Source organism: Carassius auratus, chromosome 5 (assembly GCF_003368295.1).
Source record: "Carassius auratus strain Wakin chromosome 5, ASM336829v1, whole genome shotgun sequence".
NCBI lineage: Eukaryota > Metazoa > Chordata > Actinopteri > Cypriniformes > Cyprinidae > Carassius > Carassius auratus.
The window spans coordinates 1,186,210-1,330,388 of NC_039247.1; the positions used below are offsets into that span (position 1 = coordinate 1,186,210).

General features: G+C 37.2%; 9 protein-coding genes, 1 non-coding gene and 1 pseudogene across 12 annotated transcripts in view; 6 read left to right on the forward strand and 5 right to left on the reverse strand.

Annotated features, from left to right (window-relative positions):
- Nucleotides 1–1,324, forward strand: part of LOC113086959 (cytosolic phospholipase A2 gamma-like) — a 15,184-nt gene extending 13,860 nt beyond the window's left edge. The window contains exons 11-14 of the mRNA XM_026255536.1: nt 190–267; nt 355–509; nt 919–1,099; nt 1,176–1,324. Of these exons, the coding sequence (XP_026111321.1) occupies nt 190–267; nt 355–509; nt 919–1,099; nt 1,176–1,324 (563 nt within the window). The remainder of the gene's footprint in view (nt 1–189; nt 268–354; nt 510–918; nt 1,100–1,175) is intronic.
- Nucleotides 1,325–21,444: 20,120 nt separating this feature from the next.
- Nucleotides 21,445–22,677, reverse strand: LOC113068900 (cystatin-B-like). The gene is made up of 3 exons (XM_026241824.1): nt 22,495–22,677; nt 22,000–22,107; nt 21,445–21,680 (listed from the first exon to the last, which is right to left on the reverse strand). Exons 1-3 carry the CDS (start codon nt 22,642–22,644, stop codon nt 21,546–21,548), a joined length of 393 nt encoding a protein of 130 aa, XP_026097609.1. The 5' UTR covers nt 22,645–22,677; the 3' UTR covers nt 21,445–21,545.
- A 5,777-nt stretch (nt 22,678–28,454) lies between these two features.
- Nucleotides 28,455–39,216, forward strand: LOC113070174 (cytosolic phospholipase A2 gamma-like). 2 transcript variants are annotated; one of them, XM_026243390.1, is made up of 15 exons: nt 28,455–28,584; nt 28,864–28,889; nt 30,320–30,431; nt 30,526–30,668; nt 30,751–30,949; nt 35,125–35,233; nt 35,317–35,466; nt 35,999–36,064; nt 36,156–36,215; nt 36,496–36,621; nt 36,939–37,079; nt 37,608–37,685; nt 37,767–37,921; nt 38,790–38,955; nt 39,033–39,216. In XM_026243390.1, the coding sequence occupies exons 2-15, from the start codon at nt 28,864–28,866 to the stop codon at nt 39,197–39,199; spliced, it is 1,698 nt and encodes a 565-aa protein (XP_026099175.1). In that variant the 5' UTR covers nt 28,455–28,584; the 3' UTR covers nt 39,200–39,216. The 2 variants fall into 2 exon arrangements, with proteins under 2 accessions (XP_026099175.1, XP_026099178.1); XM_026243393.1 differs by lacking the exon at nt 28,455–28,584 and having other exon boundaries at nt 30,323–30,431.
- Nucleotides 39,217–43,421: 4,205 nt separating this feature from the next.
- On the forward strand, nt 43,422–51,776 carry LOC113070198 (cytosolic phospholipase A2 gamma-like). 2 transcript variants are annotated; one of them, XM_026243421.1, is made up of 15 exons: nt 43,422–43,490; nt 43,634–43,659; nt 44,808–44,919; nt 45,025–45,167; nt 45,250–45,451; nt 46,740–46,842; nt 46,914–47,054; nt 47,371–47,436; nt 47,521–47,559; nt 48,506–48,631; nt 48,837–48,980; nt 49,433–49,510; nt 49,589–49,743; nt 50,757–50,922; nt 50,992–51,776. In XM_026243421.1, exons 2-15 carry the CDS (start codon nt 43,634–43,636, stop codon nt 51,138–51,140), a joined length of 1,650 nt encoding a protein of 549 aa, XP_026099206.1. In that variant the 5' UTR covers nt 43,422–43,490; the 3' UTR covers nt 51,141–51,776. The 2 variants fall into 2 exon arrangements, with proteins under 2 accessions (XP_026099206.1, XP_026099197.1); XM_026243412.1 differs by lacking the exons at nt 43,422–43,490; nt 43,634–43,659 and having other exon boundaries at nt 44,736–44,919.
- Nucleotides 51,777–58,430: 6,654 nt separating this feature from the next.
- Nucleotides 58,431–72,079, reverse strand: LOC113070191 (cytosolic phospholipase A2 gamma-like). The gene is made up of 15 exons (XM_026243401.1): nt 71,957–72,079; nt 71,376–71,401; nt 70,004–70,115; nt 64,491–64,633; nt 64,207–64,408; nt 63,877–63,982; nt 63,651–63,800; nt 63,356–63,421; nt 63,212–63,265; nt 61,867–61,992; nt 61,270–61,413; nt 59,884–59,961; nt 59,656–59,810; nt 59,065–59,230; nt 58,431–58,987 (listed from the first exon to the last, which is right to left on the reverse strand). The coding sequence occupies exons 2-15, from the start codon at nt 71,399–71,401 to the stop codon at nt 58,824–58,826; spliced, it is 1,692 nt and encodes a 563-aa protein (XP_026099186.1). The 5' UTR covers nt 71,957–72,079; the 3' UTR covers nt 58,431–58,823.
- Nucleotides 72,080–76,972: 4,893 nt separating this feature from the next.
- On the reverse strand, nt 76,973–97,166 carry LOC113070204 (cytosolic phospholipase A2 gamma-like; annotated as a pseudogene).
- An 11,256-nt stretch (nt 97,167–108,422) lies between these two features.
- On the forward strand, nt 108,423–118,115 carry LOC113070215 (cytosolic phospholipase A2 gamma-like). The gene is made up of 15 exons (XM_026243442.1): nt 108,423–108,464; nt 108,777–108,802; nt 110,185–110,302; nt 110,404–110,546; nt 110,629–110,830; nt 111,758–111,860; nt 111,940–112,080; nt 112,306–112,371; nt 112,471–112,527; nt 114,488–114,613; nt 116,326–116,469; nt 116,594–116,671; nt 116,747–116,901; nt 117,698–117,863; nt 117,943–118,115. Exons 2-15 carry the CDS (start codon nt 108,777–108,779, stop codon nt 118,098–118,100), a joined length of 1,683 nt encoding a protein of 560 aa, XP_026099227.1. The 5' UTR covers nt 108,423–108,464; the 3' UTR covers nt 118,101–118,115.
- A 3,400-nt stretch (nt 118,116–121,515) lies between these two features.
- LOC113086975 (cytosolic phospholipase A2 zeta-like) lies at nt 121,516–124,688 on the forward strand. The gene is made up of 6 exons (XM_026255537.1): nt 121,516–121,536; nt 122,399–122,424; nt 122,627–122,738; nt 122,842–122,984; nt 123,067–123,238; nt 124,608–124,688. The coding sequence occupies exons 2-6, from the start codon at nt 122,399–122,401 to the stop codon at nt 124,686–124,688; spliced, it is 534 nt and encodes a 177-aa protein (XP_026111322.1). The 5' UTR covers nt 121,516–121,536.
- A 53-nt stretch (nt 124,689–124,741) lies between these two features.
- LOC113086991 (cytosolic phospholipase A2 gamma-like) lies at nt 124,742–131,964 on the forward strand. The gene is made up of 11 exons (XM_026255538.1): nt 124,742–124,786; nt 126,116–126,218; nt 126,298–126,432; nt 126,706–126,759; nt 128,502–128,549; nt 128,762–128,887; nt 129,271–129,429; nt 129,704–129,781; nt 129,857–130,011; nt 130,490–130,655; nt 131,783–131,964. Exons 1-11 carry the CDS (start codon nt 124,742–124,744, stop codon nt 131,962–131,964), a joined length of 1,251 nt encoding a protein of 416 aa, XP_026111323.1.
- Nucleotides 131,965–134,225: 2,261 nt separating this feature from the next.
- LOC113070225 (60S acidic ribosomal protein P0) lies at nt 134,226–138,957 on the reverse strand. The gene is made up of 8 exons (XM_026243453.1): nt 138,929–138,957; nt 138,170–138,280; nt 137,530–137,705; nt 136,842–136,929; nt 136,609–136,755; nt 135,365–135,550; nt 134,535–134,675; nt 134,226–134,438 (listed from the first exon to the last, which is right to left on the reverse strand). Exons 2-8 carry the CDS (start codon nt 138,221–138,223, stop codon nt 134,280–134,282), a joined length of 951 nt encoding a protein of 316 aa, XP_026099238.1. The 5' UTR covers nt 138,224–138,280; nt 138,929–138,957; the 3' UTR covers nt 134,226–134,279.
- LOC113087969 (small nucleolar RNA SNORA63) lies at nt 137,006–137,133 on the reverse strand. Its single transcript, XR_003285728.1, has one exon. It is a non-coding gene; the product is annotated as a small nucleolar RNA SNORA63 (small nucleolar RNA).
- Nucleotides 138,958–144,179: the final 5,222 nt, after the last annotated feature.

A 144,179-nucleotide genomic window follows, 5' to 3' on the forward strand; every position in this document is an offset into this window, starting at 1 on the left:
ATGCAGGAATAAAAAATAGTAGGCTAAATCTGATTTTCTATTTTGTTCAAATTAGTAAATTGTGTGCAAGATTTATTTATATATTCTTACATATCATGTGCGGTGCAACATAGAGAGAAAAACTGAGAAAGGAAAATACCACGACTGAACACTGAAGAAGCTTTATTCTGAAGAGTGTTTGTATTACAGATGCTTGCTTCAGCATTTGTAGATGCATGGTTCAGTGGATTTGGGGCAGGGAATATAACTTTTTCCATAATGTGGCAGGTAAGAGCAGACATGTTTGTCAACTTTTAACTGAGTTTAAATAATAAACATACATATAATGCTGTGGTCTCAATCCAATACTGTCAGATGAAGCAGTGCCTCCTGTTCTTCTGGAAGGTGAGACGAGAGACTATATGGACGCCGGAGTGTTGCTGAACTCACCCTACTTCTCAGTGCTGAGAGAAGAAAGAAACATTGATCTCATCATTTCCCTGGATTTCAGTGATGGCAATCCTTTCATGGTATTATTATATGATTGTATAATTTTCACAATATAATAAGGCACATAATCTGATAAAAGTTAATTTAAAGGAATAGATCAACAAGAAATGTAAATTCATTCATCAGGAGATTTTTTGAAGAATTAAATTCTGCCTCTTTATTCATACTATCCTCCAGAGTTCAATTACAAATGACAAATGCTGTGTATCATTTTAACAGAAAAAAGAAAGCCATTTTAATTTTAAACATCTGTATCACAGATGTCTTTACAAGGTCAAAAATTCTTAAAGATAGTTACCATTTCTCAGTGGGGGTTTCTCGACTACTGCACAAACACAATCTGAAGTTTTCAGTACACACAAAGGTTCTACTGAAATATCTGTCGCACTATTGATACAACTATATCGCTGTGTTGATTTTCCACCGCAGACATTGAAACAAACTGCTGATATGTGCAAGAAACAAAAGATCCCTTTCCCGGATGTTCCAATGTTTTCTGAAAAAGAAAAAAAATACCCAAATGACTTCTATGTGTTCAAAGGCACAAACACTCCAACCGTGATTCACATCCCTCTGTTTAATGTGTTCAGCTGTGAAGGCAAGTTGTCTAGTTGAATAAAACTGAAATATATGTATACTACTCTAAATGTTTAAGTGTTTTACTGTCTCTTCAGGTGAAATTGCAGCCTGGAGGCAGAAATATCGTACCTTTCAATGTCCTTACAGCGCTGAGATGATCACTGGTCTTATGGAGGTCGCTGGAAAAAACATCTCAAACAACAGAAAGAAACTGCTGAACTTGTTTCGTAAAAATCCAGTCACTTACACAACTTAATATACCTAAATTCAATACACATTTGAATAAAAACTAAACTTATCTGCAAATCAATCATTTTACAATAAATAGTGTTTAATTTATTTAATCTTAATCATCACGTAACATAAATCATCATAACTTTTTCTGCAAAATGTGATTTAATTGCTCTTTAATATGTAAAAAATGTTTCTACATGTTTCAGTCTAATTCTTAATTGCTTACTTAAAGGGTTAGTTCATCGAAAAACCAAATGATGTCATTAATAACTCACCCTCATGTCGTTCCAAACCCGTGAGACCTCCGTTTAGTAATTAATTTACTCAAACAGTACACTGACTGAACTGCTGTGAAGAGAGAACTGAAGATGAACACCGAACCAAGCCAGATAAGAAGAATCGAGGAGCTGATGATACTGTGCATGTGTGATTCAGCGTGAAGCAGACTGACACACAGAGCGTCTGAACTGAATTGATTCTTTTGGTGATTGATTCTGAACTGATTCTGTGCTAGTGTTATGAGCGTGGGTAAACTGAAGGCTTGAATCAAGGGCAATCATCGCCAATGACGCCATTACGTCGAGCGCAAAAGAACTGGTGAACCGTTTCGGTGAACTGTCCGAAAGAACTACTGGTGATCCGAAAACCGATGCAACTGGTTCTTGACTCGAGAACGAGTCAATCTTTTGTTCATTATCTGACTGGGCTCGGTGTTCCTCTTCAGTTCTCTCGTCACAGCAGTTCAGTCAGTGTACTGTTTGAGTACATGAATTACTCTGGGATATTGGCTTGTTTGAACTCAGAGGGAGTGTCAGCCACATTAAAAAAGTTAACAGCTTAAGTCATTTGTGGATTAATGCGTATTAGAGATGCGAACCGTTTCAAACGATTCAGTTCGATTTGGTGAACTGGTTTAAAAAGATCCGGTTACATTGAATGATTCGTTCGCGAACCAAATATCACAAACTGCTGTGTTTTGAACTCTCTCACAACAGACACAGAAGAGAAGACAATGCTGAATAAAGTTGTAGTTTTTGCTTTTTTTTGGACCAAAATTTATTTTTCATGCTTCAAAAAATTCTAACTGACCCTCTGATGTCACATGGACTACTTTGATGATGTTTTTCTTACCTTTCTGGACATGGACAGTAGACTGTACACACAGCTTCAATGGAGGGATTGATAGCTCTCGGACTAAATCTAAACTATCTTAAACTGTGTTCCGAAGATAAACGGAGGACTCACGGGTTTGTAATGACATGAGAGTGAGTCATTAATGACATAATTTGGATTTTTCGATGAACTAACCCTTCAAGCAATAAATATCATTACTAATAGTTTATCATTAATGATCAACCCAACAATAGCAGAATAGATTATTACCATGATTGCTGATTAAAATGACACTGTATTACTTTGCTCCTGTTCCAATGAACCAGTAAACTGTTCTCTGAAAGTAAGGTTTTGTCCTATTCATTTAACAGCACACATTCTAAGTATAATAAAAATGACTTGTCCTGGATGTTTATTAGTTAATTCAGTGTTCCAGTTATGCTAAAGCACATCAGCTAGTGTGTATGACCAAATAACCTTTTGCCTAAAGACTAACTAAACTGGTTTTGCTATGTGGGATCACACCACAAAGAAAGGGCAGAGAATTTGTGAGCACAAAATGGACAAAACAGAACAGATCCTCCTCATACAGTAGGTGGACAACTTAAATGGGTATTACCACCGTGCGTACCGTCGCCGCGGGGCGCGGAGTTAACCCCTTTACGTGCAAACATCGCCGACGGCCCCAGTTTATTTTTGTTTCACTTTCACAGCACGTTAAACATCACTCTCTTACTTGATCTGGACAAACTGTGCATCAATTGAAAGTTTAAAGACTCTAGCTTCGATATTTGACCAATATTTTGATAAAAGAGAAATTCACCACTCATTAATATTCAGTCAAGTCTGCAGCGGTTTATTTGTGTTCACATAGACTCACTGAATCAGAATCAGAATCAGAATGAGCTTTATTGCCAGGTATGTTTACACATACGAGGAATTTGTTTTCGTGACAGAAGCTCCGCAGTACAACAGAATGACAGAGACAGAACATAAAACACATAATAAAAGAATAAAAAATACAAATAAGTAGATAGTGAATGACAATATACAAATGACAATTGTAGGCAGGTATATTACAAAATGCAGTTATGTATGTACATGTGTATTATGTGCAAAATATAAGTGTATACTAAGTATGTGTGTTAGATAAATAAATAAAGTGTATGTGTATATAAATATAAAGTGTAGTGTGTTCGCCGTTATTATCAGCTGTTCATAAGATGGATTGCCTGAGGGAAGAAACTGGTCCTGTGTCTGGTCGTTCTAGTGCTCAGTGCTCTGTAGCGTCGACCAGATGGCAACAGTTCAAAGAGGGAGTGTGCTGGATGTGAGGGGTCCAGAGTGATTTTGACAGCCCTTTTTCTCACTCTGGATAAGTACAGTTCTTGAATAGAAGGGAGGGTTGTACCGATGATTCGCTCAGCAGTCTGGACTACCCTCTGTAGTCTTCTGAGGTCAGATTTAGAAGCTGAGCTGAACCAGACAGTTACTGAAGTGCAGAGGATGGATTTGATGATGGTGGGGTAGAACTGTTTCAGCAGCTCCTGTGGCAGGTTAAACTTCCTCAGCTGGCGAAGGAAGTACAACCTCTGCTGGGCCTTTTTTACAGTGGAGTCAATGTGAATGTCCCACTTCAGGTCCTGAGAGATGGTGGTTCCCAGGAACCTGAATGAGTCCACTGCAGTCACAGGGCTGTTCATGATGGTGAGTGGGGGGAGTGCAGGGGGGTTTCTCCTGAAGTCCACGATCATCTCCACTGTTTTGAGCGTGTTAAGCTCCAGGTTGTTGAGACTGCACCAGACAGCCAGCTCTTTAACCTCCTGTCTGTAAGCAGACTCGTCACCATCCTGAATGAGGCCGATGAGTGTGGTGTCATCTGCAAACTTCAGGAGCTTGACAGAGGGGTCCTTAGATGTGCAATCGTTGGTGTACAGGGAGAAGAGCAGTGGGGAGAGAACGCAGCCCTGGGGAGCTCCGGTGCTGATTGTACGGGTGCTGGATGTGTATTTTCCCAGCCTCACTAGCTGCTGCCTGTCTGTCAGGAAGCTGTTGATCCACTGACAGACGGAGGTGGGCACGGAGAGCTGATTTAGTTTGGGCAGGAGGAGGTTTGGGATGATCGTGTTGAAGGCCGAGCTGAAGTCCACAAACAGGATCCTCACATAAGTCCCCGGTCTGTCTAGGTGTTGCAGAACATAATGCAGTCCAATGTTTACTGCATCGTCCACAGACCTGTTTGCTCTGTAGGCAAACTGAAGAGGATCCAGCAAGGGCCCAGTGATGTGCTTCAGGTGGGCCAGCACCAGTTTCTCAAATGACTTCATGACTACAGACGTTAGAGCCACAGGCCTGTAGTCATTTAGTCCTGTAATTTTGGGTTTCTTAGGGATGGGGATGATGGTGGAACGTTTGAGGCATGAAGGGACTTCGCACAGCTCCAGCGAACTGTTGAAAATCCGTGTGAAGATGGGGGCCAGCTGGTCAGCACAGGATTTCAGACAGGCTGGTGTAACACAATCTGGGCCTGGTGCTTTTTTCCTTTTCTGCTTCCGGAAGACCTGGCGCACCGCATCCTCGCTGATCTGAATTGCAGGTGTGGGGGAGAGGGGGGATGCAGGAGGTGTGAATGGTGAGAGTGCTTGATTGGAGAGGTGTTCAGGATGGGTTGCAGGAGCTGTTAATGGTGTGAACGGTAGTTTGGAGAGGCATTCAGGGCTGGTTGCAGGAGTTGTGAAGGGTGTGAATGGTTGTGTGGGGAGGCGTTCAGGGCAGGTGATGGGTGTTCTTTCAAACCTGCAGTAAAACTCATTCAGATCGTCTGCCAGTCGTTGATTCTCTACGGTGCTGGGGGCTGGTGTCTTGTAATTGGTGATCTTCTTTAGACTTTTCCACACTGATGCGGAGTCGTTGGAAGTGAACTGAGTCCTAATTTTTTCAGAATAATTCCTCTTTGACACTTTGATCTCCTTTTCCAATGTGTATTTAGCCTGTTTATACAAGACATTGTCCCCCTTCACGTAAGCATCTTCTTTGGCCTGACGGAGCTGTCTGAGTTTTGCAGTGAACCACGGTTTGTCATTATTGTAAATTAGTTGAGTCTTTGTAGGAATACACATATCCTCACAGAAACTGATATATGATGTTACGGTCTCTGTGAGTTCATCCAGATCGGTGGCAGCAGCTTCAAAAACACTCCAATCAGTGAGGTCAAAACAAGATTGTAAATCCTGCTCTGCTTCATTAGTCCATCTTTTTACAGTCCTTGATACAGGTTTAGCTGATTTTAGTTTCTGCCTGTAGGACGGTATAAGATGAACCAGAAGGTGATCAGAACGTCCCAAAGCTGCTCGTGGAACAGATTGAAATGCATCCTTTATTGTGGTGTAACAGTGATCCAATATATTACTGTCTCTTGTGGGACATGTAACATGCTGTCTGTATTTTGGCAGTTCACGGGACAGATTGGCTTTATTAAAGTCCCCGAGAATGATTAAAACAGAGTCCGGGTGTTGTTGTTCTGTCTCTGTGATCTGATCAGCGAGTTTCTGTAAAGCTGAGCTCACATGCGCTTGAGGATGGATGTAAACACTGACCAGAATGAACGAGTGAAACTCCCGCGGAGAATAGAACGGCTTGCAGTTAATGAAAAGTGTTTCGAGATTTGAGCAGCACGTCTTCTTTAACACAGTTACATCTGTACACCACCGTTCATTGATGTAAAAGCATGTCCTGCCGCAGAATCCTGATTTCCCAGTGGATTCTGATTCGCGATCCGCTCTAAACAGCTGAAAGCCCGGCAGATGGAGCGCGCTGTCCGGTATGGTGTCATTCAGCCAGGTTTCCGTGAAACACAGAGCAGCAGAGTGTGTGAAATCCTTATTTGTCCGAGAAAGCAGAAGGAGTTCGTCCGTTTTGTTGGGTAGAGAGCGGAGATTTGCCAGATGGATGCTAGGCAACGGCGTTCGAAATCCGCGCTTCCTGAGTCTGACGAGCGCTCCCGCTCGCTTCCCCCGTCTGCGCGTCCTGAAGCGCTTGATCAGCGCCGCCGCTCCTCCGATAACAACGTTCAGTAAAACATCTGAATAATTGAAATCCGGAAAAACATCTTGTGGTGTGTTCTGCCGAATGTTCAGCAGTTCTTCCCTGGTGAAACTGATGGCAGGAATATAACTAAAGACACGACAAACTGACAAAAACACAAAAACATATGCAGAGCTCGTCACGGAGGCAGCCATCCTGTATCGGCGACAGCGTTTAGTACCAATGGCCTAAACGCTGACACTGGACTTCAGGCATTTTGGCATTTCCTTCTCCACAGTCTTCCTCCAGACTCTGGCACCTTGATTTCCGAATGACATGCAAAATTTGCTTTCATCCGAAAAAAGTACTTTGGACTAGAGGTCTTCACAGGGCCCCGAGACCCGTCGACCCAGGACCTGACCCGATCAAAGACTGCTTGTGTTTTTTGTAACTTGCAACTTGTAAAATTAGGAAAAGAGTGAGCCAAAAAAAGTGATCTCTCTCTCTCTCTCTCTCGCTCGCAGACTCAGAGTTAATATACAAGTGCACGCATGGTATTAATGCTTGCAGACTTGACACACTCATATTTAATATATTTCAAATCAGCAACACAATCTGAGGTGAACTGTCACATGAATGTTTTCTATTACGCTCAAATTACGTTAAAGCATTTTAGGTTGATACAGCTATCACGCATGTGCAGTCTCCATGGCATTGCACGAGCGATTGTTATTATAGTTCAAAAGGGCAAACAGTCTAAGTTATTATGCGAATTAACTCGAGTCAGAATGTACATGTGCACAGTAGCATTTGTCATCCTTCACCGTGACATCAAGTGGATTTCTGAAGCTGAAATAATGATTCAGCTTGGACTTGGAATAACGAGAGGAATAACATGAATAACTTTCTTGTCGGAGGATTGTAATGCTTCACAGGCAGTCAGGTACAAGGAAGAGAGACTACGGCTCTTTAAATTAGGTAAGACAAAAAGCCTTCCCAGCGGGTTCGGGTCCAGATTACAAATAATATACGGGTCCGGGTCGGGTCCGGGTAAGCATTTCTCGGATCTACACGGGTCCGGGTCCAGCTTTTGAAATATTAGACGGGTCCAGGTCGGTTCAGTGTAGTACATTACGGGTCTCTGTCGGGTTCGGCACGGATTTTTGGACTGGTGAAGACTTCCACTTTGGACCACTGAGCAACGGTCCAGTTCTGCTTCTCTGTAGCCCATTTCCTGCACACGCCTGTGCACGGTGGCTCTGGATGTTTCTACTCCAGACTCAGTCCACTGCTTCCGCAGGTCGCCCAAGGTCTGGAATCGGTCCTTCTCCACAATCTTCCTCAGGGTCCGATCACCTCTTCTCGTTGTGCAGTGTTTTTTGCCACACTTTTTCCTTCCCACAGACTTCCCACTGAGGTGCCTTGATACAGCACTCTGGGAACAGCCTATTCGTTCAGAAATTTCTTTCTGTGTCTTACCCTCTCGCTTGAGGGTGTCAATGATGGCCTTCTGGACAGCAGTCAGGTCAGCAGTCTTACCCATGATTGCAGTTTTGAGTAATGAACCAGGCTGGGAGGTTTTAAAAGCCTCAGGAATCTTTTGCAGGTGTTTAGAGTTAATTGGTTGATTCAGATGATTAGGTTAATAGCTCGTTTAGAGAACCTTTTCATGATATGCAAATTTTTTGAGATAGGAATTTTTTAATAAATGTTTAATGATTTAATTTCTGTGCCATGAACAGTGATATACAGAAGGTAGGCCTACTTTATTTACAGGGGCAGAGCTAGAGTTTTATTCAGGGAGTCATTGCATAAAAAATGCAGGAATAAATTCTACGATTGCTGCTTACTTCACATTACCCCACATTAACTATATCCTACTGAAACTTAAATTTGGAATTTATTTCTCTTATTTCTATTATCTGACTAACCAGCAGCTGGAGCAAAAGATCCTATTTATTAACTTAAACTGTGAATTTTGTAAATGTTGTTCAGGAAACCTAAAACTTCACTTTACTTCAAACAGGTCTTCCAACTTTTGAGTTCAACCTGGATTGAGAATTATTCAGGAATAATGAACAAGCTTGTGATTCAATACTAATTAAGCACTAAGTAACTAATCTATAGGCTTACAGGGAACCCTATCGTGAAAAGTAGCCTAACCATTGATCGATATTCACATTAGAGTATAATATGAATAATGTAATATCGATACATTTTTTATTAATTATAATAAAAAGAGTAGCTTAATATATTGGTAAAAATATAAAGAATGTAATTTTTCCTCTAGTGTACATTTTTCTCACTACTTTATGGACACTGAATGGATTTTCTTTGGTTAGTGACAGTGTTTTCAAGTTTATGAGTGATCACATGAGACACTTATCAATCATTCAGTAAGTTCTTGTATATTTCAACACTTTATTAGAATGCACTCCTGCTTGACTTGAACCAAGGCTAAAATAAATGCTTCTTTCAGTACAATCAAACAAAGAAAATTAGATAGTTGCATGTTCAATTTTGGGGTGGCACCGGGACCCCTCTGTCTCTGTCTCTGCCACTGATTTATTAATCTAATTCCAATAATACACAAGCATTGCATTAATTTCCTTCAATGACTTCACATTGAATCGATGTCAGTATGTGTTCATCAACTCAGATTTTTACTTTCACACCAGGAAGAGCATTTTTAATCAGCTGTTCTTTATTGATCTTTGATCTTAAACATGCAGAAGTGTTTGGGCTGTAGCAGGCCTATTGCATTTCTTTAGAATAGCCTCTGTGTTTAAAGTAGAACATAAAAATAATTTTTCTTACAAATCTTTAACTCAAACTTAATAATAATTTACAAAAATAAAAGGCTGAGTCAATAAATAGTTCATGAGGCTTGTGTGAGAGTTACAAGGAAATGCATTTAATTGCACCAGTTATGTGAAATATAATAATGTTTTCCTTCTTTGAAAAAAAAAAAAAAACTGAGACTGACCCCTTACATAAAAATGTATTTATTTAGCAGATTCTTTTACCTAAAAGTGACAAATGACGACAATAAGCAATTTATCTTAATAAATAATTCCTGATTGTGACAGCAGAACAACCACTACCATCATAAATATCTCACTAAAGAATAAATATTTTTTACATTTAGTAGCAGATAAACACTGGAATATCAAAGGCTGGAACAGAATATGTTACACTCAGTTTTAATTAAAAATTAATTAATAATTAATCAAATTAAATTAAAATGACAAATTTTGCCTTAGCAACTAGCTCAAATAAAACAAGTTATAAAATAAATAAATATTTTTACTACAATAACACTATATAAATTAATGCGGTTATGATTATCATGGTTTTAAAAATGCAATGACAGTCTATTTTAATGATGTCTTTTCATAGCTGAAGAATAAAAGTCTGGAACAAATATAAAACAATAAAATCCAGACATAAAAGTGTAAAGTATCAGAAATAAATAATGAAGGCTTACAAGTAACGAGTTTCCAACAGTGTTTTAATGTGACCTCCATTTAACAATAGAACAAAAACTTAAATCTGTTTAAATCAAAATTAAATGGGACATAAAAATAATTAAACAATAAAACAAAGTATGTACACAATCATGGATAAAATACTTCACCTGTGAAATACTATCCCTGTTTAATAATTTATCACATCTGTTCTGCAAATTTACATGAATCTTTTCCTTACAAAGAAATTACTAAACGATTCATTAAGAGCAGGGGTGTAAACTTTTGAACAGAATGATGATGTGTATATTTTTGTTATTTTGTCTTTCAGAAGCTACAGAAGATAAAAACATGTTTTCCAGAAGACAAAATAAGTCAAAAAGAATGCAGATGAGTTAAACCTCGAATGCTGATCTAATGAACATCTGGACAAAATGAATTCCTTAAGTGTAACTGTGTAATACGTCAACATCGACTGTTTGTTTTTTTCATTGACAGAATAATTACAGATGTCTCAAAAAATGAAGAATTTGTTGTCCGGAAACTGATACAACAACAGATATGATATCTAAAAGAATCTGTGCTGAATTCAAGCATTTCTCACTGACATTCGTCACAGAACAAATGTACAAATATAATTTTTTTGTGATCAAAAGCATGCAGATGAGTTACATGTAATGTTGATCTCTTCCGTCTAAAGTAGATCAATCATAGATACAATGAGCAACATGTCCTGGACACCGTGTATAAAAATTAACTTTAGATATATAGCTACTTTTGTTCTTACAAAACTTTGGTAAATAATGCCAAATACCTACAAAATATGATATCTTGTATTGATTGATAATTAACTGAAAAACAGATACAATCAAAATCTTGATCATAACAAATCATTATAAATCTTAGAATCATATAAAGGCAAATAGAGTCACTTCTGACAATCAAACAGCCTAAATTACATCTAATATTTTTTTCATTGCATTATTACATTATACTGTCATTTTTGCTAATTGGTGTGACTTTTTAATAATAATAAAGATAATAATGCGTGGGCAACAGTCTAAGCAGAGACGCCCAGACTTCCCTCTCCCTAGCCACTTCTTCCAGCTCTTCAGGGGGGACCCCGAGACGTTCCCAGGCCAGCCGGGAGACATAGTCCCTCCAGCATGTCCTAGGTCTTCCCCGAGGCCTCCTCCCGGTGAGACGTGCCTGGAACACCTCCCTGGGAAGGCGTCCAGGAGGCATCCGAAATGGATGCCCGAGCCACCTCAACTGGCTTCTCTCGATGTGGAGGAGCAACGGCTCTACTCTGAGCTCCTCCCGAGTGACCGAGCTTCTCACCCTATCTCTAAGGGAGCGCCCAGCCACCCGACGGAGAAAGCTCATTTCGGCCGCCTGTATCCGGGATCTTGTCCTTTCGGTCATGACCCACAGCTCATGACCATAGGTGAGAGTAGGAACGTAGATTGACCGGTAAATCGAGAGCTTTGCCTTACAGCTCAGCTCCTTCTTCACCACGACAGACCAATACAGCGACCGCATTACTGCAGAAGCTGCACCGATCCCTCTGTCAATCTCACGTTCCATCCTTCCCTCACTCGTGAACAAGACCCCAAGATACCTGAACTCCACCACTTGAGGCAGGAACTGTCCACCAACCTGAAGTGGGCAATCCACCCTTTTCCGACTGAGAACCATGGCCTCGGACTAAAAATTATGAACAGAACCGGTGACAAAGGGCAGCCCTGCCGGACTCCAACATGCACCGGGAACAGGTCTGACTTACTGCCGGCAATGCGAACCGAGCTCTTGCTCTGGTCGTACAGGGACCGAACAGCCCTAAGAAGGGGGCCGCCGACCCCATACTCCTTGAATGCCTTCTCCAAATCCACAAAACACATGTGGACTGGTTGGGCAAACTCCCATGAACCCTCCAGCACCCTGGAAAGGGTATAGAGCTGGTCCAGTGTTCCACGACCGGGACGAAAACCACACTGTTCCTCCTGAATCCGAGGTTCCACTATCGGCCGAATTCTCCTCTCCAGTACCCTGGCATAGACTTTCCCAGGGAGGCTGAGAAGTGTGATCCCCCTATAGTTGGAACACACTCTCCGGTCCCCCTTCTTGAAAAGAGGGACCACCACCCCGGTCTGCCAGTCCAGAGGTACTGTCCCCAACCGCCATGTGATGTCGCAGAGGCGTGTCAGCCAAGACAGCCCCACAACATCCAGAGACTTGAGGTACTCGGGGCAGATCTCATCCACCCAGGGCCGGTGCAAGCAACGCACCAATAAAAATGAGTCATTTTTAACAAATGATATTAAGATAAATTTTTAATTAAGATGGGTATTTGGCAATAACGAGATTAAGATAAAGGCTCCGCCGGATTTGCTTTGCACTAGCAGATGATATTTAAATAAAAGAATAATGCCAACATTAGTGTAAATACTCTGTCCACATTATGCATTTAAGACTCAATTCATTTTTATTTATCATTTGAGCGATTAGGCTAAGCAGACATGTTTTGTCCAGGAAAATGATTGAATCCACTGTAGATGTCTTCAGCGCGTTCCTGCGCTCACTGATGGTGTGTCATTATTCTCATTATAGACGTGGTCAAAACTTTTCCACACTTTAGACTTTGCTTTAGTTGCTGGTGCAACCAAAACGTAATCGCCAGAGGCAAGCCTCCGTTTCACCTACTCAGGATCAATTTTTGCATCTTTCTCGTGCTAATCGAAACACATCACATGACCGCTCGTCTCCACAAAACAGTCAGTTCTTCAAACAATTCATGCCCACATCCTGCGAGTCTCCATGAGTCAGGTCCTTTTCCAGCCTTAAGCAATCCTGAAGAAATATTGTATTCTCCTTTTCTTTAAGAGATGTGATGCCATATAAAAATCCAAATACGCGCCCATGGTCTCGAAGCAGCGAAAAGCGCTCTTCCACGGAACGGAGGCGATGCATTTAAAAAAGGAGACTCTTTGTTTCTCCAGTGCTTGCTCATTTAAAAGTCGTCATCTTTTGTACTTGTGACCAGATAATTTTATTAGTTTTGAATTTTTTTGGAATATACATTACAATATTTTGCACAATAGGGCGCGGCTGGGCAGGAATTTTTATTCAAAATTTTAAGTTAATTTAAATTTATACTAATGGAGTGGGGAAAAAATGCTGTTGATATAAGTGCGATAATTGTAACCTAATGTAAAACAAACAAATAAATTAATAATTCTCTCTTTCTTTCTCTCTCTCTCTTGCCACCCTGGCTGAGCTGCCGCCCTAGGCGGCTGCCTAGTTCGCCAATAGGCACGCGCCGGCCCTGCATCCACCCCCGATGCCTTGCCACCGAGGAGCTTTTTAACTACTTCAATGACTTCAATGGAACACAAGTCGGTGGGATTGAGGAGATCCTCGAAGTATTCCTTCCACCGCCTGATGATATCCCCAGTTGAGGTCAACAGGTCCCCATATCTACTGTAAACGGTGTTGGTAGACCACTGCTTCCCCCTCCTGAGGCATCGAACAGTTGGCCAGAATCTCTTCTAGGCCAACCGATAGTCTTTCTCCATGGCCTCACCGAACTCCTCCCAGGCCCAACTTGTCTCAATGACTACACGGGCTGCAGTCTGCTTGGCCTGCCGGTACCTGTCAGGTGCCTCCAGAGTCCCACAAGCCATCATGCCTGATAGGACTCCTTCTTCAGATTGACAGCATCCCTTACTTCCGGTGTCAACCACTGGGTTCGAGGATTGCTGCCTCGACAGGCACCAGAGATCTTACGGCCACAGCTCCAAGCAGCCGCAGCGACAATGGAGGTGGAGAACATGGTTCACTCTGACTCAATATCTCCAGACTCCCTCGGGATCCGGTCAAAGCTCTGCCGAAGGTGGGAGTCTGCCGAGTCTGTCCAGCTTCCTCCCCCGCCATCGGAACCAACTCACCACCAGGTGGTGATCAGTTGACAGCTCCGCCCCTCTCTTCACCCGAGTGTCCAAGACATATGGCTGAAGGTCTGATGACACGACCACAAAGTCGATCATCGACCTCCAGCCTAGGGTGTCCTGGTGCCACGTGCACTGATGGACACCCTTATGCTTGAACATGGTGTTCGTTATGGACAAATCGTGGTTAGCACAGAAATCCAATAATAGAACACTGCTTGGGTTCAGGTCAGGGGGCTGTTCCTCCCAATCACACCCCTCCAGGTGTCACTGTCACTGCCCCTGTGAGCCCTGAAGTCCCCCAGTAGAACGGCGGAGTCTCCAGTCGGAGCACTTTCCAGCACCCCTCCCAGAGACTGCAAGAGGGCTGGGTAGTCCACACTGCCGTTCGGCCCGTAGGCACAAACAACAGTGAGAGACCTATCCCCGACTCTAAGGCGCAGGGAAGCGACCCTCTCGTTCACCGGGGTGAACTCCAACACATGGCGGCTGAGCTGGGGGGCTATAAGCAAACCCACTCCAGCCCTCCGCCTCTCACCATGGGCAACTCCAGAGTGGTAGAGAGTCCAGCCTCTCTCAAGAAGTGTGGTTCCAGAGCCCAATCTGTGCGTTGAGGTGACCCCGACTATCTCTAGTCGGTACCTCTCGACCTCCTGCACAAGCTCAGGCTCCTTCCCCGCCAACGAGGTGACATTCCACGTCCCTAAAGCCAGATTCTGTGTCCAGAGATCGGGTCGTCGGGGGTCTCGCCTACGACTGTCGCCCGATCCACTAAGCACCGGCCCCTTACGCTCCCTCCTGCAGGTGGTGAGCCCACAGGAGGGCAGCCCCATGTCACTCCTTCTGGCTGAGCCCGGCCGGACCCCATGGGGGAAGGCCCGGCCACCAGGCGCTCACATATGAGCCCCAACACCGGGCCTGGCTCCAGGGTGGGGCCCCAGCTGCGCCATGTCAGGTAACGTCTCGGTCCTTGATGTGTATGTTAACATAAGAGGTTTGTGAACTGTTCTTAGTCTAAACAGTGTTTTATGAAATTAAAAAAAATCACCAGTAGTTTTCTGTGAGGGGTAGGTTTAGGTGTAAAGGGACCATATGATGTTGCTAAAAATATATATTTTTTTTGTGTATTCGTGGAATGAACCATGTTTATGTGGTTTAAGATTAAAAAAAAACACAGTGTAGTGTATATTTCAACATGGATCGGATATTCATTCAGTGTTTACTTCTTGCTAATAAGAATGCACTCCTGCTTCACTTGAACTTGAGCCAAAAAAACGATTAATCGTATTTTTATTGTGATAACGATATTTGTACCACAGATATCCACCACATAGTACAACATCAGGAATTTCAAAGGCTGAAGACACAAGCCGCAACCACAAAAAATCCCCGGCCATCCACGACATAGACAACAATACCGGGGACATTGTTTTACGCAATACCATATTTGAGGCGATTGCGTATCATTTAGCCAAGTATATGAGTCCAATAAGCACTGTGAGCAGTAAGGGTTTAAAAAAAATATTGCTTTTATTATTACTCTGCCCTCGCTGTATGCAAAATGCCAACTGGAAATAGAAAGAATAATTTGTAGCATTGAGTATTTTGCTGCCACAACCAACTTATGGTCAAGTACAACTGCAGAACCATATTTACCGTAGCTTAGATTTCACTGACAGAGAATATGAGATGAAAAGCAAGCTTTTGCAAACTTCATTTTTCCCACAAGACCATGCGGCAGAGTGTATTGCAGCGGGCCTCAAAGAAGCGATCCCTGCATGGAGTTTACAGGAGGAACGACTCGTATGCATTATGCAGCTAATATGATTAGGGCAGCATCTGTAAATAACTGGACGAAGCTACACTGCTTTGGTCATAGATTGCATTTATCCGTCTGTAAGTTGTGTTCACATTTTTTTCCCTGATATAGTGAAACCATTGACAATTTAAAAAATGCCTTTAGTAATTTTTCTGATATTACAGAGACATCTAGAGTCATAAAGTATAACCATCTTATTTATTTTGACAAATAATCACATTTTATTTTGATTAGATTTTTTGACAAAAACAGAGATTTATAAAAGCTAAAGAAAAACAAGCTATATTTGACTGGTCAAATACCATTAAATGTGAATGTATGTGCATGCATGTGTGTATAAGCAATTTATAAGTCAGTGTGTACTAATATATAATTAATAATAGTCTAATGTATGTGTACTACATAATTATGAAAAAAAAAGATTTAGTGATGTTTACAGATGCACTGTCTGAAGAAAAGTCAATCAGTGTGTCATTTGTAAAGCAGGTTCTTCATCTTTTCAACTCGTTAATCTTGAATTAAGAATGATGAAACTGACCTGTCAAGAGTAATAAAGTGTAAAATCCTGGAGTACCTGAATCCTGGAGTACCTGAAATGCAGTGGTGGACGAAGTACACAAATCAAGTACTTGAGTAAAAGTACAGATACGTATAATAGAATATTACTCCAGTAAAAGTAAAAGTACTCCTTTTTCAATTTTACTCAAGTGAAAGTACAAAAGTACTACATTTTTTATGTACTTAAGTAAAAAAGTACTGAAAGATAGATGTTTGCAATTTTATATAGGCTAATTTTATTTTATATTAGCACATTTTTTTTTTTTTTTTTAATTCTACTGTTCAAAATACCTGGGATTTTTTCCAAAATAACCACTATATGGAGTCTATATGTTGTTGATATGGACTACACTGATGAGAGTAATATTCACTGTGAAGCTTACACTGTGATGTACCTGAGAGAAAACAGACATGACCATCTGATTTTCACCAGTAAGAACAAAGTATTTTAAAGTTTGTTGTTTTACAGAACATCACAGTTATATATGACATGATAATAAGGCCTGAAGATTTTAAGGAAAATATAATTATATTTTCATAATGATTTTTTCCTTCTCAAACCTTGTCTGGGGTGTAAAAACACCCCTGGCCAAACGGGGTGCATCTCTTCCCCTCTTTGATAATTACTGTAGTCACCATGTTCTGAACATCACATCCTTTCTTTTCTTACCCAGATGTAATCTATATATATATATATATATATATATATATATATATATATATATATATATATATATATATATATATATATATATATAAAATATTTGGACATTATTGTTTAAAAATTACATCAAATTAGCACCAGCAAGTTTGTTAGCTAGACAGTTAGCATCAGCTAACAATATTTACTTATTTTCAGTACGGTTATGAATAACGTCCTTAATAACAATGGATGAAAAGTTTAGAGCTCTACTGATGATTAAGTCTAGAGTGTGTCCACCTTTGTGTGTGGGTCCATGTACATGCTGAATCGACAGGTAAAAAAAAGCCTCAAGTCCAAATATTCATTTATCACCAATTAACTGTTTGACAAACACTTCCTGCTTCGATGTCCAGATCTGAATTTAAAAAAATCTCAAACATGCCCCGATGTCCCGATCTGAATCAACCGAGTCGCGAACAGGTTCCGAAGTGCCGATCTGAATCAACCGAGTCGCGAACAGGCTCCGAAGTGCCGATCTGAATCAACCGAGTCGCGAACAGGCTCCGAAGTGCCGATCTGAATCAACCGAGTCGCGAACAGGCTCCGAAGTGCCGATCTGAATCAACCGAGTCGCGAACAGGCTCCGAAGTGCCGATCTGAATCAACCGAGTCGCGAACAGGCTCCGAAGTGCCGATCTGAATCAACCGAGTCGCGAACAGGCTCCGAAGTGCCGATCTGAATCAACCGAGTCGCGAACAGGCTCCGAAGTGCCGATCTGAATCAACCGAGTCGCGAACAGGCTCCGAAGTGCCGATCTGAATCAACCGAGTCGCGAACAGGCTCCGAAGTGCCGATCTGAATCAACCGAGTCGCGAACAGGCTCCGAAGTGCCGATCTGAATCAACCGAGTCGCGAACAGACTCCGAATTGCCGATCTGAAAACTTCGACCAAAGAATGTAAAAAAAAAAAAAACTCAGTTTCTCTAACTCTATACTCTAATAACTCTACAAATCTATGAAAGACTCAGATCACGTGTCTAAAAATAAATCGCTATAGTAAAAGAGAAATAATAAGAGGAGTGAAGTTTCCTACCGTTCTGCTGTGTTTGGTCCTCACGCCCGTCTGACTCTCCGCGGCGCGTCTCCGCACCTCACACGTGCGTTTACAGTGCTAAATTAACCATCTTTGCTAATTATTATACATTTACTTCATTGTCAGCTCCAGGTACTTCATTTATTATTGTTCAATGAACTGTTTGAAACAAAAAAGGTTGTATTTCAGTAATAATTCTAAATTATCAAAATAAAATATATACAATAATGGTTTCTGTTTTAATATCCTTAAAATATAATCTATTTCTGTGATGTGCAGCTGTATTTTCAGCATCATTCCTTCAGTCTTCAGTGTCACATGATCTTTAGAAATCATGAAAATATGATGATTTATTATTAGAACTATTAATAGTTGTGCTACCAAATATTATTTTGGAATCTGTGATCTGTGAAAGTGTTTTAAAGTTTGTGGTTTTACAGAACATCACAGTTATATATGACATGATAATAAGGCCTGAAGTTAGGAAGAACATTTTAAGGAAAATATTATTATATTTTCATAATGATTTTTTCCTTCTCAAACCTTGTCTGTGGTGTAAAACACCCCTGGCCAAACGGGGTGCATCTCTTCCCCTCTTTGATAATTGCTGTAGTTACCATGTTCTGAACATCACATCCTTTCTTTTGTCCCTAGATGTAATCTATATATATATATATATATATATATATATATATATATATATATATATATATATATATATATATATATATAGGTGGTTGAATAAAAATATTTGGACATTATTTATAAAAATTACTTCAAGTTAGCACCAGCAAGCTTGTTAGCTAGACATTTAGCATCAGCTACAATATTTACTTATTTTCAGTACTGTTATGAATAAACATTCATGTCTGTCTAACGTTACTCGTCTAGTTAATCCAAACAATATACATATGTATAACGTTACTGTTAATACACAATATAAAAACAGATGGTAGCATTTTAATAAAACTGTTAATATTACGGGAGCGGGAATAGTTTAAGGTTATCTGTGTTAGTTTAAGGTTATTTAATTAAATTTTTTAACCTAAAACACAGAGACGCTGATTGATGTGTCTGCGTTTGCACTGGAGCATTTCAGTGGGCTTAAACAGATCACTCTTTACAGCGGATTTAGTTCCCAAACAACTGACAATTTTGACCTAAATATGATTTTCAGTTACAATAATTAATCCTAAATTTCGACATTAATAACTTACTTTTAGCAACATCAGACGCACGCGCGCTCACAAGATCTCCCGGTTCTTACTGACTCGCACTAAACGGTTCATTTGAATCAGTGAGTTGTCGACTCCAGAACAGCTGCAATCGGATCATTCTAATTCCTAAACGAATCGTTTGGTGTGATTCGCGATCCGATTTAAAAGTTTATTTTGAAAAGACTCAGTTCGTTCATGATGAATCACACACCGCTTCTGATTGTCGGAGCACGTGATATATTATAGGGAGTAACGATATGTTTTATGAAATGTAGTGAAGTTAAAAGTACGATCTTATGCTTTGGAATGTAGTGAAGTAAAAGTAAAAGTTACTAAAAATAAAACTACTCCAGTAAAGTACAGATACTTGAAAAATATACTTAAGTACAGTAACGAAGTAAAGCTACTCCGTTACTGTCCACCACTGCTGAAATGAAAAATACAGTGACCCACATATCCAGGCTCTTTTGGACAAGGCATCTACTGTGGATATACGTTTTAAGATAAGATACACTGTTGAGGACAACAAAACATCAATACAAGCTAGACTGAAAGCTGAGATGCAGACTGTGGCAATGATGGTAATTAAAAAAGAGGTGCACTGAGATTTATAGAGATTTGTGACTCCTTAAAATTAGTTCTATATGTCTTTCAGCAAAGAAATACTTGTGCATACCAGCCACAAGCTCTCCTTCAGAGAGGGCTTTTAGTTTTGCTGGAAATGTAGTCACTCGCTTGCAATCTTCCCTAAAGTCTGATCAAGTTGACAGGCTTGTGTTTTTAGCCAAAAATCTGTAAGATGTATGCATAAATACGTACTTGTTGGCATATAATAGGGCAGTAAAAAAATGTCAGTTTCCATTCCATGTGATAAAAACCTCAAGCAAAATAATCGTGGTTATCACTTTTTCTGTTATCGTGCAGCCCTACTGCAGTACACTACAAAGTGTTCAACACCTGTTATAGATTATGTGTAAACTATTCATCATTTATAAATGTGTTACACATAATTTGGAGATCTTTCTTACCTGTTACAAATTATTTGTATATATGTACAAGTCATTTATAACATTTTCTGCATCCCGTAATCTAAAGTCTAATGTTTATTGAGATAATTATACAAAACAATTTTGATATAAATACTTCATTGATTAATAAGTTATAAACAATGTATCAACTTATAACTTATAAACCATCTAACTAATGATCTATATGATTAATTTCTGGTTTTAAACGTTTTGTTTTTAGATAACTTACAAGAAATTTATAAACGTCTGGTCATGTTTTGTACATGATTCGTTCATCATTAACTGAAAACGTATAAGTTACTTATAACTGAATTAATAAAACATTACTAAAATGTAGTCATGTTTTGTAAATCATTTATGAATGTATAGTCATGTTTTGTAAATGATTGGTTCATCATGAACTAATAATTTATAAATGACTTATAATTGAACGTTATTATATAAAGTGTTACCAATGCCAGTGTTTCCTGTCATAGCTATGGAAATATTTGATTTCTAAAACATAGCTATTAAACTATACTTTATGAATTTAAATCTGTATTTAAGCTGTAAAAGATCACAAAGTAGAAACAGCTGCTAAAGTCTGATGGTGGCTGTGCTTTACAATTGAATTATTATAATTTTAATTCAAGTGCTTTTATTTAAATTAGCCAAAATGTAATTACATCTGTTATTAATTTCCATAGTTACTTCTACATTTACAATTTTGACTCTATAACTTTAACACTTAAACCTTAAACACCAAACCTGTCATTAACCTCTACCTCAGCAGCAACAGAAGTTTTGCACTTCAACACAAACTTGATTGTAATCAGGAGATTGTACCTAACAATTACAGTATAAAGACACCTTATATAAAGTGGGACCAAAATGGGTTTAATTTTCTATAAGCAAAATAGTTTTAGCTATTTATTTTTACTCATCTTGTGGTAAGATATGACATGGGAATGTGTTTGAGAAGTTTTGTGGTAGAGTCGCCTAGTGAGTGTGAATGTTTAGGATTTTAAAGCTATTGCACTTCTAACCATTCAGAAGAAAAAGTTCTCGTAGTTGTGAGATGGAAATAAATGTGTAATATCCTTTTGTGTTTATAGAGTGGTTGTGTTATTAAAAATTGTCGTATTGATGTCAAAACAAATGTGACAAGCACAAACCTCTTGCTTTTATAAAACATAGTGTAAAACATTTGTGGAGTGAGTTTGATATTGTTCAGTAAACACACTGACACTGGAGGACTTGAATGCAGTTTAATATTGAGGATTGAAAGTATTTCAGTAGTTCCTCTTATTACATGTGTCTGCTATTAAATAAAGACAGACTATTTCTGTAAGTGTTCAGAAGGGCTTCAGCGGATCAACAAAGGTTTTATCGAACAGAATTCCAGTCACTCTCAGTTTTCCTCCATTACAGATAGGAGCCTGATGTATCTTCACATGAACACACACTCCATCCCCATGATCAACCAACACCTGACAGAAAGAGAAATCAATTTTAATGACCAACACTTTACAAGTTTCACAGTGACATCTGTCGACTACATTTAGGCATGTCCAGCAGTGCTACAAAGTTGAGTAAAACACTCTCAGATTTGGGAAAATTCTGTGCAAATGCAAGAAGCGTGACTTGATGCATATTAACTTTAAGTGAGGACGGACAAATAACTTGACACATCACTCCTGCCACAGTTGACTGATACTGGGTAGTGTGCAAGTTATGCCTCGACTTTCAGAGATGAATTCACAAGCTCATAATGCATAAAAATGCAAAAAAACAAAAGTACTCACTTACCTTGACGAAATAGTTTGTTCCTTTCTCAAACTGAGAGGGGAAGCGAGAGTAGAGCAGAGGAATGAAAGTCTTTGAATCATCAATTATCTTCTCTATCCGTGTCTTCACCTGAATAAACAGATAAACATTCTTATTAATATGGTAAGACAGGACAAGAAGATACATTTATTAACAGTTAATGTATTTAACTACAATAGTAAACAAGTTATATTTTAATCATAAATAATTTTTTAGACATGTTTTGAATATTGTACATCACTTTGTAGGGTTAATACAGGGCGATTATCATCTATGTTATTAAAGCTGAATTTATTGTATAAAGTTGGCAGTTATCATTTATGTAGCAGAACATGGACATAAAAAATTGTGAATTTATGTAAAAACAAAATAAATAAATAAATAAATTTAAAAAGTGTACAAAAACAATATTACGGCACCAAAACAATCCCATAACAAACAGTTTGTTTACTATAGCAGTGATTTTCTGTCTCATACCTCAATGCAAATCTTTATCACTTCTAGAGTGACAGGCTTCACTTTGGTCCAGGCTCCAACTCCACATTCATCTCCACATTCATCTCCACATTCATGTTCAACTTCAGTCATGACTTCACCGGCTCCAACTTCAGCTTTAGCTTCTGACATGACTGCAGTGTGCTGATGATCAGTGTAGAGAATCTGAAGTGACTTCAATCAGTCTGACTCCCAGCATGAAACACTGCACTTTTAAAGTTAAGATCACATGACCTGAAGAATTGTGGGAGGTGCTGTCACAAATGTGGCAGTGAACTAAAGTCAGATGTTTGATTAAATCCAACACCTAATGTTAAACAATAGTAATAATACCACGTCAAGTACGGACAGTCTATAATGCATTAATGCTTTACTTTAAAACACATTTCAAGGCAAGTTTTCAGTGTTGTTTTATTAGGAGATTTAAATGTTGGCCAATATTGTGCTATTAAGATACTGTCGGTTGGTTTTGTTCTTATAGTGATATACATGATTTTCAAAATATATATATTTAGTTCTCTAAATGTAATGTTCACATCAATAATTCCCTTTGAGTGGTCCCTTAAAGCATCTACAAATGGAAGCCGGTTTCCAACACTGAATAAAAAATAAAAAAGGTAATTGAGACTTTTTATCTCACAATTCAGTCTTTTTTCTCAGAATTCTTTGATACAAACTCAAAATTGCGAGCAAAGGGTCATAGTTTCAGTATGAACATTCGGGAGGATTATCCCAGATAGTCCCAGAACATGATCCCACATAATTTTTATTTTTTTTTCTTATGTTTATTTGAGTAAAATTGTCTTTTGTGGTATTATCCACACATGCAAAGTTGGCTGATAAAATAGCTGCAATAATATCCAAATAATAATATAATAATATAATAAAACCATCATTTTAAAAATGAATTAATATCACTTCTTAAATCTCTTAGTTATAAAAACAACAAAAAATCCCTAAGATTTATAAAATATTATGAAGAAATGTTTAAAGAAAACACATAAAAGCTTTCCCTGTATTTTAATGTTTTTATGTCATTGTATCAGTTGTGGTAGTGTATGTATTCTTGCGTCTCTTTATCTCGTCATCCTTTTTTATTCATTTATTTATTTTTATTATTATTATTTATTTATTTGTATAATCCTTGTTTTGTTTTATTATATGTATCTTTTTTGTAATTCCTTGACAATGTTCTTATGGTTTTGAGCAAAAAAAAAAAAAAAAAAAAAAAAAAGATCCGGGTACTGTCATGATGAGCAGATGAGATTGTGAGTGGATCGTTTCTTTGTATTCATTAACATTAAAACATGCATGTTTTCGTTTTATTAACTTTATTAACAAATGTATGTGTGTATTAGCAGCGTTTCCTCAAGTTAAAGAAGTTGTTAAGATGAACATCTGCTGTTTATTTTTCTAAATGTCCACACTTTTATAGCATTAAAATATGTATTTTTTCATTTGGTTTACTAAATGTGTATTAACAGTGTTTGTTTAAAATTCTCTTAACTTGTGGAGGACGCCAGCGCACAGAAGCGTTATTGTTTGCATTAGTTCAGAGTTACTGCTAGTTTTAATGTAAAAGAATGCAATTCACTTCATAAACTATATAAACTATAACTTACATCATTAAAAAGCTCTACGACTCAAGTTTCATTTATGGATAAAAGCGTTAGCTAATATATATATATATATATATATCGATCCCGATTTCGTTTTTCATTTACATAATTCCTGGCATAAATTAAGAAATGACTGTCACTGAAAGACTAAAATCTTTTTTGGTTTAATATTCTTAAAATTTCACGTAGGCTACATGTACGTAAACAAACCCACGTGACCATATCAACAAGGGATTATCAGTATTTATTAATATTTCATTTTAAATTTAGAAACTTTACATAAAATAATTATTTCATTAATAAATTATTATGAACTAAAACCTCCACGGTGTCATTTTACCCTTTGGCGGTTTTTCAAATGTAGGCTTTCCAAGTCAGATAATAATAAATTAATAAAATCGTTTTATTTACAATTTACAAAAAATTGTTCAGATAAAACCATAAAAACAGGGCATTTATTTATATTTATATTTATTTATGTCATTGAGCAAAGTGTTAACTTACTGGAAACAGTCACAACTTTAAATTGATTATTGTTTTTTTTTTTCTTTATTTCTGTTTTTTTATTATAGTTTATTGTTTGCTACTGTGTTGCTTATTTATTCCTGAAAAATAATAATCATCTGAATTATGATTTAATGAATACAATTTTTTCATGATTAATCCAAGTTTATTGGTGTTGTTCTCTTATGCAAAGTATAAATTGTATAACTAAACAAATTAACAATTAATTAGGTGAAACAGTGCGCTTGAATTTCTCATTGTATCATACATCCTATGTATTATAGAATAGTCTATTTAGGGCATTTTTGTTGTTTAAATAACATTTGAGTTATCTTGAAACATTTTCTCATAATATCAGACCACCAAAATATATAGTTATTTCCTTGTAATTCTTGTTGTCATTGCAGGCTGGTTTATATTCATCATTAAGAAAAGTGATTAGTGTAACTTGCTTAAAAATAGCCCTGAACTGAAAACAACAGGACAAAAAAAAAAAAAATCTTGATGACTTAAAATAACCATTTTATAACTCTTTATAACTTTATAACATTGTGAAGACCTGTCATAATACGGTGACGTTTTTAGCCATATAATATCATATCATATCATATCACGCTTTTAGGTATACAGCGACCTCTGGTGGTTTATTAATTAATATAATCGTATGGTTTCATTGAATATCACTGATAAAATACATAATGTAATACAAACTAAATCATTTATGTACATTACATATTATTACAAATGCCTGCGAAAGGCGCCAAAGGCCTGGTAATTGTTGTAACACTGGACGATCAAATCTTTGTTTAATGTTGACCAAACATTTAATTCAAATATCCACTTAATCTTATCAAAGTTAAACTGCTTCATTTTCTTTTGTGTCATTTTGAATGCTTGAGACTTAGGCTGGGCGATATGGCCAAAAAAATTATCAGATCATTTTTTTCATATCAGTCGATGCCGATAATTATACATTTTTTTAGTTTTGCTAGTTTGCTTTTGAGTAATATTGTTTCAAATGAAGAAATGCCTGGCTGCCCCTTTCTGGTCTAGAGAGGAGAATTTAATGATGAAGCAGCGATAATACCCCACCAAAGCTTGTACCTGAGTCTTCATGCTAGGTCTCGGGAAAGCGCACACTGCCTCCACTTTTTCCCATGCAGGCCGTTACTGCAAGTGGCTAGGAGTGAAGACAGTTTTAGGTTTAGCATTTTCAGAGAGTGGTACTTGCCAGTTACTCTCGGTGAGGTCCAGATTAGAAATGTAGAAGTAAACTCTGAAGGACTGACTGATCAAGTGTTGAAGCTTGGTTTTCTGGGCACATCCACAAGTACAGGTTCCGCGTTAGCAAGTGTGGGTCCCCGGTCCCTATCCAATTTTTCAGCAGGTTAACATGATATAGTTGGTCCGTTGTCCACCGGACTGGCTGTATCACTTGGTACGTCACTGGGACAATCTTTTCTATCACCATTTATGGACCCTGCCAGGTGGCGAGGAATTTACAGGCTGTGTTGGGGACAAGGACCATCACTCGATCCCTGGCTTGGAACTCCCATGGCTGGACTACCCAATTAAAATGACGTTTTTGGGTTTGATGAGCTTTGGCAAGGTGTTCCCAGACTAAAGGCATGACACAGTCTATTCTTTCCCTCTATGCTTTGGGAAACAGTTATTCTAAACTCACATACTTTTAAGGATGAATAGTATGCACATTGGGATGCAGGGCAAGTCTGAAGCAGCGGCAGCCCTCAAACTCCATGATGTGAGGAGACACATGTGTTTCTGCAATGCATTGGACTATAACTCTGACCTGAGGGACAAAACACAAAATGCGAAGGCAATATGATGATGTTACATCTAATTACAAGAGGGCAACAAAGTCCAAATTTCTCTGATTGGGCACCTTAGAATAGAGATAAACTGTAGTAAGGCATCTGGAATTATTTTAATCTGTGCTGTTTTCTGTCAAGCTAAATAAACTATATAACACCATAAAAATTGTAAAATATATTTAAACTAAGCTTTAAATATAAATATTCAATAGAAACAAAATGGAAAGGATATTTGCATTATATATATATATATATATATATATATATATATATATATATATATATATATATATATATATATATATATATATATATATATATACACATACTGTATATGTGTGTGTGTGTGTGTGTGTAACAGTTTGTTCTTTAACTGGGATTTGATTACATTTATTTGTGTATATTGAAATAAATAAGAAAATACTTATTTTATTATTATTATTATTTGTTTGGAAAAGTAATATCATACAGCACATAAGATATTTTTAAATTCATAATTGCTTTAACGAAGTTTTTTAACCACATTTTACAAAACCAAGAGAAAAATATAAAAATCTATTATTTTAAGCTTAGCTATTTTATTCAATAATCTAATATCAATAAAACACAAACAAAACATTTATTAAGACCTTTTGTGAATTTACAGTGAATTCGGGTTAGTATGTGTTCAAGTGACATGTATTTCATACATTTTATAATACCCTTTTTTTGGCGAAGCAGATACATTTTACCTAGTTCAGATATTTCCCAATTATACTACTACATTAAAATTGTGCTGGTTTAATCTGGTCTTGACCTTCCTCTTAACATGTCAGAAAACTTCACTGCATTTATCACACACACTGCACAAGGCAGGCTACTGTAAATGAAATCATGTTATCACACAATCATGAAGTGAAAGTGTAAGTATTATGTGAGATAATGTGTGGTCGAGAGGAATGCTGTAGCTCTGCAGAAATAACCTGTTGTAACATGCAGAAATAAACATGTTAGCATTATATATCTCACTATAGGAAACAGCACATAGAAGTATGTTTTGAAAAAAAAAAAAAAAGGACTTTAATTTGTAGCAAATAAATACAAGATTATCAAAATGTTGCACCAAAAGGTGTTACACTCACTGTATCACTGGGCAATAGTTTTTTATTTACATTTTAAATTAGATTTAATTTGTATATTTTCCATTTTAACTTTTAACGTTTTCTGTAGTTCTATAATTTCTTATTGCAGTTTTAGTTTACTCTTTTAAATTTAAACTAATTCAAAATGAGAAATGTCAGAGACATATATTAAAATAAGAAATGTTGTCAGCTAAAATGATAAATAAATAGACTTTTTGAAATATATTTTATTTCACAATGTTTAATTCAAGTATTATTATTACTATTATTATTATTTTAGTGTCACAACCCTCGGCTGGTTGTTAAGAATTACATTTTAAAGTTACATTTTTCATATGAATTGACCAGTATGATGCAGAGGAGACAAATTGTTGAATAAATTTGTTACAGTATTTTTCTTTTGTGCACTAAAAGTATTCTCATAGCTTTGTATAATTGTGGATGAACCATTGATGTCACATGGATTATTTTACAGATCTCCTTGTTAGATTTCTGGACCTGGTCTTGTCTATGCAAGGTTAGACAGCTCTGAGATTCTACCAAAATGATCTTAATTTGTGTTCAGAAAATTAACAAAGATCTTACGGGTTTGAAACAGCATGAGGGTGAGTAATTAATGGCAGAATTTTCATTTTTGGGTGAACTAACCCCTTTAATGTGACCTGAGGACAAAAGCTGAAATATGTTAAATCAAAATGAAACTGTGGGTCATAAAAGTTGTTTTGTAAATTATAATCTCCAGTCATGACTTTTAGATAAATGCAATTATGGATTAAATGTTATTTCATCCGTGCAAGTCTAACCTGCAACATTTCACAACAAGTCCCCACATGATTTTTCACTCCTCCCATCGTCCTATTATCAGTTTTTTGTTTTCATCCATGTTCATCCCCTCCACCCCCCATGATGATCCAGAGCCTATGAAAGATCTAACGTCCGATTCGAGAGACAAACTGCTGTTGTTATCACTGAAACGCCGAAGACTACACAAAAACGGTGAGTATATGTTTTTAAAGCTTTTATAACAGAGCAACTAAAAAGCTTAATGTCATTTTATTTAGAGTGACAACAATAATATGAATTAATTTAATTCAAATTAAAACTTGACCAATACCAATTACCTGCAAGCAAAAGACTATACTAAAACAGTGCCCTAATAATTAACATTTGGAGTATGACTTGTGTAAGTAATCTTTTAAGAGTTTATAAAAGTTTTTCCCTAATAATATTTGAATGATAGATTTTTACTTAAATGTTAACTCTGTTGTTTTACAGATGAGTGCATCCAAACTTCAGGAGAGGTGCGTAACCCTGCTCAGATTTCTAGTACGATGGAAGCTGTGCACTTTATTATATATAAATACTGCCCTGCATAACCTACATAATGTCTATTACAAACTCGATCATTCTGTTAATGACTTCAAAATAAACTTTAGTTAGTTGTATTTAAAGCTAAAATCAAAAATATATTAAATAGCACAAGGCCATAACCAGGGATGTATTTCGTGAACTGGGAGCCTAGAACAACATTTTAATCCAAGAAATGTAGTCTTGACCATATCTCTACAACTAAACCTAACGTTAACCATTAGTTTTCCTTAATATGAGAGGAAGTGATGTACAAGCAACAGAGACTGATTGTAAGCGTAAACTTCACACAAACTAGAAACTGGTTCTGCAAGTATGACTGGTTAATCACAAAGTTGTTCCAGGGTCAACAAAGATGTTGATCCAGGAACATATCGTACTTGGTAAAATGGGGTTCTGCTGATTTTTGCATTGGTCCGAACAAAAACTGCAGACTGGATAATTGAAAATGCACATTCATTCTCCACCAGTAGGAGGCGCTTTTGGAACGTCACACAGCAGTGCCAGGCAAATGATCAAATGAAAATGCCATTGAAACTTTTTTAAGCCAATTACGAAAAGGAAATTATACATTTACACCTAAGGATCATATCAACCACAAAAGTAACTGCTCTTGCATCCTCTAACTGGGTCATTCTCATAAATTAGCGGCATTTAAAACAATAAACATTTAATACACACTGTTGCTCAGGATTTATTTACAGCTTCAGATGCATGATATTTTAATTTGCTACAAGCAGGAAACACAAGAAGCACATTCAGCGCAGACATGCAGGAGGTTGTCATCATAATTAACACCTAAACAGCAACCGCTTGCATGTCCGCACTAAATGAGCATCCCGTAGGCCTACTGTATATGAAAACCATTATTTTTATAAAAAATTAAAATGTAATTATGAATTTTTATCTCACAGTTCTTACTTTTTTCTAAAAAAAGATTCTTTTATTAAAAGAAATTAAAACAAAATAGTGAGTTTACATCTTGCAATTCAGAATTTTTTTCTCAGGATTGTGAGATATAAATTCGCAAATCTCACTTTTATTTGTCAGATTTTTCCCCAAGTTTTTCCCGAATTCTGACCTTTTTTTCTGACAATTGTGTGTTTATATTTTGAAATTCTGACGTATTCTCTCAGAATTGTGAGATATAAAATCATGTTTCTTGAGATATAATGTCAGATTCTGAGGGAATAAAAACTGACTGTATTTTTACAGTTGCATAGATGTGAGATAGACAGGTAAAAAGTCACAATTACTTTTTCTTTATAAAGGGGGATTTGCCCCCCTCAATCTGGTGGTTGTGGTCCTAAAATAGTAAGTGATATTAAATTCAGCACTGATCTGTTTGTCTGTCTTTATGCAGCAGTGAAGTGAGAATCGCACACTCTCTGCATACAGATGAAGAGGAGTTTGTAGCCAGAAGGAGAGAAACAGTTTTTCAAAGCCTGCAGAAACTCAAGATACACTGCAGTCAGGTAAAACCTCTTGTACTTCATATATCTGCCTGCTAATGTTTTTTTTAAATTTCCTACAAATGTTTTTGTAGCTGATCAAGCGTGTGTATTTCAGGATGCGGTGCCAAACATTGCATTACTGGGTTCTGGAGGAGGACAAAGAGCCATGGTGGGTTTGCTGGGATCCCTGGTTCAGCTTGATAAAGAGGGTCTTCTGGACTGCATCCTTTATCTGAGCGGAGTCTCTGGATCCACCTGGTACGAACCCTGAGAAACCACAAACACAGAGATTGAATTGGGTTGAATGTTAAAACTGAGAGCAATATGTTCTTCTCTGAAGGTGCATGGCCTCCTTATACCAAGAACCAGACTGGTCCACCAAACTAGAGACTGTGAAGGACAAAATCATTGAGAGACTCAGCGGTCCTGCAGTCAGCTGGGGAGACGCATTTGACAAACTGAAGAAATATTACAAGAAAGACTTTTTCAGCTTGACTGACGTCTGGGCAGCGATGGCCATCACAGAATATGTGAAGGAGGTCTGTAAATATTCACAACACATCCCTGCATGATATACAGTAATTACAGTCAGTCTTAAAGTGCTGTATAATTTGTTGATCATGCAATGCCGAGGAACTTGAAACACATAAACTGTAAACATACTGTAATTCAATTCCTAGCAAGTGGTTTGGAAACAAGAGAAACAAACAATTTTTAATAAGACAAACATTTTAAGGAATAACGTACAGTCATACCAGATTTTCTCCAATTAATAATTATGTGGACATAATTCATTCTAGAAACAAGACAAACTCTTCAACCATATTACTGTAGCAGGCCTATTATTACTGAAGTCTCAGTAAGTCTCACTATAGTTTAATTTTACAGCTAATAAAGCAGCTTTTGAATGAACAGAAAGAAAGCACGTCCATCATCTATGTGATACAAGAAACATGTGGGAAGCTCTTGATGAGTGGTCATTATTGTTGTTGTCGACATTTGTTGGAAAATAAAGCAGTTCAAGTCTTTTTGAGGGATTCTGTTGGTTGTACGTGAACGCCACCACTTTTCTTTCTGACATGATTCAAACTCAGAAAGTCTGTCCTTAGAAAATTTTGAGTCTCCCACTTGTAATTGCGATTTTGTGGTGATGTTCATGTGTGCTAAATAGTAACAGATTAAATATAGTCTGGATTACGCAATTAGATTAAAAAATATATACTTTTAGATTAAACAGTTTTTTTTTTAAATACTCATGATCAGACTAGTTAATTTTTATTGTTAACATGATTATATATTATTCACACAATGGCAATAAATTATTAATAATTTATTAATTCAAAAATCATTTGAATTTTAAGAAGTGTTTTCTCAACATTTCAACATTGCATTAACGCATTGATGAACACATTAATTGGATTATTTATTTTTTTGGAATAAAGTTTTTTCTTTTTAGCGCTATACTTTTTTTTTTTTTTTTACGATAAAATTGTTGCAAAGCAACTTTGAAGAAAATTAAGTTTCTACAATAATTAGTAGTAGCTTATCAGTGGTGACTGTCAATTAATATACATATGGCAGAAATGTACGGAAAAATCTATTAAAGACAAAATCTATTAAAGACAAAATCAAACAGATGATGAAAACTATTAACAGCAATTATTATATGATGCAATCAAACTTAAAGCAAAGTTTGGTAGTTCTGTATGTTGTTTCAGGTCCTCTGAGGGGTCAGTATAATTTCTTCAGGTGATCTGGATCCAGACTGGAGATAGTTACCATCGGATGTCAATCCCGTGGCAAAACAGAGAAACAAAATGAGACATCATTAGCATAGCTGCTATTCCAACCAAGCAAAATTGATTTGTTTAACCCAATCTAAATAATACTAATGTGCATTTGATCAGATATAACTGGAGTACAAGATTATGAGATGCATTATTTAAATGCTTGGCCAAAAAGATGTGTTTTTAATCTAGATTTAAACAGAAAGAGTGTGTCTGAACCCCGAACGTTATCAGGAAGGCCATTCCAGAGTTTGAGAGCCAAATATGAAAAAACTCCTTTAGTGGACTTTGCTATCCTAGGTACTATGTGATGGGTTGTAGCGTGCAGGAGCTAAACCAATTAGGGCCTCATAGGTAAGTAATAATAATTTGTAACTGATACTGAACCTAATAGGTAGTCAGTTCAGAGACTGTAAAATTGGGGATATATGATCCTGGACTCTAGCCACTGCATCTTGCAGTACCTGTAGCTTGTTTGTTAAAGAGACAGGACAACCACATAGCAGGGCATTACAATAGTCCAGTCTTGAGGTCATGAATACATTAACAAGCTTTTTGCATCAGAAACAGATAACATGTTTCGTACCTTGGCAATGTTTCTAAGATGGAAGAATTCTGTTTTTGTAACATGGGACATATGATTTTTAAAAGACAAGTTGATGTCTAATATTACACCTAGATTTTTGACTGTAGAGGAAGTAACAGTACAATCGTCTAGTTGCAAATTGCAATCCAAGAGATTATGTGTACTTTTGTATGTTTTTTGTTCATCCTATCTGAATTTAATAAGAGAAAAGTATTGGTCATCAAGTCTTTTACATTTTAACTCTCTGTAAGCTTAGATCATTTTAAAATTTCATCTGGTCTTGTTGAGATATATAGTTAAGTATAATCAGAATAACAGCAGAAACTAATCCCATATTTTCAAATTATATTACCAAGGGGCAACATCTATATTGAATATAGCAGAGGACCTAGGACAGATCCTTGTGGCACTCCATATTTTACAGGTGATAAATGAGAAGACTCCCCATTTAAATAAATAATGTTGTAGCAATATAACAGGTAGGAACTAAACCATCTTAAAGCCTGCCCTTGAATACCTGTATATTTTATTTTCTATGATTTGTAATCAGTCTATGAGAATGTCATGATCTAGTGATGCACTGAAATAATTCATAAAGTCATTACTATTAAACTGTACTAAATAAAAACCTTGAATTGTTTTGGTTATTTTCTATGAGTTTGTTGATAGGGCTTTTCTCCATTTGCACTCAAGACTATGAGTTTGTTTCTTGAGATAATGGGTAATACTGTTGTACCATGGCACAGTACGTTTTTCTCTAACCTTTTACAATTTGATGGGGGCAACAGCTTCTGATGTATTAGATAAGTTAGTGCCAATGCTGCTAGTCATTTCGTCTAGTTCATGTGTATTTATGGGTACATAGGGCAGTTGAAATCAATCAGGCAGTTGTATCTGTCTTTACTTACTGTTTTTAGTTTCAATGTTTTGTCAGGGTTTGCTAGTGTGCAGGAACAAAAGGGTTCAGAGACGATGGAGACTATCAAGAGGAACAATCTTTATTTAACCAAAATAAAACACTCAGTGGAAGGAACAAACACATAGCACTGGGGTTGACATTAGACACTGGACAGGAAACAAGGGGCAGAACAGACTTTATATGCAGAACTAAATGAGGGGAACTAGACAATACACACCTGAAAACATTAGCTTAATCAGCACAGGAGAAGCTGGATCATGGGGAGCACATGGGGAGCAAAACCTAAGACACGGAACACAGGCAGTCCAAGGGGAAGACGGATTCTCACACTTTTTGTCAACCATAAATATATTTTAAGTACTCCCTGAGATTGTAAGATAATAAGATAAACAATGTGTCCATGTGATGAAGCTGACACAGAATAGCATATGCTGTTTATGTTAAGTGGATATTATCCAAAGTGGCACCAGGATGACGTGGTGGAGACAAATTGTTGAATAAAGTCATTATTTTTGTTTTCTTTGCGTACAAAAAATTATTCTTGTGTTAATGGTAAAATAATAAAACTTTTTTTTTTGTTCTTTCTTTTTTCATTTGAAACTTGAGTCAAAAAGTAGTCAGATTACATTACCTAAAATGTGTGATGTAATTATACAACGATTAAATTACCTTCAGAAATTGAATAAAAACACTGTACGTATACCTGTAATGTGGGTTCGTGTTTCTGGTTCATTGCTTTCATGTCTATTATTTTGGTGTTTAGTCTTGGTCCTTGTTCTGTCATGTTATTCCTTTGTCTGTGTGTTATGTTCTGATTGGTTCTTTGGTTCATGTGTCGTAACATGATAAAGTAAGCAAACACCGCTTAAGTGTCTCTAACGGAAGCAGAAAGTGTCTGGCATGACGGCTCCATTTTCAACTCCGCCTCCAACTGCAAGCGTTGTCTGTAGCTGTGCTTCAAGTCGAACGCACCTATTGGTTTATGGCCTGTCATGTGGTTCTCAGTTCGGTTTGTTCATTGGTTAGTTTGTGTCATGTTACCCTGATTGTTTGCTATAAGTAGCTATAAGTAGCTGGGAAGTCATGGCCTAATGGTTAGAGAGTCAGACTCCCAATTGAAGGGTTGTGAGTTCGAGTCTTGGGCCAGCAGGAATTGTAAAACCCCAAGACTAGCTGTTTTGTACTCTTACCCCATTGTCTAGCCATCACTATTCAGCCCTTGACAAAGTCACTCAGAACTTTTTGCTTGTCCATTTTAATTCCTGTTTCCAAAACACACACAGACACACACACACACACAATGAATGTGTCTCAAAGCATTGTATTTATGATGGTGTTAGCAGAAGAACTGCTAACGTTTTTCTTCATCTTCGGATGTTTCCAGCAGTGAGATGAAAAATTAAATATATATATTCTCTACAGATCGACGAAGTCACACTCAGAGATCAGTGGGACCACCTCAGTAAAGATCCATTTCCCATCTACACAGTGATTGACACGCAGTCCAAAAAAGAGAAGGAGAAAGGAGGAGGTCTGTGTTGGTTTGTGTAAAAGAAAGAAACTGTGTTATTGTGCTCGTGTCAGCTGTTATATGGTGGTGTCTTCTGTCTGCAGACAAAGATGACCCCTGGTTTGAGATCAGTCCAGTTGAAGCTGGTTATTCTCTCACTGGAGCGTTTGTGGAAACATCCAGCTTCGGCAGCAAGTTTGACAGAGGCTCAAAGAAAAATCCTCAGGATGAAATGGACATGCTGTACCTGCAAGGTAACAAACTGTCACAGAGAGTTCATTAATATTTGGGTTGCACTTTATTTTTACAGTACGTGTACTAACATGTACTTATAGTGTACTTACAGTGTATTTATCTAAGAAAGTTCTGGTAATACAAGGTAACTACAGTGGGGTAGGGTTAGGTTTAGGTTCAGGGTTAGTACCTAGTTATTACATAGTTATTGTAATTACTATAATAAGTACATAGTATGTACATGAGGAACAGGACTGTAAAATAAAGTGCTACCAAAATTTGTGATATCAATGTACACTGAACTTATAATGTTTGTATCAATGCGGACAACATTAAAATTAGAAATGTTAAAAATAATTTAAAGCTGTTTTAACAGCTTCTTTTTTTTCAACATAAAACTTCTCAATAAACAGTAATGTAAATAAAAGATAATTTATGCTGAACAATTTAAGAGCTCAAATGTGACAAACCATCCATTAAGACTTATGTTATAGCCATTTTTTTTATTTTTGTTTCATTTATTGTAAACACTTTTAAATGTATTTTCTACAGCTCTGTGTGGCAGTGCTTTAGCTGATCGAAGCGAGATCTTTAAATACCTCTGGCAAAAAATAAAAGGTGAAGCTGCATTTGAAGATTAAGTTCTGCCTAAAGTTGACAGTCATTTGATTATCATGTGAACTCTGATTGTAATGGATTTCCCCCCCAGATCTCTTTAAAAATTTAACACCTCTAATAGAATCGGACACGTTTGAGGAAATGATGAAAGGTACCGTATTCTTTGTATTTCTGCATTTATTTGTAGATAAGTTTATATAAGATGTTTTGTTAAAGAATAAGAAAATAATAATAATAATAATACAAAAATATATGTTTGATTATATGTTTTTTAACTACTTTTTGCATATATATCATGAGAATGTTGTGTGTATGTTTGCTTGTTCTTGTAGGAAACTCCTGATATCTGAACATTATGATTTTGAGCATGTAAAGCACTTACATTCAAGACATTGTGTTAATGTTTGTTTAATGTGTGTTTTCTTCAAAAGAACCAAAAGCCCCACCTGCATACAAGTGTTACCAGGTGCTCATAGATCTTGTGGAAGTGAATCTCGCGGTTTTAAATGGCAAAGATTATTCTGCTCTTGTTCAGACCATCAAAACAACACTGGAAGGTGAGATGTTCCTAAAGTCTGCTAGAATTCATGTAGAGATGTCTTGTTATTTTTAGCTAATTTGAGATTTGAATGTATATATATATATATATATATTGTTTTAAAAATAAGTTGTTTTAACAAATTGAAGGTCTTTTGGTTCTTCAGCAACATTTCAGTAGAAGAACAAGAAGAAAAAAAAAATCGATGGAACAACAAAAACTGTATAAGGCAACATGCAAAAACATTTTTTTTGGCCATTAAAAATAGTAATTAACAGAAGATGGACAAACTAGTCAATTATATACCTCAATAATGTATGTTTCCCTCATTTGCAGAGCTCGGTGGAGGCACAAATCACCTGATTATCCCAGGGGAAAAAACTCTTGCTGAAAAACAAGCTGCTAATTTTGATGTGAAGAAATTCACTGAGCATGTGTTAAAGGATTTGAGTTGTTTATTCAGTTCGGATTCTTTTGGTAAGTTGAATTGTCTGTACAGTTGATTCGTATTGCACTTCTTTTTTTTTTTTTTTTCTATCCAGATTAATGCATAAACCAGGAAGTGCTTTAGATTCAATACAGCTTCGAATTTGCAACAAAACATGTTATAGCAGACTGATGCCACAGAATAACATTTGCGAATTAAAGATGATTATGGCCAAATAAATAAATACAATTATTTAATTAATTAAAAATAGTGATCAGGAATATTTAAAGGGTCAGTTCAACCAAAATATGAAAATCTGACTTTCATTTATCTTCCAAGCACAAATGAAGATCATTTTAATGAAAGCTGTGATATTTCTGTCCCTGCATTAAAAATGTATAATCAATGAAAGCCGTAATTGAAACAAAAAATTTGACTAATCACAGAGCCCTACATCAAAAATGATCTCCAAAGAATCATACAGTCAACTAAAAAACAATATACAGAATATACAAAAACTTCAGAAATTAGGAACCATTTACTATATTTAAGAACCACTGTGTATTTTTATATTTCAGATCTTGTGTGGAGCATTTGTAAATGTTTGACTTGGTGGATCTGGGGCAGGAATTATAACTTCCTCCACAAAATGAAAAGTGAGAACAGACCTGCTATTACCTGGAAATTCAATGTGAATAATATAATATACAGACTAATTTCATGCTGTGCTCCCTCAGACGAAGCAGTGCCTGCTGCTCTTCTGGAAGGTGAGACGAGAGACTATGAAGATGCGGGACTGTTGCTGAACTCACCCTACTTCTCAGTGCTGAGAAAAGAAAGAAACATTGACCTCATCATTTCCCTGGATTTCAGTGATGGCGATCCTTTCAAGGTATTATACACCGGGAGGCTTGAGACTCTCCCAGAGACAATCCCTGTGTACTGCTCAGATTTGAAGAGACACAGAAGAGAGGAATTGTTGAATGAAGTCGTTATTTTAGTTTTCTTCATGTACAAAAAGTATTCTCGTCACTTTATAACGTTAAAGTTGAACCACAGATGGCAGCTGGACTATTCTGACAATGCTTTTCATACTTTCCTGGACCTTGGCACTGATATTTATTTGACAGTCTATGGGACAGTCTCAAGCCTCCAGGTTTTCAGCAAAATATCTTAAATTGTGTTCTGAAGACAAACAAAGCTTTAAACGGTTTGGAATGACATGGGAGTAAGTGATTAATGAAAGAAAAAAAGAAAATTTGAGGAGGTAGTATCCCTTTAACATCAACTAAAAACAAAAGAAAAACTTGACTGAAATTCTTCACATTTAATAAGGGTGAATCAATATTTAATTCACACATTATAGTATTTGTACCTGAATACTACTGATATCTGACAGATACCATGTCTGCTGAGAAAGAGACCCCAAACTAGATTGGCCTAGAATACGATATCATGACACCAGTACAACTGTTGGATCTACCTGCAAAAGTTAAAACACTGATGACTTTCGTATATTGCATTTATTGCTAGAGCTATTGCGTGTTTTACTAATGACTCTTTGCTTGTATTTGATGTTATTAAAATACTTTTATAAAAAAAAAAACCTTTACCTAGAGAACCTGGAGAGAGCATCTGATAGCATTCCTATTCAATCCAACCTGACTATTTCAGTAAATAATAAATTGAAACTTCAAATGAAATGTTTTTCTAGCCCTTTTAATAAAGTGATACTGCTATGCTATGCTGTTCTATTGCAGACAGTGAACACAACTCAAAAACTGTGTGAGGAACTAAAAATCCCTTTCCCTGGAGTCAACCGTGCCAGAGAAAACCCAAAGAACCCAGAGGGCTTCTATGTGTTCAAAGGCACAAACACTCCAACCGTGATTCACATCCCTCTGTTTAATGTGGTCAACTGTGGAGGCAAGTTCAGACTGTCTAGTTCAATAAAACTGAAACATTGGCTATGTTCTCATTTAAGTGTTTTACTCTTTCCTCAGGAAATATTGCGGCCTGGAGGAACAGATATGCCACCTTTCAAGGCCCTTACAACCTTAAGATGATCACTGATCTTATGGAGGTCGCTGGAAAAAACATCTCAGACAACAGAGAGAAACTGCTGGAGCAGATTCAAGCAGTCATTGACCAAAAACGACACGAATTATGACAATCTGAATACCAGTGGCATGTTACTTGTTACATGTTACGAAATTACTTGTTTGATGAATATATATATATATATATATATATATATATATATATATATATATATATATATATATATATATATATATATATAATATATATATATATATATATATATATATATATATATATATATATATATATTCATGTTCCAGTTACACTTAATAGACACATTTTTAAGGTTAATTAAACATGACTTATATGTACTATCAAAAAAAAAAAAAAAACTAACTGTAACCGTATGCTCTGTTTATTAAAATAGAGGATACATTTCATGAGAGATCATTTATACATGTATTCCAAAATAGTAGCTAAAAGAATTGTATGAAAAAGTTATAGTCATGCACATTTTATTTGTTAACCGATGTTAAGCTGTTAATTTTAATGGTCAACTTATGTTTGGTCTATATACCTTTATTTCACCAAGCTGATAAGCTCTCAATAAAAACACCCATACATATGATGTTTTTCTAGTAATTTCAAGTCTGAATGTGATGTAACTGTAACATTAAATCCACTGAAGGTGAGTTGAAGTGAGAACCCAAGTGCAGTTTAACAAAGACAAAACTCAATCTAAAAAGACTTGATTTGAACAGGCATGACTTTGCAGTAACAGACTAGACTCACCGACAGCGGGTTACAGCATTAAAGCTAGACCAAGAACAAAGGCAACATGAGGCATCACAAAAATCTATGTGAAATATACTGCAACATATAATGTGATATACAGTATTAGATAATACATTTCCATATACCGGAAGCTATTTTCAATATACAGCAATATATGCATTGACAATATACGGCTATGTATTGATACATACAAATATATTTAAAATTAAGAAATAAATATAATTTTTATTTATTCTTTGTTTAATATATATTGCACATAGATACTCCCATATAAGTGTGAATGTATGGAGAAACATATACATACACACATTCACTGAATGAGATAAAGCAGATTTCTAACTGAAGCATGTTTTGCTTCTGGCTGGTAGAGGAGAGTAAATGTGTAAATGTAAAATGTAAATAAAAAAATAGTGTTATTTCACATGTTTTCGCTCAATATCAATATGGGGGAGATTTGTTAATGTTGTAATTGAAATGTAAAAGGGTTTCTCTGGTCTGTGCAATTTTGTACCATTGTGCTGTGGATTAGAGCCTTTGTTTAGGGTCACTGGATAAATATCATTACATTATTCATTACTTAATAAAAAAAATATATAATGGTTTTGCAATTTTCAGCACAGTGATCGTCTGTTCACTAAGTGTTTAGTATGAACAGATGTGCTTATGCTATTGTGAACTAGCTATATATAAAAATATGCAACATGTATATCATATAAATGATAAATGTAAGAAATATGTAGCCCATTTCTATATGTGAGTATATACTGCATGAGTCGATATATGTTTTATATATTTATTATTATATTTCACTAATGCAGTACCATATATTATCTAAAGTGCCCTCCATAAGTATTGGAACAGTAGAGACAAAATAGCTTTATCTGCTAGGAGTCTAGACAATTGCAAATATGATTAAAAAATGAATATGCGACAAAATTACAGAATGTCACAATTTATTATTAGGTATTTTGACTCATACTGTTTTACCAAATAAAAAGGACAGCACTTTTAGAGTTCATCCCACAATTTGATGTGAGCATAAGTATTGGAACAGTTTAATTTAAGCCAGATGTAAAAGCTTAAAAGCTAATATTTAGTTGCATATCGCTTGCATGCAATCAGAGCAGTGAGTCTGCAACTCATAGACATCACCGGACTCTTGGTCTTAAGCTTTGAAATGCTTTTCTCCAGCCTTAAATAAAGCCAATTCCAACTGTCGCTTGTTTTGGGGAGTTTCTGTCTTCAGTCTCCTTTTCAGCTGGTGAAACGATTGATTTGGGAAATCTAATGGAGCGTTCACACCAGACTTGCACCAATAAATTGTGCTATTAGATGCTTGAACATTTTGAGTTAACTCGCTTCATTCGTGCTTGAAACTCACTTCAGCTGCAAATTAGCATCGGGGGGGCTTTTGCCAGTTGAGTTCATGTAACATTGTCAAGTCAAGTCGCCTTTATTTATATAGCACTTTAAAGGCAGTTAAAGGCAGTTCATCATTGAATTCAGTGATGTCGTCATTCAGCTCAGTTCAGTTTAAATAGTTTCTGTGCATTTATTTGCAATCAAGTCAACGAAATCGCTGTAGATGAAGTGAGCCCAACTAAGCAAGCCAGAGGCGACAGCGGCAAGGAACCGAAACTCCATCGGTGACAGAATGGAGAAAAAAAAACCTTGGGAGAAACCAGGCTCAGTTGGGGGCCAGTTCTCCTCTGACCAGACGAAACCAGTCGTTCAATTCCAATTGTGATTTCAAACACCAGAGGTCGCCCTCCCATTATATCGACTTTCACACCCATATATTTATAAAATATTTTAAGACAAAATTCTAAATGGCTGACATGGGTAATTGGGAATTGTTTGACTACCAAATTTTTGGTCAAACCATTCCTAGGTTATAAGATAAAACAGGCATTTTCCATGTCTCCCAACTACGTGGTGGCGCTATGCCGAAACTGTGAAGGTCAGGTCATGGTTGTTATAACACACACCAAATTTGATCCAAGGAAGATAAAAAAAAAAATTTCTAGCCCTCACGGTTAAAAAGTTAGCATAAACTTGAGTGCAACTTTGAACTGTTGGTGGCACTAAATGTTTAAGTTACAGACTTTAAATTGGCTATAGTTAATGTTGAGACTGTTGTCTATCTGTGTGCCAAATTTCATGACTTTCCCACAAGTGGTTCATCTGGCTGCCATAGACCTGTGAACACAAGAAGAAGTGCGCCTGACTCGTAAACAGCAAAGGCAACTGGTATGAATCTTGGCACACCATATTGGCAGAGTGCCATACATCACAAGGTGCTGCTACTGTAAGGGAGTAATATGATATTATAAGTGAAATTCCTGTAAATATTCATTGAAGAGGAAAGTTGAAGCCTGAAATAATTCTGTTGTATCAAACATATTGAACATGAAGCAATAAATACAGTACTCAGAATACAGTAAATTAACAAATTCCTCAATAAAATATTACTCAGAAGACCAATTAGGATTAATTGGAGATAAAAAGTTGATTTGATTGATCGGTTCCCAAAGAAGTATGTCAGAAGTATTCAGGGAAATTAGATGTTGTGATAACATGCTGTTTTGCAAAAATGAGCACACCCTCTGAAAGTACAAAATAGTACAAAATAAAATCTTTCTGCGTACTTTCACATCAACAGGTGAGCAAGTTGAACTAAAACATTTAAATAAAAGGCAATTACATAGACCACTGAATCATACTCAGACTGACCACTTGTGAGAGAACTGTCAGGAGACTTATTTCTTTGCACAAAGAGGACAATGGGACAAGGGAAATATCAAATCATTGATTGGAGTATGAATATAACACAAAAGTAACTCAGAAACTCTAAAATAAAGGATTTGGGAAAATAAATTCATTTAGAGATAAGTGATTTGTTTTAGTTTTGCTGGGAAAAGACTGGGAAAATGCCAAGCAAGTGCATAGTTGTGGTCCATATCGGAACTGCCTACTGTAGTCAAAGCAAATTAAACTCGTTTAGCTTTTTCAAGGCCCATATTTCTAAAAATAGACCTATGGGAAACCATTATCGAAAAATGACATAGTGCTGCTCTGGGAGACTGCTTCCCACAGTGAAAGCAATTGTTTGCTTTGTAGTCATGTTTTAACTTGATCTGAGACACTGTATACATCCTGTGGTGACAGTTCTTTAGTATTATCACCCTACCTGAACAATCTTGAGTAATTTTAGGGGATTTTGAAGTTGAGCAACACTTCTCATGAAAAATCAGAGCGTTTAAGGTCATCCTCCATGGCTTTAACAAAATTGGCTATTTTATCATTTTACAAACACTAATGATTCATTTCTCTGTTTTTAGAAGTATATGTTTAACAAATAACAATTATATATATATATATATACTCTTTGTTCAGACCACCATGGTTTTAAAAATGCACTAATACCCTGTTCAACAATTCACATCAAGTCTACACATGCAGCTTTTTCGGATGTTTTCTGTTTTCCTTTTCATTGAATTGCATGTTCATTATCTCCACCCCTCATGATGACCCAGAGCTCTATAAAAGAGCATTTTCAGCTGATACGAGAGACAACAACTGCTGTTTTTATTTATCGGTGAATCTCAGGATTTACAAGAACAGTGAGTACATCGCTATTATCGTTAAAGCTTTTGCAACATGGCAACTATAAAGCTTAATATGAAATTAGCTCTGATTAAAACTTATTCCAATGAGTTTTTTTTTTATTTATTTTAACCTAAATATCAACTCTCCTGTTTTACAGATGAGGGCATCCAAACTTCAGGAAAGGTTTGTAATCCTGCTCAGATACCTACAAATTTAAGCAGTGCACATTATTATATATGAGTGCATTACGTACAGAATTACAAACTGGATCATCATGTGAACAACTTCAAAATAAACTTTAGTTAGATGTGTTCAAATCTTAAATCAAAATTATATTAAATAGCACAATGCCATGAATGTAAGTGTGTGGATGAGGTTTATTCTTACAGTTCTGCTAATCAGATATTGTTTAGAAATGTGTAGATTCATATTGAATGTCATTTGTCCTTATTACTTGGAGTCATGATAAAGGATTGTGCAATACATTGATTTACAAACTGCAGTGCTTTACCAGTACTCTACGTCTGTGTTTGGCTAACTCTTATGCCATTATTCTTTGGGTCTTTACTACCAAGCAGATGGTCGAGTTTGCTACCATAAGTGTTAAACAAGTTTTTCCCCTCTGATTCTTTATTTTTAGAACTGGGGAGCACTGTTATTTTTATAATAGGATTGTATTATTTGATTGTCCGTATTCCAGTACTGGAGATGGGCGTTCCTTTTCTGACATGCTCTGTTCGCAGTTGACCAATCACAACAGACTGGGTCATCGGACCAATCAGAGCAGAGCAGCCTCATGCAAAGGAGGGGTTTGGAAAGATGAATCTTCAAACTAATCATTTGAGAGTCATTGAGAAAAAAGCACAAAATTGAAATGCATATTATAAGAAAATGAATTTTTTATTTTTAACTTGCATGCATGTGAACATGTTTTTGGTGGTTTCCAAAAACTAATTATGAACAATTCAAATAGCATAATAGGGTCACTTTAACATTTCTATCATAACAGTTGTCATATATTAAATGTTTGGCTACTTACATTTTACCTCACACTCTCTGTAATGTAACTTTTAAAACTTTAAAAAAATATTATTATTATTATTATTATTTTAAATCAAAGATCAAATATTGGATGGGACAATTTGGCAATTTCTAATTATATCTATGCAGGTTAACTTTTGACCCTTAAATAGCAAGTACAAGATGTTAAATTCAGCAATTCTGGGAAAAATTTATTATTAAGAGGAATTCCCCTCCTCTCAATCTGGTGGTTATGGGCCTGAAATAACAGTGATGTTAAATTGGTCTGTCTGTCTTTGTGGCCAATGCAGCGGAGAGGTGAGAATCGCACATTCTCTACATAAAAATGAGGAGGAGTTTGTAGTCAGAAGGAGAGAAACTGTTTTTCAAAGCCTGCAGAAACTCGGAAAACACTGCAGTCAGGTAAGACAATCTTATATTTTATATATCTGTCCACTATTCTTTTTTTAAATGACCAACAAATGGTGTTTTAGCTCATGTTTGAACAAACAAGTGTGTGCATTTCAGGATGCGGTGCCAAACATTGCATTACTGGGTTCTGGAGGAGGACAAAGAGCCATGGTGGGTTTGCTGGGATCCCTGGATCAGCTTGATAAAGCGGGTCTTCTGGACTGCATCCTTTATCTGAGCGGAGTCTCTGGATCCACCTGGTACAAACCCTGAGAAACCACACACACAGAGATTGAATTGGGTTGAATATTAAAACTGAGAGCAGTATGTTCTTCTCTGAAGGTGCATGGCCTCCTTATACCAAGAACCAGACTGGTCCACCAAACTAGAGACTGTGAAGGATAAAATCATCAGGAGACTCAGCGGTCCTGCAGTCAGCTGGGGAGACGCATTTGACAAACTGAAGAAATATTACTATGAGAAAGAGCACTTCAGCTTGACTGACGTCTGGGCAGCGATGGTCGTCACTACATATGTGAAAGAGGTCTGTAAATATTAATACCACAAACTTGCATGATTTGGAAGTCACATCCAGTCTTAAAGTGCTGTAGTTTTAATAGTTAGTTGATTATGGGATGCCAAGGAACCTGAGACACATACTGCAACATTCGGCTGATGACAAACTACTGTAAATCGACCTACTATAGGCAAAATACAAACACATTCTGAAATCACATTGAAAATCTGAGACTATATAATTTAAGTGGAAGTTAATAAACCTTTTGGGACTTTAAACAAATAAATAATTTGTGATAACTATAAATTATGAACGTACATTATCCTGCTTATTACACGTGTCCTGCCTCAATAGTAAATAATTGGACACAAAATATTGATATGAATTGAAACATTTTATTAGCTTCCGCAAATAAAAACAGTTCCTAGCCAATGTTTGGAAGCAAAATGAAGAAAAAACATAAAATAAGACAAACATTTTAAGGAATAATGTTGTTACACCACATATTTTCACCAATAAATTATGATTCATGAATTATTGATTTGAGTTTAAACTGCTTTCAATGATGAAAGGGCTTTACAACTGGTTGGAAAAGCCGCGGCCTTCCTCTTCTTTTTGGTTTTATGTCAGTTGATAGTTCAATTTGCGAAAGCTGTTCTACATGAAAGCTTAAATGCTATTCGCTTACAGTTTAGCAGGTAAAACAATATGTGTGTACCTTTTTACCCTAGTCGTCAGCTTAGATGGTCATCATCCCTAAACCCAATTCCATTCTTCTTATCATCACCACAGAGCGTTTGCTTGAGTCTTTTTCTATTGTATTGACTTCACTTGATAAAAACATGTCATAGAGGCAGTCATTTTAACTTTATTCCTTGTATGATTTACAATTTGATTATTTTCTGTAATTGTAAGTGCGTGTGACCTAAAAATACCAATGACAATTAAAACTTTTTAATAATCTTCTGTTAATTGGATTGGCATTAAGTAATTTAGCAAACACACACTGTTATCCAATGAAACATTTTTTCAGTAGTTACACTAAATTAGCCAATGCATTCTGCACATTGTCCTCTAATAACCAAACACTGTTCATTGCAAAAATAAATAAATAAATAAATAAAATGTAAAAATTAAAAAAAGTGATGTCAGTGACGTCGCAAACATAGTTACTCGATGCACGGATGGCAACTGGCAAACGTAGCTACCAGCAAGAAGCTCCATTCACCAATAAGAAACCTTTCAACATGTCCATTACTCTGACCTGCAGCAGCTCCTTTAAAAACAATAATTAACTAAAAAAAATGTCCTTTAGATTGATGAACGGACACTCTCAGATCAGTGGGACCAGCTCAGAAAAGACCCGTTTCCCATCTATGCAATAATGGACAAGCAAAGCAAACAGGAGGAGGCACAAGGTTTGTATCTGAAAGAAAGTTAGTTTTTGTGATCATGTCAGCTGTTTTATGGTGGTGTTTTCTGTCTGCAGACCCCTGGTTTGAGATCAGTCCACTTGAAGCGGGTTATTCTCTCACTGGAGCGTTTGTGAAAACCTCTAGCTTCGGCAGCAAGTTTAGCAAAGGTTCAAAGAAAAAAGACCATCCTGAAACAGACATGCTTTACCTGCAAGGTAACAAACTCTGTCACAGGAGAGTTCATTAATATTTGTAAAATCAACATGCACTGAACAGGGAATTTAAGGTGAAATATAAACAATATTACAATTAGATATTTTTCAAATTAATTAAAGCAATTAAACACCACCGTGAGTTGCTGTTTAACAACAAAGTTTCTCATTACACAGTGATTTGAAAGAAAGATAATTTATGCTGAATAATTAAATGGCTTAAATTAGATACATTAAACTGTTATATTTCACATTTTGTTTTGAAAGCAATATGTTATTTGTTTCATTTATTATAAACACATACATTTATTTTCTGCAGCTCTGTGTGGCAGCGTTTTAGCTGATGGAGACGAGAATAAGAAATTCATCTGGAAAAAAATAAAAGGTGAAGCTGCATTTGGAGATTCGATTCTACCTAAAGTTGACAGTCATTTCATTTCATGTGAACCCTGATTATATTTTCTCACAGATTTCTTTCAACATTCAATAACTAAGAAAAGGAGTGAAGGTAAATCATTTATTTGCAGTTCTGCTTAAGTTCCATCTTTGGAGTCTACTGAACAACCATCATAGCTAACAATAAAACGATTAGGCTAAGTACTGTGACAAATGTATTGCTCATGCATCTTATTGTACCTAATAAATCATGATAATGCCATCAAATTCATTTTAGCGTCAAATCAACACATATTAATTGTGTATGTCTGCTTGTGAGGAACGTCAGATTTCTGAACACGGAAAGAAGATGGAAAATTCCCCGATTTGCTCAGTGCATTGACATAAAAAGTAACGCTAACAATTGTTTAAAAAGTTGCATCAGCTACAAGTTGGCATTTGTATCAAGATTCATCTTTTCTAAAATATTTTCAACAGTACAAACAATTTCTTTACATATAATTAGTGAATGCACTAAAGTGACTAATAATCTGTGACCCATATTTTATATGTAGATAGATTTTTCCTCTCTAAACTGTTTCTCATGTGTGTTTCTCTCATCATTACTGAATAAGACGCATTACAAAAGCACAGCATATCATATTACTCATATTTCCCTAATAAGTACTTTTCACAGTGCATAGCTGTGGGAGTAGCTCATGTCTGGTCAATGGGCTATTTTATCAAATTCACTCATAAAATACCTAAAGCTGCTTCAACATCTCCTTTTATTTAGTATCACAATTTATTTACTACTTATGTTAATACTCATCAGTATTTATGTTATGTTATATTATAGTAAAGTTAAAATCGTATCGCTGGATATTCAAGTTGAGCTTTATTGTCGCTCCACTACATGTGGAGACATACAGTGGGGAGAAATGGACCACAGTGTTACATAAATACAGACATACAACAATGAAGTAAACCGGTATAAACCTATAAACAACTAATCTACTGACAGATTTGACTATAAATAAACATAAATATTAACCTATACATCAACTTTTCTTCAAAAGATCCTAAAGACCCATCTGAGGAAAAGGGTTTCCAGGTGCTCATGGATCTTGTGGACATGAATCTCGATGTTTTGAATGGCAAAGATCCTTCTGCTCTTGATCAATCCATCAGAAGCACACTGAACGGTAAGAGTGTGTTACAATTCATATAGAGGAGAGTAGTTTAGTTCATCTTAGAGTCTAGTTATCAAACTTTCTGCAGTGAATATTTCTCAGGGTTCAGTTTTTGAATACAAACTACTAAAAAAATGATTTAACATTAATGACTGTAATTGCAATTACGGTGTCAGATCACTAGAACTACATAATGTACGTTTCCCTCTTTTAACAGAGCTCAGTGGAGGCAAACGCCGGGTGATTTTGCCAACAGAAAAACTGAATCTCGCCGATAAAAAGGCTGCAGAACTGCATATGAAGCAATACACTGAAGATGTGTGTAAGAATTTGAGTCTTTGGGACAGGTTTCCTGTTTTGGGTAGGTTGAATTGTCTTTACAGTGTGTATGATTTCAACAGTATATTGTTGTTCTCTTTTGATTTTTCAATGCATAAACCGAGAAGTTAGTAGAGCTTTCAATTAGCAACAAAAGGTTTTAACAGACTGATGCCAGAGAAGAACTTTTGTGATCATGACAAAAATCATAATCATGATTAAAGGACAGTTCACTTATCATTTACTTACCCTCATGTCGTTCCAAACGCACAAGACTTTCATTCATCTTCCAAGCAAAAATGAAGATAAATTTAATTAAACCTGAGTGATTTCTTTCTCTTCATTGATAGCCTGTTCACACAAAACTATGATTGAAACTAAAATGTATATAATTGCACACACACCTACTTTACAGCACCTACTTTTTCATCTCCAAATATGGTCACTAGAAAAACAATATACAGAATATTACAGTATAATTTATTTTTATTTCAGCTCTTTTCTCGAGCATTTGTATATGCATGACTCAGTGGACCTGGGGCAGGAAATATAACTTCCTTCACGAAATGACAGGTGAGAACAAGTCTAATAATAACTGGCAATTCCGTGTGAATTATATAATAAACAGACTTATTCGCTGTGCTCCCTCAGATGAAGCAGTGCCTGCTGCTCTTCTGGAAGGTGAGACGAGAGACTATATGGACGCCGGAGTGTTGCTGAACTCACCCTACTTCTCAGTGCTGAGAGAAGAACGAGACATAGACCTCATCATTTCCCTGGATTTCAGTGAAGCCGATCCTTTCAAGGTATTATACAAACATATAGCACATTCTATAATTAAAGTTAAAGAAACAGATAGCCTAACCATTTACTTCCCCTCATATAGTTCCAAACTATATTTCTCTTTTTGTTCGGTAGAAAATAAAAAGGAGATTTTTTTATTTTTATTAATATCGCTGCTTTTTCCTCATGACCACGAATGGACATACTAACCTTAAAGGAACACTCCGACTTTTTGGGACTTTAGCTTATTCACAGTATCCCCCAGAGTTAGATAAGTCCATACATCATTTCTGTGCATTCTGTAAGTGTTATTTGACGCACCCACTGCTAGCCTAGCTTAGCACAAAGACTGGATGTAAATGGATAATGGTAGCATAGTAATCCCAATAAGTGACAAAATAATGCAAACATTTTCCTATTTACATGTTGCGATCTGTATAGTCACAGCGTGTACAAATAACAAGGCTATATGAGACAGAGACCATTTTTAATCGTATAAATACTGGGAGCTATATTCTCACTAGGCGCAGGAGCATAGCTAACGTTACTTAGGCGGAGTGATTAACACAGCACCCGAGACGCCCTGTTGATGGTTCCGTAAACACAAAACAAACGTGACTAACTAGCTAGACGTGACTCGTCATCATGGCTGACTTTGAGGAATTGTCAGACTCAGAGGAATTTTACTGTGTATCAAACCAAGATCCAGAACCATATAGTTTTGAGCCAGAATACACAGACGAGGAGTTACAAACTTTGGAAGCTGTAAGACAAGATGCAGAACAGATTGATGTCGAAGGGAGAATCAGAACGAACACGGGCTGGTGGTGTAAATATGGAACATGCCAACCTATGCCGACAGAAACTTTTGATTGTTTCCACTGTCCTCATTTGTAAGTCGCTTTGGATAAAAGCATCTTCTAAATGACTAAATGTACATGTAAACTGAAATCTCTGTCTAACGCGTTCGGTTAATTAATGCTGTGTTGCTTTTTGGAAAGTGCTTCAAAGTGCTTGTGTTGCTTTTCCACTGCAGACAGTGAGAGAAGCTGCTGAGATGTGTAAGAAGCTAAACATCCCTTTCCCTGAAGTCAACATTCCCAGTGAAGACCTGAAGAACCCAAAGGACTTCTATGTGTTCAAAGGCACAAACACTCCAACCGTGATTCACATCCCTCTGTTTAATGTGGTCAACTGTGGAGGTAAGTTTAGACTGTCTACTTAAATAAAATTAAAATATAATATGTTTAAGTGTTTTACTTTTTCTTTAGATGATGTTGAGACCTGGAAGAAAAATTATGCCACCTTACAAGGTTCTTACAGCGCTGAGATGATCACTAATCTTATGGAGGTTGCTGGAAAAAACATCTCAAACAACAGAGAGAAACTGCTGGAGCAGATTGATGCAGTCGTCGGGTAGAAAGGACACAACTAATGACAGTCATTGTGAAATGAGGCAAAGTCCTCACTGTTTGTTTACATGTTTTTATTTTATTTTTTATTTTTAGGTAAAATTATGTTCCAGTTAGACTTAATGTTGATACATTTTCCAGGTGAAATAACTGATTTAAAGTTGTTCTTTAGTCAACTTATATTCAGACCATTGTTTCACCAAACTATTTTATTGAAAACCACTGATAACCACTCACTCATTTAGTCGACATATATCTATATAGTTCATAGGAATCAGAATGTAGGTGGGCCCAGAGATAATCAGGTGGGCCTAGCCTAAAATGCATCTGTTATTAAAAAAGTCTAACATAACTATACCTGCTTGAACACACCACCGTTTAATTAAGCATTAGCCTGTAATTATGTCATAGGCAGTGTTTTCATAGGAAAATGTAGACTCCCTTACTTTTGATGGTATACTAATGTTTCTGCTTTGTATTCAGTTCAGCTACATCAATTACTGGATGCCTTTGTCCGTATTAAGGATTTCCAGGCATGTCATAAGTCGAGTATGAATGAAACATACACTGCAGGAGAGTGTTTAGCACTTAATGTTCACATCGCCTCATTTTGGATATGAATAAAGTGTAATGCGCATAAAGCCATGCATACCTGGTCTCTTTGCATTTAAACCTATATTTATCCACACTGGACCTTGAAACCTCTATGTGAACACACTTGTCAAGAAAAAAGTGCGGGGGCAAATTTATGTTTTAATATGGCTCATTTCCACTTATGGTTTGGTACAGTACAGTACTGTACATAATTACTCCCATTTCCACTGTCAGAAGTTGTGAATGGTACCAAAATAGCGAACCGTGCCATACTACTTTTTTGGGACCCTTTCGTAAAGGTACCTAGCACAAGAGGACTGTGCCTAAAGAGCTAGACACAGATGCTTTACAGAGAATCAGCCCTTGCATGTGTTACAGCCAGAGTGGTGTAAACAGAAAGAACTGAAAGTTTGAAGATTGTCACCATCAAGGGACTCAGACCAACGAGTTTGGGAAGAAGTGGCAGAATCGTTATGGCCACCCCTCTGCTGGAGTTGATGATGGAGTCTGCTGGTGGGCTGTGAAATAAAGTATTCAAAAGATCACAGGAAAGTTCACTTTTAATGTAAAACTTCAGAACAAGCTTGTTGTATGTTGGTTGTTTGCAAGCCAGTGATGTAGCTCCCAATTAATTGCAAGCTAGCAGAATTGATGCCACATTCAGTGCATAGGGCATGTAGCATAAAGCTAATGTAGTTTGCAGCCCTCATCGCTTTTTAGGCTTTTCTTAAAACCAAAACAAGGACAAGTACACGTGTGATGAATGTGTAAAGAAATATCACTCCAGTAAAAGTAGATGAACTGGTTTTAAATATAGGAAATCTTTAGATTTCCTGGCCACTGAACCCCACTGCCTGGAAGCAGCTCACCTCTCTCACGTTTCAAGTCTCTGGTCTCGTGAGTCTCTACCTGGCGACTAGACTGGTGACATTTGTGTTTCACTTGAAGCTACGGGTTTCCTGCCTACTCTGTGCTTGAGCCCGTGGTCACCTTGGACTGTCTCAGTGGTCATCCCTCCTGCCCGTATTATTGTCTGCCCTGCCCATCTGTTTGAACCATTTCACTGCAAATTCCCCCAGCTGTTCCAGTCTATGTTTTGTTAATAAAATACCCTTGTCTGCTCATTTTGCATTTGAGTCTCATTCTTGCAGATCCCTGACAGTTTCCTGAGCCTTCGAAATGGTCTATCAGCTTGGTTCACTAGGCTACACAATCATGGGGAAGACTGCTGATCTAACAGTTGTCCAAAAAGCCCTAAATTGACAAGGAGGGTAAGCCACAAACATTCATTGCCAAAGAAGCTGGCTGTTCATGGAATGCTGTAACCAGGCATGTTAACAGAAAGTTAAATGGAAGGAAAAAGTGTGGAAGAAAAAGATGCACAACCAACCGAGAGAACCACACCATTATGAGGATCCTCAAGCTAAATCGATCCCCTGAGGAGCACTTCCACTCATTCTCTACTACAGGTATAGGAGAGGAAGAATTGTATAAACTTGTTAAATCATCTAAACCAACAACATGTATGTTAGACCCTATACCATTTAAGCTCGTAAAAGAGATGCTTACAGAAGTCATAGATCCTCTTCTGACTATTATTAATTCGTAATTGTCATTAGGATATTTCCCCAAAACCTTCAAACTGGCTGTTATCTCATCAGAAAACCACAACTAGAACCCAAAAAAAACTAGTTAATTATAAACCAATCTCGAATCTCCCTTTTCAGTCCAAGATACTAGAAAAGGTGGTATCCTCACAATTATATTCCTTCTTAAAGAAAAATGTTATCTGTGAGGATTTCCAGTCAGGATTTAGACCGTATCATAGTACTGAGACTGCTCTCCATAGAGTTGCAAATGACCTGCTCTTACCATCTGATCATGGTTGGATCTCTCTATTAGTGCTATTGGATCTTAGCGCTGCGTTCATAACTATTGACCACAACATTCTTTTGAATAGCCTAGAAAACTTTCTCGGAATTAATGGAAGTGCATAACAATAGTTAAAATCATGCTTATATGACCACCATCAATTCGTAGCAGTGATTGAAGAGGTATCATATAGATCACAAGTGCATTATGGAGAACCTCAAGGCTCAGCACTAGGGCCATTACTCGTAACGCTTGTTAAGCATTAACATGTTACATGTTAACCTTGGGAGATATCATCAGGAAACACGGTGTTAGCTTTCACTGTTATGCTGATGATACTCAGCTCTGTTTTTCTAAACAGTCCGGAGAAACATACCAATTTGAAAAACTAACGGAATGCATAGTCGAAATAAAATAAAACTGGATGATGTTTAATTTCTTACTGCTCAATTCTGAAAAAAAAATCAGAGGTGTCAATTATTGGACCTAATATCTCTTTATGTAATAACTTAGAATGCTGTCTACGACTTGATGGCTGCTCTGTCATCACTTAGGAACCTAGGTTTGCTATTTGATAGCAATCTTTCCTTAGAAAGCAACATTTCTAGCATTTGTAAAACTGAATTTTTTATCTCAAAAATATATCTAAATTACAACCTATGCTCTCAATGTCAAATGCAGAAATGTTAATCCATGCGTTTATGACCTAAAGGTTGGATTATTGTAATGCTTTATTGGTAAGTTGCTCTGCACGCTTAATAAACAAACTCCAGCTAGTCCAAAATGCAGCAGCAAGAGTTCTTACTAGAACCAGGAAGTATGACCATATTACCCGGTTCTGTCAACACTGCACTGGCTGGCTCCCTATTAAAGATTGTATATATTTTAAAATCTTGCTTATTACTTATAAAAACCTGAATGTTTTAGCACCTCAGTATTTGAACAAGATCTTGTTACAATATGGTTCCCCATGTCCGCTGTATTCTCAAAACTCTGGCAACTTGATTATACCTAAAATATCAAAGTCAAATGCGGGCAGCAGATCCTTTTCCTATTTGGCGTCTAAACTCTGGAATAACCTACCTAACATTGTTCGGGAGGCAGACACACTCTTGCAGTTCAAAACTAGATTAAAGACTCATCTTTTTAACCTGGTTTACACATAACATACTAATACGCTTCTAATATCCAAATCCATTAAAGGATTTTTAGGCTGCATTAATTAGGTAAACCAGAACCGGGAAAACTTCCCATAACATCAGATGTACTTGCTACAATGTTCGAAGAATGGCATCTACGCTAATATTACTCTGTTTCTCTCTAATTCCGAGGTCACCATAGCCACCAGATCCAGTCTGTATCCAGATCAGAGGGTCACTGCAGTCACCTGGATCCAGAATTGAATTGACACCTGGACGACCGGGACAAGAACACAGGAAACAGATGATTCTTCTGCACAATCTGACTTTGCTGCAGCCTGGGATTGAACTACTGGTTTTGTCTGGTAAGCCTCCACAGTCACCGGACCTGAACCCAATCGAGATGGTTTAGGCGTGAGCTGGACCGCAGACAGAAGGCAAAAGGGCCAACAAGTGCTAAGCATCTCTCGGGGAACTCCTTCAAGACTGTTGGAAGACCATTTCAGGTGACTACCTCTTGAATCTCATCAAGAGAATGCCAAGAGTGTGCAAAGCAGTAATCAAAGCAAAAGGTGGCTACTTTGAAGAACCTAGAATATGACATATTTTCAGTTGTTTCACACTTTTTTGTTATTTATATAATTCCATATATAATGCCACATGTGTTAATTCATAGTTTTGATGCCTTTAGTGTGAATCTACAATTTTCATAGTCATGAAAATAAAGAAAACTCTTTGAATGAGGTGTGTCCAAACTTTTGTTCTGTATTGTATATTGTTCACAGAGACATGGCTCAGCAAAAGCGATCCAGACGGTGCTATTCAGCTCAATCAGCTGACATGCTATCGAGTGGACAGAGCTCTCGTCGAGGGAGGAAAAACCCGCAGTGGAGGGGCTTTGCGTTTACATCAATGATGCATGGTGCCGCGATGCTTTTGTGGTCTGCAAACACCGCTCAACCCTGGTGGAGTTTATGATTATTAAGTGCCGGCCGTTCTATATGCCGAGGGAATATACTGCCATACTATTCGTTTCGGTTTACATCCCCCCAAACAACAACAGCAACAGGAACAGTGCACTAAATGAACTGTACCAGCACATCAATGAGCAGCAGACAGTCCAACCTGATGTTTTTCTCATCAAAGCTTGGGATTTCAACCGTGCTGACTTAAAGAGTGTGTTTCCAAAAATACACCAACACATTAACTTTCCAACATGAGGTAATAACATTTTAGACTTTGTTTACACCACACAGAGAGGAGCTTACAAAGCCCTCCCCCTCTCCCACCTCGGAGCCTCAGACCACATGACTGTCATGCTAATACCTGCATACAGACCGCTCATTAAATTTGTCAAACCAGTTCAAAAACAGATTCAAGTGTGGCTGGAAGGATCATCAGAAGCTTTTCAAGACTGCTTTGTAACAACTGTCTGGAATATGTTTAAGCAGCCTGCCGCATACAATAACAACACTGACCTCCAGGAGTACTCAGAGACTGTCACTGCCTACATCAACAAGTGTATTGATGATGTTACAGTCACAAAAACCATCACTGTCCAGGCCAACCAGAAGCTGTTGATGACAGGGAAGGTCTACAGACTCTTGAAGATGCGGAACGTTGCCTTCAGATCTGGAGATGAAGTGGGGCTGAATACAACCAGTACTCAGTCAAGCTGTTGTTCCCACATGTTTCAAAACTATCACCATCATTCCAGTCTCGAAGAAGCTGTCTCCATCCATGTTCAATGACTACTGTCCGGTTGTACTTACTCCCATCTTCATGAAGTGCTTTGAACGGCTAATCATGCACCACATAAATCTATCCTTCCCCCTCCCTGGACCGCTTACAGTTTGCATATCGGTCCAACCAGTCGACCGATGATGCCATCGCCACTGCCGTCCACTCAGCACTCACACATCTGGACAAAAAGGACTACGTCAGAATGATGTTCAAAGACTTCAGTTCAGCACTCAACACAATCAAACCTCAACAGCTCCTTCACAAAATGGTCCAGCTGGGGCTCAACACTTCGCTGTGCAACTGGCTGTTGAACTTTATGACTGGAAGACCTCAAGCAGTACAGGTCGGCAGCAACACATCCAGCACCATCACACTGAACACTGGGGCCCTCCAAGGATGTGTACTGAGCCCCTTTTTCTTAACTCTGCTGACCCACAACTACACACCGTCATACAGCTCCAACCTCTTTATTAAGTTTGTAGATGACATAACTGTGCTGGGTCTCATTAGCAACAAGGATGAAACAAACTACAGGAGCGAGGTGAGCCGCCTGACCATATGGTGCAGTGGCAACAATCTCTCTCTGAACGTGGAGAAGATGAAGGAGATTGTTGTTGACCTCAGGAGAGTGCACACTCAGCATGACCCTTTGACCATCAATGGTGCGACTGTGGAGAGAGTGAGCAGCAACAAGTTCCTGGGTGTGCACATAACAGAGGCCCTCTCCTGGACCGACAATACCGCAGCACTGGCCAAGAAATCACAACAGCGTTTCTACTTCCTCCGCAAACTGAGGAGAGCCAAAGCCCCACCCCCCATCATGTACATCTTCTACAGAGCCACCATCGAGAGCATCCTGTCGAGCTGCATCACTCCCTCCAGGAAATTTACGGAAACCGTCTCACTTACTCTGCATCACAGATGATCCCACCCACCTATCACACAGCTTCTTCAGTCTGCTGCCATCAGGAAGCAGACTGCGGAGTTTCCAGGCCAGAACCAGGAGACTGAAGGACAGCTTCATCCATCAGGCTGTCAGGAAGCTGAACTCGGTCCCGAACTTGCCCCCCATCCCTCTTCAGCCCCAGGCACCACTGAACTATGAATCACCACTGAACTATGAACTATGAATTAGTGTTATCTGTAGGCACCGAGGGTCTGAGAGTAACGCAATTTCGATTCTCTGTATGTACGTACTGTACATATGGAAAAATTGACAAAAGCAGACTTGACATGACTTGACTTAAACTGAACTGAGCTACATGATGGCATCACTCAATTCGTGGTGGACTGCCTTTGACTGTCATTTTGCATTATTGACACACTGTCTTGTTTAAAGCAATATATAAATAAAGGTGACGACATGACATGAGAGCAAGTTTTGTATTTCATTTGTAAACCAAGGTCCTAGAGTCTGGAGGAAGGGTGGAAAAGCTCATAGCCCAAGTTGCCTAAAGTCCAGTGTTAAATTGTCACATGATTTGGGATGCAATGTCATCTGCTGGTGTTGGTCCATTGTGTTTTTTTGAAAACCAAAGTCACTGTACAACAAGCGCTACTCTACATCTACTACTCTACAATCATCAGTGGCAATTTTTTTAAATATAAAAAACGTACTTACAGTCTGCAACGTACTGAGTCAGAACAGCCAGGAGATCAGAAAAACAGTCCTCCATAAAATGTATTGCACACATCTGAATATTTGGGTTGAAATGTTCTGGAACATTGTTGTAAATACAACTTAACCACTGATTTCTAGTTGTGTCCTCTTTTGGAAGGCCAAACAAAGTACTAAGTTGTACAAAGTACAACAATACTTTAAAGCTATATAAGCAGTAGAAACAAACTTTATAAGACAGTTGTCAGATATAAATGCATGCTTATATAAATGCTTTTTGAAATCAAATGACTAGGACAAATTTTGGGACAAAATTTTCCACGACAAAACCATATTTTTAGAGAGCAGTTTATTAATTCATTACAGAAGCACACATAGTTGTTATCAAGTCTGTAGTAGGCTATGGTTGATTTGCTTATCATCTATTTTTTGCTTAGTGAATGTCAAGCATTAAGGAACAGACTCAAACTTGCAGAAATGTATTTTAATATATCAAACAGAAAAGGGCAGTGATTGGTCGATAAACCCGCCTCTTATTTCCATGCACCGCATCCTCGAATATATGGTGTTAATGAGAAGCCTAGTTAAAACGTAAGTCAACAGTTCAATTAGACGTTGTCACGTCACATTCAGACTTGAAATGGCTTGAAAACACTTTCTTCTAGCCTATTAAGGAGAAATCAGTTTGGGGAAATAAAATTACATGAACAGTGTTATTCAACTCATTAGTTGTGTCCTTTCTGCCCAACAGCTGCACCTATCTGCTCCAGCAGTTTCTCTCTGTTGTTTGAGATGTTTTTTCCAGCGACCTCCATAAGATCAGAGATCATCTCATCCCTGTAGGAATCCTGAAAGGTGGTATATTTCTTCCTCCACATATCAATGTCATCTGAGGAAAGGGTAAAACAGTTCAATGAGAACATAATTGATATATATATTTTTTTCAACTAGACAGTCTAAACTTGCCTCCACAATTGACCACATTAAACAGAGGGATGTGAATCACGGTTGGAGTGTTTGTGCCTTTGAACACATAGAAGTCCTCTGGGTTCTTCAGGTCTTCACTGGGGATGTTGACTTCAGGGAAAGGGATGTTTCGTTTCTTGCACATCTTAGCAGCTTCTCTCACTGTCTGCAGTGGTAAAGTTTAACAGTAACACTTCATTTGACAAACATTTGAGTTGAAATTAAAGTTGATATTCACTGAAATCATAAGTCTGAGATTAATGGAAATGCTCTCCAGGTATTATTGATAAATATTTTAAAAAAGAAATCATATACACTTGTTTTAATGGTTTTCTTTCTTTTATATTTTCTTATTAATAAAATGATACACAGTATTTGTAATCATCTGTCAATGTATTGTAAGATTAGTGTGACCTCTGGTAGTCACGATGAATGTCATGAGGAAAAAGCAGCATGATTATTCCTGTTGTATTCTACTGAAGAAAGAAAGTCATACAGGTTTGAAGCGGCGTAAGGGAGAAGAAATGATTATTTATATGTTATATATTATATGTGTTATATGTTAATGTGTTATATGTTCATATATAATACCATAAAAGGATCGCCTTCACTGAAATCCAGGGAAATGATGAGATCAATGTTTCTTTCTTTTCTCAGCACTGAGAAGTAGGGTGAGTTCAGCAGCAGTCCGGTGTCTTCATAATCTCTTATATCACTTTCCAGAAGAGTAGAAGGCAAGGTTTCATCTGAAGGATCACAGCATGAAATGAGTGTATTTTTCACATTGAATTACAAATTAACAAACGGGTCTATTCTCACCATTGATGTTTTGGAGAAAGCCATATTTCCTGCCCCAGATCCACTGAGCCATGCATTTCTGAATGCTTGTCAAAACATCTGTAAAACAATTGCATAATGGTTCTCTTGATGTTTCACTGCCTTTACAAAAAAAAAAAATTAATATATTCAAGTGTACTATTTGTATACTTCTTTAGAATAAAAATAGGAAAGGATGCTTTTAGTTTACTTTTTATGACCTTCTCAGAAATGGGGTTTATGTCCTCCTCAGAAATATACTTAAAATGACATTTAAGTATACTTGACTTATACTTAAAAAAAAGTCTAAATATATTTGAGCTATTTTCGTGCTCCTATAATCCATGTTTTCATTGTTATACAGTAGAGGGCGCTAGTACACATCTTCTGTATAGAATAGAATTCGGACCTCGGAATTTCCAAAAAAACAAGTGAAGAAAAAGAAACAAAACACACTAACACATGTAATCTAACATTATCCTCTGACATGAAACAGCATCAAAACTTTAACATTATGGAATAAAATGTAAAGAGGTAATAATTACAGTCAAGCTTTGGGGTGTTGATAAACTCCACGTGGGTTTTGATTATCATTCTGAATCCAATTCATTTTTTTTTTTTTTGGTAAACCTCCACATTTAAGTGTTAAAATGTTTTTGTTTACAAGCAGATACTCTGTTCTTTATTTTGATGTTTTTTATGTTCAGATATTCATATAACAAACTATTTACAAATTAAAACCTAAACAGGGGACATAATAGTATACTTAAAGTACTGTATAATGTAAAGTTTACTTAAAGAAAACGTATGAGTATACTTGCAGTATAAAACTACTAAACTAGTAGTTTACTGAGACTATACTTCAAAGTGTACAAAGTATTTCATTAGTAAACTATCAATATATCTATTATTTCACTTTTAGTATAATTGCAGTACAAACTACAAACATAGGGGTAAACTAGTTGTGTACTGTTAAGTTTGCTATTGTTATACTGTTATACTTAAAAGTATACTTTTATATACTAGACAGTGGGCCAATTTAGTCCCAAGGAGTATTGAAACAGTACACTTAAAAGTATACTTGCTACATTAAGTGTATACTTGAAGTTTACTTAATAAAATTTACATTTATGGGATGCTTTTATCCAAAGTGAAGTGCGCTGCATTCAAACTTGAAGTCTACGACTTTTTGGTAAGGTTAGTTTTCTACAGATTTATGCTTTAAAGCACCTACATAACAGGTTGTCTAAAGAAAATGATATTTTGAGCCATCAATCTGTTTTGAAAATCTTAGAGTTAATGCTTCTCTATTTACACATTAATCTAATTAGAAAATCAGAAGTGAAATACATTATACAAATCAAATACATTGTAAAGATGTCAACTTACCAAAAGGCCACAAACTGAACCAGTTATTCAAATTCTTACACACATCTTCAGTGTGTTCTTTCATATAGCATTCTGCAGCTTCTTTATCTTTGAGATTCAGTTTTTCTATAGGAAAAATCAGCTGACGTTTGCCTCCACTGAGCTCTGTAAAAGAGAGAAACATGTACATTATCAAGTTCTTGTTATTTGGTTATACGACTGTAGTTTGTGTATCTTGTGTTAATACGATTTTTTTGGGGGGAAAAGAAAAACTGGTGTTTTGACATGACACCTTGAAACATTTTAAATATAGGTAGATGTGAAATACTGCTTTTTTTATTTTAAATGGTATGTTCTGCCTTATTTTCTTTCATTCTGCCTTTCAACTGACAAAAGGATCTGGGTGATCTAGGACATTACGAACCACTGAACAGTTTGTACATCTGTCTCTCACGGTTTGATTTAAATGGCATCAAATTATCCTCTCTGTGTTCAATAGACCCATATTTTTTTTCTGGACAATTACAATTATTATGAAATAATAAGTGTGATAACCGGACTCTAAAATGAACTAAAAAATAACTAGTCTTCTTTATATGAATTTTAACACACTCTTACCGTTCAGTGTGTTTCTGATGGATTGATCAAGATCTGAAGGATCTTTGCCATTCAAAACATCGAGATTCATGTTAGCAAGATCCATGAGAACCCGGTAACCCTTTTCTGCAGATGGGGCTTTAGGATCTTTTGAAGAAAACACACATTGAACAAATATGAACACACTGCTGAATGTCTTGAATGTATGTGCTTTAGACCCCCAAAATCATCATGTTATCATGTTAGATATCATGTTAGATTCCCACAAGCAAACATACACACAATGTGCTTAAGCCATTTAAGATGCTTTGATTTGAAGCTAAAAGGTATCTGATGACACTCTCATCATCTATTCGGTAACACTTTACAATAAGATGCATTAGCAATACATTTGTTAAAGTATTTATTAAGTTAATTTTGTTAGTAAAAATACAACAGTTATACAACAGTTCATTATTAGCTCAGGTCCATTAAATAGTATTAACAGATACAGCTTTTGATTTTAATAATGTATTAATAATTGGTTAAATTAACATGGGCTAAGATTGATAAAAGATTTAGAAGTATTTTTCATTTGAAAATGAAACTAAATTGTGAAGCTTCTTTCTTTTCAGATTCTTATAGCTTTATCATAAAAGGCTGTATATTATCGTATTGGGAGAAAACCAGTAGTTCTATGTGAAATCAGACATTTGAGCTCCCCCATAATACTACGTTTATATTGTTACGGGTTAGCTGGTGTGTAAGGAAGGTGCCCGAGGAAGACGATATACCAAAAGGTACTTTTAACGATCGAGGGAGAATAAGGGCACATCCAACATAATACATAAACTTAACTCAGGATACAGCATTACAACAATAATCACAGACGAGGAAGAACTAAACAGACAGGGAATTTAAGCACACGGGAGGTAATCAGGGAAATGGAGACAGGTGGGGATTAATCAATTAACAAAACAAGAAAAGGAAGATGACCAAATAACAAAACAGAAAGTCACTGAATGTAACATATATCAAGTGATATGGAATAAATTATGGATTATTAACAGAGCTGGGCGGATTAATTTTTGCCTCTTACAGACACAAATTGTAGTCAGTAACGTAATTCATTACAATACACACTTTAGGTAATATAATCAGAGTACTTTTAGATTACTTGTGATCTTTTGACCAATGACATTGATTTAAATAGAATATAAGTGTACCATATTGACAAAAAAATACAAATGTAAAAAAAATACATTCCATTAATTGTTATTAACAATTAATTAAGAGTTTGACCTTTCATTTGGCAGTGGGAAGCACGAACAGAACAGTAGAATCAAAAGATAAAACTTATCCATAAATAAATGCAGAAATAATTTACCTTTCCCTGTTTCCTTGTTGCTCGGCCATTTAGGAGATAATTTTTTAAAGAAATCTGGGGAAAAAGTAATATATAATCAGGGTTCACATTAAATGAAATGACTGAATACTTTAGGCAGAAGTGAATCTTCAAATGCAGCTTCACCGTTTATTTTTTGCCAGAGGAATTTCTTAATTTCATCTTCATCAGCTAAAGCGCTGCCACACAGAGCTGCAGGAAATGCATTAATGTTTAAAAGTGTTTACAATAAATAAATTAAAAACATGATTTTAAAACAAAATATGCAATATAACAATCTAATGCATCAACATATCATTTGAACCCTTGAATTATTCAGATTATTATTTTTTTCTTAGAAATCACTCTGTAAATATCACTGTTCTGTTAAAATTATAAAAAAAATTTGCATTTCTAACTGTCCAGTAACAGAGATTGTTACCTTGCAGGTACAGCATGTCCATTTCATCCTGAGGTTTTGTCTTTGAGCCTCTGTCAAACTGGCTGCCGAAGCTGCATGTTTTCACAAACGCTCCAGTGAGAGAATAACCAGCTTCAAGTGGACTGATCTCAAACCAGGGGTCATCTTTGTCTGTAGACAGTAAGACACCACCATATAACAGCTGACACGAGCACAAAAACTCACTTTAATTCTTTCAGACACAGACCTTCCTCGTCCTTGCACTGTTTGGATTGCTTGTCGATCACTGTGTAGATTGGAAATGGGTCTTCTTTGTGCTGGTCCCACTGATCTGACAGTTTGCATTTGTCAATCTGAAAAAAAAAAAAATCTTAGAGAAACTTACAGAATGGAGTCCATAAGAGCGAGATTTTGTAAAGAGAATGAATACAATTAAATCACCAATTTTGCTTAAATTCAGTTCAATTCATACTAGCCTTTAAATCTCAGATTTTCAATCCGGTTCCAGACTTTGGACCTTGTTGCATGTATGTTTGCTATAGCAGAGGATGGTGAATAGTTATGAATAATTACAGACCTCTTTCACATATTCTGTGACGACCATCACTGCCCAGACGTCAGTCAAGCTGAAGTGGTCTTTCTCATAGTAATATTTCTTCAGTTTGGCTAGTTTGTCTTTAAAGCTGACTCCTGAACCGCTGAGTCTCCTGATGATTTTGTCCTTCACAGTCTCTAGTTTGGTGGACCAGTCTGGTTCTCGGTATAAGGAGGCCATGCACCTTCAGAGAAGAACATACTGCTCTCAGTTTTAACATTCAACCCAATGCAATCTCTGTGTTTGTGGTTTCTCAGGGTTTGTACCAGGTGGATCCAGAGACTCCGCTCAGATAAAGGATGCAGTCCAGAAGACCCGCTTTATCAAGCTGATCCAGGGATCCCAGCAAACCCACCATGGCTCTTTGTCCTCCTCCAGAACCCAGTAATGCAATGTTTGGCACAGCATCCTGAAATGCACACAGTTTCAATTGGGAAACTTGGGTTAAACTAATTAATATTACTTGGTTAGAACAGCATCTACGGTAATTATGTCTCTATTTGCTTCTCTTTTTTGCCATGGGTTTGACATCCTATGGTAATTAGGTTTACACAAGCTTCAATCTGGATCCAGAACACCTCTGAAGAGATGAGGTCACCATCTTAGAGACCTCAGATGATGCCAACCCTGAATCAAACAGAACTACCAAATTTTGCTAAATGTTTGATTGCATCATATAATTGCTGTTGATAGTGTTCTTCGACTGTTTGATTACATCTTTAAATAAACTTAAATTTAATAAAATGTTGATCAGCAACAACGCCATTGATCATTTTAAGAAAAAACAGTCAGGTTTTACAATAGGTTAAAGATAATAATAATTAACAACAGACTCAGCCCAAACAATTAAATTCAACTGGCATTTATTTTTTAGATCCAGATCCGTTTTCAAACCGCCAAATCCACGTTACAGTCATTTCTGTTTCAGTGCTCTAACATAGATCCAGCCCGGGCCCGGTTTCAGTAGGTGGGAACATTAATCTCAAAGCAGATTTGGGCCGTATCTGTGGAAACGAGGATGCAGTACCCTGTTGAAAAAACTAGCATTTGCTGGTTAGGTATGTTTTGATGTTGGTTTATGCTGGTCCTTTGCTGGTTTATGGTCATGTGCTGGCAAAGGACCAGCATAAACCAGCATCCCAGCATCAAAAAATAACTAACCAACATATGCAATTTTTTTTCAGCAGAATAACCAAATATATTTTCCTATCTATATCTTAAAAGATAAATATATTTAGTAAAAATAATTGGTAAAACTTTACAATTAGGTGTCAGTGTAGGATAAATCTGTTGAAATCTGGCTGGAAGGTGCTGAATCCACTCTTCAACATCAATTCCAGCACACAGACTGGAGTGAGTTTGTTGTCCAGGCCACCACAAACTCTCAGATCGACATTGACATTTACACCAACTCTGTCCTGGAGCATATCAACAGATGCGTGAGCAGTGTGACCACACACAAATTTTCCCCAATCAGAAGCCCTGGATGAACAGTGAGGTTCACCTCCTGCTCAAAACAAGAGATGCAGCCTTTAGGTCTGGAGACAAACAGAGGATTGAAGAACACTTCACTTCAGTACGTGGCAAGGCATACAATCATCACAGATATCAAACCACCTAACTCCGTGCCCCACTCCAGCTCTGCCTCCCTCCTTGACGAGCTCAATCACTTTTATGCTCGTTTTGATCAAAATAATAAGGAGATCTCACTCAAAGCTGAGCATCAACCCAGTGAATAGCCTCTCACAGTCTTCCACATCAGATGTTTACCATACTCTGTGTAAGGTGAATACACGGAAAGCAGCTGGCCCTGACAGAATACCTGGTCGTGTGCTTAAAAAGCCTGTCCGGAGCAGCTGGCTGAGGTCTTCACAGACATTTTCAATCTGTCCCTGGCCCAAACAACTGTCCCCACTAGCTTCAAAACCTCACCATCATGCCAGTACTGAAGCACTCCACTGCCTCGGTCCCAAACGACTTTCCTTCCTGTTGCACTCAACCCCTTTATTGCCAAGTGCTTTGAGAAACTGGTTGCATCCAACTTAAAAATGCTGTCTCCCTGCTACATTAGACCCATTCCAATTTGCCTATCGCCACAATCGGTCAACAGAGGACGCCATCTCAACGGCACTTCACTCTGCGCTCACCCAACTGGACAGTCAAAACACAAATTTGAAAATGCTATTCATTGATTTCAGTTCTGCATTTAATATGGTAATCCCCTCCAAATTGATCTCCAAGCTCAGCCAGCTTGGAATAAGCACACCCATCTGAATTTGGATTCTAGATTTTCTGACTAACAGACCTCAGTCTGTTAAGTTAGATAACCCCTCATCCTCCATCATCACCCTGAGCACCGGCGTGCCACAGGGCTGTGTATTGAGCCCTCTCTTGTACTCCCTATTCACCCATGACTGCGTTCCTGTTTATGGCTCCAACATCATAATCAAATTTGCAGATGACACCATGGTTGTAGGTTTGATCAAGAATGATGATGTGTCAGCCTACAGAGATGAGGTGCAGCACCTGGCTGTGTGGTGTGTCACCAACAATCTAGAACTAAACACCCAGATGACAAAGGACATCATTGTGGACTTCAGGCGGACTAGGAGTCATGCACACACACCCATCTACATCGGAGCTCTAGTGGAGCGTGTGTTGAATTGCAAGTTCCGTGACATCCACATCTCTGATGACCTCACCTGGTCCCATAACACCTCCACCCTTGTCAAAAAGGCCCAGCAGCGCCTTTACTTCTTACGGAGTCTTAAGAAAGTTCACCTGAGTCCCAGGACCCTTGTGGAATTCTACTGCTGTACCATTGAGAACATCCTCACAAACTGCATATCAGTATGGTACAGCAATTGCTCCACATCTGACCACAAAGCACTCCATCGGGTGGTGAAAACTGCTCAACAGATCACCGGCACCCAGTTAACTTCCATCGAGAACATTTATCACAAGCGCTACCTGGGCAGGGCAAGAAACATCAAGTCAAGTCTGCTTTATTGTCAATTCTTAAACATGTACAGTACATACATACAGAGAATCGAAATTGCGTTATTCTCAGACCCCCGGGTGCATACAGATAACATTAACAGTAAAGCCTAAAAATCTAGATTAATTATCAAATGTAGATACAACTATACAATAAGGGAATGTAAAAAAGACATATAATAAAATTACAAAAATAAAGTTAAATAAAGCAGTGCAAGGCAAATGGCAGATTTGACAAATCAATCAATCAGTGCAAATCAATGAAGTGAACCATAGTGCATTTAAAAGATTTTAGTGCACAAAAGAAAGCTTATTTAGTCTGATTAAAGTGACAAAGGGCTCAAGATCAGTTATTTTATTTAACTGACTGAAGATGTAGTAGAATAACGTCAGTTCCATGCTGAATGAGGTAGTGAGCAGACCAATGCTGCACAAAGTGACTAGTGCATGTCATCGTATATTGGGGGGGGGGGGGGGGGCCTGGAGATGTGGGATCTTGGTCATAGTTCAGTGGTGCCTGGGGCAGAAGAGGAGAGGGAGGAAAGTTCGGGAGGGAGTTCAGCTTCCTGACAGCCTGATGGATGAAGCTGTCCTTCAGTCTGCTGGTCCTGGCCTGGAGACTCCGCAGTCTCTTCCCTGATGGCAGCAGACTAAAGAAGCTGTGTGATGGGTGGGTGGGATCACCTGTGATGCAGAGGGCTTTGTGAGTGAGACAGGTTCCGTAAATGTGCTGGAGGAAGGGGAGAGAGACACCAATGATCTTCTCAGCTGCTCTCACTATGCGTTGCAGAGCCTTTCGGCAGGATGTGTTGCAGGCGCCATACCACACAGTGATGCAGCTCGACAGGATGCTCTCGATGGTGCCTCTGTAGAAGGTGTACATGATGGGGGGAGGAGGTAGAGACGCTGCTGTGATTTCTTGGCCAGTGCTGCAGTGTTTTCAGTCCAGGAGAGGTCCTCTGTGATATGCACACCCAGGAACTTGTTGCTGCTCACTCTCTCCACAGTCGCACCTTTGATGGTCAGAGGATCGTGCTGAGTGTGCGCTCTCCTGAAGTCAACAACAATCTCCTTCATCTTCTCCACGTTCAGAGAGAGATTGTTGTCACTGCACCACTCGGCCAGGCGGCTCACCTCGCTCCTGTATTTTGTTTTATCTTTATTGCTAATGAGACCCACCACAGTCGTGTCATCCGCAAACTTAATGAAGAGGTTGGAGTTGTGTTAGAGTGTGCAGTCATGGGTCAGCAGAGTGAAGAGGAGGGGGCTCAGCACACATCCTTGGGGGACCCCAGTGTTCAGTGTGATGGTGCTGGATGTGTTGCTGCTGAGTGTCAGAAAGTCCAACAGCCAGTTGCACTTTGTAACCTGTATTTTCAATTTCCCTCTGCCCTTGACTGACATACCGTACAGGAATTGAATGAATGGATCATGTGGTATATGCTGATGAAGCACACATCCAGTACTGTATATAAAATATAAAAACTAAGGGAAGTTGTCACAAGGCACTGGAGTGGTGGTGAGGTTCCTATCGGAAGCAATTTTCTTACAAAACAATTCACTACACAGACAAATCCGCTTTTAAATGTATTGCATTTATTAATATTGCATTTTCATACTACTACTACTACTTCTGCTAATATATATGAAATGTATATGAATTTATATGAAATTTATATGGAAGTGTCACAATTCAATGAAATTGTGTATAACTGTTCATTAGTAGTTACTTCATAGTTATTATTCTTGGACCTTAACTAGTAGATAATTAGTAGTTCTTCAGGATGTATGACAGAATACATTAGTTATTGATTAGCTCACTGTTACTTAACACAATCAAAATTGTATTACATACTGCTTAGTTAACACATCTTCCTTAGTAGTTAACACTAGTGTAGTTACCTGTTAGTTCTACAATAGTTCTTCATTACTTATGCAGTAAGTAAGAAACTTGAAGCTGGCGAGTCTGAGGGCTTGCATTTCCCTTGAAAAAATGACATTGCAGAAAACTATTACATCTAAAACCAATTCAAGCACACATTTGAAATAACTGTTGCATAACAATTTCCCTCTGGTAGTTCAGGTTATTTTCATTCTCATGAGAATGGTCTTTTTTTAAGTGCATTAAATATTATGTATAGTAATTACTTGATTACAATACTTGTACTTCTTGGGGTAATGTTTTATATACATTTTAATTTAGCTTTTTGTGTGATGTTCAGTTATTGTCTATAAATTGTCATATAGAATAAAAGGGGGTCAGATGTGAGCTGGATCTGGGCCACCACTATGTTGCTGTTTGGGGTGGCTTAAGGACACTTATTCTGACACAAGTCACCCTTCATTTACTTGTTAATTGTAACGTAGAAACATGCATTTTGTGTAAAGCTGCATTAAAATATGTATTGTGAAAAGCACTTCACAAATAAATGTGAATTGAGTTTTAGATATGTATTCTACTAATTTGTGTGTGAAGGCCTATATATATACTGTAGATATAATATTAGCTGGTCCAGATCCAGCATGATACTGGACCAGATCAAGAACATAGCTGGACCATATCTGGCTCACATTTGGGCCAAATCACCATTATGATTGGGGGCTGGCCCAGATCTGGTCCAGATGCGGAAAAACAGATCCGTGCCAGTATTGACCAAAAGACACCGGCCCAAATCCATTGCAGAGATCAGGCCCAGAACTTCTGAAGGGTGTAGGCCAGATGATTTTTGTGTAATCTGGGATTACACCGCTAATAGTAAACATAAAGTATGATATTTTTTACCTTACTGCAGTGTATCTTGAGTTTCTGCAGGCTTTGAAAAACTTTTTTTCTCCGTTCAAATACAAACTCTTCCTCCTTTGTATGTAGAGAGCGTGCAATTCTCACTTCAACACTGCAATGGAGACATAGACAGACATCCTGATATTTCATAAAAAAAAAATTATTCAGATTTGCAATCAATTAACTTAGAAATTAATTATGAAAAGATCGCAGAATGATCCAGTTTGTAATAGACATTAACTGTGTTTAGTGTTAAATTATTTAACCCCCTGGCCTGGCCATATGGAACTAGGGACTTTGTCCTGGTACTTGTGTGTTTCCACCGCAGGCACCAGGAACTAAATAAAGTTCCGGGTAAAAAAATGCCCCTCAGAAAGTCCCTGCTGCCGAGGTGGTACTTTTTCAAAGTTCTGGAACTTTCGGGGGCGGGACTTAGGCGCTAAACATCCACCATTTATTTGGATCATTTAAAAATATTACTGTTATTGTGTCATGAAACGTAATTTTAAAAGTATTTCAAGTAACAATGTAGTTGCTTAAAACTCAAATCTGTGGTTTATTTATAAAGACAGCACCTATTTAAAACAGTTTTTCGCCGATCTCGGAGACGGTGAGCTCCACACGATCAGCGGGAGCTCAGTGATCATCTATCCGTCGAGAGCAGCCTCACCTCGGCTAGACCTTCTGATATTTGCCGCTACCTTTGATGTCTCTTTAGTAGTTAAACATAAAATATAATTTGTTTTGGGTAAATCTAATGGGTTATCTTTGGTCTGTATTCAGTTTATCTATATGTTAAAATGAAAATAAAAAAGGCAAATGTATATATTATTTTGTTTCATTGTAATGGCTGTATATATCATTCATTGCTTTGCCCTATATCTGTCATTTGCCTTGCACTGCTTTATTTAACTTAATAACTTAACTTTATTTTTAATTTTATTATATGTCTTTTTTTATCATTCCCTTATTGTATAGTTGAATCTACATTTTATATTTGATCTAGTTATTTTTTTTATTTATTAACTTGTTTTATAAAACAGCCCCCTGGTGGCCAACTAAGGCACACCAGCAGAACAGACAGAAGCTTCTTAGCGCTTAAAATGTAAAATTTGCACAAAATGTGACTTTTGGTGGTTGATTAATTTTGTACATGAATTTTTAAACCCAATAAGATTTTTTTTTTCATTAACTTGTTCATCAATGTTCTCAGGTGTGTGTTAATAAACCTTCACTAATAGTTTACTGATGCTTAGTATGAATGATTTTATATAAAACGTTGTTATAGGTAGCAAAATGTCTTGCAGGTAGAGGGGGTTGAATAATTTTGATTGCAACTGTATAATGCTGGAATCTGAGCAGGATTACAGACCTTTCCTGGAGTTTGGATGCAATCATCTGTAAAACAAGTCAACATTTAAGTTATACAGTTCTACCTGAAACTTATTGAACCACTTAAAAAAAAAGGTAAATAAATAAAGTTGCTAACAGTGGTATTTAATTTTTTTTCTTTACATTACATCTACATTAAGTCATTTAGCAGCAGGGTGACCGTTCTCACCTTCTCACACGCAACGTGCCATGATTGGTCGATTATGTACAATACCTACCTGTATGTTATTGGTCAAATTACTTAAGATGTTTTAGGCAATATATATATAAATGGCACATATGGCCACCCTATTTAGCATCCAAAATAAATAAGCTTTCCATTGATGTATGGTTTGTTCAGATAGTACAATATTTGGCAGAGTTATTTGAAAATCTGGAATCGGTGGGTACAAAAAGATAAATAAAAAAATATATAGAGAAAATCGCCTTTAAAGTTGTCCAAATGAAGTACTTAGCACTGCATATTAATAATGATAATACATTTTGATATATTTACGGTAGGCAATTTACACATTAAGTGTTTGAATTAGCTGTTGTAAAAGCTTTAAAACATATACTCACTGTTCTTGTGTTGTGTTGTGTTGTAAATATATAACACCAGCAGTTGTTTTCTCTCAGATCAGGCAGAAGATGTTCTTTTATAAGACTCTAGATCTCATCACAAAGGGTGGAGATGAACGTGGACTTAAGACAAAAAAAAATAAAAAGTTATTTGATGTAATTTATTTGTAACTGGAGGAGGGTGGAGCAAAAAAGCTTAATGTGAAAACCATTGTAACTGTTTATAATAAAGTTTATATATTTATAATTGAATATTGATTTAATAATAATTGCATATTTAATATATTATAATATTACATTTAAAATTTAATAAATAATACATATTTATTTCATATCTTCAGAAATCCTTCTAGTATCACTGATGAAAACAGTTGTGCTGGCCGATAATTTTGTGGAAACCATGATAGTTTTCCAGTTTTCTTTGAATAGAACAATTTAAAAGTCTTTGCTGCAGCTTTTCGTCAAATTAATCTGTGTGAACAGTGTTTTTTATAACAATAAATCTTAAAATATTTGATAAGGTTTATAAAACAGAAAAATTACCAATTATAAACACATTACAACATATTTTACAGAAAAAGTAAATCCTGTCAAACCCGTAAGACCCTTTTGTGCAGAACAGAAATTAAGATATTTTTAACAGATGAAAAAAAAAAAATACATACACAGACTTTAGGTCCACATCTGATCAAACTTAAGTAAAGTTAGTAACTTGTCACTTAGATTAACTTGTTCAAGTGTGCTGGACTAGGTTGGAGCAAAACTCTGCATGTAAGTGCATTGTTGAGATCTCCTGCAAAAATCTGTGATCAGGACTAAATGGCAAACAATACTGAAAGGAGAAAGACGACCAATACAATCATGTTAAGATCAAAGTTAAAAGTTTTGATTCATAAATGCACAATATCTGAAAATGCACATAGATGAGAAGAAAGCAATGTGTTTAAGTTAGACACATTTTTTTTTAATTCTTATTATTATTCTTTAAATAAATGATAATTACCTTGTGGCTTATCAATGATTTTCAGTCTCTGAAAGAGATAATAATTCATTATGATACTGTTGTAAATGAATGATGCTCATTCCAATTTAATTTTGAAAAATAAAAGACATAAATATATGTTGTAGGATCAGATGATCCAATAAATATGAAATTTCCCTCCCCCGATCAATTCTCAGTTGGAAACTGTAACAATGAACCAGGTAAAGCAGAACATTTATTTTGATGATATTCAGAAGTACTGGAGCCACAAAGTTAAAAACAAAAGAAGAAAGAACAAAGCCGAGGGAAACTGGATAAAACATTGGCTGGATCATCATGGGATTATTTTTAGAAAAGGAAAATAATAGGAATAGGTAACATGAAGTTCTGAATAGGAAAATTATAAGAATGCTAAAGGAAATTATTGATTTGACTAATTTTAATTTAGAGGTACAGTCTTTAGCAAATGATCTTTGAGATTACAGACCTCTACTCTAACATCTCAAAAGTTTGAGAAGCAGTTTCAAAATGTACATCCTGTTAATGCTGCAAACAGATGTTGCTCAACAGTTTAAACTGCCACGTGTGTGTATCTTGTGTATGTTGTACAATTGTTTCACGATGCATTTTGCAACATATTGTGTTGCAAGATGATAGCCTACTTCTGTCCCATGTTATGTTATTATTTTATCTCAAGAAGTGTTATCTAGTTGAGAAACTGCTCAACTGCTTGTCCAATGACTTTAAGATGTTGTAATTTAGATTAAAGTAGAGATAGATTAGCTTATTTCTTTGAAAAGATGCTGCAATAATTACAGTATTTCCCACAGACTTGTACTCTGTGCCGGCATATCTATTCAAGTTCCTTCTCTGCTAGCAGGAGTGGTAGAGATCGAGCTTTCCCTGGTTAAACTGTACACAAAACAGTGATCTCACAAACGCTGATCTATCAGGCATTACATTCAAGAAGAAATGAAAATGACATCCAACATAAAATGGGACACACCACTTCCCCAGCAGAACACAATTCTACAAAGATTTTCAATATTTCTCATAATACATGTGACTACTGAATAGCTGATACATATAGGTAATTTAGCAATATGTAAAACCATGCAAATCATTTACCTAAATATTAGCCTAAACTGGTAAGATACAGTAGCTTTTTTTCCAAAATGGCAGTTATTGGGCAAAGTGATGCAAATGCTGTGGGGTAAATTGTATCAGCATTTTAACTTACACCACCATAAGGCAATTTATTTAAGTTAAATCTCGGAATTATAAACTGGTGTTTTGTGATATTAGTGGTTTAGTTTATCAGTTATACATATTATTTGCAGTTTATTTGATGGGGGAAAGTGCAGTTTATTTGATTGGGTATAAGTGACCAAATCCTTCTCTGATAAGAACCAGAAAATGCTTTTCATCACATTATAATCATATATATTTTTTCCACCTGTAGTCCCTAATGGTCCCTAAATGTACTTGCAATTATAGAATCACCCATACGCTATATCCGGTTTTCACCCACCTGTTTGCGTTCACTTAAGCTATAACTGACTGTATTTACGTGAGATACTCCACATGATGGAGGTTTTGACAGCTGTGTGTGTGTTTGACAATAAAGGCGAATGGGGGACACACTCCGAAGATAGCAAGTGTAGTGGAAAAGGCCAGGTACACAGAGCGACAGAGAGAGGTGGAGGTTCCGGATTTAAATGCAATCGCGTCTGTTAAGTGAGGAAGACACTGCAATAGCTTCTTTTACATGGACCCTTCAAATCCGATTGTAATAGGACTAGAAGCACAATCAGGATAAAAAAGTCACATGTAAATATATCAGTCAGATTGAATTGTCCAGATCCAACAAAAAATTTGCTCTGATTGTAAGGGGTGGTTTATTCCTTTTGTAATCCCAGTGTGAGAACATGTAAAGTCAAGTCAGTCCCTCTGTATAGATTTTAAAATCTATAGGACAGGACCGGGCTAATATGGTCATACTTCCTGGTTCTAGTAAGAACTCTTGCTGCTGCATTTTGAACTAGCTGTAGTTTGTTTATTAAGCGTGCAGAACAACCACCCAATAAAGCATTACAATAATCTAGCCTTGAGGTCATGAACACATTAACTAACATTTCTGCATTTGACATTGAGAGCATAGGTCATCATTTACATATGTTTTTTAAATGGAAAAATGCAGTTTTACTAATGCTAGAAATTTGGTTTTTAAAGGAAAGATTACTATTAAATAACACAAATAGGTTCCTAACTGATGATGAAGAACTGACAGCGCAGCCATTAAGTCTTTGACAGCGTTCTAGTTTATTACATGCAGAGTTGGTTTGTTTCACCAGGCCTCTAAGAAATATAGAGCTGAGTATCATCAGCATAACAGTGAAAGCTAACCATGTTTCCTGATGTTATCTCCAAAGGGTAACATGTAAAGCGTGAAAAGAAACGGCCCTAGTACTGAGCCTTGAGGTACTCCATACTGCACTTGTGATTGACATGATACCTCTTCATTCACTGCAATGAATTGATGGCAGTCATATAAGTATGATTTAAACCATGCTAATGAACTTCCATTAATGCCAGGAAATTTTTCTAATATATTCAAGAGTACGTTGTGGTCGATAGTGTCAAACGCAGCACAAAGATCCAATAAAACTAATAGAGAGATAAAACCATGATCAGATGATAAGAGCAGGTCATCTGTAACTCTAATGAGAGCAGTCTCAGTACTATGATACAGTCTAAATCCTGACTGGAAATCCTCACAGAGACCATTTTTCTCTAAGAAGGAATATAATTGTGAGGATACTACCTTTTCTAGTATCTTGGAAAGAAAAGGGAGATTAGAGATAGGTCTGTAATTAACTAGTTCTTTGGGGTATAGTTGTGTTTGTTTCATGACAGTCTTAATAACAGCCATTTTGAAGGTTTGACAATGAGGAATTAATAATAGTCAGAAGAGGATCTACGACTTCTGGAAGCATCTCTTTTAGGAGCTTAGATGGAATAAGGTCTAACATACATGTTGTTGGTTTAGATGATTTAACAATTCTTTTTCTCCTATAGTAGAGAATTACTGGAACTGTTCTTCAGGGGATCTATAGTGCACTGTCTGATGTAATACTGTAGCTGACGGCTGCATGGTTACAATTTTATCTCTAATAGTATCGATCTTAAAAGTAAAATATTATCGACTTTCAGCTGTGAGTCCCATAATGGGGGGTTCTGGCTAACAGGTTAAGACTCTCATCAACAAACAACTGGTTTAGGGTGAGGAAAGGGTCACATTTACTACTTCTTTTTTTTTTAAGCAGCACTGCACAATAATTCATGTGCAGGTCATAGCCTAATAAGAACCCAAAGTAGATAAATATTATGTGTGCTTTTTAAAACAGCATGCGACAACAGCAGGAAACTGTATATTCATGCAGTGTGCGCATGTCAAAAGAATACATTCGATCAGAAGCTTTTGACATATAAACGCATATATCAACCTGATCACTTGATTTAGCGTTCATGTAAACACTATGTTTGGATTCGTCGATCAGAATGAATTCCTTCTGATGGAAGCAAAAAGTGTCACGCACCTATTGTTGCAACATCGGTCCCAGAGAGAGTCTTCTCAAAACACTTCTTCTACTTGCTCAGATCATCCAGTCATACAAAAAAGTTGGAAATGCAAGACAAAATACTTTTTTGTATTTTTTTAAATAAGTCACTTAAAATAGAGCTGAAATACGGCACTGTCCGGGAAAAACAGGACATCTGGTCACCCTTATAAAATAGCCAATCCTTCATTGGTAAAGTCACACACTTAGGCCTGCATTTATTTATTTCGTTATTTTAGGTTTTTTAAGCTATATGAGCATAATAAATTTATTAGATTTATCAGATTTTATTGGTGATTTCATATTAAATTTAATCAAGAGGTGAACAACTTTGAAAATGAGATTTTTCCACATTCACATATTTTACAATAACGAGCATTTGTGCTGTTTGAAATCAAATGGCCAGGACAAAACTTTATTTTTAGAGAGCAGTTTATTAATTAATTGAAACAGAAGCACGCATAATTGTAATCATGTCTGTAGAAGGCTATTGTTGATTTGATTATCAGTGATCATTTATTTTTATTGCTTATTGAATGTCAAGCATTAAGGAACAAACTGAAACTTGCAGAAATGTGTTTTAACATATCAAACAGAAAAGGGCTGCTTTCTTCTAGCCTTTTAGTGAGAAATCAGCTTGGTGAAATAAAATTACATGACACTTACAGTCTTTACTAAGTTTTAATGACTGATGATCCACAAAAAATTTGACTACTGAAGAGAACAGCTAAATGACAAATATGCATGGAATATGGCATTTCTTATAGTTATTAGTTTGAAATAAATGTAAACATGATTGAAAAGCTCTAAATTGATGAGAAACATACTTTTTATAAATAAACAGACCATTAGTTAGTTGTTGTGTTCTCCTTGATATTGTAAGTAATATTTTGTTTGTTTCATTTCATTTAAAAGATGTGTCAGCATTAAGTGACAAAGAGTATGGGTTTACTTAAACACACACACACACACACACACACACACACACACACATTAAATCAATCAGTAAGGACTTATTATTCAACTCATTAGTTGAGTCCTTTCTGCCCAACAGCTGCACCTATCTGCTCCAGCAGTTTCTCTCTGTTGTTTGAGATGTTTTTTCCAGCGACCTTCATAAGATTAGTGATCATCTCAGCACTGTAAGGACCTTGTAAGGTGATATAATTGTTCCTCAAACTCTCAATGTCACCTGAGGAAAGAGTAAAACACTTAAATGAGAACATAATTGATATTTCTTTTTTTTCTTTTTTTTTTTTTTTTGTCTAAACTTGCCTCCACAGTTGACCACATTAAACAGAGGGATGTGAATCACGGTTGGAGTGTTTGTGCCTTTGAACACATAGAAGTCCTTTGGGTTCTTCAGGTCTTCACTGGGGATGTTGACTTCAGGGAAAGGGATGTTTCGTTCCTTGCAAATCTCAGCAGCTTCTCTCACTGTCTGCAGTGGTAAAGTTTAACAGTAACACTTCATTTGACAAACATTTGAGTTGAAATTAAAGTTGATATTCACTGAAATAATAAGTCTGAGATTAATGGAAATGCTCTCCAGGTATTATTGATAAATATTTAAAAAAATAAATCATATACACTTGTTTTAATGGTTTTCTTTCTTTTGTATTTTCTTATTAATAAAATGATACACAGTATTTGTAATCATCTGTCAATGTATTGTAAGGTTAGTGTGACCTCTGGTAGTCACGATGAATGTCATGAGGAAAAAGCAGCATGATTATTCCTGTTGTATTCTACTGAAGAAAAACTATGTAAAGGAGAGTAAATTATCATTTATAAGTGATCTAATCTTTTAACTTATATTATAGTATGTGTTATATGTTCATATATAATACCATGAAAGGATCGTCATCACTGAAATCCAGGGAAATTATGAGATCAATGTTTCTTTCTTTTCTCAGCACTGAGAAGTAGGGTGAGTTCAGCAACAGTCCGGCGTCTTTATAGTCTCTCGTCTCACTTTCCAGAAGAGTAGAAGGCATTGTTTTATCTGATGGATAACAGCATGAAATCAGTTTATTTTTCACATTGAATTACAAATTTACAAATGGGTCTGTTTTCACCATTCAGGTTGTGGAGAAAGTCATATTTCCTGCCCCAGATCCACTGATACATGCTTTTGTGAATGCTCAGCCAAAGATCTGTAAAACAAATGCGTAGTGGTTCTCTTTTGATGGTTTACTAGTTTTCTACAGCTTTATGCTTTAAAGTACCTACATAGTTATAAAATCTAAAGTGAAACACATTATACAAATCAAATACATTGTAAAGATGGTTCAACCTACCAGAATGAGGCAACCTATTGAGGACATAACACAAAAAATTACACTCAAATTCAGTGTGTTCATCCATACAGGGCTTTGCAACTTCGTTATCTTTGAAAGAAGAAATGAAAGAAAGAAAGAAAGAAAGAAAGAAAGAAAGAAATTTGTACAGTACATTATTGAGTTCTTGTTATCTGGCAGGCTATAACTGTAGTTTGTGTATCTTGTGTTAATTAGTAAGTGTGATAAACGGAGTATAAAATGAACTAAAAAATAACTTGTCTCCTATACAGGTGTTGGTCATATAATTAAAATATCATCCAAAAGTTGATTTATTTCACTAATTCCATTCATATTATATTCATTCATTACACGCAGACTGATATATTTCACATGTTTATTTCTTTTAATTTTGATGAATATAACTCACAACTAAGGAAAATCCCAAATTAAGTATCTCAGAAAATTAGAATATAACTTAAGACCAATACAAAGAAAGGATTTATAGAAATCCTGGACAACTAAAAAGTATAAAAATGAAAAGTATGAGCATGTGCAGCACTCAATACTTAATTGTGGCTCTTTTTGTCTGAATGACTGCAGCAATGCGGCGTGGAATGGAGTCAATCAGTCTGTGGCACTGCTCAGGTGTTATGAGAGCTCTGATAGTGGCCTTCAGCTCTCCTGCTTTCTTTGGTCTGGTATATCGCATCTTCCTCTTCCCAATACTCCATAGATTTTCTATGGGGTTAAGGTCAGGCGAGTCTGCTGGCCAATTAAGAACAGGGATACCATGGTCTTTTAACCAGGTACTGGAAGCTTTGGCACTGTGTGCAGGTGCCAAGTCCTGTTGGAAAATGAAATCTGCATCTCCATAAAGTTGGTCAGCAGCAGGAAGCATGAAGTGCTCTAAAACTTCCTGGTATACGGCTGCGTTGACCTTTGACCTCAGAAAACACAGTGGACCAACACCAGCAGATGACATGGCACCCCAATCCATCACTGACTGTAGAAACTTTACACTGGACCTCAAGCAACGTGGACTGTGTGCCTCTCCTCTCTTCCTCCAGACTCTGGGACCCTGATTTCCAAAGGAAATGCAAAATGTACTTTCATCAGAGAACATAACTGTGGTCCACTCAGCAGCAGTCCAGTCCTTTTTGAAGCGAGATGCTTCTGACGCTGTCTGTTGTTCAAGACTGGCTTGACACAAGTAATGCGACAGCTGAAACCCATGTCTTGCATACGTCTGTGTGTAGTGGTTCTTGAAGCACTGACTCCAGCTGCAGTCCACTCTTTGTGAATCTCCCCCACATTTTTGAATGGGTTTTGTTTCACAATCCTCTCCAGGGTGCGGATATCCCTATAGCTTGTTAACTTTTTTCTACCACATCTTTTCCTTCCCTTCGCCTCTCTATTAATGTGCTTGGACACAGAGCTCTCTGAACAGCCAGCCTCTTTTGCAATGACCTTTTGTGTCTTGCCCTCCTTGTGCAAGGTGTCAGTGGTCATCTTTTAGACAACTGTCAAGTCAGCAGTCTTTCCCATGATTGTGTAGCCTACAGAACTAGACTGAGAGACCATTTAAAGGCCTTTGCACGTCTTTTGAGTTAATTAGCTGATTAGAGTGCGGCACCACGTGTCTTCAATATTGAACCTTTTCACAATATTCTAATTTTCTGAGATACTGAATTTGGGATTTTCCTTAGTTGTCAGTTACAATCATCAAAATTCAAAGAAATAAACATTTGAAATATATCAGTTAGGTGTAATGAATGAATATAATATACAAGTTTCTCTTTTTGAATGCAATTAGTGAAATAATAAACTTTTTGATGATGTTCTAATTATATGACCAGCACCTGTACACACAACATTGTGCTTAAGCCATTTAAGATGCTTTGATTTGAAGCTAAAATTAATTTGATGACATTCTCATGATCTATTCAGTAACACTTTACAATAAGATTCATGAACAATACATATGTTAAAGTATTTAATTAATTAATAATGTTAGTAAAAATACAACAGTTCATTGTTTGATCAGGTCCACTAAATAATGTTAACAGATTAGGGGTGTCCCCGACTAAGGATTTATCATAATCGAATCGGAATTTTCGAATCTTGCCAATATTCGACTGATAGTCGAATCATATGTTTGGGGGCGGGGCAAAATACATTAACAAGAGTCAAGTCAGACACTCGACTAACATAATTACTGATGTTAACATACAGGGAAAATGTGTAAAGAATACCTTGCAGATATAAACGGGGTAAATTATGTTTTATGTTTTGATTAACAGATAGCTAACGCTTAACGTCGCGAAACCATAACAATTGTATGAAAAAACTTTTTTTACAATAGTGCTCTTATTATAACGTTAGCCTAAAACATTAGCAGTTAATTTTCTGCATTTCTGTTTTGAGCTGCGCGCGCTGAAGATGACCAGTACAGTGACGTAGTTGATAGCAAGTTTTTAATCAATGGGATTAGACTAATATTTTCATATAGAATACACTTCGTTATTTATACAACATGACATTAATATTAGGACTTAAAGGCTCTTTGCAAAAAGTGCCCGAACGCACATGAACATATCTGTGGGGCTCTGAATGTGAACTCCTTTTGTGGACACGTTCTTCATGAAACAATTTGCAGAAACACTGCAGCTAAATTCTAAAAATCCACAGCGTTTTAGTATAATGGTCTTCTCATTATAGTAGTATGTATATAACAGTCCCAGTCATAGTTATTTATATCCTGCATTGTAGTTTGACCTCCTCATGCTGTGCGCTGAAGAGATATCACCGTAGTACTACAATGAAGCGCTTGACTCAAAACCAAATGCATCTTATATCAGGTAAATAATATATCCACGATACATATATACACCGGCTGAAATGTTTTGAAATCACTTGTACCCTACCTATTCGAAAAAAAATCCAGTCTCTGCCTGTGTCAGTTTGAGTCTTGGTAAAGTTTAAATCCCCGCCTCCAAGATGTCCTCTTTCGGTCACGGATTATGGAAGGTGAAACATAAATCTATAGGTTTGGTTGGATTTATTCACGCACTTTAAAATATTAATTTGAAGCTTCTTTCTTTTCAGATTCTCACAGCTTTATCATAATAGGCTGTATATTAACTTATAGGGAGAAAACCGCTAGTTCTATTTGAAGTCAGACATATGAGCTCCCCCACAGTCAAAATGGCATAATCAATAACACCCCACAAATATTCGACTGTAAGATTGGTAGTCGAATCAGGCTCCTCGAATCAAAGCATACCTGTAGATTCATCGACTATTCGGGGTCACCCCTATAACAGATACATCTTTGATTTTAATAATGTATTAGTAATTAGTTAAATTAACATGGTATACAATTAATAAAAGATTTACATGTATTTTTCATTTGAAAATGGAACTAAATTGTGAAGTGTTACTACAGTATATGTTTATATGGTAAATGGTAAATGGTAAATGGACTGCATTTATATATATTATAAGAGTGGCATTTTATTGTGGCAAGCCTAAACCACACCTGTGCAATAATCATGCTGTCTAATCAGCATCTTGATATGCCAAACCTGTGAGGTGAATGGATTATCTCGGCAAAGGAGAGGTGCTCACCAACACAGATTTAGACAGATTTGTGAACAATATTTGAGAGAACTAGGCCTTTTTTGAAAAATTCTTAGATCTTTGAGTTCAGCTCATGAAAAATGGGGGCAAAAACAAAAGTGTTGCATTTATAATTTTGTTCAGTATATATATATACTGAACAAAATTCACAAACTTTGATGTCATCTGAATCTCTTTCACCTAATATATTAGGTGAAAGAGATTCAGATGACATCAACGTTTGTGAATTTGTGGATTTTAATGTGTTTGAAGACAAAAGCCTTCAAAAGACATAGAAATAAATGGTTAAATAACCTACTGAGTTATTATTCAAATACAAATGTATGTGTTCATCAGTAGTTAATGCAATGTTGAAACACTTCTTAATCCTGAAACATAGTTTTGTTTTTACTGACTAATGACTGGTCTCTGTGTGATTGTCCACAAAACTAAAGTCTTTCTGAATGTAGCTATACAAGCAGTACGCTGTTTTAAAAAAAGGGAACATTTAAAAGATGAAAGAGGAATTAGGGAAAATCAATAAATTATAAATATTTTATTGCTATTGTGTGAATAATATTTAATCTAACTGTAGTCTGACTATGAGTATTTTAAAAGGTAATATGTAATATAATACATTAGGAATCTGATTACATAATCCAGATTACATGTAATCTGTTACTTCACAACTCTGATTATTAACAGTATTTATTAGCAAATTAAAGATTATCATCTTTATATCTTATCTTTTATTTTTCATCTTTATAGAGTTTGACCTTTCATTTGGCTGCAGGAAGCACAAACAGAACAGTAGAATCAAAAGATAAAACTTATCCAAAAATAAATGAAGACATACTTTACCTTCGCTTGTTACAAAAAGATTTGCAATTGCCATCACTAAAGGATAATTTTTTTCTAAGAAATCTGGGGGAAAAGTCAAATATAATCAGGGTTAACATTAAATGAAATGACTGACTACTTTCGGCAGAAGTGAATTTTCAAATGCAGCTTTACCCTTTATTTTTTGCCAGAGGTATTTCTTAATCTCGTCTTTATCACCTAAAGCGCTGCCACACAGAGCTGCAGGAAATACATTAATGTTTAAAAGTGTTCACAATAAATGAATCAAAAACATGATTTTAAAACAAAATATGCAATATAACAGTCAAATGCAACAACTTGTCATTTGAACCCTTAAATAGTTTTTTTTTTTTCTTAAAATCACTAAATCCGCATCTCGCTGTGTTGTTAAAATGATGCATGATTTTTAATATTTCTAACTGTAATGTTGCAAATATAAGTAAACTCTCCAGTAACAGAGATTGTTACCTTGCAGGTACAGCATGTCCATTTCTTCCTGAGGTTTTGTCTTTGAGCCACTGTCAAACTGGCTGCCGAAGCTGCATGTTTTCACAAACGCTCCACTGAGAGAATAACCAGCTTCAAGTGGACTGATCTCAAACCAGGGGTCTTCTGTGCCTGCATACAGAAGACACCACCATATAACAGCTGACACGAGCACAAAAACTCACTTTAATTTTTTCAGACACCAACACAGACCTTTCTCGTTCTTGCATCCTTGGGATTGCATGTCGATCATTGTGTAGATGGGAAATGGTACTTTATTGTGCTGGACCCACTGATCTGAAAGTTTGCATTCATCAATCTGAAGAGAATATAATATATGTAACATAATCTCAGAAAAACTTAAAGAATGGAGTCCATAAGAACCTGCAAATCTTCATTTTTACAGCAAGTAAGATTCTACAAAGAGAATTAATACAAATTAATCACCTATTCAGCTATGCTTGTGTTCAGTTCAGTTCAATTGAGACTAGCCTTTAAATCTCAGTTTTCAATGTGGTTTCAGACTTTGGACCTTGTTGCATGTGTGTTTGCTATAGCAGAGGATGGTGAATAGTTATGAATAATTACAGACCTCTTTCACATATTCTGTGATGACCATCACTGCCCAGACGTCAGTCAAGCTGAAGTGGTCTTTCTCATCGCAATATTTGTTCAGTTTGGCTAGTTTGTCTGTAAAGCTGACTCCTGGACCGCTGAGTCTCCTGATGATTTGGTCCTTCACAATCTCTAGTTTGGTGGACCAGTCTGGTTCTTGGTATAAGGAGGCCATGCACCTTCAGAGAAGAACATACTGCTCTCAGTTTTTAACATTCAACCCAATTCAATCTCTGTGTTTGTGGTTTCTCAGGGTTTGTACCAGGTGGATCCAGAGACTCCGCTCAGATAAAGGATGCAGTCCAGAAGACCCGCTTTATCAAGCTGAACCAGGGATCCCAGCAAACCCACCATGGCTCTTTGTCCTCCTCCAGTAATGCAATGTTTGGCACTTCATCCTGAAATGCACACAGTTTCACTTGGGAAACAGTTGATGTTCATCAGCAACAACATCATTCATCATTGTTGGTCATTTCAAGAAAGAACAGACAGTAAGATATTAGAGGTTTAATGGTACACAGACAGTTTGGTATGCAAAAACTATACAACTGCCTCTATTTTTATTAAACAGTGGTTTACTGAACAAAACACGGCTTTGTCTTGAAATAAATGTAATTATAATTAACATTTTCTGAAGGATGGAAAATCTACCTAAAACTATGTGCTGTATGAAGCCCAATTTCTTGCCCATTAAAATAATATTAAATGTTACAATTATAACGGATTAGTGTTAATTTTTGTCAGCTATTTTTAATTTAGTCTTAGTCCTGTGTCAAATAAAAAATGCAAAAATGGCATTAGAGTTTACATATAGTCCTGTTGTGTCTAATTTGAAAAGAGCCAAGCAATTAACAGATATCTATAAAACAGTTTGGTAGTAACTTGTACAACGCTTATTACAAAATATATTTACGGTTTAAAAGTTAAGCGCCCTCTAGCGGGCGTAAAAATAATGACAGTATCGTGTTGCATCATTGCCAATCCAAATGCGTGCTTATTTAATTGCAATGTGTGGACTTTTTACACCAATCTCACATTAATTCGTACTGTGTAAATTGTGCAACAAATGTTGTAAATGTTGTGCCTTAATATAGTTCAAACTGTAATATTAAAAGATCAAATTTAGTAATCACTATATCAATGATACATTGTTTATATAGACAAACAGAAGAGGCAAGAATATGAACATAATCTGCTTAATGGCTCAATGTTTTCCTTATAATGGTTTTCTATGGGAAAACATTTAATATGTAACTTTGCACATTGTTTATATTCTGGGTTCATGTGCTTGCCTGTACAAAATATACATAATCAATAAGGTGTTAACTGAATTTCACTTTATCTAATATCTTACTTCATTACTACTTCATGCAAACTACATTACTTACCTTACTGCAGTTTATCTCGAGTTTCTGCAGGCTTTGAAAAACAGTGTTTCTCCTTTCGAACACAAACTCTTCCTCCTTTTTATGTAGAGAGCGTGCAATTCTCACCTCAACACTGCAATGGAGACATACAGGCATACTGATATTTCATACATTTTTATTTATTTTAGATTTGCAAACAATTAACTCAGATGTTAATTATGATGAGATCGCAGAACGATCCAGTTTGTAATAGACATTAACTGTGTTTATTGTTAAATTGTTCAACCCCTGGTGAATATAATAATTTATAGATGTACGCTTTTCTAAAGATACATTTATTTTTATTGCATAAGAAAACAGTCTAGAAGCAAATTACAAGTTATAATGTCAACATATAATGTCATGTTTTGAGCTACAGTATAAGATATATTTGGTAATATCTATCTCATAATTATTCAACCCCTATTCTAAATGGCTATTTTTAAGTTGTTTATTGTACAGTATGGTACAAAATAGTCTTAGAAGAAAAATAAGCCTTTGGAAATTCTATAATATAACTGAATTACAGTAACTTGAGCTGTTGGGCTGATGATAAACGCGGCGAAACATTAGTGTTGTAGATACTATGTAGCAATATGTACTTAAACTGGGGTTACATACTATGTAGCCTACACATATAGTTACTATGTAAGTACACAGGTATTAGGGACATTCCTTTCTTTGGTAGCACTTTATTTTATAGTCCTGTTCCTCATGTACATACTATGTACTTATTATAGTAATTACAATAACTATGTAATAACTAGGTACTAACCCTGAACCTACCCCAAAACCTAACCCTACCCCATGTATTTACCTTGTATTACCAGAACTTTCTTAAATAAATACACTGTAAGTACACTATAAGTACATGTTAGTACACGTACTGTAAAATAAAGTGCAACCGCTTTGGTACATAATTAATGTTTCTCAGTTGCTTTGACACAATCTTTTTTGTTTAAAGCGCTATATAAATAAAGGTGACTTGACAATATAAAGTGTCAAGTTTTGATTTTTCATCAACTTTATGTTCTCAGAATTACTAAAATATGTTAAAGGCACAGTATGCAAGATTTTTTTATTAAAATATCCAAAAACCACTAGAATAATGTTATATATATTTTGCTGACTTGTGTACTTACATTATACCAAATGTTTCAATTAATGTTTAAAACCAGAGAAATAAACAATTTTAACTAGTGACATGGACCGTGTCCATAGTGTCATTGTGTCGTCTGCCATTGATGTCACACACCCTTGATTTCCTGTTTGGTTGAAGTTAGTAGAAAACATGGAAACACCAAAGACGCTTTTATATGTTATGCATTTTGTTGAACTGGTGACAACCACACAGAGTAGCATTGTAACAGAATTTTCAAATCTATTGAGTATGATAAAACAGCACTGCACAAGGATTGGAAGCGGTCGACTATTGCATAATAATTCCACTCTCAGTCACGGCGTTATCAAAGGCCCTGTCCCAAATGAAACACTTCATGTGCACTTGTGGTCTTAAGGACTACAATGGCCACCACACGCATGTGTCTCCTAAGTCCACGAGACCATAGGGTGTCTAAGAGCGCCTCCTTTGTTGGTTTTATGCGACCTCGATCCAAACTTCTGCTGAGCCTGCACTTTACCTGACAGTCAAAGAGACATTACGTCACAAAAGTGCGGACTCAGAGGAAGACTGAAAGGGTTTATGGTGCCATTTGGGTCAGGGCCAAACTACGCCCTTATTTTGTATACACGCCCTCTAGAGGCGAAAACTTACATATTGTGTAAAATTTTATAAAATGTTGTTATTGCCAGCAAAACTTCTTGCTGGTCAATAATTTTGATTGCAACTTTATAATGCTGGAATCTGAGCAGGATTACAGACCTTTCCTGGAGTTTGGATGCACTCATCTGTAAAACAAGTTCAAAGTCAAGTTACACCATCCTTTCTGATATTTAAATTATTAAACCACAAATAATGCTAACTTTTTTTTTTTTTTTTGAATGAAATTTACATGAAGACATTTTCGCAGACAGTTTTATCTAAAGTGATTCACAAATCAGAACAATAGAAGCAATCAAACTGACCCTGGACCACAAAACTAGCCATAAGGGTTCATTTTTTTGGTTGAGAAAAAATTTGATTTATACATCATCTAAAACAATTAAGCTTTCCATTGATGTATGCATTTTTTTTTTGATAGGACCTTGATACAACTGTTTGAAAATCTTGAATGTGAAAGTACAAAACATTTTAAATTGGAGAAATCTTGTCCAATTGCCTTGTCCAAATGAAGTTCTTAGCAATGCATATTACTAATGATAAAAAATTTTTTAATATTTATTTGCAGTAGGTAATTTACAGAGTAATTACATTTTTTATTTAATTACCTTTTATAAAAGCTTTAAAAATATATACTCACTGTTCTTGTGTAGTCTTGTAAAATCCAGCGATTCCCCAATAAAAACAGCAGCTGTTTTCTCTCGGATCAGGCAGAAGATGTTCTTTTATAGGACTCTAGATTTTATCATGAAGGGTGGAGATGAACGTGGATTGGGCTTCAGACCAAAAAACAAGTTCTTCCATGTAATTTCTTTGTAACTGGGAGGAGATGGTGGAGTAAAAAAGCTTAATGTGAAAACATGGTAAACCATTGTAAATTTTATAATAAAGTTTATATATTTATAATTTAATATTGATGTAATAATAATTTAATATTTCAAATATTATAATATTTAATTGCTTAACAAATTATTATGTTTTACATTTAATTGATAATAAATATTATATATTACATATTCTAATATAATATACAATATTTAAGATTGTATACTGCAACTAATGTCACAGAGTTTATTTTGGAATTAAATGAATATATTTCAGCATTTGTCTTAAGAGAAGGTGACATAAAAACTGTGTTGGACACTTGCCAATGTACTGTAGTGGACAGCAGATGACGACTGGAAAGCTTCATATTAACTTGATACAACAAAGCATGCATTTTGTCTTCATTTGTGAAAGTCAGCGTGAGGACTTCAGCAAATGGATACAAAATTGATTAAACCTACTTCAAATCGATTTACAGAACTGTACTTAATGAGAGCTGTGTGCAATAAAATGAATGCAACCTTGCCTATTAAGATATATACTGTATATATGAATGGTCATTGTTCAGCATTGTACCTTTATGCCTTTATGATTTATTTCTACTTTACACATTAATGTACATTTTATTGTCTTACATTTGTTGCAGATTTTCTTAAACTAAAAAAAAATCCATCTTTTAAAAAAAAGCTATTAATGCATTTATAAAACCCTGATAATAATCATACACATGCACGCACACACACACACACACACACACACATAACTTTTTATTAAATGAATCCTAATTAAAATTTAGATACAGTTTTATATTGCAATAAATTTCACATTTGATCGTCAAATTAATGTACAAACAACAAAGACAAGTATAGTATTTTCTGCTATTTGTTTATTGGCATTTTTTTATTTTTTATGACTGAATGCCAGTATCAATGATACCAATACTGTTTCCTCCATAAAATCGCCCCCCTACCATTAAATCTTAACATTTACTAGAATTTAAAAATAACTTCTAATTTAAATGAACTTAAAACAATCTAAACCATTAATAAATGTCATATTTACCTGTGTCCTTCAGCAGAAATATACAGAAATAGAAATTGAAGTTATTAAACACTAAATTCTAAATTTTATATATATATATATATATATATATATATATTTGTCCTTTGATTAATAGACATCACAGCAATCGGTTTATTTGGTTATTTTGGCTGTTGTTTCTTTAAGAGCTGCCGCTGCTGAACGTGACACAGATCTTGCATCATATTTTCTCGAAACACTTTTTATCTTTTCTAACCATACTTCAAGTTTAAAAGTCTCTATTAATGAGCTGACAAGTTAAATTTTGTGTGTTAAATGGGTGGGACAGTGCTGGGCTGCTCCAGGACAGTTTTAAAAATCATGTTGTGTAATATATTTGTAACAATATAAAAATATTCGTAGTCATGGGAAGGAGGAACATCTAACTGAAAACTTTAATAATAAAATAAAACCAAAACAGCCCCTCGCGGACAATTGCCGTGCACAAACAAAACAAAAACAAAAAATAAAACCAAGTTCTGGTCCTCTCTCGTCCTTCACTGTCTTTTTGGGAACTTCATCACTTAACTATTGGGTTCTATCTCTTTGTCCTATAACACGGGACTAAATGAGTTCACAGTTCAATTTATTTGCTGCCATAACCTTTGTTTAGCCCAGTTAGGTCTGGGATAGGGAGTCTGAGCAACCACAACCCAAATAATAATCTGAATCACCTTTTATTACCAGGTATGTTTACAGAGACAAGGAATTTGTTTTCATGACACAAGCTTCCACAGTGTAACTGAATGACAGTGACAGTCAAAAAATGGAAATGGAAGTAAATAAGAAAAAAAAATGTACAAATTGACAATTGTATGTACAGACTGTTTTGTATGTATGGGTATTGTCACGATAGCCACACAAGAACAGAGGACAGGTAGATCCAATAGCAGTAAATGTTTCTTTAATAAGGGAAAACCGTTACATCAAATCCAGTCTAGGCAGGGGTCAAAACCAAGGTGGCAATCAAAACTCAACAGAACAAAAAACACAGGCATGAACAGGACCAGGGACCAGGGGCAGCTGAGTGCAATGAGGAGACAGAGATCATGTGATTCAGGAAGAGACACACACCGTGGGAAAGGAGGACATCTAGTGGTTACCCAGGGAACACAAACCAGACACTGTGACAATACCCCCCCCCCCCCTACGGAGCGGCTACCAGACGCTCCAAGAAGTGACCGACAAGACAAGAGACCAGGAAGTGGAGCTTCAGAGGGAGGGACGGAGGGACAACACAACAAGGAGACCAGGGTGGGTCAGAGCGTTCAGGGACCCAGGACAGTACCGACCGGGCAGGATTCCAGGGTAGAGCAAGTGGAACTGGGGCCCACCACAGCCGTGCGGTTGAGACAGAGGCCCACCCGGGCGGCGCAGAGGACCACCACATCCGCGTGGTCGAGACAGAGGCCTACCCGGGCAGCGCAGAGGACCACCACATCCGTGTGGTCGTGACAGAAGCCCACCAGGGCGGCGCAGAAGACCACCACATTTGTGCGGTCGAGACAGAAGCCCCCCAGGGTGGAGCAGAAGACCACCACATCCGTGTGGTCGAGACAGAAGCCCACCAGGGTGGCGCAGAAGACCACCACATCCGTGCGGTCGAGACAGAAGCCCACCAGGGCGGCGCAGAAGACCACCACAGTGGGATCGAATAAACAGGAGAGCAAGTCTGGTTAGGCAAGTCTGAAACAGAGAACATGAACAAGTTAAGGGTAGCCTCCGTGGCCACAACAGGATCAGTCGAGCCAGGGGCGGAGTGGCAATCAGGACGATCGGGACTTTTCTTGGTCGGCCGGTAGACCTAGCGTGCGCAAGAAGCGTTACTGGATGTACGGCAAGTCAAATAGTTCAAAATACTGTCCTAAATCTTAAACTTGAAAATAAATTTAAGACGAGAGGTTTTTTCAACTTGAAATGCAAAAACATAAGACAAAAATTAAGGAACAACTGCAAGATGAATAATAATAAAAAAGAACATAAACAGGAGTGTGAGAATCATTTTACTATGCTGCAGTGTAACAAGAAATTTGTCCATTTTTGCTTTCCTTACATTCAGGTGTGTTTGGTTTATTTGCATGCGGGAATGTTGCCAAATCCACGGAATTTATGCTACTTTGGGAAATTGTTTGATTAACTATTTGGTTGGGTTTATTAGACGGACCTGGCAACCCGACTGCTACACCGGCACTGTATTTCTTAAAGCCCCTTTCACACTGCACGTCGGACCCGCAATATTTCCGGAACATTGCCGGGTTGCCTTCTGTGTGAAAGCAACCACGTCCCGGAATTGATTACTGAATTGAACCTGGGTCGGGGACCTAGTAACATTGGGGGGTTCGACCCGGGACGAGCGCTTTGTGAACAAAAGCCATATCTAATTCCGTGTCGCGCGTTATCGCGCGACTCTTTTACCGGCTGTTTTGAAGGAAGATCAACATTCGCAATGAAAACATATGTGCAAACTGTAATGAAGCAGAGATCAGTTAGTTACTAACTTTCCGCGCTGACGCCGAGACCGTTTGCTTGCTTCAGTGAAAGTATAACGTGCCTAGCGTTGTCGACTCGTACATTACACGTCACGCGCTGATGTCACGTGTCGTTACAGGATCTTCAAGGGTTGTGTGTGAAAGCACGCACATATACCGGGTCATCACTGGCAGTATGAAAGTGCCAAATCTAGCGACCAGGGACCAATTGCAGGAACACTTAACTCCTGTATTTGCCGGAATGGCAGTGTTAAAGGGGCTAAGTCATAGTTACCCCCCTGCACACTCATCTCATCTCCCCCGTCATATTCTTCATACAGAACTTTCATGGTCACAAAAAAAAAAAAAAAAGAGTATTTAATTCATTTGTTTGTTCTTAAATTAACATAGAATGGAGTTAAACCTCCTGGGAATGGGGAATTTGTTTATCCAATGAACCGATTGCAGGTCAAGTCTGTTTACAAGTTGCCTTTGTCCATGAATATCACCAGTGACTTGGCTTGACTCCGGAGTGTCAACGGTGACTAGCCCTGACTCTGGAAGGTCAACGGTGACTAGCCCTGACTCTGGATGACTCTGGACGGTCATTGGTGACTAGCCCTGACTCTGGAAGGTCAACGGTGACTAGCCCTTACTCTTGAAGGTCAACGGTGACTAGCCCTGACTCTGGATGACTCTGGACGGTCATTGGTGATTAGCCCTGACTCTGGAAGGTCAACGGTGACTAGCCCTTACTCTGGAAGGTCAACAGTGACTAGCCCTGACTCTGGATGACTCTGGACGGTCATCGGTGACTAGCCCTGACTCTGGAAGGTCAACGGTGACTAGCCCTGACTCTGGAGGGTCCACGAGCACCTGACTCAACTCTGGAGGGTCCGAGGGAACCTGACTCGACTCTGGAGGGTCCACGGGAACCTGACTCGACTCTGGAGGGTCCGAGGGAACCTGACTCGACTCTGGAGGGTCCGAGGGAACCTGACTCGACTCTGGAGGGTCCGAGGGAACCTGACTCGACTCTGGAGGGTCCACGGGAACCTGACTCGACTCTGGAGGGTCCACGGGAACCTGACTCGACTCTGGAGGGTCAACGAGAACCTGACTCAACTCTGGAGGGTCAGCTGTGGCTGTCATCCTGTGCAGAGGTGCCGGTCAAGCAGCCATCTTGTGCAGTGGCACTGGCTCGGCAGATGTGCGCTTTGTCTCCCCTCTCCGTCGGCGGCTCGGATCCGTCCCACACGAGTCCCGAGTCGAAGGGGGGCCATGGTGGAGAGCGATGCCGAACCTCCTCTCGACCACTCACTCCTCTGCGACCTCCCCTGGTCCCACGAAACACGACCAGGCGGGTTCCCTCAAAACACTTCTTTCTCTCCCGCTCGGTGACTGGGGAGGAAACATCGAAAAACATACCGCTGGATCTTGTGTGACGGAGTCCTTCTGTCACGATAGCCACACAAGAACAGAGGACAGGTAAATCCAATAGCAGTAAATGTTTCTTTAATAAGGGAAAACCGTTACATCAAATCTAGTCCAGGCAGGGGTCAAAACCAAGGTGGCAATCAAAACTCAACAGAACGAAACACACAGGCATGAACAGGACTCGGAAGTGGCGTGATCAATACAAGGACTCTGTGACACATACTAAAACAGACAGGGTATATATACACAGGGAAATGACAATGCTAATGGGGAATTGGCTGAGTGCAATGATAAATGACCAGGGACAGCTGAGTGCAATGAGGAGACAGAGATTGTGTGGTTCAGGAAGTGACAGACAACGTGGGGAAGGAGGACATTTAGTGGTTCCCCAGGGAACATAAACCAGACAGTTTGACAGGTATGTGCAAACTGAAATATAGTATAATATTTCATTGAATCAGGTAATATATTTATTATCAGGATATACATTTGTTTAATAATAATTACGCTCACTACACCAGGAGCAGTCCCTAAAGCCTTTTTAGACTTGCATCAGTTTGCATCCTTGCAAATGACATTGTTCAATTTCCAATGGACCACACAAAAACGCAAACCACCATCCTTTTTACAAATGGGAACTACAGATGCGGCCCATGGACTATCTAAAGGTTGAATAATACCACGTTCTTGCATCTGTTTAAGATTGTCAGCCACTTCTTGTTGCAAGTGAATCAGAACTCATCTTAATAGGCCCTTGCATCCCCAGAAGCGGCCTTGACTTAAACCCCCAACCATCCAAACCCAAAATCTCTTGTGTCATGATACTGGCCACTGAAAATTCTACAACCAAAACAAAGTTGCATGTGGCTTGTCTGATTAGCTGATAGCCTCAACGAAGCTACTGTGACACCTCTTCTTAAGAAACCTTCTCTTTGATGATAGTAATTTTAATAATTTTCGCCCTATCTCAAATCTTCCATGGTTACTACATCATTGAAGAAAACTGTTTATTCAGCTACGGTCTTTCCTTAAGTGCAAATCATATTTTTGAAACTTTTGAGACTCTATTTTCCGAATTCTGTTAGACTTAACCTCGGTTTTTGATAGAGTTGATCATAAAACTCTTATTTCGACTAGAATATTTTGTGGGCATCCAGGAAACTGTTCTTAGCTGGTTCAAATCATATTTAACAAATAAAATTTCCTCTGTCAGATTACGCAATTTTTCTTCTTTGCCTGCTAAGCTTTCCTGTGTAGTGTCACAGAGTACTATTCTCGCACCCATTCTTTTTTCTTTGTATTTACTTAATTTGGGCTCTATTTTCAGAAAGCATGGGGTATCATTTCACTGCTATAGATGATACCCAAATTTATCTACCTTTGAAACTAAATAAACATGCTGCTCTAGAATCTCTTTTTGCATACCTGGATGAAGTGAAAATGTGGTTCTCTCAATTTTTTTATTTATTTATTTCTGAATTAATCAAAAACCGAGATTATAGTCTTTGGCCCCAGTAAAATTTCAGGGAGCAGAAGTATTGACCTGGACTACCTTTTTCCTTTTACTTCTTTCTGTATTAAAAACGTATCTGATCAACTTTATCCATACAATCCTACACAAAATCTGGTGATCAAAGACTTTTCTCAGTCCCCGGATCTCGTTTAAAGCATAGAGGGAATAGAGCCTTTGCGTTGGCTTGCCCTATGATGTGGAACAGCCTTCCAGCCTATATCAGATCGACAGAGTCTTTACATGTTTTTAAATCATCTCTTAAAACCTATTCCTTTTGTTTGGCTCTTAATCTATTTTGAGTTTATGGTTTGAATCTTTGGGTTGTCATGTGTTCTATGTCTTTGTCTGTTTAGCACTTTGGTCAGCCGTGCTTGCTGTTTTTAAATGTGCTACATACAAACAAACTTGAAACTTGGATACTAAATGCTTTTGTGATGTAAAGTTCCCTCGAATCCATTCACCACTATCACATCGTTGCAGGCATTTGGTCATGGCAGCATTTAGACTGATAATTAGCTTTATCATTTGGAGTCAGCCCAATGTAAACATCTCTTGCCTTGCCTGATAACAATAAGGACATAAACTTAAGTTAATGCCGCATCCCAGCCATTTACTTCAGCTGCCATCTCAAACAGCTCAGACCAGTCTGCCCATTCACGGTCTATTGCTGTAAAAGTTTCTGGCATAAAAACAGGGTGCTGAAACTGGCCGGTTTTTCTTATAACTTGGGACTAAACAAGTTCACAGTTCAATTAGTTTAGCTTGTTTTGCTCTATTCTTTTTCTATTCTATCATTTTTCTTTCTGTTTTCATGTGCATCAAATATAAATGGCATGGCAAACGTGAAAAAATCACACTTGTACTGCTGCAAGTTTTCTACACAATCCTTAACACAGTTTACGTCACCCTCACACATAAAAAAAACATTCAATACAATATAACACAATTACAAACAATAATAAAACCAATTTGACCGATCGATTCAATTTGTTGATCTGTTCCTCACATAAACTGGCGTCCCAGTATACACACACCAACACAGTCTCTGCTCGCAAAGAGTGCACTGTACATTCAAAAAAAAAAAAAAAAAATTAATTTTTTTTTTTTTAATCTTGCTTATTACTTATAAAGCCCTGAATGGTTTGCCCTTTAATGCCCTTTAATTTGAGAAATCATATTTTCTCATGTGTTTAACTAGAGAGGGGTTAAGGGAAGAGTTTCATTTCATTTTTCTTTTAACACTAGGTAAGGTATTTTCATAAACCCTCAGTTATAGTTCCTTTTGTTTGTTATTTTGATTATTTTCCCTCCTGAAGCCTTATGTTTGTATCCCACTGATTAATTTAAAATAAACCTTGTATGTCTTTTTATATTTTAAACTGGTGAGATGATTTGTGTTTGACCTGGAGACGGGAGTTCTTTCACTCTCTGCCCACAACTTTTTAGAAAGGGGGAATGTAACAATATTAATAATATTATAATTTCTAGGTAGTTAACAATATGACTGTAGTTTATTAAAAATATGACGTATTTACGTTAGTATTTTAAGAGCTTCTTGCACTTGCTTAGAATAAATGGACTAATACTTGAATCCCTTGTATTCATTCTTTGTTCTATCAACAGTTTCTTTTTCTTTTTCAAAACCGATAATACTCTCTTTATTGTATGTAATCACAACGACGAAGTAAATAAAAAGATTAGCCAAGTGTTTTTGTTTAACTCTGAAACGTGGAGTTATCTACTTTTGCCAAAAAACAACTGTTGGCATTATCTGCTTTTACAAAAAAAAAAAAAAAAAAATGACTGTTGGAGTTATCTACTTTTGCTAAAAAAAATAAAAAAATTAAAAAAAAGTTTTCTGAAAATGTATAAAAATTGAGGAATCTGTTTTTTTTTTTTTTTTGCAAATCAACTCTTCTTATATTAAAATAGAAAATAGTTATTTAAAATTTGTAATTTCACAATATTACTGTTTTACAGATTTACTGTATTTTAATCAAATTCATGCAGCAGTGATGAGCATAAAATATTTATTTCAAATACATCACAAATCTGCCCCTAAGCTTTTGAACGGTAGTGTATGCTTGAGCTATTACTTACTCATATGGTTCATAAAGTCTAGAGATGTTCTTCGACAGGAGACAGTTCCAACTCTAGAGAACGGCCATTGGCATGGAAGAATCTAGGAACAACAAAAATTTTCACAGAGCCTACATTATTTATTATTCAATATCTAAAATAAATGTATCTAAGAAAGGTGGGGGCTCAGGCCGATCTTGAACCTGAGGGTTCTGAACCAGGCCTTTCACAAGCTTCCGTTCAGAATGCTTACTCTCAAACACGTTAACGTGTCAGATTTCGAGATTGGTTTGCTGCAATAGACCTGTAAGGCACATACTGTCATGTCTCAGTCCATCCAAGACTGGGGATGGGTATAGTTTATATTTTGTCAATACTGATACTGATAACGATACTGCTAATCGATACCGGTATTTATCAATACTGTTATCAATAGGGGTGTCCCCGACTAAGGATTTTCATAGTCAAATCTGAATTTTCTAATCTTGCTGATATTCGACTGATATTCAAATCATATGTTTGGGGGCGGGGCAAAATACATTAACAAGAGTCAAGTCAGACATTCGACTAACATAATTACTGATGTTAACATACAGGGAAAATGTGTAAAGAATACCTTGCAGATATAGTTGGGGTAAATTATGTTTTATGTTTTGATTAACAGATAGCTAACACTTAACGTCGGTGAAACCATAACAATTAAAATGTTTATATATTTATTTGTTTTATTTTTTACAATAGTGCTCTTATTATAACGTTAGCCTAAAATGTTAGCAGTTAATTTTCTGCATTTCTGTTTTGAGCTGCGCACGGCTGAAGATGACCAGTACAGTGACGCATTTGATAGCAAGTTTTTCATGGGATTAGGGATTAGTGGGATTAGACTAATATTTTCATATAGAATACACTTCGTTATTTATACAACATACCGTTAATATTTAGACTATTTAAAGGCTAATTGCAAAAAGAGACCGAATGCACATGAACATATCTGTGGGGCTCTGAATGTGAACTCCTTTTGTGGACACGTTCTTCATGAAACAATTTGCAGAAACACTGCAGCTAAACTCTAAAAATCCACAGCATTTTAGTATAATGGTCTTCTCATTATAGTAGTATGTATATAACAGTCCCAGTCATAGTTATTTATATCCTGCATTGTAGTTTGACCTGCTCATGCTGTGCGCTGAAGAGATATCACCGTAGTACTACAATGAAGCGCTTGACTCAAAACCAAATCCATCTTAAATCAGGTAAATAATATATCCACGATATATATACACCGGCTGAAATGTTTTGAAATCACTTGTACCCTACCTATTCGAAAAAAATCAAGTCTCTGCCTGTGTCAGTTTGAGTCTTGGTAAAGTTTTAAATCCCTGCCGCCAAGATGTCCTCTGTCGGTCACAGATAATGGAAAGTGAAACAAATCTGTGTGGTTGAATTTATTCACGCACTTTAAAATATTAATTTGAAGCTTTTTTCTTTTCAGATTCTTACAGCTTTATCATTATAGGCTGTATATTAACAAATATAGTTAACTGATGTTACCAATTTTAACCTTATTGTAAAGTGCTCAGGTTTAAACAGTAACCATTACTCTGGTCATACAGTCAAACATTGCCTAAGTTCACCAGCCAATCAGATTTCTTGTTAAATCATTAGACTGCTCAGAGTCCAATTGCAGCAGCCTATGAAGTATTTAAAACATGTCTTTTGTAACCCATTGACCCCTCAGGAGTCTAATCTTTCTCCAAAGCCAAATCTCAGAGCTTTGACCCCTTCGCAGACCTGGGTGATCTGGGCTCGTGGCCTAATGGTTAGAAAGTTGGACTGGCAATTGAAAGGTTGTGAGTTTGAGTCTCGGGCCGGCAGGAATTGTGGGTGGGGGGAGTTCATGTACAGTTCTCTCTCCACCTTCAATACCACGACTTAGGTGCCCTTGGCGCACGCAGCGATGGCAGTGGATGAGTGTTCGGCGTCCTCGTGTATGTTTGATGACATTTCATTGTTTTAGTGTCTTAAACGTTTTGAGCCATTTTTATGTTTCTACTGAAGGTTTTATATTTAGTCGAAATGGATGTTTTTTATCTTTTTGCGTTATGGCTTGTGATGTATTGGATGGCCGCCGGTAAAACTTGCGGGGCTTTATGCCAAGGGAGGATAAAATATACGAGAGAGACATTGTTGCAGCTCAAGAACAGTAACCCAGCTTGGAAAAATCTAATGTTGAATGTACCAAATTTGTTTAGAAGGGATTACCAGGAAGCAAGGGAAATGGTAAAGAAAAGGAAAAGGGGCAAACGAGATGGCTTAAAAACTCGCCTAAAGAAACAGCGTTTCAACCGGGCTCCATTGCCTTAAAGGATTATGGGAAATGTACAATCACTGAGGAACAAAGTGGATGAGCTTCAAGGAAATGTCCCATGGAGGAGGGGTATGTTTGCATGTCAACAAGTGATATTGCTCATGTGTTACTGTCAGAGAGCGTATTTGTACGCCTGATGTAGAACTTTTATCAGTGTCCTTGAGACCGTTTTATCTACCTCGAGAGTTCCCTCAGATTTTTATTACAACAGTTTACATTCACCCGAAGGCGATCTCCGCGTCGGCTACTAGTACAGTATTTGATGTTGTACAGAGGTTACAGTCAATCTCACCGGAGGCACCAAATTTCATCCTTGGTGACTTTAATCATGTCTCCCTAAAACAGACTCTTAAAACTTTCCATCAGTATGTCTCCTGTCCAACCAGACGGGGAAATACTTTAGATCTGTGTTAGGGATCGGTGAAAGGTGCATACAAATCTATTCCTCTGGCCCCCTTGGGCTCGTCAGATCACAATTGTGTCCATTGGTTGCCTATATATAAGACTGTTTTAAAAAGGGAGAAAACAGTGACTAAGGACATCAGAGTGTGGTCAGAAGATGATGTGTCCTGTCTACAAGACTGTTACAGCTGTACAGATTGGGACATTTTTAAACAGGCCTGTGGTGACGATTTGGACTCAATGGTGGATGTCATGTGCTCATATGTGGCATTTTGCAGGGACATGATAATCCCATGTAAAAAGGTCAAAATCTATTCCAACAATAAGCCCTGGGTTACTAAATCAGTAAAGTCCTGTTTACAAAGGAAAAAAATTGAATTTAAACACGGAACAACTATGGACTTACATGTGGCTACTAAGGATTTGAAGACTGAAATCCTTAAAGCTAACATAGCAAGCTGTTTTACACCTGAGAACACATATGCTCCTCCAATAGACACAAGTCAATCAGTTTTCAATTTAATAAACATCACAGAAGCAGAAGTATCACAGACCATTAAATCACTCAGACCATCTAGTTGTAAAGATATTTTTGGCATGGATACAGTGATGCTCAAGGAGCTTAATACAACAGTCAAATGCCCCATTAGCAAAATTATCAATCTGTCCATTTTACAAAATATGTTCCCAAGCATGTGGAAATCGTCTCAGGTAAGACAGTACCCCTTGTTCCCCGAAAAATGGAACGAGAACTGCATCGAATGACACTTTGGGGGTGAAGCCCCTCAGCGTATCGCCTATGAAGTATGAATGAAACTAAGCCAATCCTGATTGGTGTTGCATCATTACATAATGTGTGACGGCATATGCGGAAGCTATAAAAAGGACGCCGGCACACAGCAGAGACAGCTTCTGTCATGAAGCAAGCACTCCCAGGCAGGGGGAGGTGTGGGGAAGGGACGCAGTTCTCGTTCCCTTTCTCGGGGAACAAGGGTTACAGTCGTAACCCGAGACGTTCCTCTTCGAGGGAATATCAAACTACATCAAATGACACTTCAATCAGGACCACTTCCATCAAGTATATTTAATGACAATTATAATTGCATACAGTTAGTGTTGGTGGTATGGTTATGTTCTGGGCAACACTCCACACGCCTGTCCATGCAGCCATGCTTGGACAGAGTGGGGAGAGCAGCAGGACAAAACCCCCTGGGGTAAAGAACAGAACCATTATAAGCATACATAATTACAATTCACAATTACATGAGTTGTAAACAAAATGTGATAGAGAATGCTTCCAATGAAGACACTGTAAAGAAAGAACAAGTTAGATCAGATTACAGGTTCAGTTGGTGGAGTTGGGGTTGGAGGAGGGAGTTAATTGCAAGCAGCAATGCGATGGAGAGACACTGAATAATGGGAATTTAAATAGACCGCAGGTGGTAGTTGTCGAGACTGGATTGGTACACGTCAGGAACAGCTGACTGTCAGCTGATGCAAGCATGACTAACATGAACTGACTGAACTAACGCGATGCTCGATTTTGAGGGAATGATTACCCACTATGCCACACCAATCCCTGCCTGTCCTAGTGTGAAGCTGCGCACAGGCACACTTAGGACAAGAGCATAAGGGTGCCAGGTGTCGATGGAATGTCCAGGATGTAAAATCTAATAAAAGTGTGAGGGGTGGCCCCTCCTGCTGCATTGCAGACCTAGTGGGTGAGGGCCACTGAAAAGAGTCCTCTAGAGGAAGCCATGCCTCTGGTAGAGTGAGCCCTCACAGCCAGAGGTGAAGGCAAATTGCGCACCTGGTAGGCCAAAGATATAGCTTGGACAATCCAGTTGCTAATGGTCTGTTTGGAAGCAGGAAGCCCCTTCTTGGGCGACCCGAATAACACTAACAACTGGTCTGACTTCCGCCATTAGTAGGACCTCTGGATATATATTTTGAGAGCTTTGACAGGGCAGAGCAGGTGAAGTCTCTCCTCATCCACCATCACATGAGGTGAAGGATGAAAAGCCTGGAGAACCATAGCTTCGAGAACCACCGCCAGGTCCCAAGTGGGAACCCTGGTATGAGCCACAGGTCTCATCCTCCAAGCCCCATGGAGGAAACATATGACCAACGGCTGTCTCCCAAGAGGTCCATCACTCAGAAGAGCGTGGAAAGCCAAAATGGCAGCCACGTACACCTTGAGAGTGGACGGGGTAAGACCAGCCGAGAAGCGATCTTGAAGTAACTCCAGCACTGAAGCCACTGGGCAGTTTACTGGGTCCATCTCATGCTCTCTGCACCAAACGGTGAAAACTTTCCATTTTAGCCGGTACAATTTCCTCATGGAGGGAGCTCTAGAGCTCAGTATGGTCTCCACTACTCCTGCTGACAGGCCAGCCTCTCAGTAGTGTGCCTCCTCAGGGGCCAGACCCACAGTTTCCATAGTTTGGGCCGAGGGTGAAGTATTGAGCATTGAAGTATTGAAGTATTGTATTTGTCATTTAAATCACGTGTAAAAAGGGTCTGGAACCGAATTAAAGGGTTAGTTCACCCAGATAGAAAATTTATGTAATTATTAACTCACCCTCATGTTGTTTCAAACCTGTAAGACCTCCGTTTATCTTTGGAACACAGTTTAAGATATTTTAGATTTAGTCTGAGAGCTGAGAGTTTGTTTGAGCTGCTACTAAGTGGAACCTTACTCCCACAAACATCAGAAATCTAAATACATATCGTACATTTAAGATCCAGTTAAAGAAATGGCTTGTTGATAATCAGAGCTGTCAACATTAGCTTACTACTAGAACCGTTCTCTCGGAATGGTTTGAGTTTAGCTTTGGGGCGGCATTGGCTCAGTGGTTCATGTAGGTTGTCTATAAACTGGAAGGTTGATGGTTCAATCCCTGGCTCCACCTGACCAAGTGTCGAGGTGTCCTTGAGCAAGACACCTAACCCCAGCTGCTCCCGACAAGCTGGATGGCGCCTTGAATGGCTGACACCGCAGTCGGTTTATGAATGAGTGTTTGAATGGGTGAATGTGAGGCAACTTGTAAAGCGCTTTGGATGGCCATGTGGTCTGTTGAAAGCGTTATATAAATGCAGTCCATTTACCATTTGTGTAGGCACCACAACACCAAAAAAAACACCAAATAGTAGATGGACTGAATGAACATGCAAATTCACTCTCTGTAAGCAGGTGGCACTTAATGAACAGCAGTGATGCATTGTAAACACGAAATGTTTTATGCAGAGGCAAGATGAAAGGAAAATACTATTTAAACTGTTTCTTAAGACAGTCAGTTCTCCTCAGACATACATTCATACTTCACGCATGGTGAAGAAGTGAGCTTGCTCTGCCTGTTAATTTACTTTCTCCTCTTTGCGTCTCTGGCCTTTAATTTCATTTACAGACTCTTAAATAAAAATAATAATAAATATAGCTGCAAGCAGCAATTACGGGGCCAAGCACTCCAACGGCAAATGTAGGAGCTAAGCATGGCATGGAGCATCACACCAAATGCATTAATGAGCAAAAACAGCAATTTTAGGATTATTGTAATTGAAATGGCTAAAAAAAAATCATAAATACCACCTCTAGTAGCATGATTACTTGGCTTATCAAGTTTGACCAATAGGTGGCGCTTTTATAAAATCAATTTGGTGTACTTTGTGTGACTTTAAATGACACACACAAAGTTTGGTGTTAATATGCCAAAGCATTCCAGAGATACAGCCTCAAGTGTCATTTTTCATTGTGCCTCAAATTCGTCGATGTGGTGTGTGAAAACGGTTTTGTCTATCGACTCAAAATCCATAACTTTGAGTCAGCATATTCTGTAGATTATTTGATTCGAATTTGGTGAAAATCGGACATACGGTTTATGAGGAGTTTGAAAAAGTATGTTTTCAACATAAATCAAAATGGCGGACCGGAAGTTCAGCTTACTATGGTATATTTGGTATCTATGTTATCGGCATAATCCAGGGAATATTTTGAGGCCAGTTTCATTCAAATAGGCTAATGCAATAAAAAGTTATTAGCATTTTAAAAAGTGTATTTACTCATGGTTAATGAATGGTTTATTACTCTTGACCAATAGGTGGCGCTGTTACCAAATTTATGTGGCATGGTCAGTGTGAGGTGGCGATGACACATACAAAGTTTGGTGCAAATATGTCAAAGTGTTGCAGAGATACAGCCTCAAATGCATTTTGGCACCCTTCCAGCCAATTCGTTGATGCGCTAAATGAGAACCGTTTCGTATATCGACACGAAATCCATAACTTTTTGCCAGCATGGTCTGAAGATGATTCAAGTCAAATTTGGTGAAAATTGGACTGACGGTCTAGGAGGAGTTCGAAAAAGTAGGTTTTCAACATTAAGCAAAATGGCGGACAGGAAGTATGGCCAATTTTCACATAATTGGTATCAATGCTCTCGGCATGACCCACAGAATATAGCGAGACAATTTTAATTTTAATAGTCTAATTTATTCAAAAGTTATTAGCATTTATGTGATATTTCATTATAACTATTGGCCACAAGGTCCCTTACGAAAATTAACCATGGTTTTACTACAAATAAAACCAAAAAACCATTGTTACTGTAGTTAAACCACGGTAACCACAAACTAACCATGGTTTTGCTATATTAACCATAGTTTAACCACGGTATTTGTAGTAAATCTGTGGTTTTACAAATGGCAGTCAATACGCCAAAAAACCATGGGTTACTACAGTTTTACTATAATAAAACCATGGTTATTTTTTTGTAAGGGGCGCTGCCACCAAACTTTTTGAGTACCTTCAGGGCATGGAGCCGAATATTTTTGTAATTATTTGCGAAACGATACGATGCTGCGTTCAAAAAATACAGCATTTTAAAACATAATTCAAAATGGCCGACGCCTAAAATGGCCGACACAGGAAAATTGGATATCATTTGACTCGACATGACTCACTGAATCTAAAGAGACCAGTTGTGTGATTTTTGGCCAAACCATTCAGAAGTTATAAGCCAAAATATGCATTTTTTATATCTCCTGACCACTAGGTGGCGCTGTGTCGAAACACTGCAGGTAGTCTCAGTTCATGCTTGTTATAACACACACCAAGTTTGGTCTCAATATGACAAACCGTTGCCGGGATATAGCCTCACGTGCATTTTTGCGTGCTTTTCGTCAAATTTGTTTACGTGTCATTCGACAACAGTTGGATGAATCAACTTGAATTCCATAACTTTTTGCCAGCATGGTCTGAAGATGATCTGAGCCAATTTTCGTGGCAATCGGACTAACCGTCTAGGACGAGTTCGAAAAAGTAGGTTTTTCGAATAATTGAAAATAGCGAAAAGACTAAACCTTGCGATTTTGAATTTTGGGGTTCATTCGACTTGGCATGAGCCATGGATTTTCCATTTTCTGGCTTACGGTTCAAAAGTTTTGAACACAAACAAAGTTACGGAGCGCAGCTCTGATTGGTTGTTTCTTACCGGGAGCGGTCAGTAACTGCAAATGGCAATAGGACACTGGGAGGAGCCAGAGGAGCTTGATTTTTTTCACAGATTATCTGTCTCATATTCTACTGTCAGGACATAATGACAAGTTTAATAAATATGTAAAAAATATTTTTTTTACAAAAGTTCCCTACTGCACATTTAAGTGATAAAAAGCAGTTGCAAATGTTGTAAAAAAAATTAAAAAAAACACTCATCTTTGTACCAATAAAATGTGCAACACTTTTTTTTACTACCAATATTATATGTAATATATAAATATGATTAATATTGAACTGACACTTTAAGTAACCTCTTGCAAGATCTCGGCAAAACATATCTTTATTTTCAGAACATGATGCATGACTGGATACACTTGGCCTCGTATACTGCTCCGGAGCGGTATTCAAGATTTTTATCGATTTTGTGTGGGGGTTTTTTTGCACCAAATTTTGTGCTTTGGTGTTTTTAAGACCCTTGACACACCTTCTTAACTTAACTGAAGATATTACAGAAAACATGACTTTTATTATTACTTCTCCCACAAAATGTGTGGCTCCATCGAGGTTCAGTAAGAATATTGTATATTTTATTCCATTAATAAAACATTTAATAAATTAAAAATAAGGATTTTTCTAAATGTGATAGGTGTAAACAAAATGTTGGAAAAATTTAAGAAACTAGAGAGAGTGTGAGTTTGTTTTCTAAAAATCAAACATGGCTGAAGAAACAACATTCACATATAATAGCATTATATAATAATATTCTATATAGTAGTTTATTTTCTTTACAGGTACTTCCTATATAATACTTTATTTGCTTACATTATTCTTATATTCTTTACATTTATTTCTTCTGCAGTCAGTTGAATTCTCTTTAACATGGGTATTTTTGAGATTGTGAAATAAAAGCTTAATTATCATCATCATCATCATCATCATCATCACACTCTGTTGGGAAATCTGACAAGATTCAAAACATGTTACAAGTTTCACAACATCGCTGCCCAGAAAAGGTCACTTATTTTGCATTTTTGACAACTATTCTTGTTTTAACCACCTTCAACATAACTTAGAACACTGTGAACAATAGTTTGGAATATTTTATTTTATTATATATATATATATATATATATATATATATATATATATATATATATATATATATATATATATATATATATATATATACATATTTAAATTAAGTCTCTTCTGCTCAGCAGGGCTGCATTTATTTGATGAAAAAGTAATAAAGGGAAATAGTATTATAATATAAAATGTATTTTATTGTAATATTGTAAGATGTAAATGATTGCTGTGATCAAAGCTGAATTTTCAGCATCATCACTCAGTGACACATGATTATTCAGAAGTCAATACAATATTATATTAACAAAAACATTAACATGTGTGCTTAATGTTTTGTTTGTGTTTGTTTGTTTGTTTGTTTGTTTGCGGAAACTGTGATACATTTGATAATTGTACTATGTCCTTGCTGAATAAAAGTATTTATTTTTAACTTATCCCAAACGTTTGACTGGTAGTCTATACCTCTAAGACATAAAGTCTTAAACCCTGAGCACATCCTGGGATTGTGTAACAAAGCCAGATCTGCAGATAACAGATCATGCAATTGATAAAGAGATAAAGCTGTATTATAATCACAGAGGTTTGAGAAGTGTTGCCAAGGGTGTAGGTTTGCTTTGGACATTGGCGGGGACATAAAGCAAACCCAAGTACTAGTAATATTAATCAAATTGGTCCCAGGATAATTCTGAAAGAACAGCTACTCTGCTGTAATAAAGAATACAACCTTTATGAGCATCTGATTGAACCGCACACCTTTATTTCAGTTTTGTGTTTCTATTTTGTGGATATTTCAGCTAACATTTGATTTGTTAAACAACATCAATTTAAAGTTAAAGTCTGTTCCAAATCCTCCTGCACAACAAAGTATTCTATTATAAATATTTTTTTTACCATGAAATCACATTATATTTGTCCCAAATTGCTGTTAATGTTCATAATGACTTTATCCTAGACTCAGACTTCTTCTGACTGTTTGCTTTATATAGAGAGCTAATGATAGCCATAGATTACTCTTTCTCTTTCCGTTTGCTCTGTTTTGTCAAACACCTTCAAAACTTCAAACTCATCGATGCAACTTTGTTCATTCCTGAAGTGAGATTCTATAGTAACTGTTTTGGACTACTGTCTTGAATTCGGTAAAATACATAGTTGTTCTGTACATTTTTCTACATAAAACTTTAATTTAACTTCCTAATGTAAGTAGTATGACGTTTCATATGCGTTAGAAATTACAAAAACATATACATACATTTAATTGTTTGATGAAAATTATCTCTGGCGTCCGCCCAACAACCTTTTTGTTTATGCTTTAAACAAGCAAAAAACATCTGACAGCTAAAGACCTTCTTAAATGCATCCCAATTTAAGTGTTCTTGTTTTCTGCACATTTTAATGCATCCTTATATTTTTATTCAATATTAACATTTAATTTTACTGTATTTTTTGCATTGTAACTTGAAATATCAAAAATGTTAAGACTGTATAGTTAAAAGGCAACTATATATTTGTGCTTTTTGAAATGACATGAAACATCACAATGGGTGATTTATTAAATTCTATTAAAAAAGAAAAAAGGAAATGGAAACATTTGTTATTGTAATTGTTTTGTGATGTGGCCTTCATTTAACATCAAGACAAATGCTGAAATATGTTAGTTAAAATCTACTGTAAATTAAACTCTGAAATATATAGTGAAAGTATCTGTAGTATAAATAATGATAATGTAAAAATTCTATGGAAGATGTGATGAAATATAACTTAACCTGTGCAAAATTTGATCTTGTGTTTTTGTACAAAAATGGATGAAAAGTCTATGAATGTGTTCAAAGAGAGCCTGTGACACATTTTTAAAACTAATTTTCAACCCAAACTATTATTTTTTAACCCTCACCCATACACACATCTGTTGGCTTGACCTTCAGTAATTCTTCTAGTTACAAGGACATCATATGGAAGAAGATGTGGTAATATATGCTCATGTGCATCACCTCCACCCCCTCGAGATGATCTAAAGCCCTATAAAAGAGCATCTTCTGCTCGGTATGAGACACAGCGCCTGCTGTTATTATTGGTGAATCTCAGGATTTTACAAAACTGGTCAAGAACAGTAAGTACATGTTTTAAAGCTTTCACAACAGGCAATTCATAATATTCATGCTTTATATTTATAAGTACAAACCGTCATAGACTGTTTATCTTTTCATCAAAGTTTCATAAAAAAAATATTTCGGTTTCCAAAAAAAAAAAAAATGACACCGCAATGACAATTGATAAAATGATAATGAATAGAAATTTTAATCATTTCAAAACTGTGATATTATAATATTACCGTAATATCACTGACTTTTACAAATATATTTTCAAACTATAGTTTTTAACTTTACTGTCAACTCTGTTGTTTTTTTGTTTGTTTTTTTAGATGGGAACGTGCACATCTCAGGAAAGGTACGTAGGACCTGGGCTCCATTACTTTAAACATTGTTCATACAAATACTTTTTAGTGAATTTCCATGACTGAAGGACTATTCGAGCACTGTTTTCGGTTTTCAAGGATGACAATCAGAGCGCTCACTTCTATTCAGAAAAAGATAAATAGATAAAACTGTACATATAAATTATAACATGCAACATATTAAAAGGATAAGAACTTTAGCAGAGCTTTCAAGTGCGCAGAAAAACATGAAAAAAAGAGATTATTAACGTCTTACATGATTTTTATTAAAAGAACCCATTTAATTCTGTCCCAATTAAATAGTAATACTTCTTGAAATTAAATTTTGCATTTAGTAGGATGTTGTCTCACAGTTTTAATTGCTTAATTTAGTTTAAAAATGTCGCTCTCTCGTGTAGTAACCCTTATCTGTACAATGCATCTAATTATGCATTCTCTTGCTTTGAATTTTTTTTTTTTTTTTAATATTATAAATTAATTTAATTAAAAACTAAATCAAAATAAATTCTACAAATATTATAAAATTCTAAAATAAGTTGTTTTGTAATTTAAGATACATATTGTAACGCCGATGAGACGTGAAGATCCATAAACAAGCTTGTATTGTACAGAGACGTGGTCTTAACAGGCATGGATCAGATGCTGGCAAACAGGTATATAGAGGGCAAGACACAGGAATAATCCTAGGACAAGCATGGGTCTACAAGACTATGAAAACTAACAGCAACAAGACTATGAAAACTAACAAGGAATGGCTTTCAATTGCAGCTATCCCTTGGAGAGGGACATACGCAGAACAATACTCGGCAGTTTGAAAATGTTATATAGTGAATGTGTGATGGGTTACAGCTGTCTGCAATCAGTGCATACAGCTGTGTGTGTGTGCAATCAGTGTCTTTAGCTGTATGTGTATAATTAGTGAACTGGATGATGGGAAATGTAGTCCAGGGTGACTTGCAACAGTTAGTGTGGTGCAAGAGTCCATGTAGTGAGCAGGTGAGTGAATGGAAGTTCATAGACCAGATCATGACACATATATTGTCTTTTAATGATTCAAGCGCTTTTCAAGTACATCTTCATAAACATACTGTGCCATTGAAATGATTGTCAAAAGGTATCCCAATTAACCCGAATTCATCCCTAAATAATATATATATATATATATATATATATATATATATATATATATATATATATATATATATTCGTACTTTAAGCACCTTGTACAAAGTCTGTAAACTGGATAATCGTGGGAATAAATTATCACAGTGAAAAGACTAAGTTGAACTCAAACTCTAGTTGAACTCAAATCTAAAATCCAAAATATACTAAAAAGGAGCTTGTGATGTTCAATTCAGTCTGTGTGTCTTTGCAGCCGCAGCGGTGAGGTGAGAATCAAGCACTCTCTGAATAAGGAGGAAGAGTCATTTGTAGTCAAAAGAAGAAAAACTGTTCTGAAAAGCCTGATAAAACTCAAGATACCCTGCAGTAAGGTAAAACATCATACAGTATACTTCTATAACTGCCATTCTTTTGCCAAATGGTGTTGTGGTAGATGAACAATGTTTTCAAAATCAAACCATGTGCATTTCAGGATGCGGTGCCAAACATTGCATTACTGGGTTCTGGAGGAGGACAAAGAGCCATGGTGGGTTTGCTGGGATCCCTGGTTCAGCTTGATAAAGCGGGTCTTCTGGACTGCATCCTTTATCTGAGCGGAGTCTCTGGATCCACCTGGTACAAACCCTGAGAAACCACAAACACAGAGATTGAATTGGGTTGAATGTTAAAACTGAGAGCAGTATGTTCTTCTCTGAAGGTGCATGGCCTCCTTATACCGAGAACCAGACTGGTCCACCAAACTAGAGACTGTGAAGGACCAAATCATCAGGAGACTCAGCGGTCCTGCAGTCAGCTGGGGAGACGCATTTGCCAAACTGAAGAAATATTACTATGAGAAAGACATCTTCAGCTTGACTGACTTCTGGGCAGCAATCTTCGTCACAACATACATCAAAGAGGTCTGTAAATATTCACACCACAGACAGGGTTGCCAATCTTAAAAATGAAATGTCTTTATTGGAATTGATGTTTGCATGAAAAACCTTTAGCATCATTGGAATATTTCCATTGCACTAAAGATGGAAGCATGTTCTTTAGATCATTAAAAGGTTTTTAACACTAGGAAAAAATGGTTTCTTTTTAAGAAGGTATGACTGAAAGGGTATTTAGGGAATCAAAAATGATGGTTCTCATGGCATGGCTGCGACAAATACATGGAACCTTTTTTTTTTAGTGCAAATATAAAAAATAAGTAGAAATAGAAATTGCATTTCTAAATAATTTGCACAAATAATGTGAACAAAATGTTGATTTGAGTAAAATAATGTCCTTCAGATCGAGATTGAGTGTGTGACAGATTACAGTTTCTGCTGCTGTATTTGTTGTGCTTGGCTTTAAGAAGGAAGAGTTTCAGCTTTAATATTATTTTTAACATAACTATTGTGGAAGCAAGTTTTGTAGTGGTTAAATAAAAAAAATTAAAATAAAGACATATTTCAGATTGTTCACTGCTGAAAAAATACAATAATCAAATAAGTACATATAATATGAAATTCATAAAATGCATTGATTATTATTATAACAATTTGAGTGAAAAGTATTTTGATCTCTTTATTGAACGTGCCAACAGTAATTTACTTGAATTATTATTAATGAAATTTTAATGAGAAAGACTTTACTTTAAGACTGTATTTTCAGCATCATTACTCCAGTCTTCAGTGTCGCATGATCTTTCAGAAATCAGAATAATATGGTCATTTACTAAGACATTTCTGATTATTATTAATTTTGTGCTGCATTAATTTAAAGTGAAGTGTCTAAAGAAATTGTCCCCAGGCTCCTCTACAACAATAACAAGATGCTGTAAAAAAGCATTTTCTCTTCAGATTGATGAACACAGACTCACAGGTCAGCGTAACAAGCTCAAAAAAGACCCGTTTCCCATCTACACAGCGATCGACAAGCAATGCAAACAGAACAGAGAAGGAGGTCTGTATTTGTGTGAATGAGAGGAAAGAGCTGTTGTGCTCCGTATCAGCTTTTTTATGTTGGTGTTTTCTGTCTGCAGACCCCTGGTTTGAGATCAGTCCACTTGAAGCTGGTTATTCTCTCACTGGAGCGTTTGTGAAAACATCCAGCTTCGGCAGCCAGTTTGACAATGGTCGTAAGATCAAGACCCAGCCTGAAATGGACATGCTGTACCTGCAAGGTAACAAACTCTGTCACAGGAGAGTTGATTCATTTTTGCAATATCAATATAATATTTATATTGATATAAATTGCAATATATTGCAACTATATTGCAATATAATATTTTGCTTGTTATACACTACTGAATTCTGCTGACATGAATTAGAAAATTGTCTAAAATTTGACCACTAGATTCATTATTGTTACATTTATTTTACATTTCCTGGTTGTTGATATCTTGCAGCTCTGTGTGGCAGCGCTTTAGCGGATGGAGATGCGAACATTAGCTTCATCTGGCAATCTATAAAAGGTGCAGTAGCATTTGTTCTGAAGATTCAGATTCTATTCTGTCTGAAGTTCACAGTCAATTCATCACGTTAACTCTAATTACATTTGTTTAACCCCCCAGGTTTTATTTCGAATTTAATGTCTTTCGAAAATGAGATGATTGAGGGAATGGAGAAAGGTAAAATGTTTCTCATTGCTTTGAATTAACTGATTTACTTTTATTCTAAGAAATTGTTAATTTTTTATGTCTTTTCATGTTAAGCAAAGGCAAACTAAATGCTAAACTCTGTAAAGACAAAAATAAAACATATATATGATGATTAAGATTTTAAAGACAGTTACACATAGCACAGCTAGAATGAATACATCACAAGAATGTTTTAATTATGTGCATATTTAAATATTTGTATTTTATGTAACTGTAACATTTTATGGAAAAATTTAAAGATTTTTGTGAAATACACATGAAATACATCAATACATTAATATACTGTATGCTCAAAAAATATGTTTAATTTGTAAAGTACAACAAAATATTGCAGATCACATTCAAGCTTCAAACATCACCTCTTACAGAAATTACAAATTATTAAATAGCTAAGATAAATTAATTATTTAATCATCTCTAAATATGTACATATTTGCTCAAAGAATACTCTTAAAACAACAAAAACTTGATAAAAATAAAATTTAGAAATGTTACATAATTACATATTGTATAATTCAATTATATAATGAATGTAGTTTTAGCTTCAAATCAATGCATCTTTAATGATTTAATAATCTTCCGACTCTGGCAAAATATCGGTGCTGGTATTGCAAGATCTCAGTGCTGCGTTTGACACTGTCGATCATAACATACTTCTACAGAGACTGGAAAACTGGGTGTGGCTTTTTGGGACGGTACTCTAATGGTTCAAGTCATACTTAGAAAAGAGAAGCTATTATGTGAGTGTAGGAGAGCATAAGTCTAAGTGGACGTCCATGACATGTGGAGTCCCACAAGGGTCAATTCTTGCACCGCTCTTGTTTAGCCTGTTTATGCTTCCAATAAGTCAAATAATAAGAAAGAACCAAATTGCCTATCACAGTTATGCTGATGATACCCAGATTTACCTAGCCTTATCTCCAAATGACTACACCCCCATCGACTTCCTCTGCCAATGCATTCATGAAATTAATAGCTGGATGTGCCAGAACTTTCTTCAGTTAAACAAGGAAAAAACTTAAGTCATTGCATTTGGAAACAAAGATGAAGTTCTCAAAGTGAATGCATACCTTGACTCTAGGGGTCTAACAACTACATTACTAATTTAGCTGACACCTTTTATCCAAAGCGACTTACAATTGCTATATATATCAGAGGTCACAAGCCTGTGGAGCAACTAGGGGTTAAGTGTCTTGCTCAGGGACACATTGGTGTCTCACAATGGATTCAAACCCGGGTCTCTCACACCAAAGACATGTGTCTTATCCACTGCGCCATCACCACTGCACAATTAAACTAAAAATCAAGTCAGGAATCTTGGTGTGATTCTGGAGACAGATCATAGTTTCAGTAGTCATGTCAAAGCAGTAGCTAAATCAGCATACTATCATTTAAAAAACATCGCAAGAATTAGATGTTTTGTTTCCAGCCAAGACTTGGAGAAACTTGTTCATGCCTTTATCACCAGCAGGGTGGACTATTGTAATGGGCTCCTCACCGGCCTTCCCAAAAAGACCATTAGACAGCTGCAGCTCATCCAGAACACTGCTGCCAGGATTCTGACTAGAACCAGAAAATCTCAGGTCCTTACACTGGCTTCCAGTTACATTTAGGATTGATTTTAAAGTACTTTTACTCCTATATAAGTCACTAAATGACATAGGACCGAAATATATTGCAGATATGTTCACAGAATATAAACCAAACAGAGCACTCAGATCACTAGGATCAAGTCAGTTAGAAATACCAAGGGTTCACACAAAACAAGTGGAGTCCATCCTTAGTTACTTTGCTTGCGTTACTATTGTGTACGAAATGTGCTATATAAATAAACTTGTCTTGCCTAATGAGTTTTGGTGAGGAAAATTGATTGCATTCATGGCCATTGACGATTCAGTATTGTTTGTTCAGTTTGTGTTTTCTTCAACAGATCCAAACTCCCCACCTGCAGGCAAGTGTTCCAAGGTGCTCATGGATCTCGTGGACATGAATCTCTCTGTTTTAAATGGCATTGATCCTTTTGATCTTCACGAATCCATAAGAACAAATATGAACGGTAAGCTTTTCCTAGCGTGTGCTAGAATTCATATAGAGGATGATATTTCAAACTATTTTTCACTTAATCTAGTGAATATTCAGGGGGGTAAAATAGGGATAGAACAGAAAATGTAATGATGCAGTGAGGGTAAACATCAATATTAATTTGTTCGATTATACGCATTAAGTTGTCACTAGTTTCTCTCTTTAACTTTCAAGTTTAAGTTAAGTTTTCATGCTGAGCCACTCCCCGTGCTCATTCAAGTTTTACGCTGAGAGGCCGAGAATGTGTCCCAGGAACAATGAATGGTTCATGGCTATGGCATTCCCTCCATCAGGGAACGAAGGTTACATACGTAACCGAGATGTTCCCTATCTGTCGGCCACTACAAGTTATGTTGAACGACATAAAGGGTCCATGTAAAAAGCCACAACCTGAACACCATCACAACCCTAAGACTGCAATTGGACAAAAGCTGCGGCATGTCACAAAAGCTACACTTAAGGTCATAACTTTCCAAAAGCCCCAGTGCAAATTCACAGAGTGGCAGAATGATGGGGAAGCGAGCATAGGAAAAAGGTCGCTACGAAGACCACATCCTATCCATACGGAGGTGACGTGGTTATTCTGATTTCTGACTTACCCAGGGGCAGTACTACATATGGGTCTCTTAGGCAGGTCCTACCTTTGAATAAGGATGGAACAGCTGACTGAACAACACATGGGGAGAAACCAGCACTGCACAAATGTTGTAAAACCTTGTAAAGGTGTTAGGTGTCGCCCAGCCCGCAGCTCAACCGATGTCTGCCGAGAGGCGCTGTGCGACAGTGCATAGGAGCAGGCAACACTCCGTGTGGAGTGAGCCCTCATCCCCAGGGGGCACAGCTCACATTGGGAACTGTCCACGCAAAGGCGATGGCATCCACTATCCAGTGGGTCAATGTGATGAGTGGGGCAGGGCCAAGAGCTGTGGAAACAGAGCGAGGCTGGTGGAGTGATTTGCCGGTGATGGACGAACTTGCTGCCGGCTGCCCACGATGTGTAGGGATGGCTGCCATCCATGAGGGAGAGAAGGAGTCAGCACCGTTCACCAGGTGAATGGAGCCTGCTGCCAACCACCGGAATGGTGAAGAGCAAGGATTGGGGGACTCCTGCCAGCTGCCCGAAACTGGAGGAGCTGTGGCCGTCCACCGGGCGGCGGAGGAGTATCGTGCCATCGACCGAGGGCCATCCAGTGCCACCGCCGGGCACCGCGGAAGAACAGCTTCTCGGCACACAGCAGATGAACAGCTTTGTGGAGTTTAACAGCTTTTCATACAGACACTCGGCACCGAAGCAAAAATCTGAATGAGTGGAACCAAGTTGTTGCCTTCTATATATCCATTGGCACAGGGAGTGACTCAGCATGCAAAATCCACTAGCCAATTTTTATTGCCGGTTTCTCTTAAACTCAGAGATGATTGGCCTCCCAAGTGTGACCCCATATGTTGTTCTACACAACTGGGAGTGAATGACAGATAGCGAACCTGTGATACATGTAATTAATGGTGTAAACTTAGATTCTTCCAAGAGATTCTTTCACAAACAAAACATCATTATATGTAATTATAATTGATTTTTAACACAATTTAAGCAGCTAACCTGCATTAATATCTGTTTTGGTCAGAAAAAAGAACAATAATAAATTAAAACAATATACACAAATTCAGTAATGTTCCCCTCCTTTGCAGATCTCACTGGAGGCAAAGATCAGCATATTTTTCAAATGGAAAAACTGAATCTCGCTGATAAAGAGGCTGCAATACTGCACATAAGGATGTATACCTTGGATATATGTGCATGCTTGCGGGTTTCCTTCAATTTCTGGCCATTCGGTGTGTTGAACTGACTCTAATATGTAGGCTTCTATCCATTAAGCTTCCAATCAGAATTTAAAAAGCCATCAAAACCAAACCCTTTCCAAAAAGATTTATTCAGATGAGTGTGTTTGTATTATAGATGTATGCTTCAGCATTTGTAGGGCTGCGGTTTTGTGGATCTGGGGCAGAAAATATGACTTTCTCCAGAACATGACAGGTGACAACAGATTTGTTTGTTACTTGGCAATTAAATGCAAATAATAAACACTGATTTCATGTTGTGATCCCTCAGATAAAACAGTGCCTCGTGCTCTTCTGAAGAGTGAGACGAGAGACTATATAGACGCCGGAGTGCTGCAGAACTCACCCTACTTCTCAGTGCTGAGAGAAGAACGAGACATTGATCTCATCATTTCTCTAGATTTCAGTGATGGCGATCCTTTCATGGTAATATACCTGTATATAATTCTCTCAACCATATATGCAGATATCCCCCAACACAAACTGACAGTGAAAATCTGAATGCCTTAAGGAAAAGCATGTAGCCCTTAACCAATCACCAAATTGAGTACAATGCCAAAAGGTTGACAAAGAAAACCTGTATCTCAACTGTAAATCAATGGTTATTTCATGGACTACAACATGAAAGAAAGCTATTATAACATGCACATAAAGAACGTAGAAACACTGGACACAACGGGGCACCATTGTGCAACAGCATCACAACAACAAACAAACATCAAGATAAACTTGAATTGAATTGAATTGAAAAGGTTGATCTGATTTTGCCTGGGGCCCCCAATTCATTAAATCCACCCCTGTCAAACCACAACTAATGAACCCAGAAAGAATTAAAAGAAGTTTGCAAGTAAAAGGAAAAGCGACCTCGTCATTACAAAATGCAAACTAACAGTTTGCATGGCAAACCTTTTATTTAATGTAAATTGGCTATACAGTAGGTTCAGAAAATGCTATTTTACCTGTTACCAATATTTGCCTATAAACGGTCTAGCCAAGTTATACCTTATTGATATGAACAGTAATCCCAGACAACACATGTATTTCTGCAGATGTAGAATAGCGCAGAATAGCGAAGCTGAAGCGCAAAGTAGCTAATGACCAAAGCAATATTTGCATCTACAACTAGAAGTACCACTTAAAGTTACATATAAGCTTTACACTGCAACTGAAATGTTTTATAACCCTTAAACCCAAGTAATTCTGTGTGATTTTTCCAACGCAGACAGTGAAAAATGCTGCTAAGACCTGCAGGAAACTAAAGATCCCTTTCCCTGTGGTCAACATTCCCAATAAAGATGAGAAGAAACCAAAGGACTTCTATGTGTTCAAAGCCAAAAATGCTCCAACCGTGATTCACATCCCTCTGTTTAATGTGGTCAACTGTGGAGGCAAGTTAAGGTTGTCTAGTTGAATAGAAACTGAGCAAAAAACAACTGTTCTGATTGAAGTGTATTACTGTTTCTACAGATGATATTGAAACCTGGAGGAACAAATATAAGACATTCCGTTTTCCCTACAATGCTGAGGAGATCGCTAAACTAATGGAGTTCGCTGGAAGAAACATCACAAACAACAGAGCCAAACTGCTGAAGCATATCCGTGCGGCCATCGGGCAAAAGACATGACAAACAACACTGTGACTAAACTCAGTGTCTAAGGAGAATCGAAATACAGACTAAGATGATTTGCATTTCAGTCATTTTCACAATACATATACGATTTCATTTTCTGTCCTAATAATCAATTAAGAAAACTCAGCATTATTACATTTTTTTTTTTTTATGTGATCTGTGTGGCAGTATAGGAGCATCAGAGGTTAGTCCTGTTTGCATTTTATTTCTGTGTAATGTTCAAAATATTTTGTCTGTTTCTATCCATTTCTTAACTTTTTTTAAGCAATAAATAGTATCATTAATAATAACCGCAAATACCAGACTGAAACCATTATTGATTATTTTTCAATGAATTATTAAACTTCTGAAAATAAAAGGAAAGAAAAAAACTAAAGTGTCTTGGTCAGTTGATATCAAACGACATAAACGGTAAATGAAAAAAATAATAAAAAAAATATTTTATATAATATTTTGGACAAATAATATTTAAAATGGTCTTATTATTTTAACAAGGGTCAGATTTACAGAAAAGTAAGTATATGTTTTAAAACTTTATGCAAATAATGTCACAGCCTGCAGGAGAACTTTGGCTTTGATCGGAAGCACAACTTTGTCGGATTGGGTGATGAACACTATAAAATGAGGCTATTTGCTGCGGTTCACTCGCAGACCCCCATACTTTCGAGCCAGGGTCAAAACAACGGTGAAAGAAGAAGTCTACTTCGTGCCGAGATTGCGAAACTGCTGAGAAGAGGTGCTATAGAAACCGTTCTGCCGATTCCGAAAGATGCAGGATTCTACAGCAGATATTTCCTCGTCCCAAAGAAGGATGGTGCTCCATCACAGGTCTTTCTTGCGATTCGCCTTCAAGGGCCAGAGCTATCAGTACACCGTCCAGCCATTCGGTCTATCCGTCTAACAGTGTTTTAAATGCTTCCTATGTGGACCAGACCTAGCCCTATTTCCCCGGTCAGTCACAACGAAAAGGCTTAAAAAACATACTGGTGTTTTTTTTTTTTTTTTTTTTTTTTAATCTAATGTATATTTAGGTGTAGCTTTGGTTTCGGGCGATAGAAAATACAGTTTGTACTGTACAAATAATACCACTAATAGCAATGTGTGTGTGTGTGTGTGTTCGTCCAAGATGTTAAAATGTTTTTTTTAATGTATATACATTGACGCCCTCGCCTCTCTGGAAAGTCCAGCATGACCAGCTCAAGCTGTTTTTGTTAACATGTAAACTGGTGAAGCTGGTCAGAGCGCTCAAAACCAGCTGGTGCTTGGAGCTGGATGTATTTACTTTGCTTGGGTTTGAAGCTGTTTCTCTTTCTTTTCCCCAGCTGATCATTTACTTCATCAGCTTGGTTTGGGAGCTGAATTTTTTACAGTTGTCAGCTAGTTCCCATACCTGCCTTAAACGTAGGCTACTTCTGATAATCTTGAATAAATGAAGTACTTTATACAATTACGTCATATTTCACATCAGAACCTAACGATGCAAAGAAATAAGTGGTTCCCAGCATCTCAGTCATACAGCAGAGCAAAATCGCAAAATCAAAGTAAAACAATATACATGTAAAATATCAGCATGAGTGTCCCAGCAAGTACTCGCATGCTGGAGACTGACACATCAGAGAAGAAATTGTTGAATAAATTCATTTTTGTTTTATTTGCACACACTTCATAACATTACTGTTGAGCCACTTATGTTACATGGACTATTGTAATGATGTTCTTAAATACCTTAATGGTCCTGGAACAAGGATTGCTGGTTAGGTTGGAAACATCGACAGGTGTCTTAATGTTTCACTGCATCACTCAGTTAGTGTATACATTTGTGTTTTTTCTATAAAAAAAGGCACATAAGTAAAAACATACATGGTAGTAAACAATGTTAGAAAACAGATATACATGAACTGAATAGAGATTAGAGAATACAGCAATGCAGGGATTAGTTAAACTTGCTATGTCATGCATTGCCATAGGTTAAACAGCAAGCAGCTTTCACTATCATATACACTAGAATATAGATTAACAGCAGTGCTTTGACTGGGCTTGTTAAAGCATTTATGATTATTTTACAGTCTGCCTAAATAAGACTTAATGCCTCTTCCGATGCAGCGTCTGTGTCTCTTTAACCCTGTCGTGTCTTATTATTCTAGATTATTGATTAAATATAAGAATTTGGCATAAAAATAACACATCCACTTAATAAGTGGATAATAAAATTGTCTGCTAAATGATTAAATGTTATACGAAAATTGCCTTATTAAAGATTAAATAGCCTGACATGCATATACCCCCATACATGTGTGTGTGTGTGTGTGTGTGCGACCCTGCACCACAAAACCAGTCATAAGGGAAATTTCGTTAAATAAGCTTTCCATCGATGTATGGTCTGTTAGGAAAGGACAGGACAATATTTGAAAATCTGGAATCTGAGGGTGCAAAAAAATCTAAATATTGAAAAAAAAAATTAAGTTGTCCAAATTAAGTTCTTATTCAGTTCTAATATATTTACAGTAGGAAATGTACAAATTATCTTCATGGAACATGATATTTACTTTTTTTAGCATAAAAGAAAAATCAATAATTTAGACCCATACAATGTATTTTTGGCTATTGCTACAAACAGAGACTTATATATATGTATGTACAAGAATTTGACTTTGAAAGGCGATGCCTGTTATTGTTGAGTGACGAGTCGACAACTTAACAATGAAAATGAAAATGAAATGCCACAAGCTTGTTTGAGTAAAAATTCTATTCAGGTATGATAAAAATGAGAAATTAATAGTAATTTTTTTTTTTTTTTTGTGACAAATAATTAATTTAAAAGAGTTTTGTGATTTAATAACAATTATTTATTTAAACATTTTTTCCATTATTTAATTTTGAGTAATGTGTTCCTCTATAAACTATTGCCCCTAAATCTAGAAGACTATTTCTAACACTGTTTAGTGCTAATAAAACAATATAAGCAATCACAAATATTCTCATGATTCTGTGATATGTATGTTCACCTTTTTTTATGTATGTACATATGTAAACCACTTTACTTACATTTTAAAGGTCATTAATACTATAGTCTTTTATTATATAAGTCTTTGGTAACTAATGTGCATGAAGCCTTTCTTTTTTTCTGCGAAAAGAACCTATATCAACCTTTTGTCTGCAACACAAACTAATCAAAGGTGAGGTGCACCACATCCCTCCCCAACACACCCAAACACAAATCTCATCAGTTGTCTTCAAGGGATTTGCATGATTGATTTAACAGGAAATATCACATTTTCATGTTCTCTGTGAACTATTTTAAAAATGTAACATTCATCATCTCCACTCCTCACGATGTTATACTTGCAGTTTCGTTTCAGAGCGTTATAAAAGCATCTTCAGCCGCTCAGAGAGACAACGGCTGCTGTGTTGTTATTGGTTCACAGGAACAGTGAGTACATGTTTTAATGTCATTTTAACTGACATGTGACAAAAGTTGCATGAAAGAATCCTTTGACATATGTCATTAATAAGCTTTAAAATACACACAATAACAATAACATTACAGAAATAGGATAAATACATTTATTTAAGGGATATTTCAGTGTGACAAATCGTTTCATTTTCCATGCATAAAGATATGTATAATGTTAAAATGTTATCTATACTATAAATAATTGTTTGAAACATACTGTGATTATTAGATAAACATACTGAGATTACATGAACTTATAAATGTATTGTGGTTATCTAATGTTATATTTCAAAGTAAAAATAATTGTACTTAAAAATTTGAAATTATTTTTAATACATTTCAGATCATGTTCTGTTTACCGCTTTTAACTTTTAAGCAGAAACTTTATTCTACTTATTTATATTTCCCTGTTGGTCTATTTAGTTTTCCACATTTACTCTTTTTTTTTTCTTTTTTTTTAAAAATCAGAAATTCTTATGATATTTGCATTCGTTTCTATACACTTTTGGTATTCAGAGCTGTCAGTCATGAGTGAAGAACATCACGTTCTGGATTTACTGTCTGAAATACCAGGGCTGCATTTATTTGCTCAAGAATACAGTCAAAACAGTAATATTGTGAAATATTGTTACAATTCAGAATAACTGTTAATAATCACACATATAATCTAAGTTGTTGCTGTCACATGATCAGACAGAAATCATTCTAATATGCTGATTTGTTGCTCAGGAAACATTTCCGATTAAATGAAATAGGAAAACAAGAAAAACTAAACATTTTTGAAAAATTCATATTTGCTTAGAAGATTTACTTAAATGTCGACTCCATTGTTTTATAGATGAGTGCATCCAAACCCAAGGAAAGGTAATTCTGCACAGATTCTGGGATAACAACTGTGCTGCATCACTCGGACACAATTAGCAACTATGACAAACTGGATAATTCAGAATATAAATTATCAAAATTAATTGTAGAATAAATTGTATTCAGATCTAGAATATGTATATAAAATAGGTGAAGCTGAATTCAGCACTGCTCTGTTTGTCTGTCTGTGTCACGGCTGCAGCGGCGAGGTGAGAATCGGACACTCTCTGAATAAGAAGGAGGAAGAGTTTGTAGCCAGAAGGAGAAACACTGTTCTACAATGCTTGCAGAAGTTTGTCATACGCTGCAGTCAGGTAAAACATCTTACATTACAGTGAACATCAGATGTCAAACATCAGTTTCACCCTCTTGATTTTAAAAAAATATGCCATGCTTTGAATGGTGTGTGCATTTCAGGATGCGGTGCCAAACATTGCATTACTGGGTTCTGGAGGAGGACAAAGAGCCATGGTGGGTTTGCTGGGATCCCTGGTTCAGCTTGATAAAGCAGGTCTTCTGGACTGCATCCTTTATCTGAGCGGAGTCTCTGGATCCACCTGGTACAAACCCTGAGAAACCACACACACAGAGATTGAATTGGGTTAAATGTTAAAACTGAGAGCAATATGTTTTTCTCTGAAGGTGCATGGCCTCCTTATACCAAGAACCAGACTGGTCCACCAAACTAGAGACTGTGAAGGACAAAATCATCAGGAGACTCAGTGGTCCAGGAGTCAGATTTACAGACGCATTGGCCAAACTGAAGAAATATTACTATGGGAAAGACATCTTCAGCATGACTGACGTTTGGGCAGTGATGCTTGTCACATTATATGTGAAAGAGGCCAGTTACTATTCATAACATAACCCGTCGTGACTTGTTGAGGGTAGATGTGATCATGTTCAGTTTTTAAATGTATGTGTTTTAAATAGAGGTTGACCGATAGTGAATTTTACAGATAATGATAAATAGGTATTATTAGATACATGTATATTGTATGTGTACTTTCACACTTTATTAGAAAACTTGATCATTATCTAATCAAAAGGACAAAAAAAAACGTATTTCACTGACGATAAAAATAATGCGTTTATAATCTGTTTATCAGTTGCAAGAACAAATCAGTTTGCTTTCTCCTTTCACTAGCTTTATATATGCAACTTCGCTGGCTAACTGATGCATAAAAGCAACCAGCTGGATATAAACCAACATAAAACATTATTTTAATTGGTAACAATTGTGACATTAAACATTTGGGTCGGACTTTTTAATCAACTTTTAATCAACCTATTTTTTTATTATTCTGCTGAAGCCTGATTTGTTCACATTTGTGATGTTTGACCCACTAGAAGGGGCCGGGCCGACCACTATATAAGTCGGCCCGTAGTGTCATTCATCAAATTATTTGACTGACGAGACAGTCATCAATTCGCACAGCTTGTGGTGTGGCAAGTGACATAATGCTCATTCCCTCATCTCAGGGAATCGAGGTTACGTCAAGTAACTGAAAGCGTTTCCATTTCGAACATTCACTCTCGTTATGTGTTTGGGAACGAATCCAATCACGCCGCACTATGAGCAACAATCACATGCTGCTCTATGTTATGTGCAAGTAAGCATCTTTCAAATCCACAGTCAAAAACCAATCCTTGGGTAAATATGCATTTCACTGGCCAGGGGTGCTGTTTTAGCCCAGCCTCCATCTTCCACCGAGGCTCTTGGCTCTTGGCTCTTCACTTTGCAGGCTGAGCAGCGGGGGTCTTCTGGTTGCCTGCAGCAGCGGGGCCGGCAGGTTAGGGAAGGAAGTGTTAACCCGTTCAGTTAACCCGTTTACAGCAGACTGAATAGCCCTTTCAGCGAGACTGGTAAGTCGAGGAAGGACATTTTCTCGGCATTGCTACTCTCTGTCAGCATTAGCCAGACTGGCCATGGTCTTGCCGATCACCTGTGCTGTGGCCTTTTTTTAGCGCACAGACTCATCCATGCCACAGAGAAGTTTGGCTTGAAACACTTGAAGGATCCCCATCACATGCAGCTCCGAACCGGCCTTATCCGCCTGCAGCATATGCCCTGTTGGCAATGGCCAAGGTGCTCTGGCAGGGCTTAGATGGATGCGCTCCATGACCCTTGGTGTTGGACCCAATGATGTTGGACACAGATGTGCGGTAATCCCTTCCTTCAGATGGGAGAGTCTGGCATTCCCTTTTTTGACAGCGCCATCAATGGTAGTGAGAACTGCTGCAGTGGAAGGGTTTACCCATAGCGAATAGGGGGAGTGCCACGTCTTGGTGAGCTCATATTGGATGGCTGGCAAGAATGGGGCTGGGCACTTGCGAGTCTCTGGCAGGAACCACTCGTCCAGTAAGCCACGGGCTTGTCTGGAACTGACCACACGAGATCCAGATCCTCCAAAGCCTTTCTGAAGACAAGGATCAGCTTGGCGCCTGGCTTCAGATTTGGCACCTGAGGTCAAAGGTTTGCTTCGGGCTCATCGCTGGAATCGCCCCACTCCTCCGTTTCTGCGTTGATGTCACTGTGACTTGAGGATGATAATGTCCTCTTTGGACACTCCAAATGAGACCAGTCCACTCACAGCTGAAGAGGGCCGCTGGTCCTCACTTGTAAAGCACATCGGCATGAGAGGATGTGGGGAGGGTGGGACACGCGGGCGCTGAGCCAACAAGACACCTCTCGAGCCCGCTGAGAGAGATGCGCTGCTCCGCTGTTTCTTTCTCTTAGGAGAGGAGAAGGACGAGAGGGCCTGGCAGAGGGGACCTTGATGAAATAAACATAGACGAGAGAGGCTTGTGCTCTCACAGAAAGAGCAAAAGCCATCAGCGAGCGCCGTGTCACTCGCTGTGTCTGTCTTCATCTTGCCAGAGCTCCTTGCACGATCCACACTCTCGGCGCGATATTTGAAACAACGCACACTGAAATTTGTTCCAGGAATTTGGTCTTACTCTCCTGATGTTGGATGCCTGCAGAGATCGCATCGTTTCGCTGCCTCAGTTTCTTCTACCGCGGTAAGCAGACCTGGAGCTTCTTTCACTGCTTCTTTTTCACAGTATCTTCATCCTCGTCACTGAAGGAGTATTGATCTGATGAATGGCGCTATGGGCTGACTTATATAGCGGGACGCCCCACTCCTTTCCGGCGGGTCAAAGTTGCATTGGTTTGTGCAGCTACACAAGTGTGAACAAATCAGGCTTCAGCAGAATGGAAAAAGGAGTTTTTCCACATACTGTATGTACATTATAGTCGCTCCCCTATGTCCCACCTTTCTGAAACAGTTGATTTTTACAAAGCTCATCATTCTGTAAAGCGGGGGTGTACTCTGATTGGCCAGCTATCCATTGCATTGTGATAGGCTGAATACCTCAAGCGTGTGACAGAAATGTTATGCCCCTTGCCATGCTGTGATGTCACAAAGCCTTTTCTTTAGGAATGTATCAGTGGAGGAATCACTGACTATCTTTAGAGTTCTATCAGGAAGTCATGAGCTCCATGTTGTACAGTCCTCAGAGAACTGCCCTTATTAAAAAGGGCCTTTTAATTTTTTACATGTGCATCTTGATTTTAAGCAAACTTTACTCAAGACAATTTGAGCAAATGCCATCACTGAAACTTTTTTAGTGATTACACTTGTTGTCTCCACTACAACATGACTCTGTAAAAATATATTCTCTTCAGATTGACGAATGCAAACTCTCAGAGCAGTGGAACCAGCACAGTAAAGACCCGTTCCCCATCTACACAGCGATCGACAAGCAATGCAAACAGCGTGAGGAAGGAGGTCTGTGTTTCTGTCTGAAACAGACCGAGAGATAATGTGCTCGAGTCAGCTGTTATATGGAGGTGTTTTCTGTCAGCAGACCCCTGGTTTGAGATCAGTCCACATGAAGCGGGTTATTCTCTCACTGGAGCGTTTGTGGAAACATCCAGCTTCGGCAGCCAGTTTACAAATAAGATGAAGAAGCAGGATGAAATGGACATGCTTTACCTGCAAGGTAACAAAATCTGATGCAGGACTGCCTTATAGTGTATTATTATTTGTAATACCAACTTACAGCGTATATTGTAGACTATTGAACTGACCTAGAATAAAATACATGAATATACTCATGTGACATCAGTAGAACTAGCTAATTGTCAAGTAAAAACTGAAATGCATTGAAAGAAACATTTGAGTTGATTTTTTTTTTCAACATAAATCTTAATATGAAAATTACATTAACAAGATGAAGGGGATTTATTTTAAAAGTATTTTTTTTCATTACCAGCTCTGTGCAGCAGTGTTTTAGCTGATGAAGAGGAGATCTGGAAGTGGATAAAAGGTACAACATTGTGAAACTTGAGGATTTAATTCTGCTTAAAGGATAACTAAACCCCTGGTCATAGCCTGACTCCACCCACTGACAATATTTGAAAAATGCTGAAAAGTGGGCAGATCACAGCGGATATAGAGGGGATGAACCGAGGGCGGGGCTGAGCGAGAGCGGCGTGAACATGAGACCCGCCAAGGGGCAAGGAACTCGACCGGAAGTTGAAGTCGGGTGGGGGCTGCCATCTTTTAGCAGAACTTCACTTGCGTTAGCATTCCCATTGACTCCCATTCATTTTGGCGTAACTTTGACAGCGAATAACTTTACATCTGAGGCATTTAAAGACTCTGTTTGTCCATTATTTATTTCTAAAGATACACGACAATGTATAAAGGGCTCCATTACCTTCTATGTTACATTATGGCCCCGTATAAACAGTTTTTGTAAAAAATAGGCTAACGATTGCGTCATAACCACTCGTCTCTCTGTCGCATTACCCTACAGACAGGTGGAGAAGCTCGCAGGCAATTAACTTAATATGGAGTACTGGCGTTACATTTTAAAATACTATACAAAATAATTAATCAGAATACTTACTCCTGCTCACTCACGACAAAGAACTCCCCGCTCAAGCTCGCCGTCTCTGCAAGATTAACGATGGCAGTTTGCACGCACAGCTACTAGAAGATTTACATCTGTCAGACAGGTTGCTGACGTCGTCAAGCTTCGTTTGAGTCTGCGCGTCAGAAACGGAAGTGCTAAAAAACGCTAAAACTGGGCTTCATTTGTCTCAATTGAGTTCCAATGGGGTCGCTCTGTCCATTTCTTTTACTGTCTATGAGACCCGCAGTGACGGATTGATTGACAGCTGCTGTCAGAGACGCTAAAATGGAGAGTGACTGTAATGACGCAAGTAGCTTTGCAACAGAGCGATCATTTGAAGTAGAGGACTTTTCTCACCTACCTTCACCTGAAGTGGAGGAAGTCGAGGTGTCTGCTCATATCAATTCGAGCAACTGGCTCAAATTGCGGTCTTAACTCCCGCATCGCATCTCTTTTCAGCGCGAGCTGTGTGGAGAAGCCCATCCCCACCTCCATTGCGTTGAAGAAGCAATCCCGTGTAAAATGCAGTTTGCACACTCCAGCTCTAGGCGGGAACTCACGGTCTTCCAGGCCAAGTGCATGCAATCACTGGCGCCTAATTTTAATGTCTGCTGGAAAACTATGCAGTCCAGTGGTGCTGTCACAACCAGCAACACACCTCCTGACCACTGTACTAAATACAGATAAATCTACGCTAACTTGAAGATCTGAACAACTATATAATTTATATGCTAAATAGATGCTATAATAGTCTATCCTGATCGTTTTCAATAGTCGCAATTCCAACTCCTGACTCCCTACAGTGATTTTGACGGAACAAGATGGTTTTATACTGCCAAGGGCGTGGTAGCTCGTACCAAAGGGGCGTGGTGAGCTGTAAACTGCTTACGTCACCTGCCACCGCAACATCCAATAGGAAAAATCAACGGCAGTAGCCACCGTTCAACCTGAAGAGGGCAGCACTCAGACGTTTTAACACCATATATTGTAGAATTAAAACACTTTATACTCAAAAGTCAAAAAAGTTACTCGAAACAATGAACAGCACTAATAAAGCTCAATTCTTACTGATTATTAACTAAAAAAAGTTGGTTTAGGGTTAAGTTACTCTTTAAAAGTAATTTCACTTTCATTTGATTTTGTTTTTTCAGCTCTTTTATTACCTGAAATAAAAACGGCATCAGAGAAAACGAAGCAAGGTATAGAATTTTATTGTGTTTATTTATTGATCAGTTCCATATATATTCAAATGTATATATATCAAATTTGTGGCCACACATGTTCAAGCTACAAGCTGAAAACTTAAGTGTCATACTCTAAAACGATCTAATAAAAAGCTCTCTTTTCACTTGCCTTTGTTGAGGAGAGGAGACATTGTGTTCATGATTGTTTAATGTGTTTCCTTCAAAAGACCCACACTCCCCACCTATAGACCAATGTTACCAGGTGCTCTTGAACCTTGTGGACATGAACCTCACTGTGTTGAAAGGCACTGATCCTTCTGCTCTTGATCAGTGCATCAGAACAACACTGACCGGTAAACTCTTCCTCTGGGGCAGATTGACACACAGCGCACCTGCTATTTATTGACACTGGTTTGAGAAGAATACTTTTTAATTATCTTTTTTTGCAATATGAAAAACTGTCTAAAATAAAATAGCCGTATTTCACTTCATATCTGTGTTTAATATTTATTTGAATGCAAATGTAAAATGAACTATAGTCTATTGAATGTATTTTTAGATACATGTAAATAATGAAACAATTCTGAAAAACAAATCCTGAAAGCACAAAAAATAATGGGGTAACATGCCATGACATCAATCAATTTGACTACTAGTAAATGATGCTTGTACTGTAGATGCACTAGAACTAGAATATGAACAAATGACTAATGCACATGTCCCCCTCTTTTTACAGACCTCTCTGGAGGTAAAAAACAGCTGATTTATCAATTAGAAAAACTGAACGAAGATAAAACTGCTGGTAAAAAAGCAGCCAAACAGTACATGATGCAGTACACCATGGATGTATGCAACTATTTCAGTTTGGAGCGCAAGCTCAATTCATGGCCATTTGGTAGGTTGAACTGTCTCTAACATTGATTCATCCATCCATTTTCCACAATGTTTGTCTCGTGCAGTATCACAGGGATGTTGGAGCCTATCTCAGCGTCATTTTTAGTAATCAAGATCGCAACCTTTCACTAACATGTTTATTCTCTAAGCTAAAAACAATGCATGCATGCACCATGTAGTCAAAAAGCCTACACATCCAAAATAGTTACTGACAAGAACCTAAAGAACTGAACAACTTTAGAATATTAATTTTGAAGTGTATATTTATTTTGCAGATCTTTTGATTAGCATCTGTAGATGCATTGCTCAGTGGATCTGGGGCAGGCATTATAACTTCCTCCACAGCATGACAGGTGAGAACAGACCCGTTCATTATCTGGAAATTCATTGTGAATAATAGAGACTGATTTCACACTGTGAATGATTAGATGAAGCAGTGCCTGCTGCTCTTCTGGAAGGTGAGACGAGAGACTATGAAGACGCCGGACTGTTGCTGAACTCATCCTACTTCTCAGTGCTGAGAGAAGAACGAGACATTGACCTCATCATTTCCCTGGATTTCAGTGATGGCGATCCTTTCATGGTATTATATACTTATATAACTCTATACAATGCATACATTCTCTCATAAAAGTTTGTTTAAAGGAATACATCCCCTACTTCCCTCACTTTTACTCAACTTCACTTACTTTCTTCTGTGGAACACAAATAAATAAATAAACGTGTTAATTTTTTTACTCATGCATTCATAGTGATCAGTAGACTGTAGACCATAACCTAAAATATACAGAAAACTACAAAAACACTGACAGATAATTGCAAATGCTGTGCATCATCTGACCAGATAAAAACAAGAGAGAAAGAAAACCTTTTAAACAGATTTAATTCTATGTGGCATATATCTTCATGAGTTTTGTAATATCTGAGCTTTCCATCCATTGGGATTCCCATTCGTCTCTCAGCTGGTGCCTGATGGAGGTACAGGCTACACATGGGGTAGATTTAAGTGAATAAGTTCAATTTCAGAAAACTAGTGATACTGTTACACTTTTCCACTGCAGACAGTGACGCAAACCGCTGAGATGTGCAAGAAACTGAAGATCACTTTCCCTGAAGTCAACATTACCAGTGAGGACGTGAAGAAACCAAAGGCCTTCTATGTGTTCAAAGGCAAAGACGCTCCAACCGTGATTCACATGCCTCTGTTTAATCTGGCCAACTGTGGAGGCAAGTTTACATCTTCAAGCAATCCTGAATCTGATTTAGGGTTCTTACACATTTCCCATTCAACATTCCAGATTTCTCTGTAGATTCTGCAGACCTAACATCTGATAAACTGTTAACATGTATGTTACATTCTGATTAGGCTTGCTATTACATGACAAATAATTGTGAAAGATTGTAGCGATACTGTAGCATGTTCAAATCAAGTTCATTGTGTAAAATGTGAACTGCCATGCTACAGCAAATATAGGATTTTGCTTGATGTGCTTTCACTGACAGCATTTTAAATATTCATATTATAAGATATATAATTATATTGTCACTTATAACATTGATTTAAACATGGGTTCTCTTGAACTGATAACATGCTTACATGAATGCTTTATAACTTGTATATACTCCCCTCTGACACAACGGTTTGGTGTTGTATATGAAGTTAATTCGATGTTGCTTTTAAATGAATAACAGTTTTGCTAAATGGAAAAACACACCTTTTATTTATAACCCTGCCTGCTCCAAACGCTCTGCTTTTATGATTGATTAATTAATGTTCAATTTGGGGCTGTGCAAAATCCAAATTATGATTTAATGCTAAACAGTTTTAGAATAATTTAAAAGAGAAAAGCTGTTTTACCACGTTCAGGATTAAGTTTGAAGAAGAAAAAAGTTATTTTCTGTGAGCTTTTATCTAATATACAATATATTTTGCACAGTTGATTTTCTGTCGTATCATATAAATATTAGTGGTGTTTAACGCAGGTGTGTTTTTTTTTTCAGTTTAAGGCATTAAAAATACTATTTAACGCAATTATCGCAGGCGCTTCTGTCACTTTTTCTCTTGACAAGTGAATTTATTCAGCACTGCCAACTTAGCAATTTTGTTGCTAAATTTAGCAACTCTTTAGACTACCCTAGCAACATATTTAGCTATTTTAACTTTTGATAAGTAAGTCAAACAAAAAGGCACACATTCTTTCATACTAACATCAGATTGTGTCTTACTTTTAAAGACTTTTCTTAGAGTCAGGGGCACCTTAAGATAACCAAAGGCCCCTGGGCTTCAGCTTTACAGTAGACCCCCTGTAAAGTACTAAACTCCTGCTGATTTAAGTGTGTTACTATTCCATCAGATAAAATTGATGTCTGGAGGAAGAAATATGGCACCTATCAGGTTCCTTACAGCGCTGAGATGATCGCTGAACTTCTGCAGGTCTCTGGGAAGAACTTCTCAATCAACAGAGCCAAACTGCTGGAGCAGATCCGAGCGGTCGCCGAGGCTAAATATTTCCAGGCACAAGCACGACAAATCTAAAATTGGCTCGAAATTCAATCTGATTTTTGCACTTTATTTCAGCTTAATGTATTTTTGCATGTTCCATTCTGTTTCTTCATTGCTTGATCTTCACAAAAAAAGGCGGGCTTAAGCAATACTTATCTGATCATTAATAATCAAATCAACAATAGCACAGACTAGATTACTGTTAAATACTGTATTACTTTGCATCTATTCTAATGAATTAATAAAATACTCTCTAAAACATTACATCTGCTTATTACAAAAAAATATGAATTTAAAAGCATTATTCAGGGCTATGCAGAGACCTTTAAGGGGCCGGTGCTCAAAGTATTAAAGGGGCTTTAAATAGGACTGTGCTCCTAAGATACATGTATCTGTATGGATTTATACATTGTTCATGTGTTTTTCCAAGTCATTTTTGCAGGTAATAAAGTATACGAATAATGCAGTGCTAATTGACATTCAGTATAGAAACTAAAAAATATTTCATGTGGGTTTTTTCTACTGTTACAATTAAAATAACTAATTTGAGAGATGGAGTGAATTTGATTGTGATTGGATGAGTATAAACATATATAATTGTACTGGATCCATGGCACCTGCGCAGATGACACAAATCACATCACACTCCAGCAAGGACATAGTGTTGGGTTCGTTTATCAAAAAATATATATTTCTTAAAAGTTATTATTTTTTAGCTTCCCATTTATGGGGTGACATTCATCATAAAACACACTCACAAACGTATGAAAAATGTTGAAAAATAAAACAAATAAAGAAAAAGGCGATCGCTATAAGTTCCGCTTCCGTCAGCTGACAGGTGCGTCACGAGCGTGCGTCACAAGCCGTCACGAGAGAGCGCCAAAATTTGTAAAATACTATTTTCAGCTTTTTTTTTTTTTTTTTGTGGATTATCTCATTTCTGTTTGTAACACTGTACGCTACAAAGCCATGCCGTTTTTTACAAGACGCAGTTTCTTATCATGAGTTATTCCATACGGCCACAAACAGTTCTGTTGCTGGAGAACTGAAATGTAAACAAAGTAATAATGATCCATATTACAGCGTTATTGTTTCGTTGGACTAAACGTGCTCCATGAGATGTAGTTCAGTGGACCCTTACCTTTCTAACTCACCCGGGATTTACAGCTGTGGATGTGTTTATGACTCGTTATTACTACGAATCTGGTATGTAACGTTACTGCATATTTATTCTTAATGTTTTGATGTGTACTGCTTACACACGTGACAAATACATTCTTTATAAGCTTTCCATTGAAAAACAGCGACCTGTCGTCGATGCTTAGATCTTTATAACAATATATAGTTTGTCAAGATTAAATTTACCCTTTTTCATTGAATCTATATTCCTAAACATCGACACGTGCGAGTTGAGGGGCGTTCAGGACGCCAGCGTTGGGGTGCAGGCTAACAGGTTTTAAATTTATACATTTAGCAGACGCCTTTTATCCAAAGCGACTTGCATTGCATTCAAGCTAAACGTGTTCCCTGGGATTCGAACCCCCAACCTAGCGTTTGCTATTAAATTAGCGTTTGACAATTATAAGTATGCTATACCAGTTTAGTAACTCGTTAAAAGCATGAGTTGATACTTCAACTTCTATAAAAGTCTTTTAAAACCCTAGTATCTATACTTCTACTTAAGTAATGATTGTGAATACTTTTGAAGCCTGCAGAGACGCCCATTGAGCACAAGAAATCCAAATCAGAACATGAATACGGTTATACACTAAGACTAAACTTATGCATTCTATAATATACATTGTACTCTAAAAATCAGCATTACTTTGTAAAATGTGATGAGTGACCGTTCAATAGCACCATTACCGTCTACAGCCGCGAGAGGGCGCTGTGTGCTTCTCACTGACAACAGAGCGCCCTCTCGCGGCTGTAGACGCGTTTTCTCTCGTTTTATTTCAAATTAATTTTAAGTCGCAGGACCAGTTAGACTATGGAAAAAAAAAAGTTATTTGTAGTCCGGGAAATACAGTAGTTGTAATGTCGGTTGTGTCATAAAACTGCAGACACCTTGAGCATTAAGTGCAAACATGGTGCTATTAAACTGTGACATCACATTTTACTAAGTAATGTGGTAATGTTTACTCTTGGTTCTAAATAAATGTGACTTATTTGCATTATAAGAACAGTTATGTTGTGTTCCTGGATGCCAGATGCCTGGGATGCAACCCATTTAAGGGGCCGCGGCCCACAGGTTGAAAACCTCTGCTCTAAGTGAATAAAATAGGAGTCACAACTGATGTTTCCAGATGTTTTATTGATGTAAAACTGACGCTGATGTTGACAGCAGTTTAATCAAACAGGCCGAAGCCCATGTCATCATCAGACTCCTCAGACTCTTCTTTGGGAGCCTCCTCTTTAGCCGCAGGAGCTGCAGATTTCTCCACCGCAGCCGAAGCAGTCGGAGCAGCGACAGCGAAAGCAGTGGGATCAGCCAGATAAGCCTTGACCTGTGGAAGACAGACACACGCTCTTAGCACCAGTGAAGAAAAACAGTATCTGAGACCGCGTCCACATCAAGGACTGATGACAGAACTGAGCTCTACCTTCTCAGCCAATGGGAAGGAGTAGTCCGTTTCCACGGCGACGGACAGGACCCTCTTGTATCCGTTGATGATGGAGTGAGGGATGGAGGCGAGCGTCGGGTATCCGATCTGCAGACACACACTGGCGATGTTCCTCACACCCTGAACAGAGAAGAGATCGAGTTACACAGACGGCAGGGAATAAACACTGAAGCGGGGATGAGACAATTAAAATTAACTTAAATTTATTTTTATTTATTTTTTACTTAAAATAGCTTCCTATTTAGACAGTGTAGATCGAGCAGTTTGCATTAAACAGGTTTGATATTTTAATTTACAAAACATTTCACTTTAAAATTAATAGGTGAAACTAAAATGGAAAATATTAAATAGACTTTAAAAAAAAATTACATTTAAGCTTTTTACATTACATTAAATAAATGTATATTTCTGAATGAGAAATTTGAATTAAAAATTACAACTAAAACCTGCGTTTGCAATATATTTTCATAATTTATATACTAAATATAAAAGTGTATTTTTAATACATTATAAGTACATATATCAATTAAGATTTATAATTTTATAAATAAAAAAAAGTATATACACTTAATTTTAATTAAGCTTTATCAGATGTTTGAGACCAGCGTCCCTGTGAGCTGTGGGATGTAAACACACAAGGATAGAAGGAAACAGGTTTATGTGTGCAGGGGGAACGACAGACCAGCACTGACACAGCCGGCCCATAACTGATCCTGCATCTTCACTAATACACACGACTGAGATCCAGCATCATCTTGAGCATCTTTCAGGTCAAACCCCAACACATGAGCAGCGTGAACCGCACTGACCTCCAGGAACCTCTTGTGCAGGGCGTCTTCAGTGATGTCCAGCACCTCGGGGCTGTAGACGCTGCCGTTATCATACACCTGCTGGATGATCAGCCCGAAAGAGAAGGGCGAGATGTTCAGCATGTTGAGCAGCGTGGCCTCGCTGGCGCCCACCTTGTCTCCAGGTTTGATCAGCTGAACGTCACTCTGTGGACACAACAGGACACGGTTTAGCATTATAAACAGATTCAGACGTGTCTGAGACCAGCGTCCCTGTGAGCTGTGGGATGTAAACGCACAGGGATAGAAGGAAACAGGTTTATTTGTGCAGGGGGAACGACAGACCAGCACTGACACAGCCGGCCCATAACTGATCCTGCAGACAGCCGAGGCTCAAACGCTTAAACTTGAACAAGTTAACAGCTGAATTCATAAAATCACCATTAGTGTGATGATACAATGACTGGAACATGCATTGATTGAAGAAAAAAAAAAGGTTTTCCTTGACTAAATTTGGTCAAATGTATATAAATAAATTTAATGAAAATAGAAGTGTATAAAAGTTTATTAAAATAAAATACACAAATCTCTATTTTATAAAGCACAACTGCATTGATTAAATTAAGTAATCTTAAATAAGTTTATATATTCTAAATTTAAATTATAAAAATCTAAAATCTTCAAAACTTTAAAAGACCAGAACAATCATCCAAAAAAAAAAAAAAAAATGTATTAGAATAAAATTTAAACAAATCTAATTTTTAGAAAATGTCTTCATTTAATACAAATTTAAACCTTTTTGTAATTAAATTAGCAAATCAAATAAAAAAAAAGTCTTAAATTTAATTAAATTGGCAAATAAAAACAACAAAAAAACTACTTTATTCTAAAATGTCTTCATTACAAATTAAATTCTAAAATATTTTAAAGAAATAACTTAAATTTCCACAAAACAAAAAAGTATAATATAAAATGGTTAATAAAAATATATTCATTGGAAACCAAAATTGTAACTGAAAACCAGATTTGTAGTCCGAAAAATATGGTAATCAAGTCACACCTAAGTATAAGTAGCAGTCCAAAAATACCTCGGTGTAAAAAAAAAAAAAAAAAAAAACACATACAGGTAAGTCACACTGGACTATAAGTCACATTTAGAACCAAGAGAAAACCTTACAGTCTACAGCCACAAGAGGGCGCTCTATGCTGCTCCGTGTGAGCTACAGGAGAATACAGTAGTATAGTGGCCCTTTCCTGCAACTCACCAGGATCTCAATGGTTCCTCTGGAGATCTTGGTGGTGATTCCCAAAGCCTGGAAGAAGGAGGTCTTCTCCGGACCGAGTCCGGTGTTCTGAGCCGGGACGGTCACCTCACACGGGGCGATGGCTCCAGCACGGGCAGCAGCGGGCACCTATCAGCACAACACAACAACAGCTTCATAAAGAGATGCATTCACCCACTGAAGAGCCTCAGACATTCAGTCGCTCAGTGACTCACTTTGTTTGCCAGCAGCAGATCCCGGATCTCAGTCAGATCCTCCTTGGTGAAGACGAAGCCCACGTTCCCACGGATGTGAGGGAGCAGCCTGAAACACACGGGAGAAGGTCAAACATTCACCTGGAATTATTAAAACTGATGTTCAGACACGTGTCTGATGCAGAATGTCTGAGACCAGCGTCCCTGTGAGCTGTGGGATGTAAACACACAGGGATAGAAGGAAACAGGTTTATTTGTGCAGGGGGAACGACAGACCAGCACTGACACAGCCGGCCCATAACTGATCCTGCATCTCTGGGTTAAAGCACATTTATAACGGCCTGATGAGTGAGAGAAGGACTAATGCTTACATTCCAGATTCACTTCAACTTAAATGCAAAAAAAAATCTCAAGTTGCATTCATTGGCTTAAATGCACATTAATAAAAGCATGGGAAAGCAGCTTCGACTTTAATGAATATATAAAAAAAAAAAAAAGCATTCCTTTTAATGTCAAAGAGCGTAAACGCTCTCAAATATTCTGTGGCTGTTCAGATGATGCACAAAACCATGAAAATGACTTGTTCCTAACGAGTTATTAATTTAACAAATGAATATTAAAGTGGGGCGGTGTCATCACTTTAAACAGACTGCACTCTTTCAAGACTTCGTCTACCGTGGGTCATCATTGGGCCCAACCGGACACACACCTCTCCAGAGACGGGTTGTTCTCCAGGTGGCCGCGGATGGCCTTCCTCATCATGGTGTTTTTGCCCATGAGCACGACGGCCTTGCCCCGCAGGGACAGACGGATGGTCTGCATCTGCTTGGAGCCGACATTGTCTGCACCCACGATGAAACACTTGGGGAAGTCATCCAGCAGTTGCTGTAAACAAGAGGAAAGATGTCAGAAACAACAACCTGATGGGAATCATGATCCAAGAACCCTCCTCCGTAAAAAATAAACTCCAAACTAAATAGACAACGTTTACCAATTTTTACATTTGATTCAAGTAAGAGTAGCAACAGTTAAGTATTTGTGATTCACTTTAAAAATGTATTAAAAAGGTTAAAAAAAAAATTATGGCTTAGCATTATTATAAAGTTAGAGAAGGTGGAAATCAAACGTAAAAAAAAAACTACATATGGTGTCAAGTTTAATCCTGCAAGGACTAATGCATGTGTTCATAACTCTTGTCTGAGACCAGCGTCCCTGTGAGTCGTGGGATTCAGACAGACAGGGATAGAAGGAAACAGGTTTATTTGAGCAGGGGGAACGACCGGCCAGCACTGACACAGCTGGACTGTAGATGACCTGCTGGATCTCTTATAAAAGCACAGAAAACTCACGATGATCTTCAGGAAATAGTTGGACTTCCACGTGGTCCTGTCTTCCCTGGGCATCTTGACAGTGCTTCCAAGGATCGGGGAACAGCCGGTTTAAAGACAAGACTGAAAAATCTGGGGATCACAGTATTTAAAGACATTTAGACATGCATTTTGTCACCTTGGAGCAGTTTCGAGATATTGAGCTAGTCCAAAAGTCTTCCTTTTTAGAAGAGCTACTGGTAAGCAATGCATTAAATATATACCAATTGTTACTAAATTGTTACTTAGACACATTTTATGCCAAAGTCAAAGAGTTCTATCTGGAAACATTTTAAGAGCATATGCATTAAAAACAACAGTGCTTTAATTATCTTCTATTGGTCTTAATTTGGAGAAGTGTCTGAGACCAGCGTCCCTGTGAGTCGTGGGATGCAGACAGACAGGGATAGAAGGAAACAGGTTTATTTGAGCAGGGGGAACGACCGGCCAGCACTGACACAGCTGAACTGTAGATGACCTGCTGTAATAATCTCGACACATATTGCACAGAATATAACACACAGTCATATAACAAGAGCTAATAAAATATGAAAACACGTGGCGCGCAGGCCTATGCTAATAGGCTAATGCTAACTTCTTCCTCAAACTATTTTTATGCACTGGTTGGGTGCTAATGAGGTCCACTAGCGATTCTTCACACATTCATGACTTCTGAAGAACTCATGCGGTTAGAAATATAGTGTAAAACACAGAAAGCCGCACAAGACGGCTACACCTCACCTCACGGTCAGGACGCGTGAAAGAAAGAGAGCACGGAAGTAAGCGGCGCGGTATTAGTACGGGTCGAACATCCAATCAGAATCGCGAGGAGGAGGCGTGTCTATGCGCTGATTGGTCAACAGCCACGTCTATCACCCAACAGTTCATTTGCGGTATAGAGCATCAGTCCCACACACAGCCCGAGAGAGCTTTGGTGCCGGAAGTAAATTTTCCATTCATTTCTCCCATTGACTTTCGGAAAATTCCGTATCTAAAGAGTTTTAGAGCATGTCTGAGGATAACCAGCTACGGTAAACGAGTCCAGAAGGTGGCATTAATGCATTAATAAAGTTAGTTTCCAACCGCCAAAAAAATTGAAAGAAGAAGAACCAGCTACGGCTGAACTCATAAGCATACAACATATCATTTCGAGTGAAAAAAGTCAAAGGTACAAGACTGTGTACCAGGTGCGGCGTTAGGGGTGGGCTAAGGGGGCTGGAGCCCCGAATGTTTTCAGTAAAGCCCGTATGTTTTTATTACCACCATGCAATCAATGAGTTGTCATTTATATTAGAATTTAAATAAATATCTTTCGACTCTCACGTCCACAGTGTCTGTAAATTTACCCAAGTTACGCATTGTCATTCACACCCGACGAAAACCGCCCACTGAGTCTAGTGCTTATGACTGACATGGAAACTGGCCAACCATCGATGAGCGTCTGTACGATCCAGCCAATGAAATTAGATCTTTTGGAGGCAGGCGTTTTTTTGACGTGTAGTATTTTACTAGATCAATTTATTAGAAAATTAAAACGGATATTTCAAAATTCTTCTTCTTCTTCTTCAAAAAAGGAAGTAACCCCCCCCCCCCCAGCCAAAACACTTGAACGCCAAGATACAACAGCTTCAGGTATCTGTAACTTTTAATCATAGTATTATATTTCTTTTTCGGTTTTAAATTGTGTCTGATTTAATGTTACATTTTGAACATCTAACAGTTAACGGTTGCGCAGCACAGTCTTTAGGACACACACACACACACACACACACACACACACACACACACACACAAACAGAGCGGTTATAATGTTTGCTAAGCACGGTCTGTGGCAGACCTTTCTGTCAGGACAACAATTCAATAAACAAGATAATAAAAAAAGACATATTTCGCAAAGGAAATGTTTCCAAACAAAGCATGTTGTTGAGCTCTGCAGCAACACACAGTGGTGTTTACTGAATAAATTTGAGTTTTTCTGAATGAATCATCCATTTCAAATGAATCCATTGATTAAATGACTGACCGACTCACTCATTAAGGCAGTGGCATGCCGCCACCTAGTGGCAAAGTACCATTCTAATTTTTTTCCAAATTATTGTATTCCAAATTTTAGATTCAAATAATTCGCGATCCTCAAACTGACTCAAATGATTCGCGATCCCGCTCCAACTCCCAAACTGGAGTCAGATGACTCAAATGATTCGCGATCCCGCTAAGAACTCCCGAAATTATTCAAATGATTCGCGATCTCCAAATTGACTCAAATGATTTGCGATCCCGCTACGAACTCCCGAAGTTATTCAAATGATTCGCGATCCCCAAATTGACTCAAATGATTCGCAATCCCGCTATGAACTCCCGAGCTTATTCAAATGATTCGCGATCCCCAAATTGACTCAAATGATTCGCGATTTCCGCTCCGAACTCCCGAACTGACTCAAATGATTCGCGATCCCGCTCCGAACTCCCGAACTGACTCAAATGATTTGCGATCCCAATACACATAATGCTATAAAAGTGTGCACATCGAGAGAAATAAACAGCAGATGTTCATGTTAACAATTTATTTTACTTGAGCAAACGCTGCTAGAGAAGGGCAGAAAAGTGAAGCGCAAAGGAAAAATGGTATTGCAAGCTCAAACTAGACTGACACGCAAAATAAAAGCAGCAGTTGCAAATAAATTAATAGATATGACCATGGAAAATATGTATTGCAAAATCATTGCTTTCGCGCTGTTTAATTTGCTTTGCAGTTCTTAATTTTTGTGTGCAAAAAGAAAATGTATTTTCCTCAATACTTTAAATAAAATGTTTTAAATTTGTTTTTGTTTTTATTGTTTTTGTATATTTTAAACAAGGTAAATCTTTCTGATTTGTTAAAATAAAAAGTCACATACATGGATTTTTCTGAGCTAAGCCCCGGATCTCCAATCACCCTAGAACCACCCCTGCTGTGCACATATTTTCATTTCCGAGCGAAGGAACTAACTTATTCATCCCATAAACCACCGCGCCTCACTGAGTGAAGCCCACACAGCAGCGCGAACTTTTTCCTCCAGTGAATTTTATTTTATATAGTGAATGTGCAGTAATAGCAGTTGTTCTAGATTAAACCATAAATTAACTTCCTTTTGATTAATTTATCAAACAACAAGACTTATGTCATTTTGCTACTGAAATGTATCTTGATTTATGCATCTTTTAGACATTTGGACTATAAAACCAAGACAGAAACACAGAGGATGAACATTTGTGCAGTGTGAGAAGTACACTATGAAAAGTTATTTGATATTTTGGTGTTTTGGGGGCAAATTCTATTGTATTCAAGCTACTCTTTGTAAAATTATTGAAAACTAATGCAGATTTGTTGAAAACGATAAGACTTTATCGGCTTATTGCTTTCCAATAATTTTATTCCTTAAATGTTCTTAACTTGGTTTAAAAAGGTCTTAAAATGTAACTTCATAAAACCAGTGCCCATATTACAATAATAAAACATAATCCTGATATAATAATAATCAGCCAAGGACTGAATATCATATAGTAAGTCACATAGAGTGACACTTAAATATTAAATAATTTTGGTAATGTTGTAACCTGATGATCATATTTAGGCATATAAACATATTTACTTGTTTTATCTTGTCTTTAAAACCTTGAAAATCACATACTTTCAACTTATTCCCATGTTCAGATGAAAAGCTAGATACTCGGATGCTTATTAAAAACATAGAGAATACAAACACCACAAAGAAGATTGTGCAAATATATTTATTAGCATTTGTCTTCCATTACAGAACTTAACGAGTTGTGTCTTCTCGTTTCTTAAGTAGGTGAACGTTTAAGACGTGACACAAACACACACACACACACACACTCTGCTGCAGGCGTCACGTGACAGCGACAGCAGCAGAATGTGGAACAGAAGCGCGTGCGCGGGAGCGCGCCTCTAACAAAAACATTCATTTGGGAAAAGGGCAGAACAGACATTTGGACCAAGATCCGGTTTCACTTATCCATCTCCAGTATGTGCAGCCTGAATCTGTAACGCATAATAATACATAAAAAATTAATATTCAAAATAAAATACAAAGGCAGGAATGCACATGAAAACTGAATGGTCGTTGGTGCACAAAGACGGTGGAGGAGGACGTGTCTAGACAATAACATGCACGCGCATAACCCTCACCTTAATGCATTCTCCTCAGGAGGAACAGCTCTTGGTTCTCCTGCGTTTGAGTTCACTGTTCAGCAGTTTTTCAGCTATCTTTCTCTCGTGTCCGGCCGGAGAGTGGCGATTAGTGTTCAGCTCGATCTCCTTCTTACTTCTGCCTTTTCCTCCAGCGTGGCAGGAATATTCCTCCAGGTTATAATAGTCATACTCATCGTAATGCGCTTCTTCGAACGACACAAATCTGTCGATGTCAGTGGCCATGATGTGATTAATAGTCTCTCTGCAACACGAGCTCTTCCTGCGAGTCTCTTCTGTGAGTAAACAACGCCGCTGTCACGCGGTTTTCTGAAACGGGAACGTCACGTGGGTTTCAGGTCGCGCTCGGTGATTGGTGGAGAGTTCCAGCGTGCTTGTGATTGGCTGCGTTTTGGTGCTATTCGATCATTTAGAACACTCTGATTGGCTGAACGCTGGACGGTTTTTAACCTTGAGTCCATGATGAACAAAGCCCACTTCCGCATTTTCCTTTATTTATTTACACAAGAACATGTAGCAATAATATTTAAAAATATGATTTTCGATTACAAAAAGAAAGAAAATGGAAAAAAGTATCATCGCTTTCCAGTGCAGACTTGAAATTCAGTATGAAATAAACAAAATTAGCTTCGCAAGTAACGTTATTTCATATTGAATATGTAAAAGTATATATAAGTATAATTCCTACCATCAACAGCGTTTGCTTTTTAAAGCTAGTTTGTTTTTGCAGCATTTCCATGCATTGGCAAAAAACTTCTAAAGTTGATATAATAATGCATATTCTGTTTATGATTACTGATTTATACCTGAGACCAAACAAAACACACTTTGTTATATGACACAGACCACATGGTTACATAATGTTGGTATCCTGCACGCAGTAATACAATAACACCCATTTCCATGCTGTATCTCCAATGTGTTTGCATATAAAGTCCTTTTGACTGAAGTATGTCTTTAACAATGATTTGTCACAACATGTTTCGCATTCTTGGTTAAAGACAAGTTACTTTCACAAATGACAACAACTCCAGACAGGCAACTCAGAAGACTGAAGGAGCATGTATCATATAAAATGCAAGCAGTTTCACTATTCACAGTTAACATTATTTATAACCAACATTATGTACATATGTCATGTCATCTGAATTAAAGTAGCATTTCAAACTGTTGCATAATATAAAATACAACATACAGCACAATTGCACTTGCATGCAATACAAACAATGCATTTCACATTTAAGATTCAGACATTTTTTTATGCAAGCAGACATATTATACATGCACACACACACACACACACACACACACACATGTGGGTCAAAGATATTAAGATTTCCACATCAAAAGAAATTTAAACAAGTGACTTTAGACCCATATAAAGTACATTAAATGTAAGTAAAGTGTCTACTTTAAAGGTTTCAAATAAGTTTTTGGAGAATAAAATGTCAAAATTTGGTTGAAATAATGTTACCTTGTCAATATTTATGTTTAAATTCAAACATGCTCATTCTGACGTGTAACATTAAAATATATAAAAGAATAAGGGAGCATGTTGTGTTTTACATGAGTTAAAAATTATATTATATATATATTAAATGTAATATAAATGTTATATATAATATATTAAATGTCATTTATTCCTGTGATGCAAAGCAACAAATTGGCAGATTTTTTTTTTTTTTTTACTCATTTTAAAAAAGAACTGGCACACATTAAAATAAACAAGAAATAACAAAGCAAAAAAAAAAAAAAAATATATATATATATATATATATATAT

Excerpts from the sequence above, each read along its gene's own strand:
- LOC113068900 (XM_026241824.1), bottom strand. The coding sequence starts at position 22,644 with ATGTCAGAAGCTAAAGCTGAAGTTGGAGCCGGTGAAGTCATGACTGAA. Across the intron at positions 22,108-22,494 it reads TGATAAAGATTTGCATTGAG|GTGAAGACACGGATAGAGAA; the intron begins GTATGAGACAGA and ends CTGTTTATTCAG. Across the intron at positions 21,681-21,999 it reads GAACAAACTATTTCGTCAAG|GTGTTGGTTGATCATGGGGA; the intron begins GTAAGTGAGTAC and ends TCTTTCTGTCAG.
- LOC113070174 (XM_026243390.1), top strand. The coding sequence starts at position 28,864 with ATGAGTGCATCCAAACTTCAGGAGAG. Across the intron at positions 28,890-30,319 it reads GCATCCAAACTTCAGGAGAG|CAGTGAAGTGAGAATCGCAC; the intron begins GTGCGTAACCCT and ends GTCTTTATGCAG. Across the intron at positions 37,080-37,607 it reads ATTCAGTTCGGATTCTTTTG|ATCTTGTGTGGAGCATTTGT; the intron begins GTAAGTTGAATT and ends TTTATATTTCAG.
- LOC113070198 (XM_026243412.1), top strand. The coding sequence starts at position 44,770 with ATGTTAAATTGGTCTGTCTGTCTTTGTGGCCAATGCAGCGGAGAGGTG. Across the intron at positions 44,920-45,024 it reads TCGGAAAACACTGCAGTCAG|GATGCGGTGCCAAACATTGC; the intron begins GTAAGACAATCT and ends TGTGCATTTCAG. Across the intron at positions 50,923-50,991 it reads TAATGTGGTCAACTGTGGAG|ATGATGTTGAGACCTGGAAG; the intron begins GTAAGTTTAGAC and ends CTTTTTCTTTAG.
- LOC113070191 (XM_026243401.1), bottom strand. The coding sequence starts at position 71,401 with ATGATTGCATCCAAACTCCAGGAAAG. Across the intron at positions 63,983-64,206 it reads TCACAGAATATGTGAAAGAG|ATTGACAAATGCAAACTGTC; the intron begins GTCTGTAATTAT and ends TTTTTTTTTCAG. Across the intron at positions 63,422-63,650 it reads GGACATGCTGTACCTGCAAG|CTCTGTGTGGCAGCGCTTTA; the intron begins GTAACAATCTCT and ends CATTTCCTGCAG.
- LOC113070215 (XM_026243442.1), top strand. The coding sequence starts at position 108,777 with ATGGGAACGTGCACATCTCAGGAAAG. Across the intron at positions 110,547-110,628 it reads GGAGTCTCTGGATCCACCTG|GTGCATGGCCTCCTTATACC; the intron begins GTACAAACCCTG and ends TCTTCTCTGAAG. Across the intron at positions 114,614-116,325 it reads CATAAGAACAAATATGAACG|ATCTCACTGGAGGCAAAGAT; the intron begins GTAAGCTTTTCC and ends CCTCCTTTGCAG.
- LOC113086975 (XM_026255537.1), top strand. The coding sequence starts at position 122,399 with ATGAGTGCATCCAAACCCAAGGAAAG. Across the intron at positions 122,739-122,841 it reads TTGTCATACGCTGCAGTCAG|GATGCGGTGCCAAACATTGC; the intron begins GTAAAACATCTT and ends TGTGCATTTCAG. Across the intron at positions 122,985-123,066 it reads GGAGTCTCTGGATCCACCTG|GTGCATGGCCTCCTTATACC; the intron begins GTACAAACCCTG and ends TTTTCTCTGAAG.
- LOC113086991 (XM_026255538.1), top strand. The coding sequence starts at position 124,742 with ATGGGGCTGGGCACTTGCGAGTCTCTGGCAGGAACCACTCGTCCA. Across the intron at positions 126,760-128,501 it reads GATCTGGAAGTGGATAAAAG|CTCTTTTATTACCTGAAATA; the intron begins GTACAACATTGT and ends TTGTTTTTTCAG. Across the intron at positions 129,430-129,703 it reads GCTCAATTCATGGCCATTTG|ATCTTTTGATTAGCATCTGT; the intron begins GTAGGTTGAACT and ends TTTATTTTGCAG.
- LOC113070225 (XM_026243453.1), bottom strand. The coding sequence starts at position 138,223 with ATGCCCAGGGAAGACAGGACCACGTGGAAGTCCAACTATTTCCTGAAG. Across the intron at positions 136,756-136,841 it reads ATCTGCTGCTGGCAAACAAA|GTGCCCGCTGCTGCCCGTGC; the intron begins GTGAGTCACTGA and ends TTGTGCTGATAG. Across the intron at positions 135,551-136,608 it reads GAGGAACCATTGAGATCCTG|AGTGACGTTCAGCTGATCAA; the intron begins GTGAGTTGCAGG and ends TTGTGTCCACAG.